We start from the raw sequence: 130,348 nt of genomic DNA, 5'->3' as shown, positions 1-130,348 counted from the left end.
TATTTCTACAGATTAAATAGCTTATACTGTTGGAACACAATTGATGCACGATAATACATTTTAAATAAAAGTCCCGTGAGATCGTTACTTCAGATTGAATAATAGAACGCTACGTGGTCACTATAAAAAATTTTTAAAATTATTGTACGAGTGACACGATATGACTATTTTTTTAAAAATACTTTAACGTTTAAATATTAAATTTAATAAAGCAAATTTAAAATTACACCATTTACCAAAATAATTAAAACTGCAACTTTCACTTATTGATAAATGACATCACGACTTCACTGCACGAGAAAGACGTCACGGAAACGATATCGATAAAATCTTTATTTTCATAGCTAATAACTAATATTTTCGCAAATTAAACATCCTATTTTTCCGTTGAAAATTGAAACATAAAAGGAATAAAATAATATAACTAGATTGATGGAAAATAGCAGGGGTTTAAGGAATTCACAATCACACAGAAACGATGACTTTTATATTATTAATGGGATAAATGACAACTAACAATCGAAAAACAAACTGTATAAAAATTTATTAAATTTGGTACGGTAGCTCTTGTATAAGGGGCATCGATCAGATTAGATTTTGGTGAGCACGTGTCATATCTCGAGTGGAGTCGAACTTAATGAAGACTTTACTTGTTGGTCGACTTTACACAGATTTATGAAACTCTTTCCTGAAAATTAAGCATTTTGTCATTTTGTAATAATTAAAAATAGAGAAAGTTTTTATAACAAAATCTCGTAACAGATGGTGCCACACACAATTTTATTTATTTATTATGACTAATAATATAAAAGTTATTTTTTAAATAAAATATCATAACAGCCGGGAAAGCTACGCAACTCGTTGCTAGATGTTTTTCATTTCTGAATTGTACTTTCTTTATTTTAATAATTTTTCTATAAAACTCACTATTTACCAGAACATTCTTCGACGTAGTTTATACACATTCTGATAATGTTCTTAAAATGAGTTATACCACATACATTTTTGAAATTTACGATTAACAATGCCGGGTGTAACATTACTGCAAAGGGTACTTTTATAAACATGAGCAACGCTGGGTGCAACAAGCCAGTTAGTAATAATTTAATAGCCAAAAGGCAGTTGGCAAACTGGTCATCTGTTCCTTGCTTTTAAACGAAGCTAGAAGGTCAAGGCTTTTGCCTAGCTTGGCCTTTGTGCCGAGTTGTTATGGCAATGTTTTTGGGACAGGCCGCTACCATTTTTAGACATTTAGTGCCCGGGGGGTTTACTGATGATCACTCAACGGTCGTCTTAAATGGTAGATAAACCAGACACATAACCAGTCCAACTTGTTGGGCTGATGGCGTGTCCCTAAACTTTGAACATCAGTAATAATCTAATAGATTAATCAGATTCCTACAGTGGCGTGCCGTCATTGGAAGCGATGAAAGCGCCGATTCCACCTTCCAATGACTTTTCCTTGAATTTTATAAAATATAAATTTTCATATTTTAACGTACTTTGAATTAATTAAAATTAATATTTTATTATAACTGCATTATGTATCTTTTACAAATTTCTATACTACATGTGAAAAAAACGATAAGATTGCTATTGTATAGTCGAATAATTCGGTGGCGGAAGGAATGTCGAAACCGGGTCAGTCTCCAATCAGCCAGAGTATATAGGCATTAGCACATGCGGTTTACAGTGCACTAACCTCACCCGGTTTAGCTGGTAGAAGCGACACACTCGTAAAGAGTACAGCTTTATATCCCGGAGCGGTTGTGGGCTGTTATCCGCCTGCCTGTCAACTTCCAAGCAGCCAGATTATAGGCATTGGCGCATGCGCTTTACATAGCACAAACGTCACAGTTTAGCTGGTAGAAGCGACACACTCGTAAAGAGTACGCGACTTTATATCCCGAAGCGGTTGTGGGCTGTTAGCCGCCTGCTAGATATTCGGCCACCCTCGCCCGATTATGTGAATAACGAGCAGACTAGATCAACGGCGGGCAACCCGCGGGCCAGCTACGGCTGGCGAAAAGTTTCTATCCGGCCCGCGAGATCTTTAATAGATTATTAAATTAGAAAAATAACTAATTAATAGTTATTTTTCCAATTCTTTGTAATTTTCGAAAATGATAAGAGAAATAAATGTAGTAATTAATTTTTTATTTATTTATTTCATATTTGCAGACTAAAAAAATTACGAGTCACAAGAAGGCGTCAATTAACTACTACGGCGCGGAAAAAAACGTAAAATTTATTCTGGCCCATGTTATAAAAAGGGTTGCCCACCCTAGACTAGATTTATAACAACCCAACCGATAGGAATTTACTGGCACGTTTTTATGATAGTTCTGTATAGTTGACAGGAGTTTAAAAAAACTCCATTAAAATATTTGATATATTTATTCTGCGTTTATTCCGCTCTCCCATCTTATATTACTTACAGATTTCAATGTTAAACCGGTGATATTACGATTTAGTATGTCCCATCTGTAAGGGGATGCAGAAAAAACGTGTACAATTCTAGTACAGTGTTAAAAATTAACTGTTACTTTGGCAACATCATTTACAACCAAATTTAATGAATGAGACGTACAGTACATACAATGGTACAAAAAAAAAAGCTCTAGAATTTATTTTCCTTAAATTTACGATTTATATATCCGTTGTCATAAAAATTTGTCTTTCCACTGTTTTCCCAAGACTACAGATATTAGGTACAAAGTAACTGGTTTCGACTTATTTCTACTTAAGAAGTGACTAAATAATTAAAAGATTAGGGAATGGGCACATAAATAAAACCCTGTTGAAAGAGCCAGAATTTTACTTCAACAAAAGCTTAACAGAACCAATCACTCGCTCAGTACAGTGGGAAACTGATTTCCGTGTACACCTGGTATTAAAACGAATTAGTTAGAAAACGAATGACTATTAAGTTTAACATAGTTAGATTTTTACAGCTACGGTGAGAAACGTTTAAAATTTACAACAGCCCTGCGGCGTCCTTTGAGATATACTAGTGATGCGACAAAAGAGGCATTTGACATTGACCGGTATCGGCACCCTCGGGATTTGGCACGCACACACTCACTACACACCTACCTGGACCGTCACTAGTTCCATCCATTAGCTACTCGTATCAAGATATTTGACTAAGTGGATTGTTTTAAGATTTAAAAAGTAAAGACTATTTTATGTTATTTTTATGTACGTTTCTTTACAAAGCTATATTTTAATTATAATTTTCTTTAAAAGTATATTAATACAATCGAACAATACATTGTACCAAGTATGTATATCCACTCGCACATTTTATTTCACCGAGTAAGTTTTTATAATTTATTTTTAATTTTAGCCCTTATATCGTGGCTAGCGATTCAGAATGTAATTGTGATATTAAAAATACATTTAGAGAAGTCTACAGTTTTTACTGGCTTATCGAACAAATGAATACGAATGAACCCTAGACCAGTGATTCTTAACAGGGGGGCCGCGGCCCCTGGGGGTCCATAAGAAGTTTGCCGGGGGCCGCCAAATTATGCAAAATTTCCTTCAGAATATAATAAAAAGAAAATTGATGTATAATCCGAATATCGTATTGAAAAGTGAAATAAGAAAGATAAAGTTTTCCTATTTAGTTTTTATTTATTTATTTTGTATTTCTTCCTACATACAACTTTGTTAGTACAGAAGAAATAAATGTAAATATGCTACTTACACCGCAGTATTTACTTCTTTTATTCCAAAGCAATTTTAAGAAACTATTAATGCTTGGAATTTTAAAAATAATTAGGAAAAATAGTAGGCTTTGAAAATTTAAATATTTTTGCAAAAGTTATGCAAAATCCTTACACAAGTGGGCGTTTTAGTTTTAGTTTAGTTTTAGCATCGACATTGGATCGATTTATCGACATGTTTCTTATTTTATTTTCTGTTAAAAATTAATGAGTTTTCATGTTTAATTGTGAAGTTTGAATGTTATTTAAATAGATAATGAAATAATAAAGTTATGATTTACATTTATTATATAAAAAAAATAAAGCAATGATAAAAAAATAAATTTATTATAGATAAATTATCAAATATAAATTATTATTAAAAAATGGGGGTCACAAAAAAATTATGAAATATTTGGTGGGCGGCCATTATAAAAAGGTTAAGAACCACTGCCCTAGTCCATCACTGACGCGCAATTAACTGATTGCCCCTGGAAGTCGGCTTCTTACAGAAACACAGCTTCCCTGTCATCAAATGTCACGGCACGCCACTGGATTCCTATTTGCCTAAATTCAACCTTACAAATCGCTAAAATAATTTTTAACATCTTTCATCAGCTATAAGTGCCGTTACAACTCTATAATTTTATTTATTCGCATCAGAAGCGCCTCTACGTTATTACCAAGGTTACTAGAGGTGCGTTCGTTAATAGTGGTCGCTCCCAGTCTCCCAACCACGGGCGTGCGCTGCTGTTCGTAGGCATTTGGGAACGAAGGTAAAAGAAAAAGATAGTGGCTGCCATACTTATCGATGGTTTTGTAATTGCGGAATCTATTATTGAAATATGCGTTTTTGGAGACAAAAGTTAAAAGAAAGATTCAATTTGTAAAATTTAACCATCAAATGGATTTTCATGCTGACATGAAAGTAGCTACTAAAAAATTACAGAAACGAAACTATCCGAACCATGGAGGATGCCATGTTATTGATACTTTCCATCATAAACTACTACTAAAGCAGCAGTTTTTGCCGTCTGACGGGGCGCACAGGAACACGTTTTGCAGGAATTTTTGGTTAATGTTACCTTAGGATCCAAAATGGCGGCCAGGGAAAATTTTCTCTACGTTGGAGGCTGCGACGGGGAAAAATTTTCCCCTGCATTCAAGATGGCCGCGGTTCCGGCCGCCATCTTGAATTTCTCTGCAGACTCCGCGGATTGTTTAACCGAAATAAACAATAAAAAAACAACAAAAAGAGGAGTTTTTTACTCACTTTTCGATTGTTCGATATTCTGAGTATGATCTGTTTGGGGGTCGACGAAATTTTTCGAATGGTTGACTGTTCTATGTTCGACCGCTACTCCTTCTATGTCGTCAATGTGCATATATCCTTTCCATTCGTCCGTTATTATCGTACTGCCAGAATTCACGTATTTACAAACGATCCAATTCACAGTGTTTTCTGATCTGTCGTTCACCTGACATATGAAGCATTTCTTATCTTCATCGCAATGAATGCAAACGGACTCAGTCGGCTGTATGCTTAATTTTACAGCAAAATTCGATGCGTTATCGATACGGGGAGGCAAACCTAGCTCCGAAAAGTCGTCTTCCATTAACTTGTAGAAATCACGGGAAGTGCATCTCGACCAAAATTCGTCGTTGCAACCCAAATCGGCAAAACTAGTCATTATCGAACAATTGGCAATAAACTAAACGCGGGGAGGTAAGGAGAGGAAAAAAACACGGTCTTTCCTTAATTTCTGATTACTTGGTTCTCTAACTTTTAGGATTAAATTGTAAAAACAGAAATAAAAATACTTACTAATACTGGAGGAATTAATAACAATACATATTCACAGATAGCAATTTGTGTTCAAATGAAATATCGTTACGAAAAAAAAAACACAGCAATTAATCCAATACGCAATTCGTCGCAACACAGCAGTAAACGATTCCAACAGGAAACTAGTCGATTTGCATAAAATTGTCCAGAAATGAACAGAATTCACGTCGCAGATCATGCATTTGCATATTCGTTCGTAACACCCCTACGAATTTCCCGCCGATTTTACTCTCGCACGACGTCACGTAAAGGCTCCCTCTACCGTCGCAAATTTACACACTACCGTCTCCGTTTCGAGGTTACAGGATACTCGGCAATGTCGAACGCAGGGTAGAAACCGAACGGGAAAAAAATCCCCACGTCGTCGACGTCTCGACTCTAGGGAAAAAGTTTTTCCCCGTCGCAGTCTCCGAAGTAGGGAAAAATTTCTCTGGCCGCCATTTTGGATCCTAAGGTAACATTAACCGAATTTTTAAACTGATGTCGCGCGTACGCGGATTGTACGCAGAGAAATAAAAGAACGCACCCTAGACAAAATAAAAAAAAACCTTCCATGCCTGGTAATAAAATGGTTTAAGTAAAAGTTTGGTTGGAGCCAGGTAACTTTATAGTTTCCTAATGTTAGGGAAAAAACTGTAAGTAGTAGAGCTGTGGTCTTCTTCCTAGCTAGCGTGGTTGCCAGCGATCAGAAAGATCCTCTCATAGGACGAAATGAGCGTATGAAAGAGGCATTTTAGGTAGATAGGTTCCAGACTAGCGTCTATGGTCGCAGGCCTGGCGCCCTCATTTCCGACATGCGCCCTTGTCCAGGAAATGTTGTAAGTATTGCCAGAGAGAACGAACGTGTGGTGTATCTCGGTGGCCACCGGGTGAAAAGAAAGGTTGCATAGGAGTTTGACTGCAGAATCACTATCAGTAAAGATAGAGATGGGTTTGTTGTTATAGTTGGACGAAGCTCATTCGATGGCACGGAGAATGGTGAAAAGTTCTGCTTGAAATATGCTGCAATGATTATGCAATTTGAATTTTTGAAGGAAGACCTGCCCACGACCAAAGACGATAAAAAAAACCAAAGATACAACCAGCCTCTCCAGTCATCTTGGAGCCATCAGTATAAACTTGAAGTTTAGTATTGGTAAGAAACTAGGTATTAAATTTATAGGTAAGGGACGAATTTGCGGTTTTTGAAAACGTGTGGGAATTTTGAGGGAGTTTGCTTGAAGGTAAATGGTACTAGTATTAATAGATAACGTCATTGGAATCATGCTCGACGTTCCAAACGCCATTGTCAAACTTCTAGGTACTACATTGGGCCGGGTCAAACGCCATTGGCAAACTTCTAGGTACATTGAACATTATCAGAATGTGTAAGAAAAGCCATATCTTTAACCGATAGAAACGGTTAAAAAAGATTTGTGGCGTAAACGAAAGATTTGTGGCGCTCAACGTTCGAAGTTCACGTTTCAGAGATGTAAACTTCGGCCGCAATCTCTCTAATATCAATCCCACTCTTGAGTTTAGATTTTGCCGAGATTAGTTTAAGGATAAAATCGATCGGAGGTTTCCTGGATATGACTTGATGACTCTTGGTTGGGCTTGTGCGGTAACTCTTCGTGATGTGCAGAAGGGATGATTTATGCAGAGATGAGTTTGCGCGCAAGATTTATTGATTATTTAATTAAGTTACGGCAACGCAACACTTGCGCGATCTGCCTAGGGGGATATCTTTCGGGAGGTCTTTTTAAGAGTAATTTCCCCCTATTCAGGCGTTACAAACGTGGAGAAAACCCGGTAAACTTTACGTGTCCAGTCTGTCCTGGCCAGGCGCGAACCCACGACCGAATTCCCAGTGTTCAGGAAACGGAACTGCTTGGCCACTGGTGGACCAAGATTTATTGATAGTGTCCCAAGTTCACAAGCGTACGAGATGATAGAGACGAACACCTGATTCATAAATTATTCTCATAGCTCCTGAGTTAAGACCCCAGATGTTTTCAGTAACAGCGGAGAAGCGATGGAAGATTTTCCCGGTCTGCTTTGTGATAAAATCAATATGTGCTGTCCAAAGTAGCTTGCGATTAAGTATTACCCCCAGGTACTGAAGATCTTGACTACCTTGATGGAATTGCTTTTTAAATTTTATAGTAGGGACTCTAGTATAGAGATGTGGTTGACGAGGTCTGCTGAAAATAATTGCTTGAATTTTTTCAGAGTTGAAATTCAACTTATAATTCGACTCTCAAGTTTGTATTTTCCTGAGAATACGGTTGGCGGGAGATCCCAGATCAAAGCGGGATTTACCTGTGACCAGGACCAGTGCATTATCTGCGTACACTATTATAATGTCCTGACCAAAGTTTTGGTTGAGGAATGAGTTGAAGAGAACAACCCATAAGAGTGGCCCACAAACAGAGCCCTTGGATCAGCCCTTGACCATGTCATTCTGGAAGGTAAGAGTACCAGAGTTGATGACTTTCCCGTTTCGTAGATAATAGCGAGGTTGCAGCCGACGTTTTCATCTCTAAAATGTGAACTTCGAACGTTGAGAGCTACAAGCCTAGAAGTTTGACAATGGTCAGTGGATTCATGCTCGACGTTCCAAACGCCATTGTCAAACTTCTAGGCTTACAGGAAGGCGGCGCTGAACGTCCGACGTTCACGTTTTAGCCTTGGAAACTTCGGCAGCAACCTAGTCTCTTGTGTTGCGGTATATGTTTGCTGGACAGTTCATGTCTCGAAGATGAAGGAGGAACAGCGCCCCAGGCATTATCGAGGTCTTCTGTATGATTAGGATTATGCCAAGAACACATTTATGGCCGCCGAGGAGAGAGATGATTTCACAGCAGTAAAGATGACGTTTGAAGCGGATTTTGTTCACTGAATTTGAAGCGTTGATTGTTGAGAGAGTTGTTTCATTCCAGGAACCAGTACAGCGTATTAGTGAGTAGTCTCTCGAATACCTTTCCTAAGATAGGAAGGAGAGAGATGGGGAAAAAACTATCCCGACTACCAGGCATTGGAATAGGAACTATATGTGCGATTTTCCAGGATTCAGTAAAAATGCTAAAAAGCAAACAATGGTTTTACATGTCCAGGAATTGATTTGAGTTTGTCTTCCAGATCCGAATGGTAATATTTTGAGTAATGCGATCTAGAACAGAAGCTTTCTTCCTACTGAGGCTCACGAAGATCCACTGCACTTCTTGAAGGCAGAAAGTATCAGTTGTATTGATAGCGTTTTTTTTTTTTTTTTTTTTTTTTTTGACATCCCTAATACCCTTGTGCCTGAGAGAGTCTGTAGAAGGGTCGTCCTTACTGCAGATGTTAAATTTTGAATCGATAGTGGTTTCTAAAGCATTGGTGTGTTTGTCATTGGAATGAACAGCACGAGAGACAGATGATATGCGAAGCTTCCGGGTGAGAAAACCCCAAGGGTCGATAGAGGATGTTGTGCTCGGTAAGGCTTCTGACTATGTCTGCAGACGTGGCCGAATCATAATGAAGGTAGTTATCATTAATTAATACGCGTAGAAAGACGATTCCAGTCTTTTACGAGTGTTCATGTGGATGTTAAAAGAGGGGTGCTGGAACTACTAGCGTTCAGTGGTTTTATTCACTCGGCCAGGTTCTCTAGGATCCTGCGGCTAGGATAAAGGCCGAAAGCGGGACGCGTGTATACAAAACGTATATAAAATCGATACGTAAGTTGACTGGTAAATGTAAATTAAGACCTTTCTGGATATAATTAAATTCAGAAAAAAGGACCCATCGAGACTTTTTTTTTAAATTGCAGACCACGTTTCCGAATAAATGACAATAAGTTATGTTTAATATGACCTAAAAATGCATGCATTTTATCCTTCTCTAATTATATACATATAATAAGTAAATTCTATTAATAAATTGATAAGAATAAAATTTTTACAAAATAGCGTAGAGTATAATGCTTTGGTAAATTGATTGTACAGTACAGCGTGTTAAAAAATTTACACATTTTTAGTCTCTTTTAATTTCAAGTTTATTTCCAAGACCTTTTAATATCCAATACGGCTTGGGTCGAACGTAGACAATAACGAAAACATTATCACGGCGTGCATTTGTCACACTATTTGCGAATAAGCCTCAAGTTTAATAATAAAAATATCCTAAGCAACTAGTATTATTTTGGCACCGAATTAGAAAAATTGGAACAGGTTTATTATCGTATAACACTCCATAATTCCATACCCGAGGCACGGGTTAATAAGAAAAGCCATATCTTTAATTAAGAAATTGTTTCGTTTACTTTGTATTTAATTACGTTTTACCAAAAATTAACAGTTTATTTTTATTTTCCTAAGGTGTTAGTAACGTTTTCTACGTCTCATTGCCCCGGAACATTATTCCTACGGGCACTAACGGTTAATCGAAAGGCGTTACAGATACTATAACCGGCAGACGAGACAATATCGTGCCGAAACGTGGACGAAGTAAAGGAGATGGAAGATTTACTTTTTAATCAAATAAGCCGTACGTCTCCTCCCAAGCTTCCTTTCCCGGGCGCCGGACTCCGTCCATCGATCCTCCCGTTTCCCGCGGGAAGAGGGAAGGCGCCGGCGCGGAAGAGTTTGTCGGCAGAGGGCGTCGGCGCACGGGCCGGAAAGAACAGCCGAGGTAAGCGTGGAGGGAGCTGGGAGCCTCCGGGCCGGCGGGCCCGGTCGCCGGAACCGGAAGTGACCCGGCTGTCTCCGCAGATGTCGCCCGGAATCGTCCGAGTCAAGTTGGTGGGAGCGCGGCTGGGACGCCGGACCGCCGCAGACGATCCCTACTGCGCCGTGGCCGTTCTGCGTCCGGGTGAGTCTTCCCTCTTCTTCCTCTTTTCTCGGCTTTCGGCCCCGGGGACCCTTTTGCCTTCTCCGGAGAAGAAGACCTTTTCCTCCCGTCGACCCAAGGGCCAAGACCCATTCCTCTCCCGTCCGACCTCTCGGCGTGTTCTTTCCTCTTCCGGTCCGCCATCGAGAGAAGGACGGAACCCGTTCCGCCCATCGATCGGCCGTTACCTCGGGCGGCGACGCCGTCTTCTTCCGCCGCCGAAGGAGGGGAATCCGGTCGCATCACGGTGCGACTTTTCTCATTTAACCCGCCGCTTTCCGGTTCCCCGGATGACCGGGGACCGAACGGAGACGCCTGGTCCCCTCTCAACTCCGAGATGCGCCGGGTTGCTTTGCCCAACGTGGTGATACGGAGGAAACCGGCGGATTCTCGTTAACGGGGGCGGCAGGAGGCGAATTTCCTCCGAAAAAGACTGAACGGGGCGTGGGCGGAGCCTTTCTTGGGTTATAAGCGGGATTAAATCTTAAATTCCGACGTCAGCCTCCCGGTCTGAGCTTTTCTTGGTCCGACCGGAGCCGGCGCCTTTTTCCGGAAATCGCTTTCCTCCGCCCGGGTTTCCGGATGGACGTCCGAGTGAATTTGGAAGGTACTTAACCCCGTCGTCGTCTCCGTAGATCACGGGCGGACGGCGCCGCCTTTTTGACCGTTTTTCCGGTAGAATCCGTTAGTCGGATTTCGTCTACCCCGAGGTAGAGACGGGACGACAGAAACGTGTTCTTTACCCCTACGATCTCGTTCAAAACGGTCTTGTGTTTAACACGCTTTTTCCGCTAATCGTTTATTTCCTTAAATGGTATCTTCCCGAACTTTCCGGTTCTTTCGGGTGAACGTTCCGGGCACTATTTTTTCGCGCGCGTTTTACTCGTTATCTCTGCGGCCGCGCTCCGTTTTAAATTACATAAAGGATCGAAAGAATGCGGGCAGGCCGATCAGGGAACAACGGCGGAGACCTAAAAGAAAGAGTTAGCCCGATTCGTCCGTAGTCCGGAAAGCCCGGGGCCCGTATCTAACGGTGGGTCCCACCGTCTTACGTCACAGTCGATCGGAAATGCGTCGTAGACGACTTCAGGGTTTCGGACCAACCCGGGGAAGACGCGCTTTATTCAAATCGTAATAGAAGGTCGAACTGCCGATCGGAAAATACAAACGGAAGTTGTCCTTAGCCGGCACGTAATGGCCTACTCGTCGGTGCCAACGACTAAATTGGCCAGGCCGGTGCCCGCTTTTATTTCTTAAGAGAGCGCGGAAATTTTGGCTTTTGTGTTTTGATAAATACCAACGTTTTTAAGGAAGAATATTCCGTCGTTTTCGGAAGTGGGGTGGTTCCGGCGCCGTTGGAAATACCTGGGTAGACGTAGGCCACTCTGTGGTCCGAACGGAACTTTGAGTAGGTCATAGCCCGAGAGGTAGAAATCGGTGGGCGGTGCGGAAACGGACCAATTCCCGCCGGTGACCCTTGTGAGTTTTGCAGAGAAAGAAGCTCGTCCGGCGCGAGGAACCAGCTACCTGTATCCGGAATGGAGCTCGTGCTTCGATGTCAAGAACCGTCCAGGTAAGAGAATCGATCTTCCGCCTCCGCCCATCCGGTCCGAGTGGAGTCTTCCTCTCTGTCGTCGCAGGTCACGCGGTGCATTTCCTGGTGCTGACCAAGCCCGACCGTCCCCTCGCCGAGACCACCGTCGACGGAGACTGGCTGGTGGAGAGTTGCATCCGGGGAAGGACCGCCGACGCCTGGGTGAGTGTCTTTCCTAGTCCACGTTATACGTTAAATATTTTCTGTGGCTTTTTACCGGCGTTTAGCGGACCGAGCGGTCCAAAGGCTGTGGGTAAAAGCTCTTTTCGTTTCCTTGTCTTTCGGCTCCGACCTCTTCCTCCAATATTCTTTTTACCCGTGGCGGAAGCCGTATGGTTCCCGGCCGCGGGCAAAGAACGGAGTCCATATTTATGCGGCGGCTGCAATTTTTAATGGTCTTTTCGTTTAAAACGCCAACCAGACCGGAAATACGTTTATAGATAATCGGGGTCTCCGGCTACTAAACTTTATCGTATCCGGTGCGAATTTTAGTGGCGTTGTCGAGCCATCCGGAGAAAATTTCTAACGGAAATGGCGCCGCCAAGATGGAAAGGAGCCACGTTCTTTGGTAATTAAGTACCTGGTGCAAAGGAATAAAGGGGGACCAGATCTAAACCGGGTCGGGCGGAGGGGAACGGCTAGTGCCCGAAGGGTTTAAACGGCGGATTTAGGCCTTCCGGATGAAGGGGGACGTAGTTTCCCGCCGGTCTGATAACCACTTAAATAACGCCACGGGTAATAATAGCATTTAATCGGTTAGGTGTTAATTACGCACCAGTCCGACTCGAGCAAGGGGAGAGAGACGGGGAAATCTACACTAAAAATAAATTAATCGCTCTTTTTATCTGGGTTTATATATAGGTGGGCTAACTGCCGACGCTTTACGTCGTGATTTCGCCCTATCACCCACGGAACAAAACCGATTCCTTACTGTCCATCGTTTTAAGTTTTTCTGTTTTTTTTTTTTTTTTTAATTAATACGTCGGTCATCTGCCCGATTAAGATCCGCGGACACCGTCCGACTTCCTTTATCAATTACTCGACCACGCCCGTAATGCTTTTTATATTAAAGCGATATAAAATGTAAGAGGGAACATTTGAAAAACTGCAAATACATATAACGTTGATTAATTCGGTGATTTTCGTATATCCAAGTCTGATGGGTGGTAATGTTTAAATTAGTCCGACCGGCGCTAGTGGTGATGGCAACGCCACTCGCAGTCGAAACGGCACGCCGGAGTCCGCTTCCGCTTCTTTTTCGAAACGTTATCGCTGGCGATGACATAAAATCGCCTCTTTCCGGACCGACGCCCGATTCCGGTGACCTTTCTTTCGCAAATACGCGCCGGGCTTTCGGGCGCAAATACGGGCCGGGCGCGCGGAGGGTATTTTCCGGGCTTTCGCGCCGGAAAATACCCTCCGCGGCCCGGGCCTAAATCTAATTCGCCCGCCAGAAAAACGGTAACAATCGACTTCTGCCGCGGATTACGTTCGCCCGTTCCTTTGTTTTTTGTCCCCGTCGGCTGCTCTTTCTTCTCTTTTTAACTGCGCGCGTCTAAATATAGCGCCGCGGAAAAGAGCCCGGTAATTAAACGGTGGGTTGTTCTGGTCGTCGACCGAGACTGAGTCAAATTCTCGGTTCTTTAACAAGAAGAAAAAACCAACGGTCGCGTGGTGTTGGAAAAGACCACGGGATGAGACGGCCGAAGGAGAGTTTCCCCGATATCCCCGTCGCGGTTTTAACCTTGCTTCCTTTTTTCCTTTTTTTTAAGGATTTATTGCAAAGAGCCTCGGCACCGCTAGGCATCATCGAGGTAGAGTACAAGATATGTACTGTACAGATGCAAATTACGTGCCGAGAACAAAGTACGTGGAATAAAAACACCAAGGAAAAATATTAAAATACAATTGAAATATTGACAATAGAATTATATAATACATATTCACCTGTAGGTGACAAATATATATTGAACTCGGAAACAGGGTACGTGGCATGATGCGCCAGGATAATTAAAATTAACAGAAAAATTTTTGCAACATCTATTGATATTTATCCACAGTGCCGTAACTAGCCATTCCTGTGCCCTGTGCAAGAATTTGCATTTAGGCCCTTTAACTAATTAGGGAAATTAATAAAACAAATAGATGAATTTTGGGCCCCCTTCCAAGTTGGCCGTGTGCGGGTGCACCTGTTGCACCTGCCTAGTTACGACACTGTTTACCCGTATATGTAATCATACACGTAGTACAGTATATGTATGACAGAACCAAGTAGTGTACTGTACAGTACATGGCATAATACGCGTAATAATTTAAAGTTTGACGATAAGGAATGATACATATACACACATGTAAGATCTACGTACGAAGTTGCCAAGTAATACAGAACGTGTTCCTTAATACATATATGGAATACGGTTTAAGTCGTAGTACAGTACACTGAATAATTGTAGTCCTTTTCAAGTATGCGTTGACAAGTTATCTGAAGGCCCGGAAGAGATTTTTATCACAAAGAAGAGTGTTCAAACCACAAGGCCAGTCTACTTCTTGAGACGGGAGTGAAATAATGTCGTTACCTTTGTCTCGCAACATAGGACAGCTGAACACGTAGTAATAAACACCATCGGGTTCGTCACAGATGACACAATTTTGATTTTCAGACTTGTCGAAACTATGAAGAGAATAATTAAATTTCCTGTGGCCTGTGTAGAATTTGACCATTTTGTCGTCAAATTCGAGCACATTTGAGCCGGTTTTAACCAATTAATCAATCAATTTTTATTTAAAAATGTACAAAGTACTGTACTGTACATCCCCAATACTGTATAGCACAACTGGGGTGGCAAAGGAGTACATTAGAGGACAATGGAAATTGGTAAAGAGCATGTAAAAGCATATAAATACAATATAAAATGAAAATAAAATAAAATAAGAAAGTTAAAAATTGCAAAATTACAAACGATAAAACTGGTTATATGTATAGTACAAAGTACTGTACAGTATAGTAATGCATACTAGGTCAATACGATAAGGATATAACATATATGAAATAAAGAACTACAAATTATGGAGTATATACACACGTAAAAACATATATATAAACATTGAGAGACACAAAAGAGTCGAAAACCAGCGAGTTGGTATAAGCAGTGTCCAGAGCAGTTATTGTACACAGGAACAAGATGATGGGTTAAGCAGGAGATGGATTGACATACCAGAGGATCACACCTGTTCACGTGTGATCCTTTGGTATGTGTTTATCAGCTGGATAGCTGGTTTTAAGCGTACGAAAAAAAGGAATCCGGACCTGCGCTAACTTTACGTATTTCCCGGAGACTAGCGCGTTACGTAAGTCTCGCTCCTCCCGGGTGCCGGACTTACTTTATCATTTATTATCCCGTTTAACCGCCGCCTTTCGAGAACTCGCCCACCCCGGTCACCATTCCGTAACGTAACTTTGCTCGTGTGACTGCGTCCTGCCGCCTTTCCATTACCTTTACCCGCCTTCCGGTCCAGTCGACCCGGACGGAAAGGAGCGCCGTTATGTAAATCTCCTTCGGCATCCGCCCTCCGTTTCGTCCGGCTTCCGTTCTTCTTCCCATCGATAAATAATAATCGGTTTCTAGCTCCTTTTCGCTGCCGCCCGGCGGAAGACGACGAAGTTCCCTTTCCCTCCTCCCCTTTACCGGGGTCGTGCCTCGATTTTCCTCGATTCCTTCGAAAAACGCCGGATGGGCAGACCCACCCGACGATTTAACCCTTTTCCCGTCCGCAGTTGGAACTTCAACCGGAAGGACTTCTGAACGTGCAACTGAAGTACCTGTCGGAGGACGAAGAGGAGAGTTCGGCCGAAGGCAGTTCCGGTTCCTCCGTAGAGCGGGACGACCCGGGACCGGCGTGGCCAAGCGAAGAGGAGCCTTCAAGCAGCAGAAGGTGCACCGGGTCAGAGGACACTCTTTCGCCGCCAAGTTTTTCCGACAACCCACCTTTTGCGCCTTCTGCAAGGAGTTTTTGTGGTGAGTGCTTTCCCCTCTCTGGTTTCCGCCGCTTTCCGCCCGAGCTGAGAGGTAGTTTCTTCCCTCAGGGGATTCGGAAAACAGGGATATCGATGCCAGAGTAAGTCTCTTCCTTTTCCGTCTCTTCGGGGATTCCTCCCCGGGGGAATCCGAAGAGCGGCCCTGCCTTCTCTCTGGAAGGAGGGCTGGAAGTCGACGCTATCTGACCCCGCTCGTCCGCAGAGTGCCAGATCGCCGTCCACAAGAGGTGCCCACCGCAAGATCCTGGGCGAATGTCCGGGGTCGGGAAAGGAGTCTCAGGCCACCCTGGTGAGTCTCCTTCCTTCCGTCTTCCCTTCGGGGTCCGCCGACGTTAACATTTTACTTGCCGATTAAACGGTTAAAGCATATGCGGAGAACTTAACGGGACTTAACGCCCGGGCCAGGAGGGGACAGGGGTGGGGAGAACTGGTTCCGCGGGAAATGGGCCCCTATTTCGGTGGGATCCACTGCCAGCGTGGGGCGGTTCTATCCACTGGGTCAATTAGTACTTTTATTAGTAAAGGCCGAGGAAGAACGTTTTCGGAGAAGGAAGGCTTTATTTCCGGAAAGTGCAAAATCTCGGGTTGAATTAACGGCGGTCAAGTTGGAAAAAGGCGGAGGCCCAAGGCCGGCGAGGCCAGAGCGGAGATCGATGCTTCACTCGGCGTCAAGGAAGGGAAATAAACGATAACGTTCACCCCATCGGTGGTTTGCTTCGTCGTCCTCGAGCCCATTTTATAATTAAAATAGGAAAGACCGTACCACCGCCTTCGGCTGCCAAAATGCTCCGATTCGAGTCCGAGTCCCCATTGCCTCTTTTGCTCTTCGCAGTGTTAACCTACATTAAAGCCTCCGCCCGGCGCCGGAGTTTCGTCGGCCGTTTCCGATTTTCGGAAATCGGAACCCAGCCAGAATAAAGGGTAGTTTATTTTCCGCAATATTCGGGCGGCGGAAATCCGCCCTTTCCACTTCCACCCGGCCGTTAAGCGCCGGAGACGGCTCAATTCTCCGAATAAAATTGCTTCCGGAAAGAGACCGATAAAGAGCTTCGAGGGCTGTCGGAAAACTTTTCTGTCGCTTCGGTTTAATACCCACAATGGTTGGGGAAAAGGTCTTACCCGCCGTAAACGCGTATTTCCGTCAATAAATCTTCTACTTCCGCCCCTCCGGGCCGTAGAAACGTCTTTCCGAAAAGCGTCTGGATCCACTGTTTCTCCGCCCCCATCTTTTTTCTTCGATTTGTCTTCCCGCTCCGCTCGACCCTTCCGGAGGGACGAAGAGTCGAGAGGAAGCCCGGAGGACAAAACCACTCACCGCCTGGAATTTCTTGGCAGTACCTGAGGGAGAGGTTCAAGTTGGACGTTCCTCATCGCTTCCGAGTGCACAGCTACGTCAGTCCCACCTTCTGCGACCACTGCGGATCCCTTCTGTACGGCATCTTCCGCCAGGGACTCAGGTGTCGGCGTGAGTACTTTTCCTTCTCTCTCCTCCTCCTCTTCGGACCCAAAACTTCGCTCCGTCGTCAAGGTCGTTCCGCCCGGCGATTGGCACCCGGACTGGGCCGGACCCGGGCCGGGGAGAAAGGCGAGAACGGAGGCAGTCGATCCGTGAAGGTCTCCTATTATTAATACCGGGTGTAATATTACCCAGTTTATATTTAGTGCGGTAACGCGTTACATACGCAAACTCTCCCATTAAATAATACTTTCGCCCGCCTCTTTCGTAACGGGTGAAGACACGGCCCGTAACATTTCCTCCCTTTCGTCGTCGTTCTTTGTCGATCCACTCGAAGAGTCTTATTTTTAGAGGCAATAAAAGTAAGAAGCTCGACGAGTACTTCCTCCCGTAACGCCCGACCCGCCCACCTTCTCGGTTACTGAGCCACTTGGCCGAAAAGGGCGCGATGTCGGCAGGAGAAGTCCGCGAAGAAAACGTGGCTCCCACGGGAGGGGGGCCCGGCGGAAGGGGTGGCCGGAAATAACTGCGGGCTCCCGAAATAGCGGAGGGCCGGGTGCACCGGGTCGTCGGAACGAAGAACCAGAAACCCGGTTGGCAACGAAGAGTAGGCTTCTGGGTCCGGGGGCCGCGGCGCCGCCCCTTCCCGCAGCCGCGCTCCCGTTCGCCTCGCTTCGCGCCGCGCATCCGCTTCTGGCCGCTGGCCAACCTCTTCCCTTTATAAAGCCGGATCCGGCCGGCCGGAGCAAAGATGCCGGTGCTGGGATTCTCGGCCTACTCCGCTCTCTCGTCCTACGGGACCTTCCCGGGATCCCGTCGGGCCCCTCTTCCTAGCTTCACGCACCTGACGCCTTCCCGGCGCCCGCTGAGCGAGTACTCGTCCGCCGGCACGCGCTTCTACGTCGGCAGATACCAGTCGTCTTATTCTTCTGTCTGGAGCGGCGGATGTCGGACTCTGGGCCGGACCTACCGCACTCCCCTCCGCGCCCCTCCTACTCGGGAGCGTCGGCATACGCCACGCTCCCCCGGGAGGGGCGGGCGCGGCGGTGGGGACCGGAAGAGAAGCCGCTGGCGGGCATTCGCCACCGGAGGACGGTGACACCGGGCGATGGGAGAACGCGCAGGGGGGAGTCCACTCGCTCCGACGACTCGGGCATCGACATCGCCCCCTTCCGCGAGAGCGAATCGTCGGTGGACGGAGGGGCCAGACGAGAGACGGACTTGACGGTTGCGGGCGGAAAGGGGATTCCGTCCGAGGGGAGCAGCGCCGACGCCGAATCCTTGGGCTTCGTTGCAGAATGCAAGAGTAATTGTCACAAGAAATGCGAGAAACACATGCCCAACCTGTGTGGGGTCAACGAGAAGTTGCTGTCCGAGGCTCTGTCCACCGTCAAAAGAGGTAAGTCTCTCTCCGCCTCTTTCTCTTCCCCGGCTTCTCCCACTGACTCTTTCTTCCGCAGGCGCGGCTGCCGCTGCCGAGGAGCCGGAAGAAGGAGAGGGACGCCGTCCCCGGCGTCCCTCCACACCGGGCAGCAACGATTCCGACGAGGGCTTCGACCATTCGCGGGACCGAGTGCTGTCGCCCACCCTGGCCTCCTGTCCGAGAGAGAGACCACGGGTCTGCCCCGTCTGAAATACCGGAAGTACTCGGTGGACGACTTCCACTTCCTGAAGGTGCTGGGTCGAGGCAGCTACGGAAAGGTGAGTGTCCAGTCTCTTCCGGGTGGCGCCTGTCTCCCCCGCCGAATTCCGGAAGAGGACGAGGTCGTCGGAAACTCGATCTTCGGGAATCGCTTCCTTTCTATTCTCGGAGACGTCGGTTTACGCCGTCTCGAGCTCACCGGCGGCATTTCTGGACCCGGTCCAGACACTTCCCGAACGCGTTTTCTCCGCCGACTTCCGGCCAGTCCGTTCCGGGGTCCGGCCGGGATCCAGGGCGCGGAGGGTCGGAGGTGCCGAATCGGGCGAAGTAAGACGAGTCGCTCGTCTCTTGGGAAGGTGCCCGGAAGCCCGGCCAGAGAATTCGTGCCAATCCGGCGGCGCGTGCTTTCTCTCCGGGTGGCGGGCCCCGATTCGAAATCGGGCGGTGTCCGGCTAACCAGGGCCGGGGTGGAGCGACGGAAAAAGAGACGGAAAGGCGCAGACCGGAAGTAGTTTGGTAGAGTTATTCGCCCATCGCCTCCGAGAAAGGGTAATTAGCGCGCCACGACTGATTGGCTCCTTCCGGTAAAGGACGGGATTACCAGGTTTTCCACGGTAGCGACGTTTCCGAAAATGACTAAAATTTCCAGGTCGGAGAGTTGGGGCGGGAGGAACCGGTGTCCGGAATTTGGAATTTTCGCGGGACGACGGGGAGGAAGGCGTTTAACGAAGGAAATTTGCAAAGGCTGAAGGCCGTCTTTACGCGGAGGAAAAAGAGATTACGACCGGAAGGAACGGAAACCCTTTCCGGGCGGTGGCCGAAATCTGGATTTGCCAGGAGACGGGGAAAGACGTGGATTTTTTCGTTGGATTCCGGAAAGGGCCGGAGGAGAAGAGGCCCGACGGCGACCGACGAAGAAAATATGGTGAAAAACGTCGCGACATTTTCGATAATTTTTTTGGCAAGGCGAAACGCCTTTACAATGCTTACGTAAAACGGCGATAAACCCGTTTATTTAACAAATTCCTCGTACCCAGCAGCCGGGTCTACCTCTCGTAATTTCGGAGGTGATTCTTAGTCGGTTCCGATGGCCGGTCGGGGAGACGCCCGATGATCGACTATCGGGTTTCTCGGATAATCGGAAATTTCTCGGGAAGGGGAAGCGCCATTTCCATAAACGGGCAGAAAAGGAGGGGGAGCGCCTGATATCCGCGGCGCGACGAACTTTCGTCGACAATAGTTGCGCAAGGCGGCCGCCTCCCAGTGCCAAATTTTTCTCGACGGCGACGTTACGTAAGTTTCGTCCGGGGGGCGGCTCCAGCGCTTTTCTAAATTCGGTAGTAACCCGAGGTATCGGCGGAGGAAAGCGGGCGTTTGCCGACGTCGTCTTTTCCCAAAGCGAGAAAAAGACAAAGGAGATATTTTGGGGGGAAATTGGCAAAAATACCGGCGTTTACAACGGATTTTCTGCCAGAAATGTCTGAGAATTTCTCGACGAATTGTTTTCCTCCGAATCACCCCGACTGGTGCGTTCCGGCGTCCAAAGAAGGGAAGATCGCAAACCCTTTCCCGTTAATCCGGTTAACGCGTAAAATCTGCTCTTCGAAAAGCCGCCCCGGAGGAAAGTAAAACGGTCCGCGGACTGGCGGAAGGGTCACGCGCGCCCTTCTCCTAACGGCGGCCCGCCGACCTCACCTCCTTTACTCCTTAAAGTCTTTTCTTTCCCTTTGTAATCAATAAAAGTTTATTGTTGTTATGAAGTTCCTGGGACGTGCGACCACCGATTAAACAACACAAAAGGGCCAAAGGGCGGTCGTTCTTCGTGTTGGCTTCGTTCTCTACCCGGGTACTTTTTGGGCGGCGCCGAATAGCCTCCGCCGCCTCCTTAATCGATCGAATTAACCAAATCTTGGAGTTTGGAGGCCGCACCCCTAATTAATTCTTTGATTAACTACGGGTGGGAGGACGAAATCCTTCGACTCCCCTCCCGCGGTACAATACGAAATTAACGTATCCAGTGTAAATACAATAATTTATAATTAAAATATTATTAAAAGTTTAGTACTAAATGTTTTTACATAAAAAGGTTGGTTATAATAATATTAAAACGCGATATATTAAAAATACCGTTTAATACGGTATTAGCTCCGACACGGATAGTATCGTAGAAGGAGCGATTAAAAAATCCAATATCCAGGTAAAGTTAATCGGCGATTAACTTTACCTGGGAAATGGGGAAAGGAGGGGTGGGATGGACGCGTTTTTAAATTTCGGCTTTCCTCCGTCAGGTGATGTTGGCCGAGCTGAAGAACGGCAGCGAGTACTTCGCCGTCAAGTGCCTGAAGAAAGACGTCATTCTGGAGGGGAACGACGTAGAGTGCACCAAGATCGAGAAGAAGGTCCTGGTCCTGGGCACCGCCCACCCCTACATCTGCAAGTTGTTCTGCACCTTCCAGACTCAGGTGAGCCGGCGGTTTCTTTGGCTCCCGTGGCCTCCCGGCTTTCTCCTCACCTCCGGTTTTTCCGCAGAGCCACGTCTTCTTCGTCATGGAGTACCTGAGCGGAGGCGACCTGATGTTCCACATCCAGCAGTCGGGCAGGTTCGACCAGGAGAGGGCCAGGTGAGTCTGCCGACGCCTTCCTCCCCGCCCGCCTCCCGTCGAGCTCTCACCTTCCGTTTTTTTCCCGGCAGGTTCTACGCCGCCGAGATCGCCTCCGCCCTGAAGTTTCTGCACAAGAAGGGCATCGTCTACAGGTGAGCGGGCGGGGCCGCCGGGCCGGGAACCGCCCGGGAGGCGGAACCGGAAGAGGAGGGAGCCCTTTGTAAGCCGTGTTTTTTCTGCGCAGGGACGCCAAACTAGACAATATCGTGCTGGACGCGGAGGGTCACGTCCGCTTGGTGGACTTCGGGTTTTGCAAGTTTCGCATTTACAGGAAGGAGTGCATGCCGAAGAATCTGTGCGGCACGCCCGATTACATGGCCCCCGAAGTACGTAGGTGTGGAATCGCGCCGCGTGGTCCTCCCCTTCCCCCACTAACCGCTAACCGGCGTCCGCTAACACCTCCGCGGGTGACCTAACTCTTCTAGACTAGTCTCGCGGGCAGTGACGTGCCGGTAACTTTTCAGGGACCTCAAGCTGGACAACGTCATGCTGGACGTCGCGGGACACGTCAAACTCAGTGACTTCGGCATGTGCAAGTGCAAGCTGCCGGAAGACCGGACCGCCACCTTCTGCGGGACTCCCGACTACATCGCTCCCGAGGTGAGTGCGCCGCCGCCGGCGGAGGCGCGGGTCTCTCCTCCCTCCCGATTCCCGTCCGCGGTGCGGTTGGGAGGTGGAGGGTCCCGGGGAAGAGCGCGGTGGACTCGCCCGGAAGGGCGGAGGCGGTCGAACTGAGCCTTTCCCTTTTGACCGGCGTTAAACCTAGAGAAAGAAGGAAAGCGACCGACGGAAGTCTTCGAACTTGGAAAAATACTTGTTTTGCGTTCGAAAATAACCGGCGGAGAATGCGAAGAATTCGGGGAAGAGAACTTCCGGGGGTGAGAAACGCCGTTTGCCTAAGTGAAAGTCGTCGAGGCGGGTTTACCCGAAAACTCTCGGGTCGGCGCCACTCCGGGTTATTTAATTAACGGACAGCGCTCCCGTTTAACGGGTAAATTTGGTAGAAAACGAAAATAAGACATTTTGGGAGGGCAAAACGGTAGACGTAAACTACAACCGCCGGAAGTCTCTAGAAAGGCTTTCCTTGGCCCGGAGACGATCGCCTTCCGCCAGGGCCGGATCATCGAATAGACAAATGAGACAAATGTCTAGCTACTATTTAAATTAACAATATAAATATTATTGTCACAGAATGACACTGCTGCTACTAGATTTACAGACATTGCCAAAAACGTCCACAAGGGCACCCCAGCGATGATTTTCAGCTTTTATTCAGTATAATTGAGTAAATTAAATAATATACTCAAGTATATTAAATAATATACTCAATAATATACATTAAATAATATATTCAATTATACTGAATAAAAGCTGAAAATCATCGCTGGGGTGCCCTTGTGGACGTTTTTGGCAATGTCTGTAAATCTAGTAGCAGCAGTGTCATTCTGTGACAATAATATTTATATTGTTAATTTAAATAGTAGCTAGACATTTGTCTCATTTGTCTATTCGATGATCCGGCCCTGCCTTCCGCTACTCTTCCCCACGGAGCGGCGCGTGCGTCCGCGCGGCGGCTGTAGCGCGGCATGCGGACCCCATCCTTCTCCCCTAACCGCTAACTTTCTTTTCTTTGTGTGTCGGCCGCCACCGCCCTCCTCTGTCCCCGCCGGAGGAAGAGGAGAAGAGAGCGGCGGCCGCGGAAGCGGAAAGATACTAACCCGGGGGACGACGTTTCAGATCATACGGGGTCAGAAGTACAACCAGTCGGTGGACTGGTGGGCCTTCGGGGTGCTGCTGTACGAGATGTTGGTGGGTCAGTCGCCCTTCGCCGGAAGCGACGAGGAGGAGCTCTTCTGGTCCATCTGCAACGAAGAGGCCTACTACCCCCGATTCCTCAGCAAAGAAGCCAAACAACTCCTGGTCTTGGTGAGTGTCTTCCTCTTCTCTCTCGCTATTCCCGGCCGGTCTCCGCCGGAGAACTCGGGCCTTTTCCGGAAAACTTCTTCGGAAGGGAGTCGACTGAAGTACTTTTTCCCCAACCGTCCGATAAACAGAATAAAGACCGGAGGCGCCCGACCTATTTTACAAACCGCTCAATTATGGTGGAAAATATAATTGCGGCCGCGGAAAGGTGGTGATCTGTCCGTCCGGAATACCTCCCGCTCCTACGGTTACGTCCGCCAAGGGTCTGGCCGGACCGACCAAAGGGCGCCGGGTAGGCGGGACCCACCGCTCCGAAAAATTTCCAGGGTTTTGCGCCCGGCGGGAACCCGGCAACGGGTTCCCGAAGCGGTGGTAAAAAGTAAACTGGATCCATTAGGGATTCGCGCCCTCGCCGGTTCTCGTTTACAAATTCCCGGTAATATAACTAACGACGTTATACAATTTTGCGTTATCTATATTATAAACCGTATTGTAATTAATAATCACCCGACGGATTCTAAGGGTTTACTTGTAGCTTATATGCAACGGGAAATTAACCTATGCAGTCGAAATACAATAATTTATAATTAAAGTATTATAAAAACTTTCCGTGAAATGTATTTTATATACGAGTAAAAAGATTCCTTTCGATGAAATTAAAATGTGGTGTTAAAAATTTCACTCCTTGCCTCTGTCGACGATGGCTTCTCTACCAAGCATTCGACTTTGAAGGGGAAGGAGAACTTTACTAAAGGGATGCCGTCATCGACCTTACTCGCCCGTGAAAGGTTGCCCGACGTCGTCGAGTTTTATTCCCGTTCTACTGTATAAGTGAACTTTTGTCTTGTTTAAATGTTCGTATAATTTTCTTTTAACCTTACTCTTTTCTTTCTACCTATTAACCGATAATACGCGGTCCGTTCGGGAACGGAGCACCGCCACTCGAATTTGTGTTATTGTATTTAACGCACTTAAAGGTTGTGTTATTCTAGTCTTTAGTGATCTCTCTCCTACGTAATTACGCGTTGGTATACGACTGCCTTCGAATTTATACAATTACATTATCATTTAACGTTACGTTATTCATCATCATCATCGACCCTGGGCTCATTGCCCGTTGGTGTCCGATGCCTTTTCCACTATTTTCTTCCATTTCTCTCGATCCATTGCCTATTTTCTCGATTCCCATACATTCGCTCCACCCGTCGTCAATCCATTCTCTATATGGTCTGCCTCTTTTGTTGGATCCATCCATAATACCGTAGACTAAAGTCTTAATTTTTCTGTTTTCATTCATTCTTGTAATGTGTCCAAACAGTTGAAGTTTTCGTTGTATAATTTTTTGTTACGTTATTGATTTCTAAAATTGGATGTTGGATTTTTTAATCGCTCCTTCTATGATACTATCCGTGTCAGAGCCAATACCGTATTAAACGGTATTTTTAATATATCGCGTTTTAATTTTATTCTAACCAGCCTTTTTATGTAAAAACATTTCGTACGAAACTTTTAATAATATTTTAATTATAACTTATTGTATTTACACTGAATACGTTAATTTCGTATTGTATAAAAGCTACAAAAATAATTTTCCAGTCCACCGGATGATTATAACTTATACTTTATTACAGGGTTGTCTAACCTTCTTTCCTAATGGGCCAAATTAGAAATTTAGGTATATTCGCGGGCCACAGAGGCACTTTATATAAATATACGCTTTTAAAAAGTTCAAAATATGAACGTGAAATTTTAATAACAAATATATATAATTACATAAAATACTGTATTATTGACAGTAAAAAATTATACTCACACAGAATAACAATAAATTCAACGCGATTGCCTTCCTTTTATAATATTGTTAATATTCGCTTTTATGGCACTAGTCTTAGTTCTAAGAATGTTAGTTAAATGGGAATCACTCCGCCTATTTCTTTCGGTAGTTTTGATGTTTTTCACAACAGTACGTTCGTTACGCGTGTGGGGTAGTACGGTTTTCTAGCACCAATTACGTCATTACGACATCAACGTGTATCCAGTGAAACAGGAATAATTTTTAACAACATTCTTTACAAAAATAAATTAAAATGTACTTTAAAAATTTAATGCGGTTTTAAGTAAAATTTAAATTTTAAGTGGGCCGCGGGTTGGATATCCCCGCTTTATTATAAAGATTTAGATATTGTAAAATATTGTATACTGTTCTAACATTTATATTACCCAGAAATTTGTAGATGGAAACCGATGAGGAGTATAAATCCAAAATGAATATTATGTAATCAATATATACACTACTAAAAGTCTGAGTACTAAATACAAGAAAAACATCCGGCAACGAGTTGCTTAACCTTCTCGGCGACTTACAGTATAGTGGAGCCGTCCGTTACGATATTTTATTTAAAATCTTTTAATATTTTTAAGTATTATAAAATGACAAAAAGCTTAATTTTGAGGGTAGGGATGAGCTTTATTTTAAAAAAAGTTGTAAATGCTAGTAATGAGTAAAATCGTCATTAAGTCCGACCCTACTGGAGCTACACGCGACACCCTCGATCATTAATTTCCAAAATTTAACGGTATCGATCCCCTAATAAACCAACCTGACGCAAAATTTCGGAAATTTTCGACGAAAAGCATAGGAGTTATTAAGCTTCAAAGAGGGTGAACAAAATCGTGCCACCATCCAAACATACAAAAAAACCTCTTTTTTTTCTTTTTGCATTTCCGACTTTCGATGTGACCCAAGCCCAAACGTGTAAAAATCTTCGTGGGTAATTTTTTGACCGATGGCCATACTTTCCCTCTTATATATAACATAACAGCCGGGAAAATAAAAATCTAGCAACCAGTTGCGTAACTTTTCCGGCTGTTATGAGATTTTTATTTAAAAAATAACTTTGGTATTATTAATCGTAATAAATAAATAAATTTGTGTATTGCGCCATCTATTACGAGATGTTACGAAAACTTTCTATGTTTTTAATTATTATAAAATAGCAGACTTAATTTTTGCGGATAGAGACGAGTTTTATATATATATATATATTATATATAACAAGTAATATAAAAAAAAAAAAAATTAAGTCAATTCCTACTTAGGTCAACAAAGAAAAATTTTATTTTAGTTAGTTTTTATTAAATAATTACAATTAATATAAATATGTATATACGTATGACAGAATCACAATATTAAGTGGCAAAATAGAAAGAGAAATCGTAATTGAACCCAAAGCATAAAATTTCTTCAATTTTATTTTTTGAGAAAAATCCTTCATTCTAACCACTAAGCCACAACTGCTAACTCACTCTCGAAAATCATTTGAATAAAACGTCTACTTAAAACAAAAATTTATCAAAAAATTATTGATTTTCGCAAGAATTGAACTCGCATTCTTCACCTTCACGTGAAAAATACTGAAATCCTTGCATTTTACCGATTGACCTACTGCCTGTTGATTTCAACTTTCATTACAAACTGCTAAAACTCTAACCTAATTATTAATACTTTAAATAATGTTACCCGTGGTATCGAAGATGGCGACGGAGAAATTTATTAATTTGCATAATGCGACAGATAGTACGGGTACGCCCCCTAAGTTTAGATCACTCGGTATTCTACTTCGATTATCCATTGTTAATCTGCTTCGAGATTACCGGAAACGCGGCCATCTCGAACGTAGGGGAAAAAATTTCCCCCTCGCTGTCAAGTATCTAGGGAAAAAATTCCCCATCGCCATCTTCGATACCACAAGTAATTTTAACCAATAATTAAATTTAATTAATGAATTAATATTTGAAAAAACTGTATTAACATCAAGTGTCATCCACTACAAGTTTTAAAAAATGTATTTTGAACTTGAGTGGATAAATAAAAAGTATTTTATTAACGATTGAAAATTTGAACAAGATATATATATATATATATAGGGAGAGTGTGAACTAATAGTAGGAATTTAAAAAAAGGACAATTGTAAATGCTAACAAGTAAAATCTTCATTAAGTTCGACCCCACGCCAGATATGACACGTGACCCTCTCTACCCATTCCCCGGACTTTTTACTTCCGAAATTTAATAGCATCGATGCCCCTTATACGCGAGCTACCGTATCAAATTTCGTCCTTCGTCTTCACCCCATCCCGAGATATTAAACGAAATACACGCCAATGCACGCGTACTGTACTGTACGTATCCACGAAATATCGGGTCAAATTTGACACGATTCCAATACTTCCAATACTTCCTTCGTTACGTATAGATAACGGGCGGGAAAGCAAAAACGGCGCTACGCTTTTAAGAATCCCACCCCCAGAAAAAGAATAGAAATAAAATAAAAAGGGTTTGGTTAAAACCGAGGAGCTGATTACAGAGTTATCGCCGTTTTTTCTGCCTTTAAAAAACGATGTCGTTCTTTTTAAATTTACGCGAAGAGAACGTTTCCGCAGAACAGTTTTTATTTTTAATTTCGAATACGTCGGCCGTGATACCCGACGAAGACCCCAAACGGGACCATTAGTAAATCCAGAGCCGGAGTAGGTTTCCGCACGAGTTACAGATACATAATGCCAGTTCTAATTACAGTATTTCAAATTTATTATTTATATTACCCGTCCATCCTACATCTCTAAACGCTGGTAAAGCCTTCGACCGACCGACCGACCGACCGACCGACCGACCGACACCCCTATTTTACCGACCTTCTCGGGAAAAAATACAAATCGAAAGTCGGTGCAGGCTCCGGGGGTATCGGGGGAAGCGAATTGATTCCATTTTAGTAAATTGCAGCGGCGTTTCCGATGGAAAACTTTCCTCCCCCCCGCCGTAACGTTACGTAGGTCCGCTCGGGTGTAAGGAATGTGGCGTCGATTAGTGGTCTAACTGGACGGCAGAGGCTCCGTGGGAGTCGGCCCTTTCCCAGTTTTTTCGCGCCTAAGTGGGGGCCGGTTTCCGGTAGAAACTTCTCTGGGGAAGGGACCTGGGCGGAGCTTTCTACGGAAATCCAGCCTCCGTTTAGATGTTAGACTGCTAAAAACTCGGAGGATCAACTTCCGCGGATCGACCGTCGGGTGTTAAAGAGGCCTTAGTCTTTCCACCTTTTCTATAAGCGCGAGGAGGAACGAAGCCTTAGTTAGATTTAAGGAGCCCGCGCCGTCCGTGGGCTTCCGACTTATTTGTTCTCTTCTGTCGCCTCAGTTGCTGAACAAGACGGCTGACTGTCGCTTGGGAATGCCCGACTGTCCGGCGGGGGACGTGTGTCGCCAGCCGTTCTTCGCCAGCGTCGATTGGGACAAGGTGGAGAGGAAGGAGCTGAGGCCTCCCTTCAGACCCAATCTGGTAAGTCTCTTCTTTTCGCCGTTCCTCTTCTCGCCCCCGGCACTCATCCCCTTTCTTCCCGGCAGAGAGGACCCGGAGACGTGGGAAACTTCGACGTCGACTTCACCGCGGAGAAGGCGCAGCTGACGCCGGTGGCGGCAGACATCTTGGCTTCCATGGACCAGACGCAGTTCCGAGGTTTCACCTACACCAACCCCAACGTCACCGAGTGACGTCTGTACATAATTTTTATCTACTTTGTAACCAATTTCCGCCGCGCGCGCTTATCAATAAACTCTTTTTACCAAAACTCGTCCGGTCTCTGCCGGTCGGTTCCCGAATCTCTTTAACTTCTCTCCTGCCACTCCGAATTTACGAAGAAATCGGCGGAACGGGAAAATTTAGCGGGAAACGTGTGGGTTAATGGAGTTTCGGCCGCCAATAGGCGACCGGCGACTGTTCTGGGGCGAGAATTTCCCGGCCGCGCTTTCTCTCAAATGTGCCCGTGCCACCACACCCTGAAGTGGACATTTGTTTCTCTGGACTGTCGGAAGATTCGTATTTTTTAGATAAGCCGAACAAAACTATTCGGAGAACTTATTTCCGTTTTTAGAAGGGATCTCAGTTCTGTTTTCGAGTTTTCACCCTGAAAGATTGGCAACATTGTCTCGATGTCCCTTTCCTAAACAAATTTCGTGCGGAGAGAAAGGGCGGAAAAATCTCCCGGAGACGTCTGGAGCTATCCGGCCGGAGAAGGCGCGGGAATGTCGGGGATTAATTGGAATAACGGAGAATCGGAAGAAGTGAGTTTTGCGCACCGCCACCGGCCCAGCCGGAAAACTCTGCGGGATTTGTTTCTTTTTCGGACAGCGGAAGAAGCGCCGAGAGAAACCTTAGGCGTGGCCGGCCCGGATAACTTTTCCTCCGCGCCGTTTTCCTGGTCGGGCCGGAATTTGTCCGGAGCGACGTAAAGCGGAACGAATGGCGGTTTTTACCTGGCGAAAACTTCCACTCCGCGGCCTGTAGGGCCCCCACGAGGCGGTGAGTCGACGGAGGGAAGGCCGGGCGTAGGACCGTCACCGCCGGAGGGCCGATGGGCCGTAAACAGCCCCAAATTACGGGCGGGTGAAATTCGACCGCGACTTCCGGTGGCCGCGCGTACCGACGTCGGACCAGTTGACACCGTTTTATTATATTTAAATTCGACGGAGATAATTTGAAAAAATGTGGCTAAAATTTATTATTTCAAACAGACGGTTTGTTTTAGTAATGACGATAAATTAAACGGCAGGAGAACAACAAAAGCTTTCTTCCGGCTCCTTCCAACGCCACAAAAATCGGTCGGGTCTATTACATAAGGTAAAATTGTATCCACGGGTCCCAGCGTCGTACAAACGTAATAAGTACGACGCTCTATATGATGTACGGCACAAACCTGAAACGCTGACGATGTATAGTCAGCACCACAAGCGGAGATAATATTAACTAGCGTCTATCTTACACGTTGCCAGATTTGACTCTTTAGTTTGGCGTAAAAAATATCATTTGGCGCATCGGCTACTTTTTAGGCTACATATTATTTATAATTATATTAGTCGAGTAAAAATGCACTTTAAAATGGTTTTTCGTCGGTTTATGTTAATTAGAGACCCAAATAAAACAAATATTTTTTTTCAAATAAATTTTTGTCTGTCTCCTTTATAATAAATGAATTTATCTATTTCCAAGAAAAAATTGAAAGTATCTGTAGAAGTAATTTTAAAATATCCTTTTTCGTGATAAAGTTTAATACTTATTACTATAATCTACACACGTTAATCCTTAAATAATAAAAGTAGAAAAAATAGTATTAATTTTCCTACTCCAAATAACTTTTCAAACCACAGTTATTTAATTTGAAAGATAACTGAGATTTCTTTATTAAACTAATATGTGCATTTTGGATATATCAGTACCCTTCATCAATTTGGTTTTTCTGTTTTAAAAGATGTTTTAAGCCATTCTAACGTTTCCTATTTAAAAAAAGAAAACCTCTTTCCGTCCTGTGGACACTAAGGCGGCCTTTTCAAGTAAGCCCAATATGGGTTCGGCTAGGCACGCAATTGGGCGCCGGGTGGTGAGGAACGAGGACCGACATATCCGGATGGACCACCTCCGGAAAATTCCTGAGGATTTTTCGATCCGTCCAGATTCGATCCCGGGTCCCCCAGGGCGGCAGGCTGCTAACCTTTACCGCTCGGCCATCCGGCCGCTTGTAGTGGTGTAATCAGTGACCATCTCTGAACCCAGATAAGGCATACCTCTGCCTTCACGGCTTTGGTTGTCCCAAAACGAGCATTCCGTGTGTCCTGCTGCTTACGGGGCCTTTTTGTGGTCTGTGCAGAAATAAAATCCGCGTCCGAAAATACTTCTGGATTCGCTGGCCAATCTGGGCAAGACGGGGTACCCCATCTTGCCCTAACGTGCACTTTTCATACTGACTGCAAACACAGGTCAACTTTATTTCAAAACTAAACAATTACAGTCTTAAAGGCTACTTCGATTACCATAATATCTTCATCTAAAAGGTAATGTGAAAGTTCACAATGATACTTACTTTGTAGAAACTTTGTAGCAGGCGTAAAATTAGATGAAGTATTGCTGAAACATGGAAAACTGTCTTACTTGCAAACAAAGAGAGCTATTCAAACGTTTTCTCGTCCCACAATCCCTTTTGAGGTTGATATTTAGTTCCCCAAATAACAGCTAGATGAAAACACGTTAACCACGAAAAAACAGACGTCCCCGTTTTACCCCATGGCCCATCTTGCACCACCTTCCCCTAATTATCAAAAATGTTGATTTGCCACAAATTAATGCCAGCCATGCCACACCGCAAAACAAATGGGACGTCCCAAAAAGGATTTTTCGAAAACTGGACCGAGCAAAAATGAGAAAAGTTGGAGAAATCATCGACGATCGAAACTTAAATGATATTACTTTCAGATGCTGCTACTACTATTACGAAAGATAAAACCGATAACAGAGCTTTAGTGGACCTAACGACAACGTCTTTTTATCACTCTAATAGATGTATTAGTTTTTTCTAGATAATTTTTTAAAAATATTACCAACGTTCACGAGTGCAGAACAGAGTCGATACAGAGCTTCGGAAGAATAATAAAAATGAATTGCACTAGCCTACGTACTTAAGTCCTGCTAGAATCGTCTGACTCACTGTGCGGCGAAACGAATATTGAAAGCATTCGATTGGCAGCGTAGCACGTTCGGTCGCCGAGCGTTAATCGAATTGTACAGTACGTCATCGTCTTGTCTTGCCGTAATAATACAATTATTAAACCAACATCTGAAATTAAAAAAATTATGCAGAGTAAAAATTTATGACAATTTAGACGACGATCAAAATTTTTCTTAGTTTTTCTTTGGTAAACGTAAGCTTGGGGCTGGGGGGCAAAATCTTGTGGGTATCCCTTCCGAGCGCCAAGCTTATCTTTACCAAAGAAAAACTAAGAAAAATTTTGATCGTCGTCTAAATTGTCATAAATTCTTTTACATACTTTTTACATTAATAAAATTATGAACGAACGAACGTCACTCGGTATAAAATTCGAAAAAGGATTTCGGCGCCACGGCGTTGGCTCTGGCCTAGTACCCAGGAAGCAGAGTTCGAGTCCGATGTTTATTTCCACCAGAGGACGTCTATAAAACGAGATGCGCCTTCTACGATACGTTGTTCTTCACAAGTTTTTAGTAGTAAGTAACCCGACGTTGACTTATAAAACACGATTATTATATGAAAGTAAAAACGCAATTAAAACAAGTATTGCACTACTAAAACTAAACACACAGCCTACATAGTGTACAGTCGCTGGTAAAATGTTCTTTTTCCCGTTCATTTCAGTCTTACTTTAGTTATCAATAAAACCGAAAAGCAATCGATCGAACATTATATTCGCGACACAAGGAATTTTGAAATAATCTAATAAAAGATATACCCGAGAGATTGGCATTTCAACTGCAAAGATACGACTTTTAGGATTAGCAATATGGCGACCGATCCTCGGTAACGACACCGTAGAGCTCCCTCCATTTTGCGCCCTCGTCTGCCAACCCATTCCCTCGCCTCCGATTCACGTCGTGTAAAAAACGAGCCGCAGTCCTTGCCGGAGACTGTCTCGAGAACCAGCGCTATCGGCGTTGTAGGGCAGAAAAGTCCCTGGGCTCGACAAACGTACGCAGTCTTCTATCCGAAGACGTCCCGCGCCCCAACAATCACGTCTGAGCGTCCCGTTCTCCGGAGCAGATACCAGACTAAGGAAATTTTGCATTTACTCGACGCGGAAAAATTGCTTAATGTATAGTAAGTCATATTTATTACTTTACTTCGGGAAATATCGAAAAAACTAGTTATCCGCGCTAAACCACCCAGCAAATGCTTGGAGCATTTTGAAAATCTGATGCACCCAAGTCGTGTATTCCCTCGTACCAATTAACAAAGAAGTCTAGCAAGGGAAATTGCGAAACTTTTCCGGCTGTCATGAGTTTTTTAATACAAAACATTATTATTAAGCAAAAAATAAAATTGATAACAAACAAACGGCGCCACAAACAATTTTGTTAAAGACTTTCTATATTTTTAATGACTATAAAATGGTAAAAGGTTTAATTTTAAGGGTAGGGATGAATTTTATAAAAATTATAAATGTTAATAAAGAATTAAGTCCTAACCCACGACCTCGCTATCTCCCTACCCTTTCGAACTTTCACCACCAATATTTAATAGCATCGATGCCTCTCATATGCCAGCCACCGTGCCAAATTTCGTTTCTTAGGGTCGAGTTACAACAGTGACGTGCCGGCACAGTGCACTAAGCATCGATTAATATCACACAGCCAATCAGTGTTTCATCTACGACACTTGTATGATTGACAATACAGATCACGTGTCGTAGATGAAACACTGATTGGCTGTGTGTGATATTAATATTTATCGATATTACTGCACCAAACGGTCACTGTGCCGGCACGTCACTGTTGTGTGTAACTCGACCCTTAATCTTTACTCCATCCCAAGAAATTAAGCGAAACAGACGCAAACACAAGAATTTTTTTAATACTTTTTTGGAATCAGGAGGTATCAAAACCTGGACTTTGCAAAAAAACTCGGATGGTCAAATTTGAATTTGACGATTCCCATATTTCCCGTACGTACACGTAACAACCGGGAAAGAAAGGGATTTAGAACAACGAAAGTACGTAGTAGTAGAGATCAATAACCTGCCTTAAATAAACAAAAAAGAAAATTCCCACGAATGGGACAATCGACACCTTAAGGCAGTCTTTGGTGCGAGACGACGAGTCTTCGGACGTTTCTCTTCGTGAGTCGTCATCCAAACGCTAAACTTGGAAATCCGGTGGCGCGACTCTTAATTCCTCCTTTCGGTTTCGTCGCCCGATATTATCAGGAAGAAGTGTCGTTACGCTCTTTGGACGTTTAAATGTTAAATTTTCTGTAGCCAATTACAAATGTTCGCTGCCCGAATTTTACTTCCGTTATCTTTCGAGGTTACGTCATAAATACTTGTATATTTTGCATTACGTGGTCGATAAGTTCCAACAGGACGACGAATAAACGACGGCAGCGGTGGAAGGGCTGGGGGTTACGCAACGGAGAAAGTCTACGGCGCTTATAAAGGAGCGCAAACGTAACGAACGAAAAGAATATTTCTTTTCCCCGGGCAGCTAATCTGTGGATCCCGGGTATTTATATTTTTGGTCGTTTTATTGTCGTGTTTACGGTGGGTAAAGCCGCTGCAATTTAGTAGACAAATTAGACAGTTTTTGAATACCTGAGAACAGCTTTTATTAACAAACCCATTCGTCTCCCGAATTCCATTTCCATGTAGTAAACCATAACCATTGACCAAGTTTGTCAAAATAAAATAGAGGAACATTTCTTCAACATTTTAATACATCAGGATTGCCTGTAAATTACATATTTCCTGCAATTTTGCTACATTACATTCATCCCAGTAATCAACAATAAAAGATAAATCACAGATGGCTTTCTTTTGACTTTTAGCATCGTCTGGGCTATAATTGGTCGTCGCCGAACGCGAGGGACGATGGATGCGCTTTTCTATCCTTCTACTCTTATGTACACGTTCGGTGCCGAAGAATTAGCGGTCGAAATGATAAATTGCTGCCGCGCGGTCAACAGAGATAGATGAATAAATCTTTAGGATAACATTTGCTCTAGGATCTGTCGCGATTTGAACTATCTTTGATTATTGTCGTTACAAAGTGGACCTAATCGCCTTTGTAACCGACGAACGAAAGAGTGAAATTTACCAAACTAACAACGTATCTATATATTTGAATATCTGTTTTCGTGGACGAGGCTCTCGAGCAGTGGCGCGTCGACGGGGCATTCAAGTGTTTGCCACACCATCGACCGACATTAAAAGAAACGATAACCGGTTGGTGGTTTCTAAGGCACTCGTGGAAGCTTTTCTCTGGCTTCGAAAATGCACCGTCGCAACAACGTTTCGAGGTTGGGCTTTCTTCCCGGGCACCGATTGACGCCATAACCAGCATCACCGCAGCCCGAGGAGAAAGCCATCCTCGACGGGCTCTAATCGATTAACTCGCACCTACAAAGTCGGCCCGTATTTCTTACTCGACTCCAAACAAGTAGCAACATTGAAAGAAATTATGTTGATTGTTCTGCAATGTCCTCGTCCTTATTTATAATTTTCCCGTGTAACTTGAAACAATTTCGATATTTTATACAACGGAGCATTAATCCGCTCCGACCTTACGCTTCTATTTTGAAACTGGTCGACGTTTACCCTATACCTTATATATTGCCAATTTGTGGGAGCGTATTCGTCAAAATATATTTGTTCGTTCCCGAAACTTCAATGATGTTTCAATTCGCTGCCGATGCGATAACTCAATATTTTGTTCCAGTCGATTTTGGTTCGTGTGACCGGTAGTTGACGTCTTAAAGCTTTGAAGGTGGTGTCGGACATGGTTTGGTAATTGTCCGAAATGGCCATCTGAAAAAGTAACTCGTCGTAAGACTTTAAAAAGCCACCAGTGACCTTCGTCTAATTATTTCCGAAAAATTACCTGATAGTCGTTCTCCACAACTTCTACCACGTGAACAAATTCTTTAGCGGTCTGTTGTTCGGTCTGAAAACAATTTTTCTAATCAAACGCCACAGGTTAAATCTATTAATTTGAACTCTCGATTTTACTTACGGTAATCGACAAAGATTCCTTAATGTCTTTGGAACTCACTAACTGCACGTTGCCATCTTCGTAATAATGTACCTGTGAAGAAACTCTTTTACAATTACGAAAATATACCACGCGAAGCAATTTACATTTGAGATATTTTTACAGTTTTTACTACGGTATTAAAAAATAAAGGTTTAAAGTACCGAATAAATTTCCACTAGCTTCGATTGTTACGATACTCGCGCCGTGGCCATCAAACACTATCGGTTCTGGAGCCCGAGCCTCTCGTTAAACGCGCAAAAATATTTTAACGCCCAAAGGTAATATGGCACGAAACAACGCGAATGTAAACAATCTAACAAGTAAGTCTACAACAAGCGCAATTTCCGTCGATATCGAATACCGAAGATAGACGTTTCTGTGACACCATCCGGTCTTATTTCCACCCGAAAAAGGAGGAGGAAACCGGGACCAGAACATGGAATTCGGGGATAAAATCCCCCAATTTCGAGAACAAAGCGAGTTTGGCTTTCCCGGCCCTCATCCGTGCTTGTGTCGCGCTATTAGAGAGGTTGCGGTCAACGTTTTCAACGCGAAAACGTGTACGTCGGACGTTGAGCGCCGCAATCCTGTAAGCCTAGAAGTTTGACATTGGCTTTTGGAACGTCTAGCATGATAACACTGACGTTCCAAACGCCATTGTAAAACTTCTAAGCTTACAGAATGGCGGCGCTCAACGTCCGACGTACACGTTTTCGCGTTGAAAACGTTGACCGCAACCTCCCTATTGTCGTCGCCCCTGGCCGCCGCACATCGAGAACTCAGTGGAAAACGACGTGGACCTTTACATCGTAGTACGAGTGCAACATCCTTTCTACGAAATTTACAAATAAACGGGTTTTGTTTAAGTCGCTTCGCCTCGGTACGTCCGCTGTTATCCATATACCGTCCCATACCCCTGGTTCGTCTTGACTGCAGTCAAACCAACACTCCCTCCCTCTGGGTCGGCAAACCTCGCGTAATCGTGCGGTAGTCCAAACCTATCCTTGTCACATATATAAGGTATTTTTTTTTTTAACTCTTTCCGCCCTGTGGGCACTAAGAGGGCCTCTTTTAGTAGGCCCATTATGGTTCGGCCAGGCCCACAATGGGGCGACCGGGTGGTGAGGGACGGGGCCCGACATATCCGAACGGACCACCCCCCGAAAAATTTCTGGGAATTTTCGACCCGTTTGGATTCGATCCCGGGTCCCCCAGAGCGGTAGGCTGCCACCTTGACCGCTCGGCCATCCGGCCGTCGAATATATAAGGTATAGGGTAAATGTCACAAGTTTTATATATTAATAATACATAAATTATATTAGTGTATAAACCTCCGTATTCTATTCTTGTCGCATCCTCTTATTAGAAGGTTGCAGCTGACGAACCATTTCTTTCAGTTTTTCCCCGTCCTCGGATCGATTCCCATCCGGCCCGTCCTGCTATCCCTCCGTCGCAGTCTTCGTTAATTGGCCCGGTGACGCGTTATAGATTCACGGCGTCCAGCATACGGTATTGACGCCCGATATTTTTATTCTGGGTATTTTGGGGAAATCCTCGGCATCCTCGTCCGTTTTTTAACGCCCCCTGGGCGACGTGCCAGTGAACCTGCAGCTTCACCACACCAACAACATAGGGTCCCCAGATTTAAATTTCGATATTCTTAGTAACGAGTTTATAAAAGATCGATTTAGGGGCCCCGGGCATTTGCCCTTTTTCCCGTAAGATAACGCGTCACCGAATCGGCCCGAAGATCCCGACCAAATGTCCAACAAATGCAGATTTTCTTCGCTAATGCTAACCATTAATTTTTTCCCTACGTTAAATCTTTTACACACTGTGTTTGTGATCCTGTCTAGCTAATCTCGTTCATCATTCTTAGACGGCACATTCCTACCGAGTTTATTTTTTTTCTTTCGTGGCAGACAGAGGCTCGCATCCATAGGTCGTCACGCACCATCGTCTTAAAATTTTTTATTTCGAGACTTCTGTTTGTTAATATGTGAGAAGTACGAAAGAAAACAGATTTTGTTTTCCATATTCGACTTTTAATTTTAAGACTTATTAGCGATGTTGAGGCCAAAGTTTTAAATGCGAAAACGTGTACGTCGGACGTTCAGCGCCGCTTTCCTGTGCCTAGAAGTTTGACAATGGCGTTTAGAATGTCGAGCATGATTCCACTGACTTTCCAAACGCCATTGCCAAACTTCTAGGCTTACAGGAAAGTGGCACTGAACGTCCGACGTACACGTTTTCGCGTTGAAAACTTCGGCCTCAACCTCGCTATTATCTTCTGTAATCCAGCTTCCGAGATATTCGAAATTCTTCATTCTTCAAACTCTGTGAACCCTAAAATGATTTGTAAATCGACTTTAGCATTTGTCTCTCTTCAAATCCTCATTAATTTTGTTTTCTTATTATTTTTTTTCTAGTGCAATCTTATTCATTCTATTAATAAATTCTGCACTCTTTGGTGTCATTCAATAAAGCTATCAGCAGCGTATCTTATGTTATTGATTAGACAATCATTAATTTTTTACTGTTTTCCACATCCTCGAGTACCTCTATCACCGTCGTCGTCTGCTGTGTAGGTATTAAAGTTAGTTCACACTAAGCGAATAGCGAAAGCGAATGAGAAAAGCGAAAAGCGATTTTTATTCGCTTAGCGAAATTAATCCATATAACGAAAAGCCATTGCGAATTTTAAGGAACCAATCATTTGCAAGCGAGTGAAAACGTCATCTCGAAAAAACAAAATGGCCGCTTCCGATATTCCGTCGTTAACCACGTTTGTTTATTTTTTGAAAAAGATAGATACGTCAAAACGAAAACGATGCTGGGTGAGAAAAATATTAAAAATCCGTAATTACAACATTTGCTCTATTTGATGAGAAGTTTTCAAGATGGCTACAGAAACTAACAAGAACTATTTGGCATCTAACGGAAATAAGATTGGTAGCGAAAAAAATTCGCCACCAATCGTATTCCTGCTAGTTATCACATTCCATTGTCCCTGCTATCTTTGGTATTGGTATTAAAATAGAATTTGCCCAGTCAATAAGGATAGCGTCTTTAGAATTTTACTGAAGACAGTTGTTAAAATGGTTTTCTCTTTTTGTACCCATTGATTTTAGTAGTTCTTGTATTCTATCAATTCCTGGTGCTTTGATATCTCTCGGTCTCTTAGGTGACGCTTCAATTTCTGCCTCTAGAAATTCTAGGACGTCTCTGTCTATTTCCTCTTTGAATTCATATTGAATTGTCTTCTTTTCCATATAGTTACGTTACGTAGCTACTCTATCTTCTCATTTGTTGTTTTTTTAAGTTCCATCTTTTCCTTTTCGTCTTTCATTGCACCAATTTTTGTCCGTCCGTACTAATCAGAAATTACATTAATGTTTTCGTATACTTTCCTTAAAGATCTTTTGAAGTGGGAAGATGTCAGAACAACGGTCTTAGAATGGCATCCAAACCAGGTTGAGGTTAATAGGCTTAGGAATCCCTACAATGACAATGCTATTAATTACTTCCGTAAAATCCTGAAAAGAGAAAAGCAATCGACATTGGACAGGTTCTTTAACGCCCCACAAACAGTAAAAACATGACTGATAAAAATGCACAGTCTTGGAACGGATTATGTTCGTTAACCGATCACCCACTGTATTTCCTCAGTGATCCAAAGGTTTTTCTTTGTTTTTCCTCTTCACCCAGAACATAGCACCTTCTGACTTGAATTTTCATATTTTTCCAAATATCTTCAAGCATTTTTGTCTGTTAAAATTCTAATATCTATTGTTTAACTATTTTCAACTTCCTTCCGTGGAATCTATTTTTGGCGGTTCTGTGTTTAGCCTTTTTGGATAGCTATTCTTAAAAATTCAGCTGAAAAAATCATTACCTTTGATGCTATTAACTTATGATTATCAAGGATTCCCAAACTTTTGGACAATATTTTTGCTCGCGACCCCCTACTACTTTTTCTTTTCTATTTATATCCCATATCTTTCCGCAATTATGATACCATTGGCAATCTTGTATCTCTGCGAAAAAAGTTTCTCATCAACAACTACCATCAAAATAAAAGAAAAAAAATCACCTTAAACTTGAAAATGATTTGTGTGTTTTTTGGATACAGCGTGTTTTTCTGAAAAACAAGCACATGTTTCACACTAATTTTTTGTTATATTTTGTAAAACCTCTTGCAAGCTCCCAGAGGATCACAACAACCCACATTTTGGTAATCTGTGAATGATCACTATTATAATCTTCTCCTTGATGTACTGTACTATTGCTGCAATATGCTTATTCAGTATTATGCCTACTCTTTGATGATACCACCCGAGTAGATGAATCCATATCCATTTTCTGTTCCCATATCTGCTTTCCCTGTCCATCTTACCTCTGGGACTCCCAGGATTGAAATAGTCAAATTTTTCATTTCATTGATTACATTGATCAATTTCCCTGTTTGATAGAGGAATTTCATAATCCACATGTCAGATATTTTTCTTCCCTTAAGAACTATTTTGCTAGGGGACTTATGCATCCACTCAGGACTTCCAGATGGCTTTGTTCCAAAAGCTTCATGTAAAAACCTTGGTTTCCAAATGTTCCAGCCTTGCTCCACAAGACCTCCCCCCTGGTATTCCACTGCACAAGGACAAATCTGGAAGTCCTATCTGTGCCTGTGCCCATCTTTTCTCTGCTTTGATTTTGGTTGATCAAATCTTTGAAAAGTTAGTTGAACATTGTGGTTTTGTTGCCTTCCATATTCCATTCATTCCAGTTTTCCTATCTTATAGCTATATTATTAATATTAAAATGTTTCACTTTTTATAAAATACAGTATAAATTACTGTATTTACTCGCATGTAGGACGAGGTGTGACTAAGGATCAAAATAAAGAAAATTAGATTTATTGATACAATTCTAATTTTAATTCATTTAATCACAAAAAAATTTCAAATGTACGTATTAAGACAAACAACCAGGACTATCACCTTTTGTCTACTATGATTCACCCTCAAAAGCTTTGTTAGAACTCTCCTCTTTTTCACTCTCACTCCACAAAGTATCATCCTCTGATCTGTTGAGTGAATTTGAAATGCATCATTTCTCGTATGATTTTGCTATCATCTGATGAGGAATGCTCTTCCACGCAATTACGTGGAATACAGATTGCTATGTGGATACCCCCATAGCAATCTGTGGATATTTAGCCCATTTGATGCAAACGTTTGCGATCACTTCACAATTTTTGGAGATAAGCCAGTCATTGTGCAGTTTCCTCATACAATCTTCAAACGGCTTTTTGATGCACACATCCAAGGGCTGTAATTGTGAGGGATCATTATGAGTGTGCTCGTTTTCCTCTAGAAGATTTTTAACGTCATCTGTGAGGTGACCCTTGAATGCATCCATCACTAAAATTCATAGTTGTTTTAGCAATGCTCCTGGTCGACAAAGCAATACTGTTTTTAACCAGTCAATTGTAATCTCGTTGTTCATCCAGCCTTTCTCATGACATCAAATATCATCATCTCGTGGAAAAGTTTCATCTTTAGAAATTGTTTTCCACTTCAGTATAATGTATGGTGGCAACTTATGACCATCTGCTGTGCATGCCAACATGACTGATTCTTTGCTTTTCATCCCTCTCTGACCTAATCAATACTTGCATTTTTCCTTTTTGATAGACAGTTGTATTGGTTGGCATATCAAAGTAAATTGGTGTCTCATCTGCATTTCCAATTTGACTTATTAGGAATTTAGTCTGTTTTCTTAAATTGATGACATGCCTCTGAAACTGGACCAGCTTTGTAACTGGTGGGTAATTTCTGAACAATGGAGGTCCAACATCTTATTGAGAATCCTGCTCGTTTCATGAAGCAGGATGCCCAACCACGACTTGCTTTGAATTCTTGCCATGGAATTCCGCATTCTTTCGTGAGATCTCTGGCTTTTGCTTAGAGAATTTCCACAGTCATGGGCATACATCTATTGGCATGTGTTTCACAAAATTTTGTGGTTCTTCTTCTAACTTTGGATATTCACCAGTTTTTGGTCCACAAAATGATTTTCTTGTACTTTCACATCTAAACAATGAATCTCTCTGATTATGCCACTTCCACACACACACACTTGTGATACACTGAACTCACAGCCTGCAGCACAGTTATTAGCCTTTTCTGAATGCAAAATTACTTCTCTCTTAAAACAAGCTGTGTACTGTGTACTTCCATACTTTTTCCATCATCAAAAACCAACAATATCTTTCCATTTACACTAGCTAACAGTAAAATACACATTTGACCTTGTACGTCAAAGTTCCACAAACGTATGCCTTACTTTCCTTTATCAATTATTTATTTTAAACATATTGTATTTAAAATATCTAGTTTATATTAATAATTTTAATTAATTAATTTAATGACATGTTATAATATCTGGTTGTTCAGAAAGTAATTTCGTTTTTTTATTACTAGAGGAATTACATGTATTTTTACCAGCCAATTTTATTTTAAACCACATTTTCATTATATACTTTGACAGCTGACATTTTAAGGCTTATTTTGTAAAAAATTTTGTTCGATTCTGTACAATTGTTATTTTTTTTTTGGTGTCCCATCAAATTTGGAAAATCAAAAGCATCATTTTCGGCATATTTTGCTTTTTTATAACTAAAAAACCAAAATGCTATTCAAACAAGAATAAAATTGTGGTACATGTTTGGAGAAGATGTGTTGAGAGAAAGACAGTGCCAAAACTGCTTTGCAAAATTGCGTTCTGGCAATTTTAATATCGAAGATACACCACATTCTGGATGGCCATTTGAAGCCAGTGAAAACAAAATAAAGGTACTGATTGAAGCAATCTGCCGTATAACAACACGTGAAATCACTAAGAGATTAAATCTGTTAAATTGAACTGTTTATTATTACTTAAAACGAACTGGTTTCATTTCAAAGCTTGATATATGGGTTCCACATGTTATTAAAGAGAGATGCTCTCTTTGGTGAGATTTTAAAGAAATTTTTTTTTGAGCTTTTACCAGACAATTTGACAATTGATTCAAAAGTGTACTGCCATCGAGTAAACAAATTGAGTAACATCATCAAACAGAAAAGGCCAGAATTGATCAACAAACAAAGTGTAGTGTTTTACTCGTGATAATGCCAAATTTCACACAAGTTTGGTAACTCGTCAGAAACTGTTATAGCTTAGATGGGATGTGTTATCACACCAACCATATTCACCAGATTGGGCACACTCAGATTATTACTTGTTCTGGTCTATACAGATTTTTTTTTACCTGTAAGATATTTACTTGAAATGACAATGTCAAAAATCACTTGGATCAGTTTTTTGTAAACAACGATCAAAATTTTTATGAATGTGAAATCATGCTACTACCAGAAACAATGACAACAGGTATTTGACCAAAATGGTCAATATATAATTCAATAAAATATTTATTTATTATAAGAATATCGCGTTTATTTTTCTATGGAAAAAAACGAAATTACTTTCCGAACAACCCAATAAATACACTGTAGGATAAAACAATTTATGTTGATGTAATAATAAATGTAAGAAAAGTGGCAACACTCCTGATATTCAGAAAAATGAATAATATTAAATTAAAATTGTGAAAATGTACGATAGTTTTCATGTACTAACACTTGCATTTGACAATAAGTACTGGTGACTACTTTATTATCTGATTATACAAAAATTATTGCATAAAATGAAACAATCCTTTGCTTGTGCATATAGGATGACCTAGGTTTTTGAAACCATGAAAAATGAATAAAAACCTTGTCTTGTATGCGAGTAAATACAGTATATAATATGTAAACCTCCTTATTAATGTTTTATATTAACTCCATATTAACATCTATCTCTGCAAATATATATTTATGTTGAAGTTTTAAAGAAATTTTTAAAGAACTTAATATATTGAACATAAACGTACTCAGCAAAAATATATATACTCCAATAACCACCACCTTATAAGTTGATGAGGGAATTTTTAATTAAGAAAACTAACGTTTTCGATCTATTCCATAGATCATCCATAGAACTTAATATAAGAATTTTCTAAATTAAATAAATGAATACTTAGTTTTTGCAATTACTATATTTAAGTTAATAAACGAAAATGTTAAGAATTTTAACATTAAAAAAAATCAGATCACTTGAGATTTAAATTTAAACAAACCTGCACTTTAACCACTCCCTGAAGTTCAGCAACATCAGCACCCAAGGGAAAAGTTACCATCCAAACAGAACGCCACCTTCCATTCCTAATTAAAAATTCCAACAATTAGTATCAGTTTATAAAAAATGCATTCTATTAATATTTTATTCATTTGTTTATAAAATAAATTGAAATGACAATAATTTTCTTTTAAAATCACTCTCTAATCAGAAATACTAGCAGAATCATTTTAACTACCATATTCATAATCAAGGATCAAAAGCTAGAGTTAACTAATTACCATTCAACTTTACTTTTAGTACGAAGTCCTTACTGATTAACTTCTAGCTTTAACTTTTGATCCTTGATTGTGAATGTGGTCATCATTTACAGAAGCACATGTTTTTAGCTACATTTATTGACTTTTTAAAATATTTTGGAAAATACAGCACAACCTGTGTTTAACACACACAAAGCTGGACATACTGCTTAGGACAGTTGTCCATTTCAATATAGGTATCTTAAAAAATTGCTATATATTTTACAAATCCAATAGTTTTTAAATACTGTATACATGATTTTGTTTTTGTAAAAGATTATTTAATACGAACAGAATTCAAAAATAACCAAAGAACTGCTAAAATTATAAGAACTACTTTTTGTGTTATAATTAACAAAATTTAGCAACAGAAGCATTATTAATTAAGTACCAATTTGTACTAAATTTAATAATTTGAAATTAATGATTAATTAATGTAGAGAAATTTAAAAGAAAAATCTGATCTGAAGGGAGACTCCAAATTAACTGATAGTTACAAAATGACATGACTGATTATGCTGTTTAGCTTCCCAGTTTTCCAACATGATTCATTTTACTAGTTTTGTTTATTATTCTTCCTTTTAATTCTCTGAGTTTCTTAATGACTTTCATCCATTGTGCATGGAAAATTTATCAATCTACTTCAAAATGTGAATAACTAGATTCTGTTTAAATCATACAATTCTGTACCTTAATCTTCAGCAGAGAACTTTATGTAAGATAAATTAGTCTAAAAGAGTGAATGCATAACAGTTTTTCTAGAACATGCATGATTTACAGAATGCATTTGATGAAACAAATTTTGATTTTAAGTGTTATTTTATTTATTTATTATGTTATTTTTTTATTCCTGATATGAGCATTAAAAATCTAAATTTGTTCCGTCAAATGCATTCTGTATATCATGTATGTTCTAGAAACTGTCAGGAGTTTGTAGTTTTAGAATGTAATTTTCTGTAGAGATAGTTTAAAACGATTGAAAATGTTTGAATAAAGAAATTTTTACTGCATTGGATAGTTGCAGTGTTGGTAAATGCTCTCTAGTGCGCTCTAAAAGTAACAAGTTTATGTCAGATACTAACATTTAAATCTACACTAACAGAATATTGCATTAACAGCAGAGACTGAATCACTACCCTGTGTGTGAAGATCGCTGTTTGATAATCCCCATAGAAACAAAGGGTGGCAAAAATTGTAACACTGCAAAACATGACATCATCAGAGCACTTCAATGATTTCATTTTATATTTTAATTTATTTGTTCAATAACTTAATTAATAACCCCCCATTTATATTTTTTAAAAAAAATGTAATATCGTTTTAAAATTAATGGAATTTTAAATATTGTCCCAAATTCAAATTCATTTTAAAAACCAAATGAAGGCTTTTTAATAAAGCTGAAAATGTTAGTTTGATTAAAGAGTAATTTGTTGAAAAAGTACATAAGGTATTTTGTGTGTCTAGTTACTGACTAGTTCTAGCTTATGCCAATATTGAACTATTCTGTTTGTTTGCAATTTAGTGATGATATAGTAAATGTAAATTGAGTTTCTTTTGTCAACTTCATCTGTTGGCTTGACTTTCCAGTCTTGTTGGCCAGTTGCTGGATTGATGTGTAATTTATTGTGAGTAAATGAGATAATGATTTGTATATTGTGAGATAATGATTTGTATATTGTGAGACAATAGTTTTTGGTCACTGTTGCATTGGCCACTGAAGGCCAAGGGACACTGAAGATTTTTGAACAAAGGCTTTTGTCTTACTTCTGAATGTGGACCTAATTAACCTGAACGTCTGAGCTAGTATCTTATTGTAAACATGTAATTAACAAACCATTTTTTTCTTCACAAAAAGAACATGCTTATATACCTAAAACCAGATTTTAATAAATCAGCTGCTCAAAAAGGAAAACAGATGCTTTTTAGCAGTCTTCTGTTCAGTCTGTCGTTTTTGTTCATGGTCATGACTGACATGAATGGCCCTATTGGAAGGTTTTGGACTTGTTCCATAGTTCTTTAGAATTACTGAGCTCTCTCACATCAATATAATGATGATTAGCAAGTTTATTATTATTATTATTAAATGAATAAAATAAATGAAACAATATAATATAAAATGTTTGTTATTCAATAGACATTTAATTTGTATCTTTCATATATGAAGTTCAGGAGGTTCCATCTCATTCTGTTTTCATTTCATTTATTTAATAATTACAACTACAACAAAATGAAATAGGAAAAATTTTGATGTTTGAAATGGTACCTTCTAAACAGTATAGTATAATGCCTTCCAAAAATACTTAGGGGGCAAAAAGTATATAGGCGAATGGGTTATATGAAAGTTTTATTTTCATTCTCATTATTTTCTGTGGGGTATCAAATAAAAGTATGATAATTATTTTGAAGTATTACCTGCAGTTTAATATCAAACAGGTGTTACATAATAGTTTTGTAAAAGCAAATAAGATTATCAAAATTATTTAGCATTATAACAATTTTATCATACCAATAATTTTTAGGCTGAAACTGATGATCTTCGATACAAGCAATCAATGTTATGTTATTTCCATCAGAATTTCCAAACACAGAACAGACACCCTGGCGATAATGATCTTGCATATAACGAATCCATGCATCTTGAAGAGCCAAACGCCAAGGTTCTGAAATTTGATCTGGTTCCCAAGGTTGAAAATCGGTAGCTTCTTTTCGCAAGTGATCATATTTAAAAGATTGTTGTGAACGTGGATCGTAAAACCTTCCACCCGATAAGGCATTAAATTCAGTAATAAGAGCCTAAAAAACGAAGTTGTTATTAGTGAAAAGTGACGTAAACATGAAATAATAATTAAAACAAAAAATTACTACTACTACTACTTCTACTACTACTACTACGTTGGGTTAAGTGACATATACTCAGTTAACACCAGTGGCTGTGTACTATGCCAGACCAAAGTCAAGGCATAGTAACCAAAACAAAAATTAAAGTGTATCAGTGAGTGAGTGAGTGAGTGAGTGTGTGTGTGTGTGTGTGTGTATATATTCAGGAATTTCGTCACAATATGATATGTATTTAATGTAGTGGCCTTCTATAGTGTGATGTATATGTTTCTATTCAATTGTAATGGACACAGGCTTTTGTGTAGTGTGTGTGGTATGACACCTGTAGAGGAGAGAACCACAGGTACAATAAGCACCCTATCCATCCTCCAAGATGCCTTATTTCCTGGGCGAGTTCTGTGTACTTGCTGATTTTTTCAGTGCATGCGTTTTGTATATTGTGAGTGTTTGGAATGGATATGTCTATAATGTATGTGATTTTATTGTGTTTGTCAATGAGTGTGATGTCTGGTCTGTTGTGGTAAATTGTTTTATCTGTGATTATGGCTCTGTCGTAGTACATTTTGTGCGTGTTGTTTTCCAATACTGTCTGTGGAATGTATTTGTAGTATGGTTCGTGGATGTCTACTAATTTGTGTTTCTTTGCAAGCTCTTGGTGTATTATATTTGCTACTTGATTATGTCTGTGTAAATAATCTGTCTGTGCCAAGAGCTTGCAACCAGAGGTGATGTGTTGTATAGTTTCTGGCATCCTGTGACATTTTCTGCATGTGTCATTTGTGAGTGTTGCATCTTTGAGTATGTGTTTTCTGTAGTTTTTAGTATTTATGACCTGATCCTGTATGGCAATCATGAATCCTTCCGTCTCCCCAAAGAGGCATCCCCGAGCTAACCAGCTGTTTGACGCAGTTTTGTCAACAAAATCCTGGGCCAGATCATAAGGATGCCTGCCATGGAGTGCCTTTCGAGCCCACGATTGCTTAATCTTTCTGTGGCGGATTTAGGATGATGCTGTTTATGCTTAGTAAGTGTTGTTCTTGTTTTCCAATGAAATTGTTCGAGATCTGTGTGAGTCCAAAGTATAACTCCAAAAGAATATGGGAGTTCTGGGATGACGTACGTGTTTATTGCTTTAATTGTGTGTTTTGCATTTCACTCTGTTCTGAGAATAGCATTTAACCTATTCTGATATTCTTTAATTAATCTTTGCTTTATTTGTGCATGTTCTGTTAGTTTGGCCTGTTGGAATCCTAAATACTTGTAGAACTTGCTCTCTTACATGGATTCAATAATGTCTCCATTTCCAACTGCAAAATTTTCTTTCTTCAGGATTCCTTTTTCTATGTGAAGTGTTTTGCATTTGTCTAGGCCAAATTCCATTTGTATGTCCTTGGTGTATGAATGTGTGGTTTGTAGGAGTTGATTAAGTTGTTTTTGTGTGGATGCATAAAGTTTTATGTCGTCCATGTACACGGACGACATAAAACAGTGTAAACTGAGATGGGACAGTGTAAACTGTTTTGTTTTTTCATGTCTGATATTGTAGCCATATTGTGTGTTGTTTAACATGTTGGATAATGGGTTCAAGGCTAGGCAGAACCAGAGAGGACTCAAGGAATCTCCTTGAAAAATTCCTCACCTAATAAAAATTTGGTTTGTTTGTATGGAAGTGTTACTGAACCCTGAGATGTAGTGTTGTTCTCCAGTGCTGCAAGTGTTTTGGAAGACTGCAATGAGTGATGGATGTATTTTGTACATGTGTAGAATATGTAGTAGCCAACTGTGTGAGAACACTGTCGAATGCTTTTCTGTAGTCTATATATGCCACGTGTATGTTTCTGTGTTGTCTGTGTGCTTGCCGTAGAATGACTGAATCTATGAGTAACTGTTCTTTGCATCCCCTGTGGTTTCTACGACAACCTTTTTGCTGTTCTGTTAGAATGTCGTGTTCTTCAACGTGTTTGTATATTTTGTTTGCGATACAGGATGTCAATAATTTGTAGAGTGTTGGAAGACATGTAATTGGTCTGTATTGTGTGGGGTCAGTGGTATTGTTGTTTTTAGGTTTCATGTAGGTGACGTCCTGAGTAAGAAAATTTGGCATGTCTTGTGGATTGATGATGATGTATGTTAGGTGTTTAGCTAGTTCCTGGTGCAGTGATGTAAACTTTTGGTACCAGAAATTGTGAATGTTGTCTACCCCAAGTGTCTTCCAGTTGTGTGTTCTGTTAACAGTGTATTGGACATCTATGTATGTTTATTTCAGCACAGGGCATAGTTGGTATGTTGTGCAAGTTTCTGTTCTCCTCCTCAATCCAGCCTGCATCAGCATTGTGTGCAACAGCACTGGACCAAAGAGAAGACCAATATGTTGTGAGTTCTGTTGGTGTGCCACTGTGCTGGGTATCAGTGTTTGTTTTGTTATTAATTTGTCTGTAATAGAGTTTTTCATTGTTTGTAAATTATTTATTTTGTTGTTTTCGTAGTGTATGTGTTTTGTATCGTTTGAGTCTGTGTGCTTTTGCTGAGAGTTTTTGTTTTAGTGTATCAAAGTATTCTGTAATGTATGTGTTGTGATTAGGGAATTCGATCCCGGCCCTTATTTCCCATCTCAGGCTTCAGGACATCCTTTTAGAATGCATACATGAATCCTCTAAGCACCATAAAAAATCTTACAGCTAGCCAACTTGGCTTGCTATTCTTCCTTCTTCCAAATGAAAGGAGCAAATTACTTACAACATAGAAGGTATCCATGGACAGTGCCTTCTCAGGCTTATTGTGTGAACTAGTCATACAATACCTCAGAGAAGATACTGTACTTTTGAAAAAAAAAACACACAAAACTTTATGCAAGATACAAGAATGACACTCTTTATTTGGAAAAGTAACTGGACATGCAAGCATTCTTACACACAATCAACAACAACCCTTACAGTCTCATCCCAAACATGGAACAAGAACACCAGACAATGTTGTATTTCCTAGACATCAAAACAACACACATAGAGTCAGAGCTTATCCACCACAGTATACAGGAAACTAACATACATCCCAGTGCTCATATTGGTCCACTCACACGATCCTTATGTTTTAAACTAGCAGGTTTAGATCTCTGATAAAAAGAGCACATATGCACTTGTCCAAGAAAAAGAAAGAAGAAGAAAAAAATGTAAGGAACTGAGTCCGAACGTTATTTTTATTTTATTATTATTTCCGTTTTATTATCTTTTGTTTGGGGCTTATGTTTATGTAGGACGAAGGTTCCCCACCACTCTCTTGTTAGTAATGAAAACATGAAGATAAAACAACTCACGGAGAAATAAGCGCCGTAGGAAAAATCTTGCGCATATGCGCTGCCCAGCGGAAGTAACGGTCCGCAGAAAAAAAATGGAGGGGGGAGTCCCCACAATCACTAGTAAAGAAATACTTGATAAACCGTCTTAAACATCCCAGAAAATTATGATAAATACTTTGTAAACGGTTTATAAGCTTTGTCGGAAACTTAAAGCTGCCAGAAAAGAAAATTAATGTTAGCAACTAAGTATGTAAATAAGGAGAGTAGCTCAGCTCAAGTGTGACGTCACCTCACAGTATAAAACCCGTACGTTAACCGAAGAAGGAGAGGTGAATTCCAAATCGAGGCGACTTTGAGAGCGAGGTGAATTCGAAAGCGAAGTATTTTCTGATAGAAGTCCAGATTGATAATTGGACGATCCAAGGTGTTAAAGAGGAGTTCGATTGACGATTTGACGATATCGAAAGGATTGAGGAAATAGTTTCTTCGTATAGTGAGGTGACGGATAGACGTTTAATTAGTAAGAGATTTTGTTCATAGTTCCTAAGTATTTGATTTGTCGAATTTTCAAAGAGGAATTACTATTAAGTTAAGCTAAGTAGCTAAGTTTATTGTCGGGTTGACTTGTTGATTTTCGTTAATAAATTTTGTTTGTACTACGTACAAATGTCAATAATCCATTCTAGTTACTAATTAAATATATTTGAACTTTTGATCTGACTTGATATTTATCGTTATTATTACTAATTTTTCGGTGCACGCTTAAAAGCCCAGGCCTGGCAAACTAATCTCGAATCCGCGTAAAGTACCCGTTAGATTAATGGAAGTTTTACCGACCGCACTTTGTGTCGATTTCCTAAGATACTAAAAATAGTACTTTACAACTGGCGCCCGAACAGGGACTCTTTTTGCTTTTGAGTCGATAATTGACTTTTATTGGATATTCTAGCGTATTTATTGATATTTGATTTGCTTAGTTTAAATAATTTGGATTCGATTTAGATTTGGTAGAGGAATAACACCTCTTTACAATAAGTAACAAGAAAAAAAAAAAAATGGATGAAAGTGCACCAGTAACCCGTGCTGAACTGAACCAGCTCCAGCAGCAATTGTCTGTTTTATTACAACAAGTGTCAACCTTGAGTAACGCAGTAACACACTTAACGTCTTGTGTTACGACTGGAATTTCCGAGCCTACAACACCGAACGTTACTAGTGCTGTACGGCCCGAGGCGTCAACGCCAAGGCAAGATGTGCCTTCAGCGCCAAACACGTCCATGGTTTGGCTGCAAACAGCTCCGCCACCACCGGAGATACAATTTAACGGTAGGTCAAATATAACTGCGTCCGATTTCTTGCAGGACCTCGAACAATATTTTCAAGTTAACCAAGTACCTAGCGCTCGATGGGTGGATACTGCCGCCAGCCGTCTCCGCGGCAGCCCAGCGATGTGGTGGAAAAACGATGGCCGCCACAGAATTGGTTCCAGTTGTTGGCCTTTATTTAAACGATCCTTTTTGGACTTGTATTCCCCTCTAGCAGACGAAGTAGCCGTCGCCCGAGAACTTTTCAGCCGACACTACACCGGCAACAATAATGTAGAACAATTTTATATGGACTACTGTAAAACTGTATCGCACTTGGCGACCTCTCGCACGAGAAGAAGAAATAATACAATGCATCGTTGCTCAGATGCCGTTATCCCTTCGGGAGTATTTAGAAAATAGACGATCATACTCTCTGAATGAACTAGTACGCACTGCTAAAGAGTACGAATTCCGCCGAAGTAAAAGTAAGCCTTCTGACACCAGTTCCAGTCAGCCCCACGTAAGTAAACCTCCTGAACCTAAAACTTCTACTCCAGCAAGACCAGCTGTGACGTGTTATGCGTGCGGCGAAACTGGTCATTTCTCACGCACTTGCCCAAAAGGACGACAACAACCAGTACAGACCAACAACAAAACGTTTAAGACTCCAGGGTCAAATACTCGACCGAAGATGGCCATGACGAGAAGACAAACGTCGTTAAACTAGACGGGAGACAGCGAGAGGAGGACCCTGTCTCCAATCCTGAAAAAAATACCTCCACCGTAGGACTGATTATTGCAGAAACCTCCAAGCTGCCTGAGGTAACACTTTTTATTAATGATGTAATGACTTTAGCCCAAATAGATACGGGATCAGATTTTACGTTAATCAGTGATGCAGTATGGCGAAAGATATCGCTTAAGAATAAGGATATCCGGTTACAGTCCGGATCTAATTTTCGTTTAGCTGTGGAAGGGGGAAAAGGAACCTCCGTTGGAAAGTTCATGGCCAATATCCTCATTGGAAACGTTACACTGCGACAAGAATGCGTAGTAGTTAAAGGACTTGTTATTCCATGTTTATTAGGTCGAAATTTTGCCAAGACGCATGGATTGAAAATTGATTTTCAAAATTCTACTATTTCTTTGGAAGTCCCAAAGACTAGGGACCAAAATGTACCTAATTTGGAGAAATTACAAACAACCCTGAGCGGAGAAAGGTTAGTACAATTAAAGAACGTTCTGCTTAATTTTCCGCAAATTTTTACAGACAAACCGGGGCTGACGAATGTCATAGAACATGCCATAGTAACAGATAAGGCATCTCCAGTATGTGGACACCCGTACAAATATTCGGATGTGAAACTAGCCGAGATGAACCGGCAAATAGAAGAAATGTTAAAAGATGGAATAATACAGCCATCGACTTCCCCATGGGCATCACCAGTTGTGATGGTAAAGAAGAAAACAGGAGACTGTCGTTTATGTGTCGACTACCGGAAGTTAAATCAGGTAACTGTGACTGACAAATATCCGTTACCTGTTATTTCAGAACTTTTGAATTTTTTAAAAGAAGCAAATTACATAACGACACTTGACCTATCGTCCGGCTACTGGCAAGTGCCGCTAAAAGAACAAGACCGGCAGAAAACTAGCTTTATCACGCATAGTGGACTCTACGAATTTCTGGTTATGCCGTTTGGGCTCAAGAATGCCCCAGCCACGTTCCAAAGACTAATGGACAAAGTTCTCCGACAAGAAAGGGGAAAATATTGTGAAGTATACTTAGAAGAGTATATTATAATGTCATCTGACTTTTCAGAACATATTGAACATCTGAGTAAGGTTTTCGAAAGACTGTCAGCTTCACGGTTAACCCTGCGGCTATCTAAAAGTCATTTTTGTCGTCCAGACGTCCATTACCTGGGTTTTAAAGTGAGTAACAAAGGAATAGAAACGGAAGAAGAGAAAGTAAGGGCAGTACAAAATTTTCCAGAGCCCCGAAACATAAAGACTTAAGCACGTTTTTAGGCATGTGCAGTTGGTATAGTAGGTTCATTCCGAATTTCGCTACAATTGCCGAACCGTTATACCAATTAAAACGAAAACGATGGTCGTGGACCGAAGAATGTCGTCAAGCATTTAACGCTTTAAAAAGTAAGTTAATTACTGCACCTATTTTACAGCTACCAAGATCCGGTGTACCGTACACTTCGTACACAGATGCTAGTACAGTAGGTTTAGGAGCAGTGTTGTGCCAGGACAAAGTAGTTGCATACGCAAGCAGAACGTTAAATTCAGCCGAACGAAACTATACGGCCACAGAACTCGAATGCCTAGCAGTAGTGTGGGCTATAGGAAAATTTAAAATTTACCTGGATGGAACTGAATTCACTGTTGTCACAGACCATTCAGCCGTACGCTGGCTAAACAGCTCCAAGACGTTATGAGGTGGACTTTGAATTACAAGAATTCAATTTTCAAATACAGCATAGGAGTGGAAAGAACAATCAACTACCTGATGCGTTATCCCGACGACCTGTTGAAAATCCTCATCAAATCGAGGAGACTGATTTAACCGCCAAACTGTTAGCAGTAACAACCTTTGAGAAGGAACAAGATTTAATTACCGCCTAAGAAAATGATATAGAATGGAGCGGACTCTACCGATACTTGGCCACGGGGGATTTACCAGAGGACCCTACTCTTTCCTCGGAAATAATAGGTAAGTCGGCACATTACCGACTAATAAATAAAACCCTGTATTATAGCAGAAAGCCAGATGATACAGGAAGTTTTCGTCCCGTCATTCCACGAGACTTAAGACAAGAAGTTCTAAAGGAACTACATGATCATCCAACTGCCGGCCACTTGGGTATAAGAAAAACTACGAGAAAGGTCCAGCAACGCTGCTATTGGCCCGGAATGCGCCAAGAAATAAAAGAATATGTACTAGGATGCCATACGTGTCAAGTGACTAAGTTTAGCCAAAGAAAAACGGCCGGACTTATGCAAGTCCTCGAATTAACTGAACCCGGGGAGAAAATTGGAGTCGACATAATGGGACCATATCCGCGGTCCAATAAAGGTAACCAGTATCTATTAGTAATGACTGATTACTTCAGTAAATGGGTAGAAATTTTCCCACTGCGAAAAATTACCGCAGAAAAGGTTGTTAATTGTATGTATAACGAATACTTTTGTAGGTATGGCATGCCTAAGACTTTGATTTCAGATAATGGACCACAATTCATTTCTCACCTCATGGCGGAAGTATGCAATCGTACTGGGATACGACATATCCTGACCACACCTTACCACCCGCAGTCTAATTTCACAGAAAGAGTGAATAGAACGATCGGAAGGATGATCGCTGCATACATAGAGCGAAATCATCGCGAATGGGATATTCATATATCGGAACTGGCTCTAGCGTTGAGGACGTCAATACAAGACTCAACTAAATATACACCAGCCCGATTACACCTTGGAAGAGAAATTGCACTTCCCTGGGACCGATTAACGAATTATCCACAGAGTCCCACGACAGTTACCGAGAAATGGGCGGAACTGCAAAAGATCCAGAAACAAGCCCGAACTAACGTAAGAATGGCCCAACAAAAGCAACAGAGGGCGTACAATTTAAGAAGGCGACCAGATATTCTCAAGGTGGGTGCTTTAGTAGTTATAAAAACTCATCCAATCTCCTCCTCTAGTCGCAGATATAGTGCAAAATTGGCACCCAAGTGGTCCGAGCCCTACGAAGTCTCCAAAGTGAAATCACCAGTCGTATACGAAGTACAAGATCCCCATACTAAGGCCAGTTTTGGATGACATCATATTGCTAACCTCAAAAGGTATAACTTATTCCCGAGGAGAAGCACGCGACCACCCCTACCAACGACAAATAGGGGCAACGGGGGATCACCAGTGAGACGTCAGTCACCCCTAGCAATGACAGATAGGGGCAACGGGGGATCGCCGACGAAGGATCCTGCCGCTATTTCACCATCTCCAGCAAGAGTCTGTACGTCCGGAATCATTCATCGACGACTTTGTCCAGTTCAACGAGTGGATTACCGTCAACTTGCCGGTATGAAAAGGAGGTCTAAAAGATAGAGAAGGAAACCAATAGGTGAATATGAAATTTTCTTTCAGGCGGTCATTCGACCACCCATTGTAAATCCAAGGAAACCCTAGAGAGGGAAAGGAATTTTGGTTTGGGTGGGGTTAAAAAAAAAATTATTACACATTTTCCTGATGACATGACGGACTTAATTACTGACAATAACTAAAACTAGTAACCATTAACTCAACTGACCGTCAGTCCATATCAAAAGGAAAAGAAGCTATAATAATAGGAAAAAAGTTTGGGATTAAAGTGCTCCCTAATCACGCAGATTGAAGTAGCGTGAACAATGATCAGCAACCTTGGATCGCGTGCGAATCTATGTCAACATTCCCCAAATGTAAAGTAAATATTTAAGATAGCTTTAAGTGATCAACGAGTTGCTCTTACTTATGTAAAAGAAACCAAAATTAAACTTTGTATGGGATGATTTGGTTGTGATTCTGGCAGCAACTGTATAAGAAAGGCGCAATTGGAAGCAGAGTTGATTTCGAAGTAAAAATTAGAGAAATAAATTTCTCTTTATTTAAAGGGGAAGGGGTGTAAGGAACTGAGTCCGAACCTTATTTTTTATTTTATTATTATTTCCGTTTTATTATCTTTTGTTTGGGGCTTATGTTTATTTAGGACGAAGGTTCCCCACCACTCTCTTGTTAGTAATGAAAAATGAAGATAAAACAACTCACCAAATACTAAGCTCAACAATAATAAGCTCCATAGAAAACATCTTGCGCACTTGCGCTGCCCGGAAGTAACAGTCCGCAGAAAAAAAATGGAGGGGGAGTCCCCACAATCACTAGTAGAGAAATACTTGATAAACTGTCTTAAACATCCCAGAAAATTATGATAACTATTTTGTAAACGGTTTATAAGCTTTGTCGGAAACTTAAAGCTGCCAGAAAAGAAAGTTAATGTTAGCAACTAAGTATGTAAATAAGGGGAGTAACCCAGCTCAAGTGTGACGTCACCTCACAGTATAAAAACCATACGTTAACCGAAGAAGGAGAGGTGAATTCCAAATCCAGGCGACCTTGAGAGCGAGGTAAATTCGAAAGCGAAGTATTTTCTGATAGAAGTCCAGATTGATAATTGGATGATCCAAGGTGTTAAAGAGGAGTTCGATTGACGATTTGACGATATCGAAAGGATTGAGGAAATAGTTTCTTCGTATAGTGAGGTGACAGATAGACGTTTAATTAGTAAGAGATTTTGTTCATAGTTTCTAAGTATTTGATTGTTGAATTTCAAAGGGGAAATTAATATTAAGTTAAGCTAAGTAGCTGATTTTATTGTCGGGTTGACTTGTTGATTTTCGTTAATAAATTTTTTTTGGATTATTGACATTTGTACGTAGTACGTTCTAGTTGCTAATTAAATATATTTGAACTTTTGATCTGACTTGATATTTATCGTTATTATTACTGATTTTTCGGTGCACGCGTAAAAGCCCAGGCCTGGCAAACTAATCTCGAATCCGCGTAAAGTACCCGTTAGGTTAACGGAAGTTTTACCGACCGCAATTATAGTCGGTTTCCTAAGATACTAAAAATAGTACTTTACAAAAAAACAGGAATGAAAAACTATAATATATAAGAAACTTAGTAGTGGAATTTGGGTACTATCCTAGGATCATTAAAGGTCTTATTAGGGAATACCAAAACAACACAGATAAGATAGCAATACAAAAGTGCAACATACAACAAACAACTAGCATGTAACTATAGGGAGACTGCCAGAACTAACTAAACTGAGAAGTCCAATGATATATATATATATATGTGTTACTCTGCAATAACAAGGACACCTTTAACAGAAGCAATCTTCCAGAGGTATAATCTATATCATTAATAGAAGACAGGATAGGAAAGCAGTTACAGTATATAGATCAACTACAAAATCTTTGTATCAACATCTCAAAGAGAACATCAATAAATAAGCAAAAAACATCTCTGCTTTATCCACTAGCACTGCAGACTGACTGACATCCACACACACCTGGACCAAGCAAAATGTATACAGAGTAACAAAGCAGACATAGCACTTTGAAAAAATTCAAAATTTAAAAGGCAGCAAAGGAAGAATCAGCCATCAACTATAAAAACAGCAACTCCCTGGTCCAGGCTTGTAGGGCAATATTTGATATTCAAAAAATTACACTGCAGGACTAGACATGTCAATAGCACAAACCAACCAATCAGGACTTGTGTGCTGAATTTTAAAGATTCTACACATGGTATTCTACTTTTCAAAATTAAAACTCTCTTTACAAGCATTCTACAAAACACTATAGAACATGAAGGTGGGGGAGCTTAAGACTACCAAAAAATGTTTGTTTAATATTGTAAATATTTTACATTGCTGCTGGAGTTTGATGTAGCAATTTGCTGACTACTGGCTTACTGAGACATTTTGTACTAAATGAACCTGGTATGATATTGAGGCCAAGCTAAGAAAACTAGAGTTTGGAAATGATATTAAAAATGGTTAGACTCATTGTCTTAGACTGTTGAAAAAAAGATACAGTATCTTATAACACAATACCATATAAAAATCAGAAGAGTAACATTGAGAGTTACAAAATAGTCTCAAAGACAGGTTGCCAATCCTTGGTATATTTGAAGATTGGTGATAAATTTTTCTATGTTATGAGTAATCTAGATTAAAATTTGATGCAAGGCTATCAATTTATTATGAGAAATAGGAGTTTCAATTACATTCCTTATCTGACCTATCATTTGTTCCAGTGAAGGTGTACTTAAAAGGCATGTATCATCATCAAATGGAAGACATGAATAATAATATTTTTTTATAATAAAAGCCTCAAAATAAATAATAATAAAACTAAATCATAAACTTTAAAAGCCATCTGTGCATATATCTAAAACACAAAGTTTACCATAATAAAGCTTTACTACTAATTCATTTATTGTTTATAGTATCATATGTTAAATAAAATTAGGAAGAAATATTAATAAATTGTTGATTTTTTCCAATGCCAATCTATTATATGTAAATATATATTCAAAATTTTATACAATAAACTTATTATGTAATTTCAGGCCTAGGAGTGCTATTTCCCCTTTGAAAAAGTGAGAAAAGTGAGTTGAAATACAGAAAAAAGTGAATAAAAAGTGAGTGCAATAGTGACAAAACAAAGTGAAAACACAGAAGGAAAACTCAGCAAAATAGCGGTAAAAATTGTTATTTTCTTTTTATTCTGTTATGGTTAAACACATTTTAAAAATTTCTGTATATACTGTAATATAGTAGCCACTCGTTATATCGCGTTTTTTTTGGTCCCCCAAATTTTAAAAGCATTTGAGTCAATTAATTTTAAATTACCAATTGCCACTGAATTTCTATTTGCAACCAAATACGAGAAAGAGCTAAATATGCAGAACAGGTGGATAGATCGATTGTCATTTGTTTCCTTTTGATATAAAAGTTGTTTATTTATTAGTTTTAAGTACAGTCTCCTCATTTACAAGTTTCTGTGAATTCGAAATTTCATACCTTTATGTGAATTAACGGTATTGCGTCAATTCACATAAAGGTGTAAAATTTCGAATTCACCTCATAATGTGTAAGGAAACGATCTCTCTAATTCTGAACGAAAACTTTAAAATTTTTATACAGTAGTAACTTTATTTTGCTTTTTAGAGAATTTTTACTCTAATTTTATAAGTTTTGATGTTCTATTATATATTCAATATTATTTTTTTAAATTTTCAATTACAGCATTTATAATTTTTATTGAAAAATATAAACTACACGAATTTCTAATAAGCGATTTATATAGTACTGTATAATAAAATCGCAATTGATGTTTTGTTTTTATATCGACAGTATTTGTCTTTCAATGTCATTGTTAAAGAAACAATAATGCTAAATGGGCGTTCATGGTTTCGATGTTTACGTAAACGTCAATTAATTCGATATAACCTACGAATAAAATTCAGGATTGAAAAACTAAGCTTATTTTATATCAGAAACACTTGCTGATGAAAGAATAGCGATTCCATAGCATGTATAATCTGTTCAGTAAAAGCCCAGAATTTTTATTACTCGGTTATATCGCGTTTTTTTTTTCTGTCTCCCGATAACCAGTGGCTTCTGTATTTCAAGTAAAACATGAATACTTGAAAAGTCTTTGGCTTCTGTAAATAATCAGTCATGAAAGATGATGTTCTTTTATTAAGATTATTCTGCATGTTATCAGCTTCCTTCTTTTTCGCTTCCTCTTGCTTTTGAACACTTAACACTAATAAGCATCACACGTGCTGCTTGTACTTCATTCATGTTCTTGCTGTTAATAGCCTTCTCCAGTTTTTTTGTTTGCTGCTTCTAACAAAACTTGGACTGTCGCATGTATTTCATTTTCTTCTACATTTTTCTGGTTTAAACTCAGTTGCAGTTCCATAATCTTCATGTTACGAACAGCTTTCTTTTGTTGTTCTTCAAAACATTTCTGTGCTCTTTTTTCCGTTTCTCTTATTCTTTTAACTTCTTTTCATTTTCCAATCGTTCTTGATAATTTCTATGCACCGAGGAAGCTAATTTCAGTCGTCCTTTGTAATAGGTACAAGGTGTGGGCTTTGGTCATACATGTTCAGTCCCTCCTTAACAATCAAAAGTGAATTAAGCATTCTTTCCAACACTGATGCTCTATCAAGAGAAAGTGCCCGGCATAAAATTGATCCTCTCTTTCATGGGAACGGGATTTTCGATGCTGATTTCACTAATTTGGCTATTCTCGGATATTTATCATTATCAGAAACTGTTTATTTTTTAATGCTTCGAGATGTGTAAATATTGATTTCAAAATAAAATAATAAATCTGAAATAAATATACAGTACTCCAAATAATATAAGTAAAATAATATTTTATTAATGGTTTCATAAATAAAAAGGAACTTTTTCCTGCAGATGAATAAAAACCAACATCGTTGCAAAGTTGTTAACCTTTGGGAAGCGTATGAAAATCTTTCTCACAAGCAATTACGTGTTGTACTTTTTACAACACTTCGAATATTTTAGGCTAATTTATTTGGTAAATTTTATATGTAAATATGAATTTACATTTTCGTTTACTTTTTTAGTTTCTCAATTAATGCACAATTATAATCGGCATAAGAGAAGATTAAAAAATGGATATTTCACAAGCAAAGTAATCACACATTTTATGAAAATAACACTTACTATATGGAATAATTATACTTGTAGTCAATTTAAACATACATTTATGGGAAGATGTAGATGTGATTTAACGTTAACAATATGCTATGAAATCATTAAAGTAATTTTATTAAACTCAAGTTTATGAAATTATTTAAAGATAAATCAAGTAAAAAAATATTTTTGTAAACGACAACTCCATAACCCGATTGTTAATTAAAACCAAATAATCTGCCAAATTATTGGGCTATAACCAGAATAACTAAATGGTCAGAAACGAAATCTTTTTTAGTGGTAGGAGGTTACGCTACTATCTCGTGTTAATTTTAATAATTATATATTTTGAATTTAAAAGCGGCAGCAGTGTTGTCAGCTTGAGAGATTAATCCCTCTGCGTAATGTGTTTTCCGCTGCAAAAGGACTTTAGTGATTTTCTTAGAAAACAGCCAAAACCGCAGGGATGCTTAGAATACTTATTTTTAAACTCTGTAGAAGGAAATGCAATTCGGATAAGGTAGATTTGGCGGTAAGGTAAGGTTTGGCGAATAATGAAAATATGGCATGAGTACATAACTTTACTCAACACTGGCTTCTGAATTTGTAATGAAAGGGATTTTTTAAGTGCATAAAATATTTTTTTAAATACGTTAAATAAATTTTTGTTTCCTATAACCTAACGACATTGAGCGGGCAGTTGCAATTTTGAGTCTGCTCAGGGCCGCGTATTTTCTTCTAAAAAATTCTATTCCGATAGTCCGATAATTCGGCAATTCGTTTGGCTTTAAAATTATTTTTAGTTTGTCCCACATCTTAATTAAGCACGTGAAAATGACCAAAAAAGTGAGAAAAGTGAGGATACTTCAGAAAAGTGAGTACAAGTGAGAAAAGTGAGCGACTCCGAGGCCTGTAATTTACTATATTATAAAATAAGTTGCTGATAGACTTTTAATTTTATCTGATCACAAACTATGAAAACACAAATACAGTAGAGAGTCGAAAATCGGAATCAATTGGGGACTGGGGTTGTTCAGATTAGTGATTTGTTCCGATTACCGATTATGTACGAAAAAATATATTAACCTGTCTGATGTTCAAATTTTTCTCCGTTGCGTGTCGCTTCGTGTTGAATTTTCGTCGATTTTAAGCCTAATGAAAATTTCTAATAATAATAATCGAGGCTATTGTATCGTTAAAAATTATTTCTTCATTTTGTACAAACAAAATAAATATATTGAAAAATATAAAAACATAAAAATTATACTTTAGAAGTAAATCTAGTATCAAAAACGTTCAATTCAGCATGACACAGTCCGACTGAAAATCATTCCGATTACCGGCGATTCCGATTACTGGGGTTCCGATTAATGACTCTCTACTGTAATACCAAAAAATTCTACAAGAAAAATAATCTTAATCAGTAAACTAATGCTTTCAACTGCTTTCATCAGTCATCGTCAGGTTATATGTATTCTAAAAGCTGACAATGACAAAAGACAACAATTGAAAATGTTAGTTTATTGATTAAAATTATTTTTCTAGCTGGATTTTTTGATGTTATTTGTGATTATACTTGCATCTAGTTTTCTTTGCTGCATATTTGATAGTTACTCTATGAACTGTTCAGTTCATTTTATTTTACTGTCCCCTTTACCCGATTTTTTTGGATCATCATCATCTGATACTAGTTAGTAAAGTGGGCTGGTGGTCTTGATGTTGCCAGACTCAATCTTTTCCCAGTCCATTGCTGAATGTACTTGGTACATCATTGACAAATCATCTTGTTCCACTGTAATGTTTGACATCACTTCCTTTTGAAAGACTATACCATGAATAGATACCAAATATCAGTATCATCCAAAGACTGACAAAGTCCTTAGAAACACTGTGGCATCTCAGCTGTGATTGACATGAAAACAAAGCTATTTTATCATTTCTTTAGACTTTTCACTATCCTATACTGAAATTTAATATTTTTCATATATGATTACTGGTAGCAAATGCAGAACTCATGTAAAAAACTGCAAGCAGCTGTCATAGCCTATATCAGAACACACATTTGAATGCATGGTCAAACAGTCGAGTTAATAACACAGTGTCTTAAAATGTTGTTTATGTATATTTGACCATGCATTCGGAATGTGTGTTCTAATATAGGCCATGACAGATGCTTGCAGTTTCCTTACATGAAGTACTGCATTTGCTATCAGTAATCATACATAAAAAAAATATTAAATTTCAGTATAGGCTAGTGAAAAATCTGAAGAAATGATAAAATTTTAACTTTTTGAAAAGTAAGTCATTATTATATTTATTAAGAAAATTGGATAGCAAGATAAAAAAACTTTTAAACTATATATTTTTCAAAAATGTTTAAAAACAGTTTGTGATGAATCAAATATTTGTTTTAAGTTAAAATACTGTAAAATCACATAACAAAACCAATTACAGTACAATCTTGGTAATCTGGCAATTTACTAGTTCAACATTAATTGATTATCAGGCATTACTAGCACTGTTGCCAAATTATAGACAAACTTCCCACTAGTCCAAGCTCTAATTTCCACTAAATGAACCTGGTATGATATTGAGGCCGAGCTAAGAAAACTAGAGTTTGGAAATGATATTAAAAATGGTTAGACTCATTGTCTTAGACTTGAAAAAAAGATACAGTATCTTATAACACAATACCATATAAAAATCAGCTCTTCAAAATTTTCCACCAAAAATGCTGTATCTCTCACTAAATTTCCTACTGAATTTAGTAGTAATCCACCAACTTTGCTACATGATTACTAGCAATGAAAGAAGACAACTGAAAATTTTAAAAGGATCAGTGATACATTGAGAATTTCAAAATACAACATACAATTGGTCTCCTTTCATATTTTCTCGCTATTCCTTGTATGTTTTTAATTAATACAATGTACTAATATGCAAACAAACGTTTTCATTCCAAATGATTAACCATAGATTTCACCTTACTTCCAATAATCAGGCAACCTTCTTAATCTGTTTCAGTCTATACCTGTCAGATTACTGAGATTATACTGCATTTAAGCTTAAGATAATGTTAATTATAAGTCTTAAAATTCATGTCATCTTACTGGATAATCGGATCCATCTATCTTTACAGGTGTCAACTGATCTTTGTTGTACTGAGCAAATGCTCTAAAATAAAAAGAATAAAAAAAAAAAGATTAATTTCTGACAAAATTTGGTAGAAAGCATTTAGCATAAATCTTTCTATTTCAATTTGAAAAACACTTTTAAGTAAAAAAAAAAAAACACTGCTAAATAAAAGAGAAGACTACAATCTAATGTGTTAAATTACAAACAGTTCACATTTTCAGAAAATTACATTTTTTAAAACTTGGCTAAATTTAATCCCACTGAAATGATAAATACTATAATAAGTATGTTATAAAAATTCTTATAACTAACTTAACTTAGAAAAAAAGAAAATTGAAATTTAAAAAATTTGTTTTTTTAATTGTTTTTCAAAAAGTTCTTATAAAATATTCAGAACATGCATATTAAAATTTTTCAACACAATCAAATTTATGTTCTGGTTAACTTACTTTCCTTTTGGTTCCAAAGAACATACCAGGTTCTATACTGAATTTATACTACAAAAGCTATAAAATTAAGTAAACTATAAAAAAGTAAAAAGTTTCTTTACAAATTATACATGTTCAACATATTCCCAGTATTATATTTCAAACAAAGCAAGCAACACTTTCTACAGAGAAGTCAGGTAACTCAACACAATTGTCTTGAAATACTTTTACCCAGTCTGTCTCCTATTCGACAACTTACTATCTCACCAATAAAACTAATTTGAAACTTATTCTAGTCACTACACCCTAAGCCTAAATCAAACTTCTTTGTATACCCAAGTCCTTAGAAACTCTAAGCTTCTGTCCATCTAACTTTTCAAAGTTCTTTTTCCCCATGGAAATAGTATTTTAAGAATTGTCTGATTCAAATTGAGTCAGAAATTCTTGAATAAATTCTTTGTTATACTTCTCCCAGCTTAGGTGTTCCAACATTTGAAAAAGAACTCTACTTAAACTTTCCACTAACACTTCATTCTACTATTTTTGTTATGCTTTAAATGATATTTATTCTAAAACAATGCATTTTACAAATAAAAATTGTTCAATTCTGAGGATAATTAGTACAGAATCCATTCAAATATTTCAATTCCTACTGAAAAATGTATAATGTTATTCTTAGAACAAATTTTTAAACAAACTTCATATCCATTTTAAAATATTCAAGTCTTATAATTGTTCAGAATGACATGTGAGGACCGGGTTTAACCTGGCCCAAAATCTCTTTTTGTTGTTGTTCAAATCCCCTCGTGGGAAATTGAAAAAAGGTCGAAATTCAAAGCCGTCGAAAAGCACTTCCTTTCTCTCCGGATCCAAACTCTTAGTCACGGAGATCGAATCATCAGCGATTCACCAACTATCGCGATTGGGGATCGAAGATAACATGACCTGTAGTATATAAGGGGGGAAAAGGCTGATAACGGGATTGCTGAAGGTCCGCATAAGATGTACGTCCCGTCTCATCCGAATCGAGAATCGAGGGCCGAAACCCGAGGACTCCAAAGTCCGCCGCCGACGAGCCGCCACGACCGATCCTCCTGATTACCTCCACGACCGGAGAACGACCGATCCTCCTGCTTATTGAGGCGATATTCCTACGATTACAGCCAATATATCCTAGGAAGAGGTATGACTGAAATTTGTAAACTCTCTCCCCCCGGTTAGGAACTGGACACATTAGATTTTCTGTATTTTGTTTATCTGTCTAAATAAATCATTATTTGTTTTCATCATGGTTCCATTATTTCGAATATTGCCTTAAACTTATCGACGAACCCACACACTTCCTCCACTCGACCTGACAATTAATTACCCAATCCCGACGAGTCGGGATATCATAAAAATTTAGCTATTCTTGACAGTGGGGTGGGTCTTACCGACCTGTTCGCCGAAGAAAAAGGAGGTACAACTCCGTCCTACCTCCTGGCGTTCCCACAGAAAGAACCCTTAGAATATCTTATATAAGATACCTCTAAGGAATGAAAGGTTCCACTGGAACTTGATCTATGTAAGTTCAACTGAGAGATCACTCAGAAAGTGCTTAACAGAACATGAAGCCAATGTAGATAGGAGGAGGCAAACTATTGCCTCTCGATATATGCAGGGGAGGAGGAAGTTAATCTGATTTACAACATGCTACATTAATTAGATCAACAGCAAACACAGACCAACTTAAAGTACTAGAGGCACTTGAAATTTTTAAAGTGGAGAAGATCGGACAATGTATAAACTTTAGGGGAAAGAAGTGCATTTCATAAGCATGGCAGACCCTCTTTGATATGTCATTATAAATAATGGTTTTAGGACTTTTACAATTGGATGCATCCTATTGGTCAATTCTAGAAGATTTTAAATTCAAATGTGTGTGTGAGCTCTATTAGGACATTTGACATATTAGGACATCAAAACATTAGAAGTTCCATCTGTTTGAAATTTTTACCTGAAGCAGGTTTTAGAAGCAGACCAAACGTGTTTATTTTTCTGAAAAAATTAGCTGGGGGTGAATATCATGGTAATGAGTTTTTACATTTCTGGATTAGCTAAACAGCAGAGTACATTAATGTAGCTAAGATACAGTTAGAGCATTACTTTCTTTTGCTACAACTTATTTGTGAAAGAGTCTTTTACTATCACAGTGCAAGAAAAATTATAGGAAGAGATGCAATGCTGCATTAGACATGAGGATTAAAGTTTCCAGCATTACATCTAATACAGTTGAGCCTGTCTATTTTGAATTTCTCAGGAACAAGAAGAGTTCGAGATAAACAAGTTTTGAGATATGGAGGTTCCTATACAGTAAATGTTAATATGTTTGATTAGAGGTACAGTATTTTATTAATACAATAGCAAGGACAGTACACACCTGTATTAGGTATAAATAAGATATTTTTGGCATATCTTAATAGAAATAGTTTGTCATAGTTTCTAATGCCTGACTTTTTCCAACCAATAATATGTAAGACAAACTCGTAGCCAATCAGAGAAAAGTAGTATTAATTGCAATTATATACCGTATTGCAAAAGGTTTCTCAACTGCAATTTATGATATCAAAATATATTTGCCGAGCTTTAAATATGTAATTGACTCTTTGGTCCATAATTTAAGATGTAGAGGTTTTGAGAGAAAATTATTTGAGATGATAATGGAATATATATTGAATCTCCAAAAAACATATCTGTAAACCTTGCAGGTGCAGAACATGCTGTCAAGCATGCATAGATCAATTGTTTTGAAATTATTAATTTTATCTTAGAAGTACACGACACACAAAGTATGAAACCATTCTATGACTATGTTTTACATTCATAATTATTTTACTATGGAAAGTTGTGATATTGGAGATGTCAAGTAATCATTTCGACGTCAAAAGTTGTGATATTGGTGTCAAGAATTTTCATTATATACAGTTTTCATATAGGTGCCATTGTAATTTTTAATATATTATTATTTCTGTTTTCAAACGCACACTCAACAAACACACATTTATTTCACTACTAATTATTCCAAAGTTTATTTGATGATAATTCCTTTAAAATATTTATAATGACATTATATACACTTTAAAGCAACAGAGAAAGGAATTGTAATATGTAAGAAATGCACCACCAAGTGTGCATTTGAAAACCAAAATATTACTTTATTAAAAATGACATTGGCACAGATACCAAAACTGTATACAGTGAAATCTCACTTAACAAGCACCTTGCATAACGAGCAAAACAAACCGTAAAAAAAATTACTTGCTTAACGAGCGACATTTAGCGTAACAAGTGACGAAGAGAGGGGAAGTCCTAGATTGTGCACGTGTTCCATCAGTCTGTGTTTAACACTCGTTCCACTAGCATCTTAGTGCCATTTGTGATCACACATTTTTCCAAACTTGTGTTCACACACATTACATATAAACATCAATAACCATAGCCCAAAATTTAATAAAGATACCAAACAATAGGCCAAATTCTTGGGCTATGTAAAGGCTATAATTAAATATTAGAAATTAATTAATTTGACTAGAGGAAGGCAGTTGTGCTGCCATCTCATATTAAATTTAATGACCAAATTAAACTTTAGAAATGTATAAATTAAAAATCAATTATTTATAATTATTAAATTTAATATGAGATGGCAGCATAACTGTCTACCTCTAGTCAAATTAATTTATTTCTAATATTTAATTATAGCCTTTACATAGCATAAGAATTTTGCATATCATTTGGCCTGTATCAGACATGTTATCTGTGATTTTTTTGTTTTCTGTAAATCAAATTCACATTCAGGTTGGTTCATTCCACGCTAGAAGAAAAGACAATGATTCGTGCTCCTTAACAATGTATATTGTATAATTTTCTTTGAATAAACATTATACATAAAATATTTGAGTATTTTTTCCAGAATGGAATGCATTATTGTATTTTACATTAATTTATTTGGGAAAAATTGTTTCGCTTAACGAGTGTTTCATATTATGAGTAAGATTCTGGAACTAATTATGCTCATTAAGCGAGGTTCCACTGTATAATGAAAATTCTTAACACCACTGTTACAGCTTTTGCCATCGGAACAATTATTTGATGTCCCCAATATCATGACTTTCCATAGCAAAATAATTATGATTGTAAAACATAGTCATTGCATAAAGATTTTGTACTTTATTGTTTCATGTACATCTAAGATAAAATGGTAATAATTTGAAAACGATTGATCTATGTATGCTTGATGGCAATTTCTGTACCCATAAGATTTATCGATATGTTTTTTTCAGTTCATGCTTTTTAAACAGTTACATTAGTTCCCTCATCTACAATGTAAAGATGAAGAACATTGCATATGGATTCTCCATAATAAAAGAAATATTTTCAAATTTATTTTTGCACTTAATTATTTAAATATATTTCAAATTATTATTTGGATTAAGTGGCAAAGATTGAATTTTTTCAACAACACTTTAAATGGTATCTGTGGAATATGAAATCTAATTTAGACAAATTAAAATATTTTCCACAAATGAGAATGCATTTATCTATGATCATATCAAACTGTACCAGATTTAACACAAAATGCTAAGAAGAAAGCAAAAGCAATTTCATATACACTGCAGTCAACTATTTGATTGTTGCTGTACTGTCGGAAAATTCAGAGATGTCAGTATTAATATGAAAATACAATTTCCATAAGAAAACTTTGAGTTCTGTAGATATTTTACTGTAATTTATAGAATCAAATATACAAATACATTTTGTATCATAATAAGAACAGGTCCAATTATCGTTGCTATACAGAATTATCAATATCAGATCTAACATGAAAAATAATTGCAGGATTTGATATAATTTGGTGATAGCATCAAATAATAAGTACAGTTTTGTAGAATATAGGCAAAACAAGTGAGGTGAAATCCTCTAGTTTTCCATTACATATAATATTTGTTTTATCACTAATAGACAGCTCAGTAAATAAATGATCCATAATTTAATAAAACTAGAATAATGAAATCAAATCTCATCAATTTTTTTCAAAATTCAAATATGTATCCAATAAAGAAAAAATGCAGTGGTACCTTCTACTTCCAATGACTAATTTCAAATAATGCAGAGTCAGAGGTGAGTAATTCCGACTGGAACCGCTTTGGACTCAAACTACAAGAAACAGTTCCATATAATGTGTTCAGAGTTCCAGTCCCAGAACTACCAACACATTTTTCATTTTGTAGTTTTATAAATACAGCTCGTAACGAAACAGAGAACTATCTGGATTTGAACACAAAAGTTCCATGACTGGCAATGTTCCAAGACTTAAAATTAATTTCATTATTACTTAAGTATTTTAAATTTATAAGGATATTTTAAAAATTTACAGTTTTATTTGAGTTCTTAATTATTTGATTTTATTAGTAAACTAGCAGATATGTGCAGCATTGCCCAACCGAAATGTAAGAAGGATAAATGCTAAAATGAAAACTATATTACAATTTTTGTTATTTTAGCCCACCATTATGTTTATCACAAAGTATTGAGGAGATCAAATCAAGACAAGAGTGGGGCATTCAGATTTCATGAAAATCTATATATTTTCCTTGGAGTTAATAAGGGGAATGACATCAAGGAGAGGCAATTCCGACAGAATATAATAATTCCGTGGAAATGTCTAGTTCAGCACATTAAGTATATCGAAAAACCATTCTATTGGAAGAGATTTGCACTCTAATCAGTTCCAACAGTTCCAATCCCAGAAGTGAAACTGGATTTTTTCCACCTCTAATTTAGAGTTCAAACATTATATTAATGTGAGATCTGCAGATTAATGGATTAATTATTATAAGATATTATAACAAATTATTTTATTTCTTTGATAATTTTTCACAAAAAAGGATGTACATAGTCATTTCCGACAAAGAGAGGAAACGAACTTCCTTTCTACGCTGACTAAAACTTAACTCACTGTCCTATGATGCTGAGTCAATTACCCCAGCTGTCCCTATAAAAAGGGGTAGATTTCCCACCTTTTCGTGCAGTTCGTCAGAGTTTCAATGAGACCCAAACTGGCCACATAGGTGCAGTTCTTTGGGGATAGAATTCACCAAACTGACTAAGCAGGGAGTCTTCCACAGTATTGAAGGTGCCATATAGAAGACATAAACCATAATGTATACTGAGTGCATAGAAGATTGATTCTCCTGTTCCGCACTCTCCAGAATACTTATCAACACGTCAATACTTAAGATCAAACCTCAAGTGAAGGTAGTATAATATTTAGAATGATTGTAAGCTCTCTCTCTCATGTAGCATTCATGTTAGATATACAGAATATAGTCAGGTTTAGATCCTTTGATATGATATTCTTGCATTTTATAATACTTGTGGACTATTGTATATATTTTATCGTTATAGTATAATAATTATTATTTATATAAATTATATTTGGGTTCCACCTATTCTTTATCTTTAAGGCATTTATTGTTAAATAGCCCTCCTAGAAATCATCTTTAATATATGCATGATAGGGTGAACTCGCACCCCTATCTGGTGTTGGGAGCCTGACAAACAGAGAAGACGATTTCAAGATTGTCATTCTCCCCATTTTTATAATAAAACTCGTAGAAGCCATCCTACTACCCAGGGACGGATTTTGCCAATCTGAGCCGATTAAGTGATAGAGAGTATTTTCAAGACCCTCTACCCCCAGCTATCTCACATTAATATAGTCTAATATAATTTAAATAAGTGCAATATTGTGTTATTTAAAAATTTAAATTTATAAATATGCCAAATAATGTACTGTACATAATGACAAGTGTGTTCCAAATGTTTTGCAAAATGTAACTTTTTTGACTGAAAAGAAAAGAAGAATTTTTAAGTGAAAACGTTGCAAAAAGTTCACTGAGTTCAGCACTATATCCACATTTGCTTGTCACAAGTACTTTCGACGAACTTTACTGTCATTGTCTTCAGGCGAGTGCATAAATTTGCCGAAAACTTTAAAAAGGAACAAATCCGATGCAGAATAGAACGCATAAAGCTTTACTAAAGCCGTTACAAACGCAAAGCGAAAATTCAAAATGTTTAAAAGCCGATCGAGCATCTGGCTCCGCAACTAGCAAGGCGGCACATGCGCAGACACACATTCACGCTAATCGTATATTAGATAACGCTAAAACACACTTAAATGCTTAAATAACATGACCCAAATATTGGGCAGATCAAGAGTGGGAGTGTTGCATGCTTCTAGCGTGGTGGTAAGGAGGGATTTCCAGATGAAAACTATTTTTCTATCATTGCAGCACTTGAGCATAGCAGATTGTAACCCTGTTCGAGAACCTTTTTTGCCAGCTCTTGAGGTGTGCCTACCTCTCACCACGTCGTCTTGGTGCTCGGCAACCACCAAGACAACGTGGTGCAAATTTATGCACTCGCCCAAAGACGACGACAATAAGGTTTGTCGAAAGTACTTGCAACAAGCAAATGTGGATATAACGCTGAACTCAGTGAACTTTTTGCAACGTTTATACAGTGTTTGGCGGAAAAATTGTCGTACCGATATTTTTAAGTGAAATGTAAAATATTGATAAAATTAATATCTTGGGAATAAATGGATGGAACTTTATGAAATTTGATATGTAAGCCAAAAAAACATTAGCAGATGACTCACACATCTTTAGTTTTTTAATGAAATGTGAATTCAGATAAACAGTGTTCTAATTCCAATATAGTAAGATTTGCTTTGTTAAGCCATTCATTCATTTGTTCACTCACTCACTTGATGGCTTGCCTGTACTGAGTCTTATGATTTAGGCTGAAAATGTAGGGGGAAAAATAGATAGGTTCAACTGTTTTAAATAAAAGTGTATCATAATCAGCAATCATATTAAAATAAAATTTATATTACCAAATAATCTGGCAGATTATTTATCAAGGCAATATAAAAGTTACATTGATAAGTAATCCAGCAGACTGTTCAATAATACTAGTTATTGAGCTTATGTATATGTTGTTATAGAATTTATATTGGTTTTTATTTTAGAAGTCTTAATTTTTATTCCTTTGATTTGTATGTTTACAGCATTACTTATATAGTTAGAATATAACTTTCATTTTCAACTAATTCTATAATTTATATATATAGAGTCTTTTTACTCTGTTTTTTCCCTTGAAGTACTCATTGAGATTTGGATGAAATTAATATAGTAAATGGAAAAGATAAATTGTTTTCTATAATTCCAAATTGCTCATACAACAAATATACAAACTTAAACTTTTAACCTGTATTCCTTGCATATGCATTTCAAACTCCTCTTCAGCTCAAAAATACAAATTAAATTCAATTAAAATGATTGCAAATACTTGTCAATTCAATTGTATATAAGTAACATACTGTAGCTTAAAAACCACATATACTATACAGAAGTACAGTACATTATAAATGGTAAATCAATATTTTTGGCAATACATGCAAATAATTTTTAGTAATGATTAAACATAGTAAACATAGTAGCTACTAAATAAATTTAATGATAAAATTACACATAACATATCTCACAAACTAAACAACCCAAAAACTGGATATTGTAAAATACAAAATCTACCAAAATCTAGCTTAAAATAATAATTTATCAAGATGAACAAATGTTTTTATAGCATTAAGCTACCATCATCAGGTTAAGAAAAAAAATTCAGCAAAAATCTCAACTTCAAATGTCAAGGTTTAAAGTGAAGATAATATTGACATCCAATCAGATGGCACACATTGTCAGAGTATAGAAATTATTGTACCTCCCACAGAGATTTCAAGGTTTGTGAGAATGTATTGCTATCCTGGTAGTTTATGGCCCTATTTCTCTTACAAAGCTTTATATATCTCCAAATTCTCAAGGTGTGTGAGAGACATGCACTATCTTGTTGAATATAGAAGTTGCACTCTGCATGTACTTAGATACAATGGGATGATAGCCATGTTGTGCTGAGATGTCATGCCAAGATGTAATTTAATTTTTGGGCCCTATTATCATGGTTGGAAATGTACATGAAGACTTCTGATAAGATCTCTGAAGACTGCCACTTTATAGGCAAATGGATCATATAATATCAAAGGAATGAATAAAGGATGTTGGGAAGGTTTCCCATATATTGAAGTGGATATATGCCATCCTCAGATAATGATGTTAAGATTGAGGAAATGTGCTAAGGGTGGGCTTTCCTGATCCATGTAGAAAGAAAGGATTGGAGGAGTGCAGAAATTTCTGGAGGTTCAGTCTATGGAGTCCATCAACTCCAATCTATCGACTGTGAAGATCTATTGAGAACTTAGTCCAAAGGTGGAGCGAGTGACTGGAATGGAGTATGTCCAAGAGTAGGGTAAGTGACCAAATAGTGTCCAAATGAAGTACATTGGGCCACATCATACCTGCTCAAACCACATTTAAAAGAACATATAACTTGATAAAAAGGATGGTAGCTTAATGCTATCAAAAACATTTGTTTTTCTCAAATTATTGTTTTAAGCTAGATCTTTGATTATTTTGTATTCTTCTATACATAAAGACTTTTAGAATTAAAATTTGATTTAAAAAAAACTAAAATATTTAAGACATTACTTTGTATAGGAGATCAAATAAAATACATATTTATAGATTTAAGAAATCATATAATATTAGAAAACATTCAAGCACTATTTTTGCTGAGAAAATGTTTATTAATTAAACATACACAAATGTTTTCAACCTGTTCGAGATATCTTCAGATGTAGAATAAAAACTAACCATTGCAAATAAAATATTGTTAAATAGAAGTTTTCAAAATTCTACATGTAATATTTATAAATTTATAGATTACTATTCAAACATTCCTCTCTATACTAAAAGAAATGCATTCAATATGGAAGTAGTTAAAATGAATAAACTTAGGGAGAGTTTAAAAACAATTTGATAAATTTATTAATGTAATGTTATTAAATATTTATCCTATAAAATTAATTAAATGGTTAAATATACTACAACAAAATACCAAGTTTTCCTAAAAATAATCAAAAAGTAAGAACTAATTTAAATGTAATACAAATTACATACATTGATGGGTTGTCTGAAAATTAAAAATTATAAAATTACAATTTTTCCTAGATTATATATTATCATCAAGAGGATGATATTGACAAGGCATCCTAATTCTACTAAAAATAATAGAGTTTATACTATTGAATGTGCATGTAAAAAAACCCCCCATCAAAAAATATAGGTGAAACAAGCTGTTGATTAAAAATAAGGAACAAATGACAGCAGCACAGTTATATTACAGTCACTATCATACAAACTGTCATGTAAAGAAATTTAATTGTACAGTAGAGAGTCATTAATCCGAATCAATTGAGGACAGGGATTGTTTGGATTAGTGATTTGTTTGGATAACCGATTATGTACAAAAAAATATATTAACCTGTCCGATGTTAAAATTTTTCTCCGTTGCATGTTGCTTTGTGTTGAATTTTTCTCTGTTGTGTATCGCTTTGTGTTGAATTTTCGTCGATTTTAAGCCTAACGAAAATTTTTATAATACAAAAACACACTTACGTAAGAACCAGATAACTGGAGTGGTTGATATTAGGATCACTAACATTTTCGTAGCCCCATCTGGGCTCTTCAAGCTTTGTAGTAATAAATATAAGCTGTATGTTGAATTTCGAATATATTTTCCTTTTGGAAAGAACCATGTTTCGAATTCTGCCACGTGTAAACAACGTACAATGGGGATAAGAGTTAAAGAACCTAAGGCAGACATACTACACAAAAGGCTCACAACAGCTCTCTCAACATATGCCACCAATCAAGAAGTCACAGTGGACTTTAGTACAGCCTGCATTATCCTCACTACCAACCACCCGGAACATCTCAAATTATTGGAAGCTACGGAAATATACAGAGCAGGATGTAACACCACGTGCATCAATTTTAAAGAAGAGATGGCCCTTTCAGCAGTGTGGCAGATCCTGCTTAAAGATAATTTTTACAAAATTAACATCAACATCGTTTCGAAGCGCAAGCACGGTGCACAGACCGGCAATCGTTTCGTTTAAAAATATGTTGGAACGTTTACACATGGCAGAATTCGAAACACAGTTCTTTCCAAAAGGAAAATATATTTGAAATTCAACATGCGGCTTATATTTATTACTACAAAGCCTGAAGAAGAGCCCAGACGGGGCTACGAAAACGTTAGCGACCCTAATATCAACCACTCCAGTTATCTGGTTCTTACGTAAGCGTGTTTTTGTATTGAATCCCGGTGTGTAAAAAAGATTGATTAATTTTTATAATAATAATAGAGGCTATTGTATCGTTAAAAATTATTTCTTTATTTTGTACAAACAAAATAAATATATTGAAGAATATATAAAAACATGAAAATTATACTTTAGAAGTAAATCTAGTATCAAAAATGTTCGATTCAGCAGGACAGTCAGACTGAAAATTGTTCGGATAACCGGGGTTCGGATTAACGACTCTCTACTGTATTGTACATAATATCTCATTAAATATATTGGCAATTAAAAATAATCCTTATAAATGGAAGTTATTACAGCATATCTTCATGAAAAAATCCAACCATTTCAATGGATTTCAGTCAAGGCCTAATATTAAATAATACTTAGAATAAGTTAATTTTGTATAATCAAAAAAATATTTGATGAACTTCAACTGAAACCAAATGTTAAGTGATATTTGGAATAATTTGTATAATCAAAGAAAATATATTTAATTTAATTGTAAATTTAGTGGTTTTATTTAATTTTTGATTAAGTTTTTAAAACCATCTAGATGTCATTACTTATGTGCTACTTATAACTACTTACAACCTAAACTGAATTGTAAAAATGTTTTATGATATTTTTTACCCTTCAAGATTTAATTGTTTTAGTAGGAATAAATGTTTTATGTATATTTAGTGAGATATGTCAGGTATAATTTATCATTAAATTAATTTAGTAGCTACTATGCAGAATTATTACTAAAAATTATCAGCATGCACTATCAATCAATATTTGACAATGTGAATCTGTATGGTATTATCTGTATGTGCTTCAGTTACATTACCCACACAAAGGTCCTGGTAGCGTAACTGGCAAGTGACCTCATGGGTAAGTGGGAGTTGCAATTTTGAGTCATATTCAGGAAGATTCTTTTCTGGAACTTTCTAAATTAATTATAAAATTTAGAAAAAGATGGCACCTAATATCTGTATGCTATATGTGGTTTAAAAAAAAACATCACTGTATGTTACATGTTTGTACATTTGTTGTATGAGCAATTTGGAATTATAGTAAAAAAATCTATTCCCTCCACTTACTATTTTTTTATTTTTGAAAGGGTTAAGACAAAGCATTTGAGCATTAACTAATTTTTGAAACCAAAACACCAGAAAAGAATGTGTGTAATAAATATATTGCAAAACAAAAAGTAGAGATCTCGCTACCAGCAATTTTTCACTTTTTTGCAACAGCAGTGTAATTATTAACAATTTTTGTCTGTAAATTTGCAAAAAATGACAAGAAATTTCACACTTTAACCAAACAATAATTCTCAACAACACTTCAAACAACCTTTACTCTGCAGTTAAATTATTTCTTTACTCTAATGTTTTCGGTTAGTCTTCAGGATTGACAAAAAAAAAAAAAAAAAAAAAAAAAAACATAGTAATATACATAGTAATCACACTAATTCTCTGTACAATAGTGTTTTTTTTTTTTGTACATTTCAAAATTACTTCAAAAATACTTCAATAAATCTATGGCATATGGCATAGTAGACGGCATATGTAATAGACCAAGATAGCTGTATGATAATTTTAAGTGAAATTTATTATTATATCAAATAGTCCCTCTGTCAAGTATAATGGAAACTATGTACAGTACTTAATTGCCTTTTGTCCCAGTCAGATTGGTTGTAACCCCCTTGTTAATATGTTACCGTAATATGGGAAAAAAAAACAAAATGTATTTATCCCACTCCCTGCCCCTAGTTAATATATTAGGTTCCCATAGAACACTACTCAGTTGTGAGAGTAATCTGACCAGGATTACATGGCACACCGTAATGGTATAGACACTTCTGTCATCAGAGTCATGGATATGGAACTGTACCAAAAATTCTATAGCCATTAAAAAGGTTTCCTAGCTGTCTTTTCTGAGTAATAGAAACCTTAATATTCATTCAGTTTCTTACATGAAAAACTGGTAGTACCATCCAGTCAATCCAATTTTTGATATAATAATAATAAAATAAATATAAGAATACTACTATTAATAGTGATAATAACAACGTAATAAAAAATAATAAATATAACATGTTAGGAAGTATTGCAGTTTGTTGAGAAGAAAGACAACAAATGAAGCCACAAACAGATTTTGTTTATTATGTTGTTATTATTACCAGGTATTTTTTTGATTAATATCAATAGGACTTGAACAATAATAATTTCAAGGATGCAAATATGATAATTCTCTCTCATATGGTTGCCAATATTGCCACAAAGCAATATCCTAGCACCAAGCAGGTAATGAATTCAGACTACTGTGCATGTGCAGTTTGAAAGAAACTATGCAGTGGGCATTATAACTATGTTGAAAAAGGTTGCACCATATATTGATTCAATATATTGTATAACCCTCTAGATTGCACTGGCCAATGGCCAGGCAATCCAGTGGGCTATACAACCATTTTTTTTCTGACCATGTTTTGGAGCTAGTGAAATACCAAGATGTATTGAACAATATATTCCAGTACTTTTATCAATCACCAAAAAAACTAGGATGTTACGAAGTTTCAAAAATGTTTTGAGTATTACTGAAAAATAAAATATCCAAGGTTTCCCAACATGCTGGCTAAGCTTAAACACAAGTGTTCAAGTTATATTAAAGACATGGTCAGCATTAGTGTCTGTTGTTCTTTAGGACAAATCAGGTGTTGGCTTAGGATGGCTAAAAAGTGTAGGCTGTTACAAATTTGTTACCATTTTGGCTTAACTGACAATGCGTTACAACAAATTTACCTGGTGTTAAAAAAACTTTTGAGAATCAAAAACATGTACTGTACTTTACAATTGCCTACTTGAAATCACTGCAAAATATAGATGGTCTCACGTTTAGAGAGTTCTTAGACAAAGTTCCTGAAGAGAGATCAACCACAGGCAAGATTGAATTTGAAAAAAACATTATAAAGGATAATATGAAATAACATCAGCATTGGAGAGAGTACATCAAACCTTTTTGCATTATCTTATAACAAACTCACAACAAAGATTTTCTGATTTTAGAAAGCTGCAACTGTTAACAGTCTTGCAACCTAGAATTCTACATCCATAGCACAAACTCAGTTTTTATGACTTTGGGAACAAAGAAATATCACAGCTTCATCCTTGCTGCAGTCACAGCTAAATGTAGAAAGAATGAATTGCATGTGAAATAGAGCAGAAAAGAATATTTATCAGCAGGCATAAAGACCTCTGTTCTCTCAGGTATCCACCAATTAATGGTCACAAATGACTTAGTTTCTGATTTTCCTCATACCTTCTTCATTTTAAAATATGCCCTTGAAATTCAGTACATACCATTGACTTTGAGCATGGATTTAATGGATTTAATGAATTTAATTTCATTAAAACCCCAAAAAGAAATATACTTAAGTTAATAAATGTTAGCAATTTGATGAATATATCACTCAATGTACATGACAAAGAGAATTCACTGTATGGTGCCAGAAGAAACAGACACTTTCAGTTGTGAGACTATGAGTAAGTTTTAACCTTTGTAATGACATTTCTAATTTTGTACTGGCTGATATCAAAGAAATCTACAAATTTTTGTTATGCCAAAGCTTTATTTTTTGCATTACCTTTTTTGCTATAAAATTTTGAATTTTGTTACTGTTTTCAAAACAATATTAACAAAAAAACTAGATTTAAAAATGGTAGCTAGATCTCTAAAAGTGTCTTCTGTGACTACACAAAAAGACTAATTTATACAATGAAGATATGCAATTTTAATTAAGATTACCATAAAAATTACATAACACAGTATTGTAAAATATCTTAAAAATTTACATACCCAGAAGCTCCTTCTTTCAAGAGTGTGTCATTATTAAGCAAAAGACGCACATCTAAAAATATTTTTAAAGTTAATATTTAATTTAAGTGGGACTATAATAGATAGAAAATATATTCAAAATTAAATATATTTTCTGTCTTTCAGAGACTATAACAAATAATAAGAATGTAAAATATTTTTTTCATATAAATTTTGCATTTAAATAATTATTTTTTAATAACTGAATACTTATACTGTAAATACACTGGAATAAATGTCACCATCCCACAATAAATCACTATGTCAATTACATAATTTTAGTTCCTTTCTTGTTGGATACCAGCTGTATTTTAATTAAAAAATTCTTGGGAATTCCATAATCCTGCATCTGCAGGTGTTCAACCACCTGCAGATACCACAGGTAATTCAACAAGTCAAAACTATGATTTAATTATGTTTATTTTGGTTTACAATTATGTTCAGTTTCATCACTTTTATGTTTAATTAATTTTGTACTTATATTCTAGCTCTTAATTTTAGTTACTGATGAGAGGCTGTAAAAAATAAGCAGACTGAAATGTATCCAGTTATGTATGTAATCAACCAAAATAAGCATAATTAAACCATAGTTTTGAATTGTTAAGTTACCAGTAGCATTCCTAGGCATCTGAAAATGCAACATTCCCAAGAATTCTCTAATTCACATAATTTTATATTTAAATAAAATGCTTTTTGCAATTTTTGCCTTCAAATCTGTCATGTGTTTTAGTCGGCAGAAAGTATACAAGAAGGCTCAAATCATATTTATGTTAGGATCTAAGACAGAAATTGCTCATTGAGTGAAAAAAAACCACAATATGTTGTTCAAAATGGTCATGAAGCGAAATTTGTGTTGTGGCTTTCGTGATATTTGATCATGACATGTTCTGATTAGGTTAGTTAGGTTACTTAGTTACTTTTCAACAACATGTAATCATTTGTGAAAATCTGTTGCAGTGCTCGATATGTCAATGTTTTCTAACAACTAATTTATGAAAAATAATTACTTTATCAGGAACTTTTATTTAATAAATCAGTCTTTTTTTTATGAGAATCAAGAACGTTTTAGAGTTATTTATTTTTACAAGAACTATTACCGTGACATTTTGAGTTGCATTTTATGTTCTTTAAGTAACATTTGCATTTTTTTTAATCAATACAGTATCTTTTACAGTGAGACATTATAAACCCTTATTAACTTCCAGATGTTAACACGAATGCTGAGCGAAGTGTGAAGTTGATGGTACGTCCTGAATGTTAATTAAGTTACTCTCAGAAATTGTAACAAGCATAAAGTTGATCAAAAAGACCCTTGTTTCTTAACTGATAGAGACCTGATGGATTGATGCTCATAACAACAGTTAAAACATTTCTGGGAGCTGCACATTCCCAATCAACATCAGACACCCTAACTAAAACATTCTAACCAATTTCAACCTGTTTGAGTAACCTAGCCTAACCTAACCGAAACGCGTCGTGGTCAAATATCATTAAAGCTGGGCAAATATCACAATGCAAATTTCGCCTCGTGGCCATTTCGAAACGACCACAATGCGTTGGGGTCATTTTTTTTTACTCAATGAGCAATTCCAGTCTTTGAGCCTAGCATTTACATTGAATAAATTTGTTCACAAAGCAACAAGATGGGAGTGTGCATGCCATGCATTCTTGCTGTACAATCTTGAAAAATTGTCTCTAAATACTTATTTTTTCATCTAAATTTATTGAATATTTTAATAATGTTTTTAGTTACCATTTATAAGTTATAAGTTTTACAGTATTTTTCATTGTCGACAGTTAAACATATTTCATTGTGGTCAACTATAAGCTTGACTTTAACCATGGTGGTCACTCTTTAATCTTTTTTATCCAATCCAGTTGATACTACCCTCCATTCAGATTAGTTTGGTCATGATCCAGTTGATCCTAGATGATGTTTGTATACTCAGAGATTAACCAGATTAATATATAGTTTGTTTGTATACATGATTTGAACAATCAGAGTTATCTTGGATCAGTTTAATTCAAAAAGTGTATGCATTCTAGGTGTGTGGTACATGGGACTCCCATTATACAGAAGCTTGACATTTTGCTGTTTTTCTCATAGTATGATTTGTGATTCAATTTTATGCTGAATTTCATAAGTGAAGTAGGGTTTTTATTGCCACTTGCAATGCCAGCATCATATTTTTATTGCCACTTTAATAAAAATATCACCAAGTGGCAATTTTGGCACTATGCAGCATAATCCCTGCATTCATGAAATGACTAATTTTCATTGAAATTCTTCTATTTACTCTCCAAATTTACATTTAGCATTTTCTGTTACAAAAATCTTGTTACTAAAAATAATTATACTATTTAAGACAGCAAGGTCTATACTTCAGCAATATAAATATGATTTAAGCACAAATTCCTTACGTTTGAGGGAAGTTCAAAATATTTGCCTGTCGTACTGTATAATCTGTTTTTGATTTGAAATTTTATTAATTTCCATGCAAGACAAATCATCGATATTTTCATGATGCACATTATTAGTAAGCATCAACAACTGAACTAGCAATGGAAGAGAAAAAAAATCTCAAATTAAGGTCATTTAAATATGAAATCACTGGATAAAAGATTCTTTTACTCTATTTTCTCTTGATTTACAATAGTGCAAGTAGGATCAAAAACAATAGGGTGGATTCAAGATGTGAGAGTCTTTGACCTACCAACCATTCATCACTGCCAGTCACTGAACCAGTTCCTTAGTCGCCATCCATCTTATCATTATTTCGATATTCATTAGCCGGCATCGCTATGTAAATATATAATCTCTCTATTCACCGGAACTTGTAATAATAAAAGAAACCCTTCTAACCTTTTTTACCCGGTGTGGTTCTATTTTTAGAATCGCTTCGTTCTATTAGCAAACGTTTTCACAGCCCCTCCTGGGCTCTTCTTCAGGCTTCGTCGAATAGGCCGTTAACATTCGAAAATATTCAATTTAAATTTCTTTCCGGAATATTATCACGTGCGGCAGCTGGATATTTGTACTGCGCATGCTCGATGCTCCTCTCCTTTAAACGCTGTTTTCTAGGACAACCTGCCATGCGCTCGATAGGATCATTTCGTCCTTATGATTAACGCAGGTGTTACGTAATCCAGCCTTAAATATCTCTATGGCTTCTAGCCATTTCAATTGCTGTGGGTTATAGCTGGGTATAATGATTTTTGCCGCATGCAGGTCCGCCGTTATCTCCTCTTCCGACGCGTACGTCGCCAGGGCCGTGGTGTATCTACCGTGGTGTATGTCTGACTCGTGCTCCTTTAATCTCACTTTTAACGCACATTTCGTGGAACCAATGTATGTTAATTGTCTATCGCACCTGTGTTTACAAAACCGTGGCCAACCGTCAAGGAATTAACATCGTGTACAGAAGATGTCAGACTCTCTTCAGAATATTAAGCAACAGTAAAGACCCACCAAACCCCGACAGGCTTCCGGGAGTATATATGATACCACTAGAAGATCACAGGTGCGATAGACAATTAACATACATTGGTTCCACGAAACGTGCGTTAAAAGTGAGATTAAAGGAGCACGAGTCAGACATACACCACGGTAGATACACCACGGCCCTGGCGACGTACGCGTCGGAAGAGGAGATAACGGCGGACCTGCATGCGGCAAAAATCATTATACCCAGCTATAACCCACAGCAATTGAAATGGCTAGAAGCCATAGAGATATTTAAGGCTGGATTACGTAACACCTGCGTTAATCATAAGGACGAAATGATCCTATCGAGCGCATGGCAGGTTGTCCTAGAAAACAGCGTTTAAAGGAGAGGAGCATCGAGCATGCGCAGTACAAATATCCAGCTGCCGCACGTGATAATATTCCGGAAAGAAATTTAAATTGAATATTTTCGAATGTTAACGGCCTATTCGACGAAGCCTGAAGAAGAGCCCAGGAGGGGCTGTGAAAACGTTTGCTAATAGAACGAAGCGATTCTAAAAATAGAACCACACCGGGTAAAAAAGGTTAGAAGGGTTTCTTTTATCATTATTTCACCATTGAACAGAAAGTCTCAGACAATTACTTAAATTATCTCTTACACATAATTGGGAAATTACTATAATTAGAAATTACATTAAATAGATATATTTAGAGATTTAAGTATGTGTATTACCACTCTGTTAGGATTCTCTCAACACTCATTTTTAAACAAAATGTGTCACAAATTGTTGAGGCTTGCATAGATCAACCATATAGGCCTGACAGTTTTTATTAGAACCAAACAACAAACTTTACACTTTCTAACTCAACAATGTTCTCTAATTTATTTCAAATAAACTGGCAACTGATGTAAACAAAATCACGTGTCATTTTGTGTTCAGTATGTCACACATTTAAATAAGACCAAGCATAACATGAGCCAAAGTATAACTGATTCTTCTGATACAGCCCACATCATTTTGTGAAAAAGTAGAAAATAAAAGAAAATTTGCTGTATAAACATTAAAATTTTCTTTACCTGAAAACTATGAAAACAGTTATCTTTTATAGCATTAAAGTCAACTTTCAAAACATTTACATGTAAACATAAACCAAAAATCTTTACTCATTGATTAAATCTACAATACTTGACTTTTAATAAATAATCATTGTTAATAATCATCATACAAGATATGTATTGTACATATCTCTGAATGTTTCACTGTAGAAATTAAAGAGTAGCTGTCTACAGGGCTGAAATTGAGTCTAGTAGATGAATTTTTGTGAGAAATCTAATAATGTAATTTAAAATAATTAAAATGGTACTTCTGCTTATCCATTACTTAAAAAGTGTACTAATAAATGATCATGTTTTCATTCTATTGGTACAGCCTGCTGTTCATAACCTTAAAAGACACTAGAACCATGAATTTCTGAAAATTAGTGAAGGCATATACCACAATCATTAAATATGAAATGTGAAAATTTATATTGGGTATTAAAATACACAAAGATTTTTTAAAAAAACAGTAGATTTAATTATTCTTCAAATACTTTTGTTTTCATTAATGCAAACTTCTTCAAGAACACTGAGAATGGAACAAAACTTTTTTTAAAAAAGTTTAAAGAAACATTCTTTGTACAGAGGTAATGAATCACAACAGGAAATTAATTACTAGGAAACCAAGCAAAAATTATTATGTGAAAATACATAAATATAAATAAATGAGCAATTATTTACTGTGAAATCATCACAATGCCAGGCTGCAATTTTTAATCATGCTCTCCACCTCAAATTAGTACTATAGTGTCTTGCTCCTGTACATCATACTTTTCCTTTAACAATAGAGTTGTGCCATCTATTAACTGTTTTCAAGGAAAAGTTTTGAACTGAAATAACTTGACTTCTGGTTTGCATTGGAAGTTTGTATATACAGTAAGATCCAGCTTAATGTGAGAGATGCGTTCCTAGATGGCAAAGCACTAAACAAAACAGCATTAAAGGAGGTCATTTTAACTTACAGTAAATAGCGATAGGGAAACATGCAACCAAAATAAACAAATTTTACTTTAATTTTAAGTTATTTTTATATTAATTTGTATAATAATATAGGTTAAATAACACAAACTTATGCACATAGAAATGTAAAATTCATTTTTTGTGATGAAGGTCCTGGCTCTTCCAAAATTCTTGTTTTTTGCCATAAAGTCGTGTAGTTTCATTTGTCGGTTTTTTCTTTCCTGATGCAAATGTCGGTAGCAGAAGATCACATCCAAAACGCCTTGATTTGCTTTTACACTTCTTTCAAAATTTGGATCATTCACTACAATTTGATCAACGATTTTGGTTATTGTTACCAAACTTTTACTGAGGAAATCTGTAAGTTCTTTAGTTTTTTGTTTTCAGAATCTATTTTCTAGTTCTACATGAATTCCTTGTTCTGCTAGTTCTTGAAGGTCATCGTTGGTAAGGCTCTCACCAGAAACCTGCAATAACTCCTCAATATCCTGTTCATCTACACCTCCTAGTCCTGTTGTATCAATTAGGTTGAGTTCTGTCAACCTAACTGTTACATTCGATATACGATTAAACAAAATTGTAACATGTGTCAGGTGTGTTTATGTTATCTAATATTGATGTACAGTACAGTCCACAGCTCTGTCACATGTGTCAGGTGTGTTATGTAACTTAGACTTAAGAATGCAGGGTGAGATCTTTCTGCCTAGAGAGGGAGAAATTGTACATTCCTTTTGGTGTGTCTGATCAGTGTTGACCAGAGTGCGTAGCTGCGTGGCTGGTAAAGAACCAGTGTTGTGATTATTAAATTAATTGTCGGGTGCCTGAGTGTTGCTCGCTAGTGGAGAAATTAATTCAAATTTGTTGTTGTGTTATAAAGAATCTGTGTACTGTTTTAGACCGTGTAAACAGGAACATTTTAAAAACATTTTACACTAACGATACAGCAATAGGCTCTTCTTGTTGAGAATTCTTGGATACCTTCAGTCATAACTTCTTCCACACTTCGTTCATGTATTTATCAGTTAATTCTTGCCAAGTGAAGCAGATATTGCCTATGGCATCCATGATGTTATATTTTTTCCAAAATTGTACCAAACAAACATAGATTTAAAGAAAGTACATCTTTTTGCCTCCTTTTCTAATTGGTTCGTGTTTGTAAATAATCGTATTGTATATGAATCAATGAAATTCCACGATAATTTAAATGGGCGTAAATTTTGAGCTGTTTTTTAAGCTTCGAGCAGACCATGTTATATCAAATCAGCATTAAGCAGGGTCTTACTGTACTTACTTGGCCTCCTGACCCTTAGCATTCTGTGCCGAATCTTGGATTTCACATAACTCCATTCTCGAGATTAAGGAAAGACAGATGAACAAACAGATGGACAACAGTGGAAAGTTATAGGTCTACATTTTTTTCAAATTGCAGCCCAATAATAAAAGACACATATGATGAAAAAATGCTAAATATGAAGGTGCTAAATGTGTCAACAGTACATAAAAATGAACAATTGCATTTCAAATTACTGTTCTTTACTAGATGAATTTATAATTCTCTTAAAACTGATTCAATTCTTTTAGACAAAACATTAAAAATCCCTTAAAAATATAAATAAATAAAATTTAACTAAATTGAACCTAAATTCATTTGTGTGTCTTTTCTTATCATTTGTTTTTAATACAAAAAAAATATTTTCTAAGTTTACTATATAATAAATATTCAACAATAAAATTACCATTAAATACTTCATTGAATTCTCCTGGAGGAGCATGCAAGATAAAATCAGACACGATGTGAACCTGAAAAAAATGTTTTCAGAATTAATTGTTTATATCATCAATCAAAGTAAATGTAAAAGGTAAATTAAATGTTAAAATTATTTCTGTTATAGTTGTAAACAATATTAAATTGAATCCATCTAGCAAACAAAGCGATAATTACAGATACGTCATATGAACCTTTTATAGCTTTGTGTTATGGTTTTTAGTAGTAACTTCAAAGCTATAAAAGGTTGGTACGAGGTATCTGTAATATTAAATTGATTTGTTTAATAAATTATTTTCATAATATATGCAATTAAAGTGCCTTTACACTAATATTTGAGTAAATTATCTCTGAATTTGCTTACAGTTTGTATCCATTGAGGCAGACATTCGAGATTCTGAAACACATCCTCTTCAATTTCCAACCACTTTTAATGCAATTTTTTTTCAGCACAGCCACATTCATTGGTGCATCATCATCATCATATCTAATTAACACGTTGACTGCCATCTACGAGATGACTCGTAGTTACCGTTTCTGCCTAGGACGCCACCTACGAGTTATATCGTAGTTTGTTTCCTTGCCATATTTGTGCAGCTACGATGTAATTCGTAGTATATCAGTGTAAATATGAATAGATAGCTTCAGGGGCAAGAACAAAAAATCAAGTTTGGCTTACATGAACAGAACATTTATTAATAAATGAACAGAAAATATAATCATAAAAAGTTTATTCAAAATCGAAAGCAAAACAATATTTTTATTGTTAGTGATAATTTATAAAACAGAAATATAAATTTAAACGAACAGAAAATATTATAAAATGTTTATTCAAAATCAAAAGCAAAATGATATTTTTATTGTTTGTGATAATTTTTAAAACAATCTTCTACGCAACGGGCTGGCTTCTCAAGACAGATTGGACAGAAATAACACGTTTCTCAGCTTTGGTACAAATTCGACATGGCTTTGTCAGATGTTTTTTCTGAGTAGATGGGATACTCTGTAAATAGTGAAGCTTCTGCAATTTAATTTTTTTTGAAACTGGTTGAATCTCTTCTCCAATCAACGCTTTGACAAATGCTTCTCTAAACTTTATAAGTTTTATTTTAGAAGAAGTTGCTTTTTGAAAGAGTTTGTGCGCATTATGTATATATATTTCTATAATATGTAATGCAACCTTTTTGGGCCATCTAATAGTCTTTCTTAGAGCTGTGTAGTACGATAGCATTTGATCTGATCGTCAATGCCAGACATTCCATGATTATAATCTCGAATTATATTCAGTTTCATCGAACATTTTCCATTGCAATTGAACACCTCTACCATTTCAACAACGTGCATATTTGAAATGGTAAGGACTTCTCGTTTGTCTTTCCATTTACATACAGTAACAGGACCATTTCGCTGCCAAATAAACTCCCCCATCCTCATCAAAAATTTTGTCAGATTCTGAATCACTTAGATTAGTGTAGTAATCAAGTTATTTTTTAGTCAGTGGTCTTTTCTTATCCATTTTGGGATATTTATAATTTGATTATAAAAATAAATAAAAAATAACACTCTCAAAAAAGACGTAAATGTGATGTGCTCGCCTCTATATCCGATTTATTACTAATGAATTTAGACGCACATCTCCGATTGGCTGTAGCGAAGTGACAGGACGAATCGTGTCTGTGCACGAATTAACTCGTAGTTTGGCTTTAGCGAAGAGCTTTCTGTTACATAAGCCAAGTACGAGATAATTCGTAATACCTTTATTTTAAGAAAAACACATTCTATATGCTATTTGATTATTACTATATACTCTGATTAGAGTTTTTAATAATATAATATAATTAAATTAAGTTGGCGTTTTACAACAGAATCCTAATAAGTCACGTGGCAGTCAACGTGTTAAGTGTTTCAGTACATTCAGTACAAAGATTTTCAATTAGAATGATAAATTAGCCAGCACAGAACCCAGACAAATATATTAAATCAGTGTTATGCTCCTTGAACCAGTTCAGGTCATTACAAAATAAGTATAATGAACTTGAGCATTATCATCCTAAAACATTTACAAAGAGTAAAAATGATGAATTGGGTAACCACGTATCATCCAGCACTTTAATGTAGTCCTGACTTCATGATTTGTTCAATAGAGACTTGTGGATCCAAACTAAACCAAGAAAATAAACCCCAGACTGTTCTAGATCCTTCAGTGACAGGAACTGTTCCTCGGACACAAGATGAACCATGTACTTCACGAGTTTCTCTGCTCACAGTTGACAATCATCACAACAAAATCTGATAAATCCTAATTCAACACTGAAGTGACTTTCAGTCAGCAAAAATCCAGTTTGCAGTCATGTACAAACACAAAAACACATGCAATAAGCAAACTGCAACAGTGATATATGAGATGAGTAACATATATTGGAAAGAACAACTTCAAACATCCATATTCAACAACTCGCTTTGATAAATCCTAATTGATATCATATTTTCATGAATTGTCTGGTATGTTGATCTATCCAGGGGAGACCATAAAATCAGATATCTTTTATGTCTGGCAAACTTCTTATGGACCCCCAGGGGCCGCGGCCCCCCTGTTAAGAATCACTGGTCTAGGGTTCATTCGTATTCATTTGTTCGATAAGCCAGTAAAAACTGTAGACTTCTCTAAATGTATTTTTAATATCACAACTACATTCTGAATCGCTAGCCACGATATAAGGGCTAAAATTAAAAATAAATTATAAAAACTTACTCGGTGAAATAAAATGTGCAGTGGATATACATACCTGGTACAATGTATTGTTCGATTGTATTAATATACTTTTAAAGAAAATTATAATTAAAATATAGCTTTGTAAAGAAACGTACATAAAAATAACATAAAATAGTCTTTACTTTTTAAATCTTAAAACAATCCACTTAGTCAAATATCTTGATACGAGTAGCTAATGGATGGAACTAGTGACGGTCCAGGTAGGTGTGTAGTGAGTGTGTGCGTGCCAAATCCCGAGGGTGCCGATACCGGTCAATGTCAAATGCCTCTTTTGTCGCATCACTAGTATATCTCAAAGGACGCCGCAGGGCTGTTGTAAATTTTAAACGTTTCTCACCGTAGCTGTAAAAATCTAACTATGTTAAACTTAATAGTCATTCGTTTTCTAACTAATTCGTTTTAATACCAGGTGTACACGGAAATCAGTTTCCCACTGTACCGAGCGAGTGATTGGTTCTGTTAAGCTTTTGTTGAAGTAAAATTCTGGCTCTTTCAACAGGATTTTATTTATGTGCCCATTCCCTAATCTCTTAATTATTTAGTCACTTCTTAAGAAGAAATAAGTCGAAACCAGTTTGTACCTGAATATCTGTAGTCTTGGGAAAACAGTGGAAAGACAAATTTTTATGACAACGGATATATAAATCGTAAATTTAAGGAAAATAAATTCTAGAGCTTTTTTTTGTACCATTGTATGTACTGTACGTCTCATTCATTAAATTTGGTTGTAAATGATGTTGCCAAAGTAACAGTTAATTTTTAACACTGTACTAGAATTGTACACGTTTTTTCTGCATTCCCTTACAGATGGGACATACTAAATCGTAATATCACCGGTTTAACATTGAAATCTGTAAGTAATATAAGATGGGAGAGCGGAATAAACGCAGAATAAATATATCAAATATTTTAATGGAGTTTTTTTTAAACTCCTGTCAACTATACAGAACTATCATAAAAACGTGCCAGTAAACTCCTATCGGTTGGGTTGTTATAAATCTAGTCTAGGGTGGGCAACCCTTTTTATAACATGGGCCAGAATAAATTTTACGTTTTTTTCTGCGCCGTAGTAGTTAATTGACGCCTTCTTGTGACTCGTAATTTTTTTAGTCTGCAAATATGAAATAAATAAATAAAAAATTAATTACTACATTTATTTCTCTTATCGTTTTCGAAAATTACAAAGAATTGGAAAAATAACTATTAATTAGTTATTTTTCCAATTTAATAATCTATTAAAGATCTCGCGGGCCGGATAGAAACTTTTCGCCAGCCGTAGCTGGCCCGCAGGTTGCCCGCCGTTGATCTAGTCTCCTCGTTATTCACATAATCGGGCGAGGGTGGCCGAATATCTAGCAGGCGGCTAACAGCCTACAACCGCTCCGGGATATAAAGCTGTACTCTTTACGAGTGTGTCGCTTCTACCAGCTAAACCGGGTGAGGTTGGTGCACTGTAAACCGCATGTGCTAATGCCTATATAATCTGGCTGATTGGAGACTGACCCGGTTTCGACATTCCTTCCGCCACCGAATTATTCGAATATACAATAGCAATCTTATCGTTTTTTTTCACATGTAGTATAGAAATTTGTAAAAGATACATAATGCAGTTATAATAAAATATTAATTTTAATTAATTCAAAGTACGTTAAAATATGAAAATTTATATTTTATAAAATTCAAGGGAAGGTCATTGGAAGGTGGAATCGGCGCTTCCATCGCTTCCAATGACGGCACACCACTGCAGGAGGAACTTATTGAATTATCCACAAATGAGGAGCTGAAACCAATGTTTGAACAAGGATACCACAAAATCTGGTTACAAAAACAGATACCAATTTTATATCCTGCATTATGGGCCACTGTTCAGAAGCTGTTGATTGCTTTCCCGTCAATTAAACTGTCTAGGAAACAAATAGAATATTCCAATAAAAATTCAAAATACGAATATGATCAACTACTGACTACCTTAGTTATAACTTAAGTTTTGCCTTAGCCTACACCGCTTTAAGCATGTGTTACTCTGTTTTCACGCATCTGGCAACTGTACTAGTGTTGCAAACATGTTATGAACACTGGTAGTTCATTATACATCAACATGTTCCACTGTTACACTCTAGTAGGGTTGTCTCTCTAAGTATTTTATATCTAAATGTAGATATTTTGTCCTTTACAGAAAAAATATCGTAATATATTGAAAATCATTAGCCCTTTACCACCGCCATCTTGTTTACGTTTATTTTGTAAACTGTCTGATGGCAATATAGGTCAGTAAGGCGATATTATTTTAAAAATTCACCAAAAATCAAATCATTATGTTTATTTGAAACATACATGTACATTTATAAATATAAAATTAGTTTAATAGTTTAGAATAATTATAATTTCCAATTCTAAATATCTATTGTTAGCAAAAGGTGGCAACACTGCACTGAGAGAATAAACAGGCAGTTCTTTATAGCTGGTGTGGGAGTACGTTGTCTCTTTTACTGCTGCTGTTTTGTTGTGCTGCAAACGTATTATGTTTTTCATATTAAAAATCTGATTTTAATACCCACAATGTTGGCTACCAATGCTAAGAAGAAATGCAAATAATATTCACAGGAGTATTTGAAATATGATTTTGTGCCATAATTTGCTAATGAAACTACTCCTATGTGCTTATTATGAGAAAAAACTTTCAGCAATGATGCTATGAAGCCGGCATAAATGAAAGACCACTTGGAAAGAATCCATTCTGATAAGAAAAACAAAGATTTTGAGTATTTCAAAATACTAAAAGAGAAATTGAGAGTTCGGCCAAATTTGAATACATATTTGAAGTCATCTGCTAGTGTTGATAGAGGAGGAGGGCTGAAGACATCCTACAGCATCTCTCTTAATATAGCAAAGAAAGGCAAACCATATACTGTTGGCAAACAGATTATAATACCAGCTATAAAAGATGAAATTGAAAATGTTACAAAAGAAAGACTCTCAACTAGTTTTAAAATGCATATCATTAAGTGCAAATACTGTGCAGCGACGTATTGAGGAAATGGCCAATGATGTGGAAAGAACTTTGACCTCTGAGCTCCAGAATTGTAAGTTTGCTACTCGACTTGATGAATCAACTTTCAGAAGTTCAAATCTTCTCATGGCTTATGTTAGGTTTCATAGCCCATCCTTGAATGACACTGTTGATGACTTTCTATTTGCTAAGTATCTCAAAACTGATTTAAAAGGAGAGAGAATTTTTTGCTGCACTTCTTCAAATAATCTTGCAAACATACTGCAAGATTATTTGAACAAGCGCAGCATTCCTTTTGGGAATATTACTGCAGTAGCTACTGACAGCACACCTGCATGGTAGGCCGTTACAGAGGATTTTCCGTCTTTCTGAAGGAAAAGGTTCCTAAAGTACATACTGTTCACTGTGTCCTACACAAGCAGCAAATTGTAGCCAAAAAACTGAGTGGCAAACTTCATGATACTCTAAAAGTGTGCATCAGGTCAATAAATAAAATGAAAGCTCATCCTCTCAATTCCCAACTGTTTGCAAAGTTATGAGAAGAAAATGCTGAAACTTTCAATCAATTACTTTTGCACACTGAGGATGATGGTTGTCAAGAGGTGATAGTTTGCAGAGGCTTGCTGACTTGTATGATTCAGTTACAGTTTCTTAGGAATGTGGATCCATCACTATGTGACGAGTTAAAACAATGCAAGAACCATCTGCTTTATTTGGCAGACCTTTATTTGAAATTTAATATAGTACAGAAGCATTTGAAAGGAAAAAATGTTACAATTGTTCAAGCTCAAACAATCATAATGGCCTTTCAAGTAAAAATGGAGCTACAGTAGAGCGTCGATAAGTGGAACGTCGGTAAGTGGAATGGCCGGAAAGTGGAACGATTTTCAGTCGGACTGTGTCGTGCTGAATCGAATGTTTTTGATACTAAATTTACTTCTAAAGTATAATTTTCATGTTTTTTATATTCTTTAATATATTTATTTTGTTTGTACAAAATGCAGAAATAATTTTTAACGATACGATAGCCTCGATGATTATTATAAAAATTTTCGTTAGGCTTAAAATCGACAAAAATTCAACACAAAGCGACACGCAACGGAGAAAAATTCAACAGGAAACGATACGCAACGGAGAAAAATTTGAACATCGAACAGGTTAATGTATTTTTTCGTACAAAGTCGGAAACTGGAACAAATCATTAACTGGAAGGACCCCAGTCCCCAATTGGTTCCACTTATCGACGCTCTACTGTATTTAAATCTTCACTGGCACGATCTGATTTTAAATATTTTTCAAAGATTATGCAGAAAAAATATGTACTTATACATTTTTATACCTTTATTTAATATATATCATTTTCCCAAGTAGAGCCAGGTACTTCAGCTAGTAATACTTTATTTCTCAGCAAAAAAAGATTTGTTTTTATTTCTATATAAAAAAGACATATTTTTTAACAATAAAATATTTTGACAATGATTCTTGCATTACAAAGAGTTAAAGTCTTTTGAATTCAACTCAAAAATGTAAAGTTAGGAAACAGCATTGAACACAATACAGTGACTCAAAAGGTCTGCATACAGTAGTTAATGATTTTTAAAAATATCCAAGACGTTTTGTTAACTTCCATTTTTAATAAATTGCTTAATATAGTCATTATGAATATATAAACTTTTTCCAAACAATGAGCATTGTATATAAACACAATAAGCATAAAACAAATCTGCTTACTAAATGCATGCCAAAAAGTCTGTATACAAGTAGGTTCTTTTTCAAACTCAACATAAAATACTTATGAAAGTTCAAATTTATCTATTTCTAGCTATTATGCATTATAAATTAAGTCAGTTATGTAATTCTTTTTAGTTCTTGTTAAAATTACAATGTTATGTAGAAAAATATTGATACATTGAAGACTGGACAGGTGCTTCAATTAATAATTAAACTTCATAATGAAAGAAAAACACTTCATGAGATAAGAAATCTTATTGGAAAAGCCCATTCCACCATTCAAAAGGTAACTTTAGAGCAACAGGCAATCTACTCTCAAAATCTAGATCAGGAAGACCAAAAATATCCATGTCTCAATAACAAAAAGTTACATAGTTAAAATAAACCCAAATGTAAATGCAACAAAAAATAGCACAGAAATTTCCACATATAAAAATAAAAAAATTAGTAGAAAAGCAATTTCTTTATCTGTAATCAGTAACCTTAAATCCTCTCTCCATTTTTACATAATGCAAAAATGATGATTTTTCAGCCCAAGCAAATCAATTTCTGTCGCAGTCTGGATCGATTTTATTAACTTCATATCCAATGCCTGCTGTATCAAAAAAACAAGAAAAACCATTTCACAACCCTGTTTATTGTCGATGCTTACTAGTCCCCTTGACCCACCTTCCAATGCCGCATGACTAAGGCTTTTCTTTCAAACAAAAGTACACAAACCAGGGGGCCATTAGGCCTTTGGTAAACAAGAATTCATTTTTAGAAAGAACACTATCAAAGTTCTTTAAACCCCTAATTCCACCATCAGAACTGGTAGTTTCTTCAGCTATTGAAGGCCGCGTTTTTTTATGCAGCGCTCGAGAAGCGCTTTACAGCGAACACTCTGAAACCCGTTTGTAAATGCAGCGCTGCAATGTAGCGAACCGTTTTTAAATGATTGCTGCAAGGAGTCGCTGCAGCGAAGATAAAGCAGCTTTTACGTCCGCTACACGTATAAAGCAAAATGGATGCCTCCACATCGAAAATGTTTAACGTCGTATTGTGCTCCGGAGAAAAACAAATAAACGTTTCCGTAGACGAAAATACGATGAAAAAATTAAGTACAGGTAAATATCTTTATATACATTCTTGAAATAATAAATTTAAATTTAATCCGTTATTGGTATTGTTTACTTTGAATTAGGTTATACTGATATGATTAAATGGAAATATAGAATCAGTTTTTAATTTCAGCTAAGGAAAGATAATACCAAATAAGTGATAATCACATTGTACACATTTAAGATGTTTAATTTTAAAAATATGCTATATATTTTTCAGATGAGACGTTTCGAGAGAAGTACTGCGAAGTATTCTTCTCATCTAATAATGTTGAAGGCACAGGTGAGACATGTTTTATTATTCATTTAAAGCATCTTAGAGGCAACTATGATAAAACTGTAATACTGATGTAAATATATAAAAATAAACTATAAAATTTTTTTCATATATGTATTTGCTGAAATCTCTAAATTTGAAATTTTCCACCACAGGTTCAACACTCTCTGAAACTGCACCCTGTCAGAATAATGAAACTGAATCAGGGAAGAATGTAAACAAGTTGGATTCTGTAAGTATTATATTTTATGAGTTAAAAAATTATAGCTTACATTATGAAGCAGTTATTTCTAAGAAAACATGATCTGTTATCCTTAAATAAAACCCTTCATTTTATTAATTTATACATTTAACATATTTATGATAAAATACTTTAAGTTTGAATATTTTTGTGAATAGTCTTTAAAGTAAGTTTCTGAAAACTTAATTAAAGAATCTATATAGTTATCAACATGCTAATGAAAATGTAATATTTTATAGGAAACTACATGGACCGCTTCCTCTATAAAAAAACTTATAGAGTTTCGCAGAGAAATGGACTTGCAGTTTCAGAGTCCAAGTTGTAAAAAAATAAAATTATGGGGCCGAATAAGCCAAAATCTAAAAAATGAAGGTATTAACGTAACGGCAATAGAGGCTGACAGAAAGTGGAGAAATCTAATGCTGACATACAGGAGGAGAAAGGATCAAATGAAACGGTCTGGAGGTGGCCAAGTTCCCTTTTGGGAATTTCAGGAGGAATTAGATACTTTCCTCGCTTCAAAAGCAAATATAAACCCTCCTCCTGATACCTTATTATCATCATTATCCTCAGCAACTAAGGAAAATGATGCTGAGGAAATTGGTGATGCCTGTACTTCAGACGATTGCCTGGAGAACAAACAGGCACCACCAACCAAAAAAAGGAAAAGAACATGTTCTTCCAAAGATGAGCCTCCCAAATGGTTTCAGGAATATATAAAAAAACAAGAGGCAGCGGATGAACAACGCTGGAAGAAATTAGAAGAAATTGAAGTGGAGAAATTAAACATTTTAAAAAATATTTTAAATATTGTTCAAAAAAACAAAGAAAAAAAGTAAATTTAAATAAATGTTTATAATCAAATGTGCTTGTGTCTTAAATTTTAATTAAAAACTGGTTTTATATATCAGACTCAATTATAATCATTTCAACTTTCCATAGGCAGGATTAAATGTAATTCTAGTTCTTTTGCTAATTTCTCATCTATTCCCTAATCCCATCATATCCTGACTAAAAACAAATTTTTAGGATATTTTAGGTTTATATTCTCTTACACCCTTGTTTTTTGTATGATAGAATTACCTGAATTTTGAATTTAGATTTATCTCCTCCCAATTTAATTATCTAACTTGTAAGTCTACCATAGTTACACTTTAATTATCTCTGAAAGATAATGTGAGAAATATATTAAATGTTATCCAGTCAACAACTTTTGTCATTTTACTTGAATTTTACATAATAATTATTGAAATAAAAATATTTTTTGAATATAGTAAGAAATAAACTATTAAATTTTTGTCTTTCACAGTTTTGTCAGTGAGATTAATTTAAAAATCATAAAACATAAAAGGAAAGTATATTTCAGTAAACTAGAAATTAATGTACAACTTATATTTTAAAAAAAGTAAATTTTAAAATACAGTAACTAAAAATTTGTAAATATCTGTGTGTTTGCACATCCTTCATAGCTTACAGTAAATTAGTTTTCACTGTAGTTTCCAAATGGGTTTGTTACTTTTAATTTGAAGTACACAGCTGAAAGAAGAATTACTGTTTTTTTTGTATGATAGAATTACCATCAGTTTTGTATATTAGTAAGGATATTTTTATCACTATTGTAACATGTACACTTAAAAATTATCTAACGTTTAAATGCTTCAGAATTTGAAAATAATTTTAAATGTTTGACACGTTCCGTATTCGAATTGTACTGGTCAAAAGCCTGAAGACAACGATGATTATGGACAAAAACATTTTAATTAAAATTTGTTGTTACTGGGATATAATAAGGTTCTTGTGTGTTGAATTGTATATTACTCTTCTGAGACTTACATATTATTCTTTAAAAAAAAAGGAATCAAACTTTCTATTACAGAAAGCTTCATTGTTGATTCCTTTCTTTTTGTACAGGACTCAATAGGAAATGCAATTTTTCCTTGGGTCAGGAGAAAAGTTAGGGGCCCTTACAAAGTTAATGCCATTTTTATTAACAGAAAATAAATCTTTAAAACTGCTTTTTATTAATAAAGAAGCATTGTGTTTAATTTATTCAAAAATGGCAAGAGGAACTCTATTCTCAGACTCCATACAAGCTCTGAATGGCTCTGTGTGTTTTAACTTTAAACCAGTAACTTCTAAGGCTTAATTAAGCCTTAGAAAATGCCTCGTTTTGTATTTTCTTCCTTTGATCATCAGAATGACAGTAATGTTGAGCGAGTATTTTGAATCTTAGCCCAATTTATTGTCTTTAATGGCCTCTGTGTAAAACTACAAATGCATTATATACTTCTGCAAAAATTTAATTCAATAAGGATATACTTGTTTTTAGACCAAAATAAGGAAAAATATGTTCAATAAAAGTAATTGAGTTTTCCCTACTTTTGAATTTAAATAATCTTAGTCAACAAGTGTAAATAAGCAAATTTTAAAATATGAATGTAGAAAAAGCATGAAACAATTTTTAGCTTTTTGGTAAAAAGACATTTGTTGGTTGTGATGTTTCTACAGGGAGCCCTTCAATTGATAGATGAGTGAATTTGTGATAAACATCTTATTAAGAACACTGACAACAGATTGTATAAAACTATTCTCTACATTTATTAATTTAACAACAAGACAATTGTAAATTATATTTTTAATAAACATTTCAATTCTGCATCAATAGATCTGCTAATTGATTACGTTTTACTTCCGCAGCTGTACGATTCCTCGAAATTGGGTCTTCTGCAGGTTCATTATTATCATCAACAAATATATCCTCTATACAGTCAACATCACCTTGATTAATGCACAAATTGTGCAATATACATGATGTCATTACGACTTTTGACATCGATGAAATGTTTTCCATGTCCAGATATTTTAGTCGACGAAATCGCCCTTTTAGTAGACCTATGGTTTGTTCTACCACAACTCTGATGGAACTGTGCTTTCTATTAAAATTTTTCTGTTTCACAGTAAGATTACCATAATCTTTATATGGTACGATTAAAAATGTATCTAATGGATACGCTGAATCTCCAAGTAAATAATACTTATCTCCTAAATACCTTGAAGATTCGTTTAAAAATTTATTATAAATAGGGCTCTGCTGCCAAACCCGAGAATCATTGGCACTACCAGGCCAACCAACAAATGCATCAATAATTCGCATTTCCGAATCACAAATTATTTGCAACAGGATAGAGTGCCTTCCTTTCCTGTTGTAGTAACTCTGGCTGTCTTCCTTTGGAGCTTTTATATATATGTGTGTTCCATCGACACACCCAATTACTCCAGGCAATGAAACAGTACGGAGTTCTTCAAACTTATGAACTGTTCTTTCCAGGTTATCATTTGGCCACCTGATAAACTTGCCAATCATGCGACACATTTTTTGACAGAAGTCTATAAAGATTGTGTGTGCGTGACCTTTATTGACACCAAATCTGTCTCCAATACCTCTAAATGATTCTTGATTAGCAAGAGTCCAAATACTTAATAGTACTTCCTTTGTAGAAGAAATAAGAGGTCGTCCTTTTTTTACTCTCATTTCTCTCTTTGTATTTATTAATTTTATAATTTCCTATAAAAAATAAACGCATTATCAGTTAATTTTAGAAATTAATAGAAAATTTAGCTTATTTTAAGTTAAAAACTTACTTCTGTTGAACTTTTTGTGAGTCTAAAATGAGATTTGAAGTCATCCATAGAATATGAAGGTACGACCTCTTCAACGTAATTTCGTATCTTCTGTCGCTTAGATTTTTTACCTTCATTTGAAACAGCGATGCCGATCATTAAACTTTCATACATCCTTTTTTTATTCTGTTGTAGTTCTTTAAATAATACATTACTTTCTAAAACTGAAATTAACGAACAAGGGACGGCATCCATTTTGCTTCAGCGACAAGCGTTTGTAAAATGCCATGCAGCGACATGCAGCGGTTGCTGCTCATGACGTCATTTACGCTACATTCTCGCTGCATAAAAAAACGCGGCCGAAGTAAAAGCAGCAATCAGCAAAATGCTATGCATGTCGCTATATGATATGTTTCGGTTCTACAAAATCGATGTTATGTGTGTCTATCTACTTTGAAGCAGTAATGCTAGCTAATACCTTGTTGCTGAAAAAACAATTTGCACAACAACAAGTATTAGAAATACATAATGCACTATTATTAACAACAGAGCATAATTACTTTTACTTTAATAGTCAAATTTACTTTCAGAAACAAGACGTACCAGTGGGTTCTCTACTATCGGCAGTTTTAGCGGAGGTAATTACGAGAAACGTCAAGTTTAATATTTTCTCAGCTCTTTCTGTTACCAGCTCTTATACATTGGGTGCATAGATGTTCTTTTAGCACGGGATGGAACAACTGAAATTATCACAGTTTGTACAGCTTTTGTCATCATTACACTCTCCTATTAATTTTACTATAGAAAGTGAAAAAGACAACAAGATTAGTTTTCTGGATTTACTAATTTATAGAACTCCCACAGGCATTAGCTATGATATGCATCATAAATTTAGTTTATATCCTTACATAATACCCACAACATCCTTTCAACCACCAGTGTATAACAACAATGCCATTGCTGCACTAATTCAAAGAGCTTATCTACTTCATCCTCTCACTACTTAATACATGAGTTACACATTATAGCAACAGCAACCCACAAAGTAGAATATACACATGTAAAATTTAAACATGAATAACCGGGTAGGTAGGTTGCTTTTCCAGTCTGTAGCATCGATTGCACAAAATGAGAAGATTACATTTATAACTCCTTTCATTCCATACCTAGAGCCCATTTCATTACACATCACCAAATTTTTGAGAAATACAGGCTTATTCTTCTGATTAAATTGCAAATAACCTCGCACGGGTTCCTCTGCAACGACATATATTTTCTGTACCAGATAAATCGGAAGTTTATTCAGTTACATTAAAACAACCGGATTATGATGCAAATACTTTTAAATCGGGGCCAAATTACAAATCAGTCTTACTGAACACCAGAACAATATCCATAACAAGTGTACTACAGAACTTTCTAGGAGCATGGCGAAGAAGACAGTGCACCTAAACGAAAGGAGACTTCACGACTAATGCAACGCGTCAACAAAAAGTTACTTTATCTAGGTGGTGTTATTTATCAAAAGAATAGAACCGAGCAATAAATCTACGTGGGATCTTCCAAGAATTTGGACATTTTAAACATTCAGGCGGTTAACATTTATGTTATCGGGGTACTACCGATTTGCTGTAATTCTAAATTTACTGACGAAAATAATAATGTAAATGTTATTGTTTTTGTCAAACGTTTACATTATTATTTTATGCAATTTTATTGTTTTTCATACAAAGTTATCTCAATGCACACGTAGTTCTCGTGCTTACGTCGGTTTAAATTTAATTAAAAAGTAAAATTCAAATTCCTTTTTGAATATTTAACATCCCTTTTTTTTTTTAAATTTTAACATTGTAAAGTCACCTTCTTTGCCCAAAGACAACACGGATAAAAATGTCAAAAGTGCCAGCGTGGACGATAAAACAGTCTAATGCCGACAGACAGCAGTCAGTTATTATTAGACACAGCATACCTATAGACCAGAGGTCCCCAAACTTTTTTCTCACATAGACCACTTGCCAATTTTTTCTATTTTAGGTAGAACCCCCTCTTTCTAATATTGAATTGTTACAAATTCATCAACTTCAAATGTGTTTTTGACAGCTGACACAGTGCTAGTCACTTTGATAGGTTTAACTGTAGAGTGAAAAAGTTAAAAAAAAAACAAGCACATTAAGTTTTATACATTTATTAATTAAGACAACATAAAATGCAAATCTAGTAAAATTATAACATAAAATAACTACACGAAAAAATAAATACTTTTAATGGGAGGGATGAGCCTGATGCTTTAATAGCAAATTTTCAATATTTGGCTTCAATTTAGTTAGGTTTAACCTTAAATCTCCTCGATCGGTGATCTCTAATTTGTTTCTTCCTTTTGTAAGATTGGCAATGCACCAAAACCCCTTTTCCATGAGGTATTTAGATGGAAAAGCTATCAAAAACTTTCTCACAATAGTCCATAATGCAGGATAAGTAATAGATATGTCTCTCTGAAGCCAAAATTGCCAACATTCCTTTCTGAACTGTACCTTAAGTTCTTCGTTAGTGCTTATTCCGATCAGTTCTTCCTGTAATACAACATCCATTTCTTCAATGACACCAGTTGGATCGATAATCCATTGTGGTATTTCAATAGTCAAATCATCATCAAACCTAGTTTCAAAGTCTATGTGAAGCATATTTAAATATTAAATGTAGGTTGAAACATTATCATCCTGGCAGTTTGTCTGTGACAAATTGGGAAACTGGGAAAATTCACACCGTCCAATATTTTGCTTCATTAGTTTAATTTTGACAAGAAAAGCTGAAATGATGGACTTTGTTTTTATCAAATTTAGACTGTCACCTTGTAACTACAAGTTAACATCATTAAATTTAGTGAATAAATCTGTTAAATAAGCAATGTCTGGTTTCCATTTAATTAAATTTTCTTTTAAAATTGGATTTTTAACATCCAAAAACTTTAAAACTGTCTCAAAAAGGTTAGATTGGTTGATTGAATGCAAGAGAATGTTCTAACAATTAGCATTAATTAAAATTCAAATCAATTAAGTTGTCGGTTTGACCGTCGATAGAGAACGATCCCATCGTCAATCTCGAATTTTCCCACAATTAAAGCACAGAGTCAAAGTTCCCTAAATCTAGCTCCAAATCTTCATCATGTTTCATAAACATTTGTTTAAAAAATTTTTACTTCATAGGTAATTTATATGTCTATTATAAGAAAGTATTGTGTAAGTACATAGGTATTATCTGTTATGTGAATTATTCACTTTATGAAAAGCCAAAATTTCAACAACAACCCGCTTAAATGGGATCCATTCTCGCAGACCCTCATTTACATATAATGCACCTCCAATTTTTGTTTTCGCCGACATGGACCCCTTGCAGTTCGGAGACAACCACTTTGGGAATCATTGCTATAGATAATTACAATAATATAAAGGACATTCCAAAACATGTCATCTTTGCATCTCAAAGGACATTCAACAACTTGTTAACTGCCGTAGACAGACTTTCTCGAGTCACCGTATATATACATGCATACACACACGAACAAAAACTATAACATTCTAGAAATACAGTACAGGTATAGCAATTCATAGCATCGGAACATTTTGATTTCCAGGATTTGAAATCTTTAAATCATTCGAATACGTAATACTCAAGCGTGAATGCGTAACACGGAAGTTTTCGGCGACAGCATGCAGCCAATAAAATTCGTCAGCCACTCGCAACGTGGGAAAAATAATCAGGCTTCCACTCTTTTTCGAAGTTTGGAATCAAAATAGCTGACAAAATAGTAAACAAGCCGAAGTACCATATTTTTATCCCTTAAATTTTGGTATATACGAAAAAGTTTAATTCAACTACAATTTAACCAAGAAAAGTATTGGATAGAACCAACGCAATTAAACATACCGCGGAATTAAATGTATTTTGAACTTAGGCAGTATTACGGAATTTCCATAAAGTCGAAATTTTGTACAAGGTCCGAAGAATTGACAAATGCAACTTAAATAACTAAAGATGGAAAAATTCGTTTATCGCAGTTATCAACATTGCGATTAATCAGTCATTTTGTAAAACTGGCGGAGGACGGTTGGCACTATCGAAAATAGATATTACCACAGGCAATTCCTTTTATTAAACAAACTGCGACATTTTGGGTTTTATTTTACTTTTTAACTATTAAACCCCGCATACATCGTAGCCACTGTGTTTACGCAAAGCCCGAAACGTAATTAATTCGTCGTCAAATTACTTTTATAGATCAACTTGGAATAAAATAGGAGAGAATTTTACATTGCGACGTCTCCTTCCGGAGAGAGCCAAATGACAAGTCGACGTAATGCCAGGGGTTTTAACCCAGGGCGTTACTCAACGCGCCCACTACCGGGGTCAATTCCCCGAGTTAGTGAAATTTTCTGTAAGAAAAACAGAAAGAAAAGCCACGGTTGGACGAGACTGGACGGAAGACTTACTTTCTCTTGGTCCGAAATCAGTTCTTCGAAATCCGTAGCCATCTTTACCTAGAACACGCCTTTTCAAAGCCAGGAACTGTGGGTAACCCAACGAAATCTCGATGGCAGCCGACAGATGTCACTCTTTGACACTTTTGTAATTCTCTTCCATGTTCGTGGCTGCTATAAATGATAATTAGCCAACTATTTCTAATGTATTTAGTCCAGTTATTAATAAAACAAAATTTAAAAAAAACGTACTGGCTCCAACCTTTACGGAAAAAAAATGTTTTTCTCTCTTTTCTGATAAACGCAATATAAGTGAAAGGCGTCTGATAATTTTTATTCGATTTTCTAGAAAAACCGTCGAAAAGATAGTTTTTCCATTTTCGATTGTTGCCGGCCATCAAAAATTAGAGAAAACGAAAATTAAATTAATTTCAGATTTTAAACCCGTTATTCCGCGCGTGCTGCGGGATGTAAATACATTATACAAAAATCAGGTAGTTGTTAAGCTAAACGCTGCTAAGCAATGCCGTCCACAGCGTTACTAAACTCGTTTACTTCACGTATTGGGCGCAGCAATCCTCGCCGCGGTCTCACTGGTTCCAGGTTAAATGTGCAGCGCTCGTTTCAGTTGCTTTTCGCGCTGCAACAAGATGGCTGTTTCCACGGTGAAAATGTAAGAAGTTGAATTCTTACTTGATGTGACAGTAAAATTGCAAAGTTTTGATCACCGTGAATCGATATTCTGTTTGAACTGTTTTTCTTTTAAAATACTCATTATTAAAATAAACGATTTGACAAAACTTATATATTTAAAATGGTTTATTATCTATGTTGCAGAAAGAAGCTGCATATGTTAAATTTAAACCATTAATTTTACCTCCCAAACAAAGCCCTACAAAAGTGCCAAAGCCTATCGCAAAAATGAATTACTTTTAAAATGTTTCGAATCAAGCAATTCGCAAAATATTCTAACAGCTGTACGATACGGCCATTTTGGAACTGCAGCGCTGATCCGTGTGTGTTGTTAAAAGATCTTCAGCAACCATTGCAGTGCTTTCTCAGTGAAAGCAGCAGCAGTGATCCGCAGTGCTGAATTTAACAAGCCTGCAGTTACGGTTTGCACTGTTTTCCATCCTTTTTGTCATTTGATTCTAAAGGCTATTTCGCGTAACTTTCGACAGCCACTTACGGTGCGAAATAAATAGCCAGTCGTTTTTCCCAGATAGAAACGGCGGTAAAATATCACTACAAATATAGCTGCGATGCGGTACTCGCAAAGCGTCGAAAACCTCTTTTAAATTTCATTTATCTTTCGTCTTTTTTATCACCGGTTGAGCGAAGGGAAGAGGTGGTATTCACTAAAATTCCGATCGTTGCAAAACTTAAGGCATCGGCATACACCCGCACAAAAGTTATGCATAGCCCCGCGTGCGTCTGTGAATATGCCGGCGTACCAACTTCTTAGAGCTTCTAATTGCGGCTTTCCAAATTTAAAAAACGGTCGGATGGCCGAGCGGTCAAGGTGGCAGCCCCATGGGATCAAATCCGAACAGGGCGAACGATCCACAACGGGCATTTTTTAGGGGGAGCTGTGTTAGGCATATGTTAGCACCGGTTCTGAAAGAAAAGTAAAAGGTAGACAGGTTTTTATTGTCTTTAGAATACCCAAAATCGCCCGTTATTTAAAAATATTATCGCTCATATAAGTAGGGTGGCCAGACGTTCGGCTTTTTGCCGGATTGTCAGTCATTTTCCTACTCTGTCCTACATCCGGTATGACCTTGCGCCGAACCTGGATTCGTCTTTTTTGGGTGTGATAAAAAAATGTGTACAAAAATAGTTTAGTTGTCACTTCGAGGAAGCTGGTTAACGTTTCCAGATAGCACACTGGCCCACGCCATATTTTTAACCCTTTCCGCCCTGTGGGCACTAAGAGGGCTTCTTTAAGCAAGCTCATGGCCCACAATGGAGCGGCCGGGTGGTGAGGGACGGGGCCCGACATACCTGGACTGACCACCCCCGAAAAATTCCTGGAGATTTTTCGACCCGTCGGGATTCGAACCCGGGTGCCTCAGAGCGGTAGGCAGCCACCTTGACCACTCGGCCATCCGGCCTCTTAGCCTCGTAGTCATTTCGACCTAGTGGTACTTTGGCCGCTTTCTTCGTTAAGAGGCCAAAGAATTTCACAAGTGTTTACAAATGGTCACAAATTGGTCTGAAATGTTTATTGGACAAGGGCACGGCAGGGAAGAAAGGTGTAACCAATCTTCTTCGCACTTCGGCAGGATTCTCCTTTTAACTGGACGGAAGTTGCATATGCGGCTAGCGAGGTGGGAAAGGGTAAAGTTTTTAAAATTTAGAAGCGGACTGTTGCTGCCTTCCTAGAAGAAGCGACGTTTTCTTTGCAACTTTCTTCGACCTAGTGCAACTTGCGGTTTTCGACGTTTAATATTATCACTTATTAGCGAAGTTGAGACCGAAGTTTTAAACGCGAAAACGTGTACGTCGGACGTTCAGCGCCGCTTTCCTGTAAGCCTAGAAGTTTGACAATGTCGTGTTTGGAAAGTCAGTGGAATCATGTTCGACATTCCAAACGCCATTGTCAAACTTCTAGGCTTATAGGAAAGCGGCGCTGAACGTCCGACATACATGTTTTCGCGTTTAAAACTTCGGCCTCAACCTCGCTATTATTGAACATTCCATAAATTTCTTTTTCCGTTTTTTATTTATACATGTATGTATAAAAAAACGGAAAGCACGGGGGATCAACAGTGTCCTATTTAGGCATTTTTTTTTAAAACTCTTTCCGCCCTATGGGCACTAAGAGGTCCTCTTTTTTTAGAAGGTCTATTATGGGTTCGGCCAGGCCTACAATGGGGCGACCGAGTGGTGAGGGACGGGGCCCGACATATCCGAACGGACCACCCCCGAAAAATTCCTGCGATTATTCGGTCTATTCGGATTCGATCCCGGGTCCCCAGAGCGGTAGGCTGCCACTTGACCGCTCGGCCATCCGGCCGTCTCCTTTTAGGCATTGGGTGGTGGCAACCTTACATATTACTAACGAACCTACAATTTATCTTTGTTTTATCAACGTGGAATTAAGAAATGGCTTTAGCAAGGGGTCACAAACATGATCACGTCAATCGCTAAAACAATATTAAGATGTCTATTACTAAAGGAAGACAGCAAGGAAATCTTAAAAGACAATAGAGTGTTTACTCAGAATGTGGTGTCTGAAGTAATTTTATAAAGAACGAGCGATTATTTATTTATCGTCACAATTCCGGATGCAATTTTTAATCATATTTTTAATTTATTGATTGAAAATACATGCTATTTATCTCAAATTAGTAGTGGCTTGCCCCCTTACATCATACTTTTCCTTTAACAATAGAGTTGTGCAGGTTATCTATCTAACCGCTTTCGTAGGAAAATTTTTGAATTGAAATAACGTGACTTCCGGTTTGCATCAGAAGTTCTTATACAGTTAGTCGGGGTCTCTGCTCCTAAAGTTTCCATATCTGACCTCGTTTGTCATTCATCTAACTCCGTTCTCGAGTAGTGCCTTGAGTGCCTTGAGTGCTTACATTTCAAATATAAACACCAACCGAAACTCGATGCTTAGTAAATAGACATCCACAACTGCCGTAAATAATCTATGCCTTGCCGCCATGTAATGGCCGTCTGAGTGCCTTGAGTGGAGGGCACGAGTTCGTCCCCAGTCGGCACCGTAATAGCCGTCGATGGTTATATCTTAAATTTATATATGTTAGGCTCAAAGACCGAAATCGCTCATTGAGCGAAAAAAACGACCACTACGCGTTGTGGATAATTCATAACGACCACGAAGCGAAATTTGTGTCGTGGCTTTTATGATATTTGACTACTACGCGTTCTGATTAGGTTAGGTTACTTGGTTACTTTCCAACAACATGTAATCATTCGTGAAAATCTGTTGCGGTGTGCTCGATATGTCAACGTTTTCTTACAACTAATTTACTAAAACTAATTACTTTATCGGGAATTTTTATTAATAAATTTGTTTTTTTTATGTGAATCAAGAATGTTTCAGAGTTATTTATTTTTACAGGAACTATTACTGTGACATTTCGAGTTGCATTTTATGTTCTTTGAGCGACATTTGCATTTTTTATCAATACAGTATTTTTTACAGTAACACATTACAAACCCAGTTGTTAACGTGGATGCTGAGCGAAGTGTTAATGAGTTGAGGGTACGTCCTAAATGTTAATAAAGTTATTCTCAGAAATTGTAAATTCATTACGAGCGTAAAGTCGACCAAGAAGACCTTCCTTGTTTCTTAACTGATAGAGACCTGACGGATCAATCAAACAGAGCTTGCAAGTAACATTTGCACCAAATCCCTCATTTTCGTTGCTTTCTCCGCAGATAACGTGAACATATTCATGACACTCTAAACACTTGTGAGCTCCTGAGGTTTTATTTTCACAAATAACACAAATTTTTCTTATATTTAAATTTTCAGCTTTTTCTAAAATAATATCTTTGTCAATTCTTGTATGATTTCCTCATCTTTCTTCTCTAATACTTCTATGATTTCAACATTTTTTCATTTTGTGCTTTCTCAACTTCGTTTAGCTATTTACCATCATCTATGTTGTTCTGGTTTTGTTGATCATCATTTTTGGAGGTAGAATAAAGTAGTGCTTGTAATCCTTCGTTTTACCCTAGATTACCCTAAATTGAGAAAACACTCCAAACTCGAGCTCATGCTCGAATATAAAAAAAAAAAAAAAAAAAAAAAAAAAAAATAAGACGAACGGTTCTATGATGCAGATTCATTGCTTTTAAAAATTTTAATAATTAAAATGTCTTAGGATTTTTAGGCTTTATCAGAGGTGGAGAGTGCCAATGGCTCAATGGCATGAATGTTAAGAAAAGCGAAATCCTACTCAGGTTAATATACAGTAATATCTCGGTTTTCATTGACTTCGGTTATTGTTGGTTTTAGATTTCGCCAATTGTCTTCGGACGAATTATCAACGAAAACCGAGGTATCACTAGGTACAGTGAACACCCATGTACCTAGCATCAATCTGCATTATTTCTTTAGCTTCTGTTGTCCTATCCTAAAACCCTTCAGTTGTAGGGAAAAACAGAATGATTTTAGGCTAAAACTTTTTCCAGCGAAACGTGTGGAGTGATGAGCAATAGCATCAGAACACAGGATAGTTTTACCCTAGATTTACCCTAAATATAAGACTACCCGAAACATTACTCTGAGAGGTTGAAATTACTCTTGAAAAGGGTAATTACCCTAGAAACGGCAGCACTAGTCAAGAATGAACACAATACAAACTCCGCAAGTGTTTGCAATTCGCCCGTTGACAACTTACAACCTATCCTTCGTATCGTGGTTGCATCAGCGTGGTTCAGAACGCGTTACAGCTTTCCTTAATCATCAGAACGCATAAGCCTAGTGGTCAGATATCATGAAAGCCACAACTCGAATTGCACTTTGTAGTCGTTTTGAATTAGCCACAACGCGTTGTGGTCGTTTTGAATTAGCCACAACGCATCGTGGTCGTTTTTTTCGCTCAATGAGCGATTTCGGTCTTTGAGCCTAACATATACTAGAAGAGGCGATCTGACAGAAGGTTCAGGTAGCGTAACTGGTAACGGGTACACACTATAAGCGGAAGTTGCGAGTTCGAGTCCCGCTTCGGACCGATTCTTTTCTTCCAGTTTAATCTAAATCAATTAATTAAATGTTATAATTATTAATATTATTACGATACGGCGCCTAACGCTTTCCTCTAGTGCCAAATTCATTTGTAATTCATAATTATTATCAAATACAATAGAGCATTGTTTATCCTAATCAATTGGGGACGGGAGTTGTTTGAATAACTGATTTTTCGGATAACCGATTATGTTCGAAAAAATATATTAACGTATCCGATGTCGAAATTTTTTTCCGTTGCGTATTGCTTTGCGTTGAATTTTCGTCGATTTTAAGCCTAACGAAAATTTTTATAACAATAATCGTGGCTATTGTATCGTAAAAAATTATTTCTTTATTTTGTACAAACAAAATAAATATATTGAAAAATATAAAAACAAAAAAAATTATACTTTAGAAGTTAATCTAGTATTAAAACGTTCGATTCAGCACGACACAGTTCCACTGGGAAACTTTCGGTTAACTGACGTTTCGGTCAACCGGCTTTCGGATAAACCACGCTCTACTGTAATGTTAAAAATTTTGTTTTGTCATTGTTTTGTTGATCGACTTTCGGCGTAATATTTGTGATTTTTTTTTGTTTTTTATATATTTATTTATTTATTTATTTATTGTCTATACACACTTGAAAAAGGCCTAATGGCCACAGTGTCTTTATAAAAAAATAAAAATAATAAATAAATTACATTGTGTATGGCGCCATCTGTTATGAGATTTTGTTAGTAAAAATTTATATTTTTAATTATTATAAAACGGCAAAACACTTAATTTTGAGGGTGGAGGGTTTTATAAAAATTCGTAAATGCCGATAACGAGGAAAATCTTCGCTAAGTCCGACCCCTCTCGAGTTACGACATACGACTGCTTTCAATCTTCCAATCCCTCAGACCGTATACCGCCGAAATTTAATATCATCAATACCCTTTATATACAAGGAACAAATTCGTCATGTATACGTAACAGCCAGAAAAGTAAAACTCGTCTAAACTCTCAAAATTAAAACACGTTTGCTTTTATTATAATAATAATAATATAAAAGTTATTTTTAATATACCCGGTAACAGATGGCGCCACACACAATTTTAACTCTGCGCTAAGGTGTCTTTGCTTCTCGGGCATAAGTACGAACAGAAACACGAGATGTAAAAAAAAACAGGGTCAAGTAAAAGTTTATGACAATTTAGACTACGGTCGAGCTCTTCTGTAGCTGTTTTTCTTTGGTAAAGATAAGCTCGGCGCTGAGAAGCGGCACTGGCAAGACTTTTACTCGTATTTACCTTACATTTCGCCTTTAAGCGCCAAGCTTATGTTTACCAACAGCTAAAGAAAAGCTCGACCGTAGTCTAAATTGTCGTAAAATTTTACTGTTTTACTTGGCGCCGCCACCGTCGATTAACATTTTCGGCTGGAAAAGTTACGCAACCGGACGCTGGATTTATATCGAGACGACGATTGAGTGTCGGCTTACGTATTACGTTAAAACACACTAAAGAATATTTCGATATGGCTTAAGTAAAATAACGTCAAATCCAGGAAAGTTTTTGCTTTCGGAGGAAATCTCTAGAAAAAAACGGAAATTATCTACCAGTAGACTCTCGATTAGTCTATAGGCGTGGAAGATTCCACGTTAATTGTTTCCATGCGTTTTGTCAAAGATTTCTTTCTTATTAATTAACTAGTTTACAGAGCCGAGATATTGATTAGAAAAGTGTTTGGTTAAAAGCAGAGTGCGGAAACCGTCGAAGGGCTCTTCTCCTGGCGATTGGCCAACTCGGCGTTGGCTCTCGTCGAACGGGGTGTACAAAGAGCTTTCCGATGGAAAGCGCCCGTTGCTGGCACTGGCCGTCGCAACCGTGGCAAATGGAGGGAAGAGGCGCTTTCGCAATGGAGGTTGCGAAAGCGGCGCGGGTGGTCGAGAAGAGGCTTATCGGGTCGCCGTCGACCTCATCCGGGCAAGCTTTTTACGTCCGTCCACTCGGCCGCACAACGCCCGCTTTGTATCTGCGGCGGATCGTCTTACCCGGGAAGACGGGTGGTGCGTCAGAGATCCGAAGATCGGACATGAGAAGAGTCGAGTTGGCGCTGCTGCTCTTGGGACTGACGCTGACGGCGGCCGGTCGGACGGAAGGCGAGAGGAGCCGGTGCAACCAAACCGCCGCCGCTTGCCACTTGGAGAAGAAAGTGAGCACGCTGGAGCTGCAGATGAAACACTGTCTGCAACTCTTGTCCGAATTGGGAGAATTCAAAACCAAAGCCGAACTGGACGTGGCTTTTCTGGACAGGCGAGTGAAAGAGATGCGCCGGCTGCGGCCGGAGAACTTGCTGATGGCCGATCGAGCCGACTCCGGCTCCGGTTCCCAGTCGGAAGAGAACGTTACTTCTTTGATGAGACTGATCGACGAGGAGAAGGAAGCCGTCAGAGAGTTGAGCGAACAGATCCTCGCTCTGAAAAATCAGAAAAATCTGCTGAAGATGGAGCTGGAGAGCGAGAAGAAACACCGACGCTCGTTGACGGAGCGCTTGGAAAAGATGGACAGTCGACTGAGCGAGACCGGGTCCTGGACGTCGCTGGTGGAAGACATTCGCCTTCGACTGGACAATCTGAGTCAACCCACCAACGACTTGACCTCTCGACTGTCGCTTCTGCTGGAAGAGAGGAACGGCCTGAAATCGGAAATGGAAAACGGAAAGACCCTTCTAAAGAACCTGGAGGCTCACATCCGTTGGTTGGAAAAAGAGCTGAACGAAACTAATAATTTGAAAGACAACGTAGACGATCTGCGCGGCGAAATGAACAGCATGCGCTCCAACATAACTGACGAGACGGTCAATTTAATAGAGAAAATAATAGAGATTAAATTGGCCGACGCCACTCGGAGCGACGACGGAAAGACGACGGAAGAGGAACTGAAGATGTTGGAATATCAGCTGGAAGACCGACGGAGCAACGCCACTTCTCCGGTCAACGTGTCCAAAGCACAAGACTGGACTGGCGAAAATCGGTCCGAAAGCCAATTGGAGCCGTCCTGGAAGAAAGAAATGGCCGAAATGAGAAAAAGCCTCGACCGTACCGCCCAACTCTTGGCCGAAATCACGGCCGATTCGGAAGCGACCAAAGAATACGTGTCGGAGGTCAACTCTACTTACCTGGACGAAATTTCCGCGGTTCTCTCCCGTCTGTCCGAGCTGGAAAAAGACGGGGCGCGATCTTCGGAATGGTGGCGCCAGTGGAAGAACGATTCGCAGTCGGAAGTGGACGAACTGCGCCGGAAAGTGGAAATTCTAGACGGTCGAGTGGAAGAGTTGGGCGAAAACGTCAAGTTCCTTCGGGGTGCGCAAACCAACGCTTCTTTGCAACTGAGTCGGTTATGGGACCGACAGGAAGACGTTTCGGAAGCCAGACAAAGTTTGGGCCGACTGAACGAAGATCTGAAAGAACTGCAGCTAAAGACGAGCAGAGAATGGTCGGAAACCAAAAGGGAACTGGAGGATCTGAATCTCTTGAATCTGAAAATTTTGTACGACGATCAACAGAACAACATCTCGGAAATGGATCTGAGACTGAATCGGGTGGAGGGCTCGTTGCCGGAATGGGACGTTTACTACAACAGGTTGCGGAAGATAGAAAGCGCACTGAGTAAAACGGGTAGCGCCGAAGATCAGGCACGACAGGACGAGAAGATCGATCGTCTGTTCGTCCAAGTTCATAAACTAAACGGTCGAACGGAAGACCTCGACCGGAAACTAGACGGATGGGACGCAAAGATAGTCGAAGCCAAAAATTGGGTGGCCAAACACGTAGACAGAGAGTACAAGAATCTGGAAAAGAGAGTCTTTCGCCATCGGGAAGACGTCACGCGTCATTTCGAACGTTCTCTGGACGAGAAGATGAGAGAGGTCAGGTCGGAAGCGGAGAAGACGTCGAATCTTCACCGAGAGTCGCTGGCCTGTCTGTTAAATCAGTCCGATCAATGCCAAGGGAACCGATGGTTCCATTCCCTTACAAGTAAGTTCGTTTACGTTATTCCGTTAATTAATTTATATTATTTCGTTTGCCCATTTGTTTCGGCAAGTACCGGATAAACGAGTACTTCCTGGGAATCGATGAGATCTCGAAACGTCGCGTTCCGAGGACTTTTATGATTTCCGTTTCCGGATTCGAATCTAAGAGTTTCGGTTTTCTGTATAGGACGTTACCGTTACAAACCCGCGCTTCTCTAAACAAGTAAGCGCCACGAGAATTATACAGATTTCGTCCTTCAAACAGAACGGTAGTAAAAAGTAAATTTCCGCCATTGGCTATTATTATTTCTTTTTTGTTTTCAATTTTCCAGAGAAAGTCGCAGATTTTGCACAAATACCTTTTCGGCCATTTTCCAGCCACAACACGTGGCTCGGAATCGACTGGTAATACCGTAAAGTACGTAGATTGCAGTTAGGAGTGTAAGACGTATTTAAACAGCCGGACGATATCCCGATAAATAAATAACCAAATAAAGAAATGTATATTTTCGAAAATATCATTCAATACGAAACGGGAATTACTAGAATTTTTAAAGCCTTTATATTGGTTTGTGGGTTGATACTTCGGGTAGAAGGCGAAAATGCTGGACGGCGGGGATTAGCCTGATTACACAAATAGAAAGGATTGGTCTCTAGCTGCAAGTTGTAATTTATAAAAGAGAAGCGTAACGGAAAAGAATCCGTCCGGACGGAAGCCAGGCCACGCATTTTATATTTTCAAGTTTTTCGACGTTCTACGGGTAAGTTAAATCGATTTTACCCGGGCATAGGGACGTCTTACTCGGCCGTGGCATCCGTTACCGACGTCGCGACGGCGGGCGCATTTGACTTTTTAAATACTTAGAAATTACAGAGGGGCTAATGCCGTCCGCCGACGGATGTCCTGGACGAAAATCGAATTTTACCGCGGCGACGGATGCGGAAGTACCCAAAGGAGGCGGGATTAGCCGAAAAGTTAAAAATATTCGAGTAAGGACTTTTTATTAAAACGCGGTCGGGTAAACCAATACGTATTCCAAGTCGGAAGGAATAAATAGTATCGTTTCTGCGCACTTCTCGGCACCCGAGATTTCATTTACCAGGAAGAAAGCGGACGTTTTCTTAGATAAAAATCTTGGGTGGGCAGAGAAACAACAAGAAGAATCATTCGTTAATTGGTCGTTAGCGGCCATGAGAGTAGCTTAAAAGGCACTTTAAATTTCAAAGTCAAAATTGTTAAAATTGAGTAAATGGTTTTCCTTTTTATTAACGTACGGAAATAAGCGAAAGGGGTCAAATTACGAAGTAAAGAAGTTGCGTAAGGTGACGTAACGTGATAGGTCCGGGAAAACGACTGTAGATAGGGGAAGATTCGTGGACGAGTAATTGGACGCTTTCGTCCAATAAAGACGGTAATCGTCTACGCCCGTCGTTTCCGACGGACTTTTCTTTATTAACGTAAAATGCGCCGTCTCTTCTCGCTCTCCCCGTCTTTACAGGATGTGTAATCTTATATTATAAACCACGGCCACTTTTATTTGTTAGCCAACCGCCTTTTCCATCCACGTCTTCGGGTATATATTTATTCTCCACCGTTTTATTTAACTTTAATTAAAACTGTTTAACCGTTTAACATATAACGTGTACCGTTAACGTAAATTACAAGGGCGTCGCCAGCCAATGGGCCAGGGGGGGGCAAGATGATATAAATTGATAGAGGATATGAATTGTATGTAGGTAAAATAAAAACGATTCATAAATTTTAAGAAGCTTAAGAAGATTATTTTAATTAAAACATAATCTTCTTGGGTTTTTCGCGCGGGAATTATAAATCGGGCAATAAATGACTTAGCATTTAAATAATTTTTTCGCATGTCTAGGGAGGGGCAACTGCCCCTGTGCCCCCCTCTGGCGACGCCCTTGGTAAATTATATCTATTTTTTACGCACGTTTTCCTGGTTAAAAATCGTTGGCCACTTCGCGTATTATCGGTCGAATTTTGGCCGAGTTACTTATCTTTTACCCGTACTTACGCCTCCTTTAGAAGTAGGGGACGAAACGATCTGGTGCCGTCGCTGCGCGAAAACCTAGAGCGTTTTTATATAAATGTTCTTAACATTCTTGTATCAATTAATCGATCGATCGTTCCCGCCTAGTTCTTATCTAAATTGGCGGATTCGTACAGACTACTGACTAGGTAATCGGAAATCTGATAGAAAAGGCCGAGTTCTACCGAGAAAACGTCGGATAATAAAGAAATCGAGTAAAATTACCCGCTCCACCGTCGTCGGCCTTTGTCGTCCTTGGTCCGCTTTGGCCCGGACGTTCGGAAACAAATTTTCCTAGATAATAATCGGTATTTTTCGTCGTTTCCCTTATTCCCGAATAAAATTCTAGGGAGAGCGCCACCACGGTTTGCCAGACCCACGCTTGACTTTTGAACTTGAATCGTTGTCGCCCCGCTACGCGTAGAAACGATACGTAGCCTCAGTGGCTTTGCCGTTTTCTATTCGAGTCGTTTCTTCGTCTTTTCGGTCTTTCTCGGTCTACCAAGTTCCGCAATCTCGGCTCCGGACTCGAGACGGACGGAGCTAGGAGATTCTACCTAAGGGAATTCTTTAAGTAGAACGGACTGGCTGCCGTTGCCGGCCGGGTACTATTCCTTGGCCCGACCCCGTCGACAATCGGTATTTCGGAATAGAATTCGGTAATGCTGACTACTAAATCGCGTTAAAGTACAGAAAAGGACTTGTTTTCCGACTAGTGAGAGGGTGGAAGAAACTTGAAAATATAGGTTTGAAAATATTTATATTTCGTCGGAACCGATCCGACACTTAAATGATGCGCCCAACGAATTGTAATAACTACTAACAACGGGGCGATATGCGGGTTTATTTTTAATCTTTAATCTTAAACGATGCTACGGCCGTTGGCCTTTTCCAAAATAAATACATATATAAAACACAGAGAAACAACAACAAAAAAGAAAAACCCCACAACTCAAGACTAAACACGATTCAATTTTTTAACAACTCGTTTAAATCGCCCGTAAGTTCTCGAATTTTTATAATCCTCTTTTAAAGCATTCCAGTTATATACGAACTGATAAATCGGCGAGTTTCGGCCAAAACGGCGCTTAACTTTTTGGTAGAATCAAATTATTTTTCCATCGATAATTGTAGTTAGAGGGTCTAAAGCAGAGGTGTCCAACCCGCGGCCCAATAAACATGTAAACAAAACCAACAAATTGTTTTATTTTATTTTATTTATTTCAACGGCATAAACTCAAAAAAGAAGTTTCACAAAGCCGTAAATCTTTATACATATTTTATTTTTGAGTGAAAAGAAAATATTTTCAAATACTTGGAAATGTGTGAATGAGGAAGGAATACTAAATAAAGCTGGAGTTGTGACTCAAAGGATTAGAGACCCAAATTCGGGGAAAGAAGAGAAAGGCCAAAAGATGAAAAGTAGTGAGAAAGGTTAAGCAGACCTTCTGTTATGCAAATATTGACCCTTAATTTTCCAACCTTCCTCACTTCTTTATCTTTTGTCCTTTCTCTCCTTTCCCCGCATTTGAGTCTATAATCCTTTGAGTCCCAACTCTAGCTTTATTTAGTATTTCTTCCAGCGTGTCAAGATTTGGCTACTTTGAACCAAATTTGGCTATCTTTTTTTAGTTTGGCGTAAAGAATATCATTTGAAACATTGGCTACTTTTTGGGCTACATATTATTTATAATTATATTAGTCGAGTAAAAATGCACTTTAAAATGGTGTTTCGTCGTTTTTTATTAATTAGAGACCCAAAGGAAACAAATATTTGTGTTTTTAAAATAAATTTTTGTTTGTCTCCTTTATAATAAATGAATTTATCTATTTCTAAGTAAAAATTGAAAGTGTCTGTAGAAGTAATTTTAAAATATCCTTTTTCGTAATAAAGTTTTAATACTTATTACAATAATCTAGACACGTTAATCCTTAAATATACTTGTATATTTAAGGATTGGGCCTTGACTTCTTCCAATGTGGCCCAGAGAAACAAAGGTTGGACACCCTGATCTAAAGTATTTTGTTAGCAAATTACCTAAAAAAGATTCTTTCTCGCTAACCTTTATTAATTTAAAAATGTTTAAAAGAACTTGTTTTTATATACAACTCGTACTTTGTCAATATAGAGCTGGTTATAATACGAGGTGACGGAAGAATTATAAAGTAACTTGTGTAATGTTCTAATCAAGTTATTTTCTATGACTGGCAACATATTCGATACAAAATAAGTGGCTGTACCCCGTACGGAAATAACATATCTTAGTTTACAAGCGTGATATATACGAAAAACGGTTTGAAAATTTATATATCTCATTATTCTTTTAAGTGTTCCAATAAATCTAGATAAAGACCGTGTTAGACTATTTAAGTAATTGTTCCATCGTAGATTATCATCTATTTCCATTCCTAAACGTTTTATGGTATTAACTCTTTCAATGCGTTTATTATTAATTCTTACCCGTATATCATCTAAATTGACTTTTTTGTTTTCGTTTGCCAAACAGATATATTTTGTTTTGTTCTCATTTATTTTAAACTTATGATTTTCCATATATTTACTTAAGTTAGCCAGTAATAAACTTATATTATCTTCAATTACTCGAGGATTCCGATCTGCATAGGTTTAACAATATCGTCTGCATACAATATAATATTACTTTCGGGAATAGTTTCTATAATATCGTTTATATAAATATTAAATAGCAAAGGGTGTTCTATGTTCGCTCGAAAAGATTTACACGTCGAATTATTTACCTTTACGTAATACGTACGATTGGATAAATAAAGGATATTAGCCACTCCAATGGCACTCCTCTTAATCCGAATTTAAACAATTTTTCGTTTAATATCTCGATATCTACGCCATCGAAAGCCTTAGTCGGGTGGATAAACACCGCCCTGTCTATATTCGACGATCGAGACCGTCAATAATATATTGTTTACCGGCAGAAACACCGGAAAATACTCTTCGCGGCCACTTACCGAGTTTACGTCGCCCGTCCGGATTACGGAAATAGGTCCGGCCACCGCCGACAAATTAAGGATCTTTCCCGGGTCTTTCGAAAGAATTCTATAATGACCTTTCGGGATTAATATTGTCGTCGACAGACGGGAGAAGTTTAAATAACTAATCCAAAATATTTATTCGAGACGACTAGAAATATATTTCAGCTCATTTGCAGTAGAAGCAATATTGTGTGCCGGGAATTCTCGAAAATACTCGCGTTCGGTTTACTTTCGGTTTCCAAACAGACAAAAGATGGTTCCGAAAAGTCGTCAACGGTAAAGATGGACGGGCGTAAGATAAGAAACTCGACCCGTCTTCTACCAACTGCGAAAGACATTTTTCTGCCCAATGTTTCTGATGTGGCAAAATGTATGCCAGGCACAGTTTGCGGCAACAAGTTTCGTCCAACGGGGGATGCGGCCCCGTACGGCGACACCACTTCTACGATATTAGGGGTACGGGTTTCTTTGGCTTTTAGAAAAGCCGCGCGCTAGGAAAGCTGCCGACGTTCCCGGAGAGAATTTCCCGTCCCTGCTCGGTCTTTTTCCGATCACTTTCCGGGTGGTGGCGGCCCTTTTGGAGAATTCTTTCTGCCCTTTTTTAAAGGACGAAAGGACTTCGGCAATGGAAGAGGGTGGAGGCCACAATCCGCACTAACGAAAATCGGCAAAGCCGCAGATGGCTCTTCTCCAGTAATTTCTCCCGCCTATGTTTCCAAACGAACCGTATTCGTCTGTCGGGAGGAAAACGGAAAGAACTTACCGGGTTATTAACGTTAAGAATTACGTTTACGGCCACGCTCCGACCGAAATAACGTAGATAAGCCGACGGTAGGCGAGAACGATTTATAGAATTGATATAAAAGAAACTTGCCGACCTTCCGTACAACCATTTACGAGAACGGCGTAAAGGCAGGAAATGACACTCCGATCCGGTCGCCTTTATTTAATAGGAAGAAGGAAATTACTTAAAGAAGGAGAGAAATTATAAACTCGGTCGGTAGATAGAATTTAAACGTTGACTTAGATTATACCGTTAAAATATTTAGATTTTATAAAAAATCCCGGTTGTGTGAGAAAAAAGCGATTCTACCATCGACGTTCTTTTTTGCCACTCGTAGAAACGGTCTCTTTTATTTACAATAAAAGGGGACGGATAACTTTCGTGAGTTTGGTAGATACGGCCTTTCCGATTATTTTGGGCGTTCTTTATTCATTATTTTCACTTTTCTCGACCCGTTGCCGTGGCCCGCTCGGTAAATTGCGACATAAATACTTTTACGCGCTTTTACTGGCGGAGAGGAGGGAAAAAAGGCCGCCGAGGATTTACCGCGGTAGTCGGTAACCCGACCCGCCGTATTAACCGCGTAGGCCGGTAGAAATCCCAGAATCGATCGTTTACCGCCCCCGGGTGTTCTTCCGATACATCACACCGGCCGACGAGTACTACGAATATTATTACCAAACCGAGGACGGTTTCCGGTGGTTTCTTTCCTCTAGAATTAGCTCCGAGTACGGGAAGGTGAGCCAACGGCCGGGATTGCGCGCTTCTTTACTGGCAGTAAATTCGTAGGCGGTGACACTCCGTCTCTTCGTCTCGGACGAGCACGGCGCTGGGCGGAGTTGGAAAACGGAAAGAGAGGAGGAGCGCGCGCGAATTGCCGGTCGGATAAAAATATTCGATAAGCGTAAAAGGCGAAAAGACCGGCGAACTTCGATCCCGTTTTTCGCTACCCGATAAGCGGACGACCGAACCGCACAAAGACGTCTTTTGTCCCCTAGCCTACTTTCCGCTCCCGCTTCGGAGTGTACAGTACGCTATGGGGAAGGAGACATCTGCGGTTATTTACGTCGAGAAGGTTAATAATCGGCATAATATTAAATTTTCTGTCGGTTACTCGTCCCGTACCCTTACAGGATATTTATAACTGTTTCTATAAACTGCCTATGGCCTACCCGCGCCTCCCTTAATATTCCGTATTGTAGAGGTAACCTAGATTTATGCCGCGCGGTAGTGCTGCTTTTACGTGGTATAAACGGGCACGAATAGACCCGTGGGGAGAAAGTATTTAATGAATGTAAACGTTCGCATCGCTACTCGGGCAATTCGTATTATTGATTGCCTACGTATTTACGTTTGTATCTCGACAGAAAAAAAGGCGATCCGAGTTCGAATACGTTACTCGAAAGGAAATTCCATTATTCCGTTGCCTTTATGCCGAACATTTAAATGCGCCCGTTTGCGTTGAATGAAATATTGACGGACGCGGTTACTCCGTCTGTAAAAGCGTAGACATTTTTCCCGTTACGGAATCCGACTCTGCGCCGTCCGGCGGTGTCGACGGGGTTAAACGGGTCGTAACCGGAGCCTCGGTATCTCGTTTCCCGCTAAATATAGGAATCGGTCGGAGTTTTCCTCGAAGCGGCGCGCGCGGTGACGCAACGTCTCCTATCGAATTTCCTTCTCCGTCTCTCTCTTCTTCGAATTAGCGATTTCGCGCCGGCCGACCAGTGGGAGAGGGACGATGACATTGGGCAGGAAAAGCCGCTTTTTTGTGGTAGGTGCGGCCGGGGATGGGAAATTCTCCGGAAAACGGGAAGACGCTAATCAATTATTTTCCCTTTTTCAGACGCTTCGGAGGAGGAAGACTTTTGCACCGTGGTCCCTCGTTGGGACCCCGAACTGGTGGTGGCCTATCAGTCCAGACCCCTGACGCCCAAGACCCGAAGAGTCGAGCGAGGGGAGGAGTTGGTGTTCAGATGTTCCCACGTCGGAAGGTACGTTTTGTCCGGTCCGGGAAGAATCGTCTGCCTAGGCGGGGATTGGTCCGCCCGACCTCCCTCCTGTCGGAAGTTGGCCGACGAGGAAGACGTGGAAAGTGAGTGGAGCGACGGAAAATACGGTTTCTTTTTCTCTTTCTAAGACGAATTCGTACTTCCAGACGTGGGGAACGTCGAGGCCTTTTGTCAGTCCTCCGGGACGGGTCGTCACCCTCACCCCTTCGATTGCCAGCAATATTTTAACTGTACGGAGAAGACTTTCCAAATTCAATCCTGTCCTCCGGACCTTCGCTTCGACCAAAAGTCCGGCAATTGCGTCCGACCCCAATTCTCCAACTGTAAGTAACTCGTTAACCGCAGGAATTAAAAAGTCTAGGATATAAAAAGTGGCTGCCGCTTCTAACGTTTGCCGGCGTTACGTCGAATTACGTTTTTTCAGGTACGGACCGTCCCGCCGTCGACTACCATCCCCTGCCCGGCACCTCCGACATTCCCGTAGGACTGACCGCGGACGGAACTCTGGTGGTCTTTCCCGGTCAGAACTTGCAGTTGACCTGCATCCGTCCGGCCAATCTGGGAGCGGTGGAGTGGAGGATCCGGACTGGAAACATAACCAAGACTCGCGATTCCGACGCCTTCGGACACGGAAGTCGACGACTGCAGCTGAAGGGGGTGGATCAATCCGCCAGCGGAATCTATTCTTGCGCGGAAAGCGGAGACTCCAACAACGACGGAGGAATTCGCATTCTGGTCCAGGGTAAGTGCGGAAAATTATTCCGTTCTTCTTCCTGTCAGCTTCCTTAAACTCGGTGGTTTTCGCAGCCGTTTTCTGTCCGGAGATGGAGGTAGAAAGTCCTCTGACCGCCCGAAACTCTTCCTCTCGAAGATTGGCTTCCAAAATCTCTTTTTCCTGTCCGGAGAGCCACGCCTTGACGGGAGCCGAATTCGTCGTCTGTCTGGCGGACGGGGTGTGGTCAGACCAAGCACCCACCTGCCGACTCAAAGGTAAGTCTTCTTGGGCGCCGGCCGCCGTCTAACCGCAGATAATCGGACCGTCTATTTTAAGGATGTCTTCGACCGAACACCACCGACGACCCGTGGATCAAGTTGATCCCGGACCTGCCGTTCTACCGGATCGACACCAAACTGACCCTATCTTGCGGAAGGAACGCTCCCGCCACCGACGTTCCCTCCGTCGTCCGGTGTCTGCCCGACGAGACGTGGAGCATTCTGCCTTTTCCTTCCTGCGGTTGAGCTTATTATTTATATTTGTGTATCGTGCACGCGCCTTCGTTCGGCATCCGTCTTTTGTATATTTTAACGGTACAATAAAAGTACTCGATGGAGTTGCGGTCTGTACGATGTCGTCTCCGCCGGGCAAAACGCTCTCTGGCCGAATGTCGTTTCTTTTCCGTCCGGCCGATGACCGAAAAGGAACGGTGGAAAAAATCCGTTTCCGTTCTTATTCCGCCGCGCCAGAAATCGAGGGCAAAATTTCTCGGTATTTTTCGACACCGGAAAATTTTAAGGTAGCGGCGTTGTTGGGGGCAAAATCAATTACGTTCGAAGAAAGAATAAAATAGTTTCGATCGTATTACAGTGTTTACGTCTAAATACAAGTGGGAAAATACTTGAAAAAACGAGAGTGGCGGAATTATCTGTACGATTGGCGAAATTGCAAGTTGCCACTTTTTAATAAATTTAATTCAAAGCACGTCTCCGTACTTAAAAAAATAAAGTAAAAGGGAGAAAAAGTGCGGCCGATGAAAGAGTGAGAGAATGCCAAAGCCGTCGTCGTATTTGCGTGGGCGATAATCGTGACGTAATCGATCGACGAGGCAAAAGCGTTGGAAATTCTATCCGATATTCGACCAATTATTGGCGAATTTTTGAAAACAGAAGACAGGGAAAGAAAACATACACGTTATTGCGCTTTTAAATTAATATAACTTACTATTGGCCAAAGTGGCCACTCTACCATTTTTTAAACCCTTTGGCCGGTTACCGGTGTTCTAATCCCGCGAGAGTAGGCTACTGTACTAGGTAGCAAATTTCTGTAGCCCCGGATCGGCAAATTCCTATCTCTGTCAAAAGCCTAATGCATTTTCTTTTCTTTCTACTGTCGACGCGTGCAAATACTGCCAAAGACAGAAGGTAATTCTACCTTCGTGACTGCAACTGCTCTTCAAGTCGCCAATCTCCTCTTTTTTACTAAAATATCTATTTTTCTCACATTATTTTACGAAATCTCTCTTGTTTTTCCACTTGCAACTTTATCATTATAGTACGGCGGCCGATTATTATTACGCCGGCAGAAAGAACTGGAATAAAATTGTATTCAAAGTCGTTTTGATTTAAATATTATTTATCGTAAGTTGGTGCGCATAAGTGTCTATTTATATTTATTAGTAGAATTAAAATTTTAAAAGAAATATCAAACGATGGATCGACATTTAACCCTACACCTTTGCAACGATTAAGGTTGACCCGCCTAGTAAATGACTTTTTTTCATTTTCGTAACACTTTCGATTCCTTTCGACTTGGGTCTTCGAATGCGTCAGCACTAAAATTAAATCGGTCCTTGTTGTTTCCGTCTGTTGTTTCGGGTCTCTTCCCACAGTTATTTATTAATTTAACAAATTCGCCTTCTGGTAGTTTTAAATTTCTCTACTTCGTATCCATATTTCGAATATCGATAGAATCTCCAAAACAAGTCTTTAGAGAGCGAAATCTCCGAGTCTAAAAACTGCATCTCTTTGAAGAACTCGTTTTTTAACAGCATTTTCTAAATTTATCCCAGGAATCAAAACTCCCTCTATAATTCATCTCACCTAAAATTAGTTTAAAGTACGAAAGTACGATTTATTAAATATCAATTTCTCTCCGATTTCCAAGACGGCGTGCACGCACTTCCATTCCCGGATTAGAAAAAGCCAAAAAATTACTAGCGGCAACAAAAAATAAAGATGGACTTTCCCAATTTCTCTTAAAATTTCCTTTTTCCCACATAATTCAAATATTCTCACAAAAAGGAGAAATTCTCCCAGTTGGAAACGACGGGCGCTCCGAAAAACCATAGGCAAAGAACTGCCAGGGTGTCGGAAGTTTAGCAATCGGCTACACCGAAGCTATCGATTACAATACCACGCAATCGCTCTCGGCCCGGCTAGATGCGACCGTCGATCGTTTATAAAAAGAAAGGCACGAAAGGCGGAACGATAACGTCGTCGGTAAAGTTCATCGTACGAAAAGTGATCCTCGGATGCGTAAAACAAGGAGAACGAACCGTAAGAGGCGGTACGAAAGTCGAAATTATTTGATCCTTTTAAGTCGAATTTTTGTACCAAAGTGATACGGAACCGAACAACTGTCGTTGTGAAAAGGTTTCGGCTACTTAACGTCTATCACAACATTTCCAACCAACGTGCGGCTACAGCGATATCGACTACCCCTTTACCGTTTTCGTCGTGTTTGTACGCAATCGTTCGCCTCACCCACAGTGGAATTTCATCAATCGGCAATGAGGGCCATTTCTTCTTTGGATCACGTGATATTAACACCACGTGGATAACCTCGATTGGAGTTTTGTTCGTTATTTTTATAAATAATTTTCTTAAATTAACATGGAGAATAAGAATCCAAGTTGTAAAACTTCTGCAGCGCAATACAAATAGTGGTAGATGTCATGAGTACTTTTTACAGGTAAGCTGTTCATACGTATATATACTTCTTATTATTATATTTAAGACATTATATTTGTTATAAATGACATCAAAAAACATAATTTTAAAACGAGAGTTATAATCTTGACTATGTTTCGATAAAATAGAAAATTGGATCCAAGTTACACAATACGAAATATACAATAACAATGGCATGAATTGTTTGTGTCCTTTGTTAAATAGTGAAGGAGTTGGACCTACTAAAAGTGTACAGAAATGGAGAAAAATAAGCTGTTTTAAAAATTAATAACTTAGTGCATGCATCTATAAATATATATAAATGAGGATGTTTGTTCGCTATATACTCCTAGGCCGTTCGACTCGGCATACTTCTAATTTATACAACTTCGTACGTCCCACTTCAAAAATCGATTAAATTTCTATAAATCAATTTCTATCTAGCGCCCGGTTTACACGTAGCGCCACCTATTGACAAAAATTTAACAAAGTAAACTAAATATAATTTTTACAAAGAAGAATATAATTTTAAAAATTATATATTATAGACTCCAACCAAATGCCGAATTCTATCGGGCTAGATATGGCTAAATACTAAATAAATTATGCAACTAACTTGGCACTAGAGGGAAGCGCCATCTCTTATTAAATTTAATAAGAGATGGCGCCTAACGCTTCCCTCTAGTGCCAAGTTAGTTGCATAATTTATTTAGTATTTAGCCATATCTAGCCCGATAGAATTCGGCATTTGGTTGGAGTCTAGCTTATAGTATATCTGGTCTAGCGATGTTATTTATAAATATATTTTATATTCACTTAATTACTGCGACAATGATTATAGCGCATGCAATTCGCTCTATATCATTATTGCCACAGGTAGCATATAGCACTTGCCCGCGTGCAATCGAAAGTGTTACCCCGTGAAAAGTCTATAGTAAGTACAGTACATAAGTATTTAATTTTCCACATCATACAACTCGGGGTTTTTTCATTTCTGAACGGTACTTTCTTAATTCTAATAAGCGCCCTCCAGTAGCCGAGTGCGTAAAACACCGAACATTGGTAGTTAGTTAGTCGTGGGTTCGGGTACGGTCTACGGGCCGACCACGTGGAGTTTCCCGGGTTTTCTTCACATTAGTAACACCTAAATAAGGCCCAGCTTTCCATAAAAGTTTTTCCGGACTTTTAAGGGATGCTGGTAGATCCCATAGATCCAGGCAGATCTCTGACGTGTCGCGTTGCGGTAACCAAATAAACCAAACTAATTCTAACGAGCGATTATTTATTGTGACGTCGTCACAATGCCGGGTTGCATTTTTTGTCACAATATTCTCAATTCTTTTAGTGGCGGTATGGCCCCTGTACATCATGCTTCTCCTGTTAGCAATAGAGTCGTGTCTATCTAATCTAAATCAAATAAAGTAACTTCCGGTTTATAATGGAAGTTCATATATAGTTAATCTGGGCCTCCTGCCCCTAAGCTTTCCCCATCTAGTCTCCACTTTTATTTATCTAACTCCTTTCTTGAGATTGGAATTTATAGGTCTACGATTTTGTCAAATTGCAGCCCAGTAATTTTTCTATAAATGCGATATTTACGAGAACTTTCCACGAAGTCTATGCAAAAATATAAACACTATCATCACATAAAAGCCATAATTCTGACATTTTTTCGAAAATTTTTTATTTAAGCATGTTTTATCTAAAGTCTTTCGGACGTCGAGGTTAAAAACTTCGATCACGTGCGGGGCCATCGCAACCCGTCTTACACGGATCACTTTACAAATATTAATAATACATCAATATTAATTAGTAGTCGTTGGCCATCCTCTCTCCGAGAAGGAGGTCAACTACTTTTGATCGAATTACTTCAATCCCCTTCCGCAACAGTCTCTTCTTCCTATCGGATTCAGAAGAATAAGGAAAATTACATAAAATATATTTTGTGTAGGCTGGTAGCCTTGTATTAAGTGGTTTTCCAGGGTGCCAAGTTTAAATATTTGGCCCGTTTTCGTGAAATTTGATTCATTGGCAGATATTCGGCTGTGAATGGGGGGTACAGTTTCTTAGAGTTAAGTGTTTGATATCATACTTTTTCCTAATGTTAAGATGTCCATATTTTCGATTGGTGTCTACTTGACTAATGAAATTATGTCATTTCGTACCATCCGAGTATCGCGATAAATACACAGTATTATAAAGGTAGGCTGAAAATAACCAAACTCTTTAAATTGTTTTCGTTTTAATATTTGTTATATTATAGTATTTGATTTATATACACAAAGGTTATCTTATGTAAGGGTTTATCCCACCGAGTGATCAATCTAACACAATTTTAAAAATTCTTTATTCCTCTACCGTGCACAATGTAAAGAATTTTTTAAATGTGTTAGATTAGTCACTCGGTGTGATAAACCTTTGTAAATACAAATCAAATACTATCGTATAATATAATAGAAAAGTTAGAAATACGAAGTAATCTAATAATCGTAATCTTTGCTGTTGTGATTTTTGCCCGAACAATGCCTGTATATAATGTGCTAGCTTGTATATAACACTAATATTTTAACACCTAATTTTCAGACAGAATGATTGGAAATCTGTAAAAATAAAAGTTGCAAAAATTAAAAACCATTCCAAGAAGACAGGTGGTGGTTTAACAACAAAAAGAAGTTTTGACAAACGTTATAGGAAAAATTAGTCTCTTTTTTGGAGCTATGTGGATAGATGGTATCGAAGACATACTCGAAAGCGATGTGGGTTTTATAGTAAGTAATAGTACATTAACAAAAAGTTGTACATAGTACAGTTCAGTTAAGCTGTACAGTACCTGCAAGGATAAAATTTTATTATTCTTTTGAATGCAGGAAGGTAACAATTGTTTAATATACGTGAATGTGATTGAATGTGAATATGTTAATAATTTATATTCCATTTCACTCGAGAATGAGTTGGATCCACAAATCTATAGATGAAACAAATAAATCTTTTAATGGCAAATATTACAAATTTTTTTCTATTAGAATATGGTATAGTGTATTTTCACTTTTTATATTTGCAGAACACCCAAGAAAGCAAATTCAATTTAATTAATGATGTAACGATGGAGTATGCTAATGGACAAAAGCAGAGTACAGAAGAATTAAGTGATATTGGGAATAAAAAAATTAATATTTCTTTCGCCTAGCTTAAGCTGAAGAAAGAAAAGCTGCAGCAGAGGGAACGTTGTTATTATTTAAATATACAGATATAAATTCTGTTAAACACTACAAATAACACGTAATTTTATTGTAAATGAAGATATAGTTTAAATTTAATTGCCTTACTGTCCTTAATCGTACTTTATTTTAAAAAATAGCTGCCTGCTCTTCGTTGCTTCTTGGAAATTTAATATGTTTTTTCGTAATATTATTAAGAGCAGAACATAACGAATTCAAAACTTCACTCACACAACGTTGGCCGACAGCTAATGTTAAATCTTGAGCAATAGCTCTTTAATAAGAACCCGTTGCGAAAAAACTTAATGTAATCAAGACCTGAAAACAAGAAAAAACATGTATTTAAAAAATAACATTTTTAATATTTATCATAATTCACTTTTTATACACTATATTAAGCTTTAATTTGAAACAAACTAGAGTAGGCTTTTGTATTTATTCAAAAATTTGATATATATATTTTGAACATTTAATAACCGAAGGGGGTACCCCGAAGGTACTTACATATATGACTACATTTGTGTACAGTGTACATAAAATTTGTTAGTATAATGTGTATTACAGTCTCCAGTTGTTGCGTTCATTAACGTACGATTGCGATCGAATTTAGTACATTTTAAGACATTGGTATTAAAATTAATCGACATAGGAAAGCTTTCAAAATTCGTACGAAACAAGTTTTATGTAATTTTTCCAATCACTTTATTTAATAATTAAAACTATACGTCGAAGTTTAATCGAGATAAAATTTTAGTCAAATTCAGAATCACCGCGTGAAGTCAACTATTAAAAATTGGTTTTCTCTGCCACTGAAAATTCGCAATTTGTCACGTTAATCCGAGTGAAAAAGTGCGATGTTCGGCTTTTACTAATTCTGACTATAATTAATAAGCCCCAACTATTTCGAAAACAGAGATAAAAGCGTTAAATGTTTTCAAAAAGATAGCGTAGAGGTGTTAAAATGACGTTTATTTAGTATTTAAATCTCGGAATTTTTCCATTTATATTCGTTTGTCGACCGAAGAGATCGAGTCATGATGTAGACCTATTAATATTAAGTTATGTCACCCATTATAATTTAAGTCAAT

The 130,348-nt window shown here is 37.9% G+C and overlaps 3 protein-coding genes across 3 annotated transcripts; 2 read left to right on the top strand and 1 right to left on the bottom strand.

The window, feature by feature from the left end:
* The first annotated feature begins 10,296 nt into the window (after positions 1 to 10,296).
* On the top strand, positions 10,297 to 29,342 carry LOC136975667 (putative protein kinase C delta type homolog). Its single transcript, XM_067270774.1, is given in 17 exon segments — positions 10,297 to 10,389; positions 11,900 to 12,163; positions 15,777 to 15,879; positions 15,882 to 16,017; positions 16,086 to 16,117; positions 16,240 to 16,268; positions 16,270 to 16,326; positions 17,373 to 17,502; positions 18,791 to 19,007; positions 19,101 to 19,194; positions 21,424 to 21,597; positions 21,665 to 21,756; positions 21,828 to 21,890; positions 22,263 to 22,398; positions 23,536 to 23,724; positions 28,913 to 29,053; positions 29,119 to 29,342. Coding segments are annotated over 16 exon segments (1,941 nt in total). The 5' UTR covers positions 10,297 to 10,389; positions 11,900 to 11,962; the 3' UTR covers positions 29,266 to 29,342.
* A 5,528-nt stretch (positions 29,343 to 34,870) lies between these two features.
* Positions 34,871 to 104,929, bottom strand: cpa (F-actin-capping protein subunit alpha). Its single transcript, XM_067270767.1, has 9 exons — positions 104,806 to 104,929; positions 87,537 to 87,600; positions 80,279 to 80,330; positions 64,684 to 64,747; positions 47,342 to 47,628; positions 44,538 to 44,622; positions 36,299 to 36,370; positions 36,167 to 36,229; positions 34,871 to 36,093 (listed from the first exon to the last, which is right to left on the bottom strand). Exons 1-9 carry the CDS (start codon positions 104,845 to 104,847, stop codon positions 35,953 to 35,955), a joined length of 870 nt encoding a protein of 289 aa, XP_067126868.1. The 5' UTR covers positions 104,848 to 104,929; the 3' UTR covers positions 34,871 to 35,952.
* Positions 104,930 to 112,393: 7,464 nt separating this feature from the next.
* LOC136975628 (myosin-11-like) lies at positions 112,394 to 123,707 on the top strand. The gene is made up of 6 exons (XM_067270698.1): positions 112,394 to 114,527; positions 122,211 to 122,459; positions 122,523 to 122,699; positions 122,801 to 123,118; positions 123,184 to 123,366; positions 123,428 to 123,707. Exons 1-6 carry the CDS (start codon positions 112,406 to 112,408, stop codon positions 123,613 to 123,615), a joined length of 3,237 nt encoding a protein of 1,078 aa, XP_067126799.1. The 5' UTR covers positions 112,394 to 112,405; the 3' UTR covers positions 123,616 to 123,707.
* The last annotated feature ends 6,641 nt before the right edge of the window (positions 123,708 to 130,348 follow it).

The sequence above is a fragment of the Centruroides vittatus genome, unplaced genomic scaffold, assembly GCF_030686945.1.
Source record: "Centruroides vittatus isolate TY-2023 unplaced genomic scaffold, ASM3068694v2 contig_377, whole genome shotgun sequence".
NCBI lineage: Eukaryota > Metazoa > Arthropoda > Arachnida > Scorpiones > Buthidae > Centruroides > Centruroides vittatus.
The sequence above is the reverse complement of the archived record's forward strand: the minus strand, read 5'-3'. Positions and strand labels throughout refer to the sequence as shown.

Coding starts and splice junctions, on each gene's coding strand:
- cpa (XM_067270767.1), bottom strand. CDS start 104,847: ATGGCTACGGATTTCGAAGAACTGATTTCGGACCAAGAGAAA. Junction 87,601..104,805: donor TGATTTCGGACCAAGAGAAA/GTAAGTCTTCCG, acceptor CATTTTTTTCAG/GTTCACATCGTGTCTGATTT. Junction 44,623..47,341: donor TTTCAGCCTAAAAATTATTG/GTATGATAAAAT, acceptor ATTTTTAATTAG/GAATGGAAGGTGGCGTTCTG.
- LOC136975628 (XM_067270698.1), top strand. CDS start 112,406: ATGGAGGTTGCGAAAGCGGCGCGGGTGGTCGAGAAGAGGCTTATCGGG. Junction 122,460..122,522: donor CGACGAGGAAGACGTGGAAA/GTGAGTGGAGCG, acceptor TCGTACTTCCAG/ACGTGGGGAACGTCGAGGCC. Junction 123,119..123,183: donor AATTCGCATTCTGGTCCAGG/GTAAGTGCGGAA, acceptor TGGTTTTCGCAG/CCGTTTTCTGTCCGGAGATG.